This window comes from Pelmatolapia mariae, linkage group LG15 (assembly GCF_036321145.2).
Source record: "Pelmatolapia mariae isolate MD_Pm_ZW linkage group LG15, Pm_UMD_F_2, whole genome shotgun sequence".
Taxonomy (NCBI): domain Eukaryota; kingdom Metazoa; phylum Chordata; class Actinopteri; order Cichliformes; family Cichlidae; genus Pelmatolapia; species Pelmatolapia mariae.
This window is the reverse complement of record NC_086240.1, coordinates 28661936-28796049: the sequence shown is the minus strand read 5'-3', so window position 1 is coordinate 28796049 and position 134114 is coordinate 28661936. Positions and strand designations below refer to the sequence as shown.

General features: G+C 42.9%; 8 protein-coding genes and 1 pseudogene across 16 annotated transcripts; 3 read left to right on the top strand and 6 right to left on the bottom strand.

Moving 5' to 3' along the window:
- Positions 1-15954: 15954 nt before the first annotated feature.
- tmem251 (transmembrane protein 251) lies at positions 15955-17400 on the bottom strand. The gene is made up of 2 exons (XM_063496283.1): positions 17300-17400; positions 15955-16423 (listed from the first exon to the last, which is right to left on the bottom strand). Exon 2 carries the CDS (start codon positions 16413-16415, stop codon positions 16044-16046), a length of 372 nt encoding a protein of 123 aa, XP_063352353.1. The 5' UTR covers positions 16416-16423; positions 17300-17400; the 3' UTR covers positions 15955-16043.
- Positions 17401-19309: 1909 nt separating this feature from the next.
- LOC134643290 (ankyrin repeat and SOCS box protein 2-like) lies at positions 19310-25109 on the bottom strand. Its single transcript, XM_063495581.1, has 10 exons — positions 24512-25109; positions 23485-23847; positions 23099-23209; positions 22839-23008; positions 22613-22768; positions 21799-22044; positions 21530-21701; positions 20359-20929; positions 19757-19910; positions 19310-19653 (listed from the first exon to the last, which is right to left on the bottom strand). The coding sequence occupies exons 2-10, from the start codon at positions 23838-23840 to the stop codon at positions 19526-19528; spliced, it is 2064 nt and encodes a 687-aa protein (XP_063351651.1). The 5' UTR covers positions 23841-23847; positions 24512-25109; the 3' UTR covers positions 19310-19525.
- Positions 25110-26858: 1749 nt separating this feature from the next.
- LOC134643431 (ankyrin repeat and SOCS box protein 2-like) lies at positions 26859-54866 on the bottom strand. Its single transcript, XM_063495789.1, has 8 exons — positions 54583-54866; positions 54070-54239; positions 47392-47547; positions 32346-32591; positions 32110-32281; positions 31425-31995; positions 31199-31352; positions 26859-27124 (listed from the first exon to the last, which is right to left on the bottom strand). The coding sequence occupies exons 1-8, from the start codon at positions 54864-54866 to the stop codon at positions 26970-26972; spliced, it is 1908 nt and encodes a 635-aa protein (XP_063351859.1). The 3' UTR covers positions 26859-26969.
- On the top strand, positions 42656-45461 carry LOC135933811 (uncharacterized; annotated as a pseudogene).
- Positions 54867-56033: 1167 nt separating the features above from the next.
- On the top strand, positions 56034-76041 carry ppp4r4 (protein phosphatase 4, regulatory subunit 4). Of its 2 annotated transcripts, none has more exons than XM_063496501.2 (25): positions 56034-57217; positions 64437-64510; positions 65597-65699; positions 65813-65960; positions 66389-66462; positions 66910-67016; positions 67101-67208; positions 67392-67513; positions 67611-67733; positions 68350-68492; positions 68582-68701; positions 68845-68922; positions 69064-69147; positions 69214-69387; positions 69493-69598; positions 69706-69853; positions 69934-70078; positions 70186-70224; positions 70314-70385; positions 70467-70524; positions 70613-70690; positions 70755-70845; positions 73769-73830; positions 73913-74333; positions 74983-76041. In XM_063496501.2, exons 1-25 carry the CDS (start codon positions 57110-57112, stop codon positions 75026-75028), a joined length of 2832 nt encoding a protein of 943 aa, XP_063352571.1. In that variant the 5' UTR covers positions 56034-57109; the 3' UTR covers positions 75029-76041. The 2 variants fall into 2 exon arrangements, with proteins under 2 accessions (XP_063352571.1, XP_063352570.1); XM_063496500.2 differs by having other exon boundaries at positions 70461-70524.
- Positions 76042-76143: 102 nt separating this feature from the next.
- Positions 76144-90519, bottom strand: LOC134643871 (protein Z-dependent protease inhibitor-like). Of its 3 annotated transcripts, none has more exons than XM_063496507.1 (6): positions 90393-90519; positions 88341-88632; positions 87989-88270; positions 79284-79557; positions 78933-79080; positions 76144-78487 (listed from the first exon to the last, which is right to left on the bottom strand). In XM_063496507.1, the coding sequence occupies exons 2-6, from the start codon at positions 88624-88626 to the stop codon at positions 78305-78307; spliced, it is 1173 nt and encodes a 390-aa protein (XP_063352577.1). In that variant the 5' UTR covers positions 88627-88632; positions 90393-90519; the 3' UTR covers positions 76144-78304. The 3 variants fall into 3 exon arrangements, with proteins under 3 accessions (XP_063352577.1, XP_063352578.1, XP_063352579.1); XM_063496508.2 differs by lacking the exon at positions 90393-90519 and adding an exon at positions 90141-90265; XM_063496509.1 differs by lacking the exon at positions 90393-90519 and adding an exon at positions 89951-90111.
- A 1145-nt stretch (positions 90520-91664) lies between these two features.
- xrcc3 (X-ray repair complementing defective repair in Chinese hamster cells 3) lies at positions 91665-98980 on the bottom strand. Of its 3 annotated transcripts, none has more exons than XM_063496510.1 (7): positions 98821-98980; positions 97105-97242; positions 96828-97025; positions 94505-94659; positions 94225-94437; positions 94108-94160; positions 91665-94022 (listed from the first exon to the last, which is right to left on the bottom strand). In XM_063496510.1, the coding sequence occupies exons 1-7, from the start codon at positions 98873-98875 to the stop codon at positions 93791-93793; spliced, it is 1044 nt and encodes a 347-aa protein (XP_063352580.1). In that variant the 5' UTR covers positions 98876-98980; the 3' UTR covers positions 91665-93790. The 3 variants fall into 3 exon arrangements, with proteins under 3 accessions (XP_063352580.1, XP_063352581.1, XP_063352583.1); XM_063496511.1 differs by having other exon boundaries at positions 94108-94145; XM_063496513.1 differs by lacking the exon at positions 94108-94160 and having other exon boundaries at positions 93813-94022.
- Positions 98981-99201: 221 nt separating this feature from the next.
- Positions 99202-113169, top strand: brf1b (BRF1 RNA polymerase III transcription initiation factor subunit b). Of its 4 annotated transcripts, none has more exons than XM_063496503.2 (19): positions 99202-99415; positions 100834-101042; positions 101893-101973; positions 102043-102216; positions 102654-102685; positions 102763-102835; positions 108221-108370; positions 108462-108555; positions 108635-108761; positions 108841-108880; positions 108976-109071; positions 109153-109476; positions 109546-109607; positions 109713-109794; positions 109865-109917; positions 110007-110272; positions 110375-110426; positions 110524-110710; positions 110790-113169. In XM_063496503.2, the coding sequence occupies exons 2-19, from the start codon at positions 100859-100861 to the stop codon at positions 110825-110827; spliced, it is 2115 nt and encodes a 704-aa protein (XP_063352573.1). In that variant the 5' UTR covers positions 99202-99415; positions 100834-100858; the 3' UTR covers positions 110828-113169. The 4 variants fall into 4 exon arrangements, with proteins under 4 accessions (XP_063352573.1, XP_063352572.1, XP_063352574.1 ...); XM_063496502.2 differs by having other exon boundaries at positions 99203-99415; positions 110004-110272; positions 110790-113168; XM_063496504.2 differs by having other exon boundaries at positions 99204-99415; positions 109153-109461; positions 110004-110272; positions 110790-113168.
- On the bottom strand, positions 102853-107596 carry LOC134643870 (BTB/POZ domain-containing protein 6-B-like). Its single transcript, XM_063496506.1, has 5 exons — positions 107391-107596; positions 106631-106894; positions 105462-105552; positions 105254-105372; positions 102853-104489 (listed from the first exon to the last, which is right to left on the bottom strand). Exons 2-5 carry the CDS (start codon positions 106843-106845, stop codon positions 103457-103459), a joined length of 1458 nt encoding a protein of 485 aa, XP_063352576.1. The 5' UTR covers positions 106846-106894; positions 107391-107596; the 3' UTR covers positions 102853-103456.
- Positions 113170-134114: the final 20945 nt, after the last annotated feature.

Here is a 134114-nt window from a genome sequence, read left to right as displayed (position 1 = left end):
TAGGTGGTAATCAGAATACAGTTAATTTGTTGGAATAAATAGAATACACGGCGGTCATTTCCTGTTTCATATGTTAGGCTATCCCCTCTCTATGCCTTCTCCAATTTTGGTGATTAACGTGGTGGGGCGTAAGTATAGCTCAGTTGGATGAGCATGTAGTAGTGGTGGGTAGAACTTTGTGCCACCAGAAACTGAATTTGAATAAGTTAAATTCGAATTTGAATCGCTCAGATTGAATCTGAATTGTAACTTGAATAAATGCTTTTTAAAACTGAATTTGTCATGGTCCCCGTGCCACCGCGGTCAAGTGAGCCCTCACTTACGAAGTCACAGTCAAGCTAGCCGCCCCGCCAGCCGCACCTAAAATGTGGTTGCACTACTCTTACGCATATTACGGTACGGGTGCCAACTGGTTTTGAAGCACAGTCTTTTGTGTCCTGACACTGTATTACTTCACAATCCACTCCCAAATTTGGTTCATCTCCACTTTTCACCCCATGATCCACAGACAAAATAAACTGTACGATTCAGAGAAGATTAACAATAACATTTGCCCAATATACAGTACTGTTAATATCTTCATCTTTGACCTCAGATTACAGGAAAACTGTAAGAGGTGACACAGATATTTCACTGGATTCTGACTCTGGGTGACCCCCACTCTTCACCCTGTGATCCACAGCCAAATTTACTGTACGGTTTTCCTGAAAATTGATAGTAAACTTTGCACAATGTACTCTACTGTACTCTATATATTCCAATCTTTGACCTCAGATTACAGGAAAACTGTAAGAGGTGACACAGATATTTCACTGGATTCTGACTCTAGGCCATCTCCACTCTTCGCCCTGTCATACACAGCCAAAATTACTGTACGGTTTTTGAGAAAATTGATAGTAAACTTTGCACATTTTCTTTTACTGTACTCTATATATTCCCATCTTTGACCTCAGATTACAGGAAAACTGTAAGAGGTGACACAGATATTTCACTGGATTCTGACTCTGGGTGACCCCCACTCTTCACCCTGTGATCCACAGCCAAATTTACTGTACGGTTTTTGAGAAAATTGATAGTAAACTTTGCACATTTTACTGTACTGTACTCTATATATTCAAATCTTTGACCTCAGATTACAGGAAAACTGTAAAAGGTGACACAGATATTTCACTGGATTCTGACTCTGGGTGACCCCCACTCTTCACCCTGTCATCCACAGACAAATTTACTGTACGGTTTTCCTGAAAATTGATAGTAAACTTTACCCAAATTACTGTACTGTTTTCTGATAAAATAAATCCTAATCCGTTACTGAACAAAATGAGTTCATTCAAGTATTTGCTTAACTACAAAACCACACAAAATTAAAATTTTTCAAAACGTCATTCACACACCACCTCAAGTAGCAACTTTAGTTTTAGACATTATTTATTCAGTGCTTAATCACAACAATAGTCACCTTAAGGCACTTTACATAATAAGTTAAACCTTACAATAATACATACAGAGAAACACCCAACAATCATATTTATTTGGGTTGTCATGGCAGAAGTATTAAACAATGCCTTTTATTAGAACATAAGCATTTAAATGCAGTAATTGTATTTGAATTAGTTAAATATGAGTGGGCAACTCTGACCATGACAAGACTGCATTTGCTCTAAAAAATTAATAAAAAATTTAGACATATTGTTGTCATTATTTTTACTCTTCAATTTTATGTGTTTTTTCTTTAAGATGGTATCAGAAGTTGCTCCTCCACCATGAAAAAAACCATCTGCATGTATTCTTTCACTACATCCACGATTATCCTCTGTGGTCTTCCTCATTCATCCTGTTTGGAGCTTAATGTTCAACATCCTTTATCTATTAAAATTACAGAAGGAGAAGAAAATAATCATCAGAGGAGGAATCATGATAAATGATAAATAGATTACCAGTACATACAAACATAACACTTGCATAATTTCTCTGATAACGCTGCATTGGATGGGTTTATTAACGGTGGGCTGAAATTGTACTACAGTATGGTGGTGAGGAACTTTTTTGAGTGTTAAATAAAATGTCCTCCACAATCTGTATATGAATTGTCATTAAAACCATAGAGATTCTTACTTATAAAGGAAAGAAAGGTGGGACAATGCCCATCAACATATAGTGTATATTTTTGGAAACATTACAAAGATACAGGTAATTCTGGGTTCACCTGAATTACAGATTAGACTGGTGGACAAACAGAGATGTTGTGTACAACTGGTGACAGCATCAGTGGCAGGGATGCCAAAAGGAAGAACAAATTAATCAGCAAGGCTGGAAGCAAAATTAGGAGGCGTCAGAGTCAGCGAGGGTCAGAGATCAATGAACAAATTGCCCACCTTCATGGATAATGCATCACCCTCAAAAGGATTCAAAATTTGGGCCATGAAGAACAGTTCAGGAAACCTATTTTATTGTTTCGTCTGTGAAACTGTATAAATGACATGTAAATTATGTTAAAGGAAAACACATTTGTAAGCCATAAGAAACAAACATGCTTTGCATTATACCTTCAAACATCTGTATAGATTTCATACAATATTTATTAACTGAATTTGCTAACATGTCTTGCATAGTGAGAGTATTTCTTTTACTGATGATATTTCAATGATATGTATTTTTTATGACTAAATAATGCTCTATCGAACACCTGGCAATAACAGCAGGTGTGGCAATTTTGTAATTTGTTGTTTAAATTTGATATTATTTTAGGCAGTATATTTTCTTATCCTTTGTCATACTCTCTTAACACAGCAATCTCAGAAACCGTACAGTAATTTTGTCTGTGGATGACAGGGTGAAGAGTGGAGATGGCCTAGAGTCAGAATCCAGTGAAATATCTGTGTCACCTTTTACAGTTTTCCTGTAATCTGAGGTCAAAGATGAGAATATATAGAGTACTGTAAAAGAAAATGTGACCATTTTCATCACCATCCCTGACAGTCGTAGCTTGGCCCATCAGAGGGTGAAATTATAAGAATGTGTTATTTTGCAAAGTGCTCTTTAGGGTTCCTAAATAAAATATGGCATTGAGGTCATTTCTTTTGAATTCCTTTTAATAATCCCTTCTTCTGAAATATAAGAACCTCTCCTAGTTTTAATGGCACTTTGGATTTCCTTACTTTCTGTTCCACTCCCAACCCCAAATAGATGCTGACACAGTAACATAGAAGAGGGAAGGAAGTTGGAAGGGACTACTAAAAATAAGCCTAATGCCTAACAATGAAAAGTGTTAAATAAGAACAATAATAATAAAGATAAAAGACGAAGTAACGCAAGTTTTCTTTAGTTTTTTTGTTTATTCCAGATGATCATCCAGATGTCTGTGACATGTGATGACAAGCACCATAATGGAAGGCCTTTGTCATCACATGCTCATATATTTTTTGCATATGCTGAACAGGCAGTCAGACATGCTGTAACTGTTGGGAAGAAAACTTCATGAACACCATATGGCAGGGGTCTCAAACTCCAGTCTTCAAGGGCCGGTGTCCTGCAACTTTTCCATGTGTCCCTGTTAGAACACACCGGAATACAATTAGTAGGTCATTAGCAAGACTATAGAACTTGACTGCATGCTGAGGTGGCAATTCAGCTATTTGATTCATGCTACCGCAGCTCATGAGTGAATGAACATAGTGCAATAAAAGTATTTTTAGAAGTATATTTTTCCAAACTTACATTTACTTAAATTTACTTGAGTAGGGTTAGGGATTGCCACTTCAGCATGCAGTCAAGTTCTATACTCTTGCTAATGACCTACTAATTGTATTCAGGTGTGTTGGACCAGGGACACATGGAAAAGTTGCATGACACCGGCCCTCGAGGACTGGAGTTTGAGACCCCTGTCATGCGGAATATGACAGGTGTGGTTGAACTGCATGAAGACTCTGAAGTTTCTCTTCTCTTCTGGCAGGACAGGAATGTAGCCTTGTCCTGTGAGCCACCGTATGTGCTTAGAGTAGAACTCAACTGTCACCGGCCTCAGGCTTTTCACCTTTTCAAAGACAAAGCAGTCATTTCGATAAAATATTAGATATTGTTTACCTATAACTGCACAAAGAGAATTTAGAAATTAGAAATGTTAGAAATAGAAGTAATTATTGACAAGAGTGAACAAGCACTGATAATGTAATCTACAGCTGTGGCCAAACGTTTAGAGAATGACAAGTGTTGGGTTTGGTTTTTTTGTTGTTGTTGTTTTTTTTACAAAGTTTGCTGTTTCAGTGATAGCTGTATATCATATTATATCACTTCAAACAGAGGTGATCCAGTAATACTGCACTAATGTATTAAACTATTCACTTTAGAGTTGGGATGCTGTGTAAGACATAAATAAACCTAAAATACAATGGTTTGGACATTCATTTGCGTGTTCCCCTACTGTAGGGGTCTCTGCAAGCATGCGGGACTCTGAGAGGGTACAAGATGAAAACTTTGGAATTCTACTAGAAACAGTCGATCATATTTGTTTGTCAAAGCTGAACCCAGGGCAAACTACACTAAATTAGCATTTTTAGCTAACAGCTACAATAAGCATAAAAGTTACTGTAGGACTATCATTTGTTAACATGACGCTTGTTTATATACATGTAATACATTTATTACCAACCTGAGAGTTTATCCGCTGGTCATTTGACATGATGAATGACTTCTGAAGTCTTAATCCAGCTTCAGCTGAAGATGCTGTAGATTCCCGTTAGTAACACTTTTGGTCCCCTGGTAAAATGTAGTTCTATTAATCTGCTCTCGATTACTCTGGAACCAGAACCGGTTCCAGAATGCAAGTCCCAAAAAACTGAATTTTGGAACTGAAATTGAATTGTAGAACTATAACTGAATGGTGAGAAGTGAAACTGAAATTATTCGAGAGCTACATTTTTAAAGGATAAAATACAGTTTCAAAGCAAATTAATTCATTTTAAAATATAAAATTCTGTTTCAATTTAGGTGACGATCATTTTCAAACCAAAACACTGAATTTCAAATTAGGCTAATTCAAATTCAGTTTTAAAAAGCATTTATTCAAGTTATAATCCAGATTCAATCTGAGCAATTCAAATTTAAATTATTCAAATACCATTTCTGATGGCACAAAGTTCTACCCATAATGTAGTCATATATTGCTTGGCTGAGAGCAGCCGGCCCACGTTCGAGTACGACCAGCGGCCCTTCTTTAAATTTATTTTTTTTACTCAATTTCCATCTGGGATTAATGCAGTTTCTCTGATTCTGATTGCTGGAAACCCAAACAAAACACGTAATTAGAGGCTGTAATGTAAGCGTCCTGTTAATGTTGGTGGCGTCATTTACATAATGGACCCAGAGCCAGCAGTCCACGGGCAGGAATGCATTTCCGACACCACTTCATAAGAAGAATGTAATGGGCGAAACTTCAGTATGTACTATTGCTGTGTGATTTTTATTACTGATAATGAAGGATACTCTCCACCGAGCTAACATTGTTAGCTGGCGTTAGGTGTGGTTAGTTCACTGCAGACTGTTAGGCCGTTTCTCAATACAGTGGTCCCTCATATTTCGAGGAAGTTACATTCTAAAAATAACCTGAGATAGGTGAAATCCGTGAAGTAGCCAACTTCATTTTTTACAATTATTATAGATGTCTTAAGGCAGGGGTGTCAAACTCAAATACACAGTGGGCCAAAATTCAAAACTGGAACAAAGTCGCGGGCTAACATTAATATTTATTGAAAAAAAATCTTCCTCCAGATATAAGAATGAATCTTTTCTTATGGACTCAAACAGGTTTTGCTGAAAAACTCAATATAGAACAAGCAAAGCTTAATACTAAACGATATATAACTTATATAACTTAATATTACACACATGCAAAACCGAAATTCCACTTAAATAACACATTAGTGGAATTCATTTCTTAAATAAAAATTGTATTTGCAGCCTTCTGAATTAAATTTTAACAGTAAACTTTTCCCACAGGCTAATAGTAAATATAAAAATTAAAAAAAAAAAATAAAGCAATTAAATAATAAAAGTATCATTGAACGTGAAACCATTCAAGCCCATGTCTGGGAGTAGTAAGAAAATGTGCACAAAAAAATGTTAATTATAGCTAAGTTTGCTACACACTCATCTACTCTGATGTATCTGAGCCAGATACCTGGCATCTCTTCTTGGATGCTACTTCCTCAATGTCTGGGCTCAGGCTCTGAGCTGAGGAAATCCTCAGGATCGAGTGAAGGTGTTCACCGGTCAGACACTGTGTCAGGGATCATACTTTGACTTCAGCGTGTGAAGTTCACTCAGCTCCATTTGGAGGTTTGTTGGTGCGTTTGCCACCATCTTGATGCATGCAAAAGGATTACTGAGCAGTTCAAATTGACATTTCTGGGCATCAAAGTCGGCAGATCGCTGGGTAAACTCAGCACTGAGTACACAGAGTTTTTCAGCAAACTGTGCACATGGGAACACAGCGGTAGAGATCTGCATGTTCATCGTGTGGCAGCAGGGAAAATGGCCCAGGTTGCCTTGTAGCATCTGATTCTGCCACAGGCACAATTTAGTTTTAATAGCCCTCACTGCAGTGTACACGTGATGATACGCCCCCGTCCCTGAAGCTGTAGGTTCAGCGCATCGAGATGGCTTGTGATGTCACACATAAAGGCCTGCTCACACAGAAACTCTTGCTTCCTGAGCTCAGCGGTGTCTTGCCCTTTGCTTTCCAGAAACTGAAATATTTCCTCACATAGCTCGAAATACCTGTTCAGTACTTTTCCTCGACTTAACCATCTCACCTCTGTGTGATACGTGTCTGCGTATTCCGAACCACACTCCTCAAGAAAAGATTTGAACTGGCGCTGATTCAGACCTTTGGCTCTTATAAAGTTAACTACTCGTGTTACTGCGGTCATAACATAATCCATCTTTAGGACTGTGCCACAATGCGATTCTTGATGTATGATGCAGTTAGTGCTGGGCGATATGGAAAAAATATTTATCACGATATGAATTATTATATATCACGATATACCACCTGACCTGTGGTCATCTGGAAAGTATGCAGTCTGTAAACAGCGAGCGCAGAGGGTGGAGTCTTTGTTAATGAAATGGATGGTTACGCTCATGTAGGGCTGCGTATCTCTGCTCGTCCATAGGTCAGTCGTCAAGGCATAATGCACAACACTGCAAACATCCTTCTCTACTTTGGCCCGGCATGCGTCATATAAGCGAGGCAACTCGACTTTACTGAAGTGCTTACGACCGGGCATAACGTACCTCGGATCAAGGACTTTGACGAGGTCACGAAAGCTGTCCTTCTCAACTACATAAACAGGGGCCATGCCTTTACAAATGTAACGCGAGATGGCTCCTGTGGTTTGTTTATAGCGCTGGGACGTTTTTCTCATAAGAGCCTTGTGTGAAAGACTGCTGTATCTTCGGCTGGCTATAGTTTTTCTTTTCCCAACTTGCTGCAAAGAAACAGCATGTGCATCAAAATAAACTATTTCCAACGGTGTAATTTGAGTGCTAAGCATCCCAGAAATGATACAGAAAAGCATAAAGTCAAACATAACTTTTAAAAACACCAGCATAGGCTTATAAGGCCCTGAAGGTAAAAAACTACATTTTACGCGAAAATGACGTCACTTCTGGTTTCGGGCAGGTAATGGCGGACATGCGATAGTTCGCGCTGACCAACAACAACACGTCCAACATAGGAAGTGTTATGAACAGCTGATCGGATCGGCAAAGCGTGTTTCTGGAATATTATGTTTTTGTTGCTGCAAGTGCTTTTTATGCAATTTTTGCAAAGCTATATGTGGAAAGAAACCGTGACCTAGGACAAGCTGATGGCATAAGATGTAAGTACAACTCCTCCGGTTTCATATGCAAAAAAAATTTATTGCGCTAGCTTACATGGTTCCAGTTCTACAGGGATTTAAAAATAATTAGGCAAAACGGAGCATGTCCGCTCCGACCGGTTTTAAAGGGTTAATGATATATTTTATGTAATAATTTATAAAATTAGGTTAGAAACGATAGAAGACAAATGGCACAATAGACACTTTTCTATCGTCCACACGATATATATCGTCATATCGCCCAGCACTAGATGCAGTGATAAACAGTTAGCTCACCTGCACAGTTCTCCGCTCGCATCTTCTCCCGTACCCTGCCCACCAGTCCACTCCTTTGACCCCACATCGCTGGTGCACCATCTGTCGTCAACCCCACAAGGTTTTCCCATGGCAACTTCATTTCGGTTACACATTTGGAAACCTCTTCAAATATTTCCTTCCATGGTTGTGCCATGCATTGATTTTAATCCTAGAAGCTCCTCCATAACACAGAGATTTGAGTCCACCCCACGGATGAAGACTGAAAGCTGGGCAGTATCAGAGGCGTCACTGCTCTCATCCACAGCGAGAGAGAATGCAACGAAATTGTTTCCCTTCTCCATCAGCTGGTTATATAAATTGGTGGCAAGTTCACGTGTGCGATCAGCTACTGTGTTTCTGCTCAGGCTCACATTTGAAAATGTTTGCTTTTTCTCTGGGCACACAAGGTGACAAACTTTCATCGTACGCCTTTTCACAAACTCTCCCTCATTGAAGGGCCGGGCTGATTTTGCGATCTCTGCTGCCACAATAAAACTAGCATTTACAGCAGCCTCACTTTGTGATATGGCTTTTTTGAACATAGTCTGTTTTCAAACAAAACTTCTTTTCATCTCTTCTGCTTTCCGACGCCTTTGAATCATGTCCAGGTCCTTGTACTTGTCTTGGTGTGTCGTTTCATAGTGTCGTCTAATGTACTCCTTGGTTATAGCCACATTAGCTCCACATACAAGACAAATAGGTCAGTCTTTTACATAAGTAAACAGATACTCTGTCTCCCACCTGTTCAGAAAGCTCCTGTTTTCTGCCTTTCTTTTTGCCATTTTGGGAGAGGTAGCACGGAAGTATTCGCACAGTTGCTATGACTACAGTCAACATGTCTTAAGGCTTTTAAACCCCTCACTACACACTTTATAAACATTTCTCAGACAGGCGTGAACATTTTCACACTTTTCTCTCTTGTTTAAACACTCTCAAAGTTCAAACATTTGTAGAAAAATAAGTCCAGTATTACAGAATGAAACCAAAGACCAAGCCCTGTTTTCAGGTCCAGAACATGGGAATAGAGCACCTGCGAGAGAATTCACCATTAATGAATCAATGTATGGAAGTGGAGGCAGTGGAAGCAAGAAGAATGAGTTGAGTAAAGTACTTATCTGACATCTACCTGGATGATTGAGCATGCATCAAGATACTTATCTGACGGTTTTGTTTCGCTTAATAAGCCTTATAATTCGGTGGAGATGGTGCGCCTTATGGTCCAAAAACTACGGTAACTTCTACCTTCCTTTAGAAGTCCAACTTTTTGTGCAGTGGTTTCTTCCCCTGCCTTTTGGGTGCTATGCAGGTGACTTTGCAAAATGTTTCCTCGACAAACACAATGCGTTGTTAAAAAACCCCCAAAAAACATGCAAAATTCCTACAAAAAAAATCCTCGAAACAGCGAGGCCGCGAAAAGTGAACAGAGTTATAGCAAGGGACCACTGTACTCAGGTACGCGAGTCCGGACTTCGTAAGTTCACAAGGAAGCCCAAACTTCCCAAGAACGCAGCGCGATTGTTCTATGGCATTGTATGGCAATGTACGTGATGGCATTCAATGACGTTCTATGGCAGTGTATGTGATGGCATCACAGCTCTGGAGTTTTTACTGCCATTCCCTCTTAATTTAAGTTTGAGTAATATTTGCAATGGAAATTACACATGACATAAAAAATTGCACATGATGTAGTAGATTTCTTTAAGAAAAAAAAGATAATTTAAAAAGTATCTTAAGCACTTCGCAAAATTTGCTTTTACATATCATCTGTTTCACAATGTCTAATAAGCTTCATACAGTTAACCACACTACATGACTGAAACACAAGCTTAATCTCCCTGAATAAACATGGTACACATGTATGCCTGAATAAAAACAAACAAATGAGATGTTAGAACACTTTTATTTTTATTTTAGTAAATATTCAAACTTAAAATAAACAGCTGGGGTTTGGAAGAGACTTGAACAAATATTTAAAATATAATCTGATCATTTTTGGAGCAGCCTTCAGGATCTCCACATATTAACATGCTTTTTTTTAGACTTGATAGATAGCTTTAACAACCTGCTAGCTACAAATAATCATTTGCAATTCCACATGATTATTAACAGACAAAAAGAAAACATATTAATGATACAGAAATAGTTTTCTATACAAGATCACTGCAAAAAAGTGCAGCCTTACCTGATGTCCACCATACTGTTACTCATTTTATATTAAGATTTAAAAATCTAGTTGGTATTACTATGGCAAGTAGCCTTCAGTAATAGTAATATAACACAGCAATAGTACATTCATGTAGCTGTAAAACCCATGACAATATATTAAGTATTCCAAAGTATTCAGAATAGATTACTGTCATTGAGTAACTTAACAGATTACATTACAAAATACATTTTGGGTAGGGGTGGGTTTTGATCATTGCTTTCTCGATTAAAATCGATTGTAGCTTGGATAACGTGATATATCATTAAAATCCTGAATCGATTTTTAAATATACATTTATTTTGCCCGAAACGCCAGAATCTCAGTTTAAACCTCACAAAATTTCAACAACCACCAAACAGCTAAAACAGTAAATGAGAGCAGGTAAACAGATTCTGCACAAAGATGTAAACACAAAGCGCGGACCCGCCCGACGGATCAGAATCAGTGAGATGTCGCCTTTCTCACCCGACGACGCGGACTCGATTGGGGCTGAAAGCCGACATCTCACAGATTCTGATGTTTCGGCGGTTCCATGATTTGTGTTTACGCCCTTTTTGTGCTAGATTCTGAAGCTGCAAGTTTTATCTCTCTCCAAACAATACTGACTGAACCAGCAGCAAAAGAAGATCCAAACTACGCTTCGTCTAAAAATCTGTTTTCTGTATTATTCGCTTGCTTATTACACACAAGTTGTTTACAGCACTGTCGGCTGCTGTTTTCTTTCCTTTTACTTACTTCCAAAAAGAAAGCCCAATTTCTGTGTTCAATAGGTTACTGAACTTTGTAAAAATTATGCAAAATTGCAAAACGCTTAGCTGTGTCTCTAATAAAACCTCTGTAACTTTGCTCTGCTTCACTTCAGCAGTGTAATGTTCATATGTTAATTAATGGTTTTCTTTCATTTTTGATCTACTGCAGACAAGGGCGTAGATTTGGCATGGACGGAAGGGACATGTCCCCACCAATATCCAGCGATTATTGAATTGTCCCCACCAATAATTTGATCTCTTCCAGTAAAGGGAAACAAACCCGATAGAAAGAAAAAAACGATCTGTCAACGTCTCGTTCGCCCAGCAGTGCAGAAAGAGTTAAATTAAGTTCTCTACTGGAGTCCTACCTCATGTGACAAATATGGCCAATGTGATTGGCTGTGCCTTTCATGGAGCTCTGTTTAGTTTTAGCAGCGGCAAGCCTGCGCTGCGAGGAGGAGAGGAGGATGGCAGCAAAAAAGGAAGAACCTGGATATAAGAAATTGTTTTTCAAAGAAACATGTAAGTCGCTTAAAGTCAAGTTCACTCATATAATGTGTCCGTCATAATAATGTTACAGGCTATGCTAGGCCATACATGCCAACACTCCCGATTCTTCTGGGAGAATCCCGAATTTCAGTGCACCTCCCGAAAATCTCCCGGAGCCACCATTCTCCCCAATTTCTCCCGATTTTCCACCCGGACAACAAAACTGAAAACCATATCCCAGATTGGCCCAGCCAATTCCAGTTTCCAGCAATGGCTACTACTACTGCAGCTACTTAGTTTTAATATTACTCTTATTACTCTTTCTGGGTCGCAAAAGAAACTTTTAACACATTTTCAGGCGAGAATGTAGCTGTGTAAACGTCAAATAACTTAAACATGTTATTGTTTGGCCTTTTTCAGTGCTTTAGTTGTGTTTTATTTGTTGGTGAGTAAATCGGTTTGGCTGAGATTAAAGTTATTAGATTAAATTAGATTAAATAAAACTTTATTAATCCCTCGGGAGGATTCCTCCGGGGTTCTCACACAGCTGAATAAACTGCTGTGTGAAAACAGCAGTTTATTCGACCATCTCACACTTCTGTTCTGGTCGAGAATCAACGCCAGCGTCCGGTTATATTTTAGACAGCAAGGAGCAGACGGCAGAGGTGACGTAATTCTGAAGGCTAGACCATCCAGTTTCACATCATTTTCAGTCTACCCGGCTTTCGGAGAACCCGGCCCACTTAGACCACAAAGGACGGGTCCTCAGGTGGACGCAGCCTCTGAATTTGGACACCCCCGGCCTGTTTCCAGCCGGACAATAATAACGGTGACATTTAACTTATTTTATCCGATAAATTAAAACTGTAAGATTCAAGTTTTTTGTATGTGTATATATATATATATATATATATATATATATATATATATATATATATATATATATATACATCAGTCTAAAATTGTATGTAATCATGAATAACATGTTGCCATGTCCACCAGGAGACACTGGACAGTAAAGATGTAAAACAAATATGCCAGCAGTTTATCTCAGTTAACGAGAGGAGAAGGCATGTGTTTGGCTCCTTCACATAGTGGACATTGAGTTGTTGTGTGGGGCACAAGTAGTCCATGTCTGTTGCTGTAACAGTAGTTCATGATTAGAATAAAACATCCCAGCTCACTGATTTGATCGGGGCAATAGAGTGCCTAAAATGTTGCATAATTTTGCTGAGAGATCTTTTACTTTGTGGTAATCTTACATGAGTAGTTTTATGGTTAAAACCCACCAGGTCATTCAGTGTTCCCTTAGTGCTAATATATAAGAGATGTTGGTGTACTATAACTATCACCTCTGTCAGTGCGCCCCAGGGTGGCTGTGGCTACAATGTAGCTTGCCATCACCAGTGTGTGAATGGGTGGATGACTGGATGTGTAAAGCACTTTGGGGTCCTTAGGGACTAGTAAAGCGCTATAGAAATACAGGCCATTTACCATAACTGAAGTAATGTTGTTAAGTCCTTAAAGTCATATTCGTTTATTGTCATGACTGTATTTGAAGCTATTTTTATTTTTGTATGATACCTGATTTATGTGAAATATGGCTGAAGTAAACTAAAGCCTAAAATACTTAGTCACATGTTTAATAGTAATTTAACATTATATAATTCACATATAAAATATGAATTATGATTTTAAATGGTTTAAAAGCATGTAGAATAGCATATGTAGGCGCAAGTATATTCCTCCACTTTTTATCAAGAAGCAAAAACAAAAAGGAAAAAATAAGAAATAGGGCAGAGTTCGGTGGTTGAATCATCCGTCCCCACCAATGCCAAAACCAAATCTACGCCCTTGACTGCAGAATAGTTAAGGTCATCTGCTATAAAATCCCAGGCAAGGAAAATCACCTTCATGTTTTTCTGTGTTTTATCCTCAGTTACTTTGACACAAAGGCATCTGCTGTGATGCTTACACCTTTGATAAAGTCTCACAAGTGTCAGCTTTCTTTTTATAGATATAAAAATATGGAAATGTACTGATACGTGATCAGAATTATAATATTTCTGACTGTCTGAAGCAAAATTTCCCCAAATCAAATCAAATCAAATCGTGGATCGAATCAATTCAAGACCTTGTGAATCGGAATCGAATCAATTCTAGAAATCAGTGACGATACCCAGCCCTAATTTTCGGCCATGTATTCTGTAATGTGTAGTGGAATACATTTTAAAAATAACCTTCCTAACACTGCCTGCAGGTTTTAGACATCACCCTGGGTCAACACACCTGAATCACATGATTAGTTCATTACCAGGCCTCTGGAGAACTTCAAGAGATTCTGAGTACCTCATACCTCCTATTCCAAATCTCTTTGCCTACCAATATAAAGGGAAGGTAGATAGGAGAATTGCTAAGGACTTAAGATAATAAAAGAGAAGAGAGAGCCCTGAGAATTGGTAACTTCATACAATTGGAATGGCTTTACACTCATCTCTCATTAACGATGTGACGTCAGATGTTTGCCATGTTGAAACTACAATGTGCTGGAGAAGGACTACAAAACACATCTTAGTTCATAATGTGTTCTAACCCTGTTGTTGAACAGCCTGTAAAAATATCCTTCATTACAGAGGCTGGAATTTTAAAGGAGGAGGAACAATTAGGGTCAGATTTACTGATGTCTGCAGAGCGCAAAGACTTCTTTATGTTAAAAATCTGCTGGATGTATTAAAGATGCTCAGAGTCAGATTGTGATTGAAAGTTGTGAACAGGAGGATCTTTGGACTTATGCATATGTATTTGTAAGCCTTTCACTTTCAACAGAAGAGTATTTAAACAAGTCACACAATTCTGAGCACATTGTTTACTGCAAATTGCACAACCTTAACACGGAAAAAATTGCCCTGCGAGACACTTCCAAAAATTGAAGTGTCTCACTGTTTTCAGAGACAAACATTGAATCTGAGCTCACACTGGCTTATTTTGGTTAGCAGGCCTGAAGCGCTCTCCTTCACGCTCCATCCACAGGATTTTTTGATCTACTAATTCTCTCAGTTTTTACTGAAGTGGCTCGATTTCTGTATATAAATTACAGTACATGGGTTAGGTCATCCAGTGATTGCGACATCACAATAATTTGCTTCACTTAATGAATCCATCACATAACATATAAAATTAAATCCATTTTATTTTCTTATACTTTCGTGCTATGACCCAGTGGAGCGTCTTTCCTCCAGCCTCAGTGATTACCACCTCCAGTAATTATGAAGTTCTTTAAGAAGTTTATGGATGATAACAATGTGGTGGGTCTCGAACTGGACACACTACAAAGGAGATCCAACACTTCAGACAGTGGTGCTTAGACAAGAACCTCATCGTGAACATCCACAATCTGATCCGGAGTTTGTGCTGATGATTAATGACACAAACACGGATCTACGTACAGTTGCTTTGTTTTATTCTCAGAAAAAAAAAAATACAAAAAAAAAAAATGTTTAAAACATAACACACCAGTACACACCTGAGCACTGACCTCTGTGTCCTTTTGTCAATGTTTGTTTTCACTTCATAAAGGTTTCATTTAAAAAATAAATAAATATTAGCACTGATGAATGTCAGTGCTAAACACCTGTAGCACCTGTCTCACCTGATCAAACAATCAGAATCACTAACTGTGATATTGTCACTGAAGACATTGTTGGTGGATTGATCGCTTTGATTGGTGAATTGGCAGGATGCTGGTTACTGCAGGTGTCTGATGCTCCAGGTTCAATGTAGAATCATCACCTCTCTGTTTCACCTGTCACAGATGAGGACGAAGAAGACAGCAGTGAAGAAGACGAGAAAGCTGAGGAAGAACAGAACTGTGAAGTGCAGCCTCCCTCAAAAAGATCACGAACCTGAAACACCTGAGAACACTTTCACATTGATTTTTCTTTTTTAAATTGATGACACAATAAAGATGTCAAGGTAACCAGTGTTTCATGTGACTCATTAAATACAGAAAAGTACCACATTTCGGAGGAATCCTGCTCACTGATTGGCTGTCAGCTGCGAGGTTTTCAGTTAACCTTAACCTATATAATGTATCGGGTAACCATGGCAACATCACTGCAGTGTCAGTAAACAAATAACTAATGAAAATAAAGTGACTCACAGCCAGGCAACCAATCACAACACAGGGTTTGCCATGATGTCACAACAGTAAAAAAACAGAGGAAAAAGACTGGTTGCGACTGGTGGGAGGGGCTTTTTCACAGGGTGCTGTGAGTCTGTACTGAGAGCAGCAGAACTTCCTGTCAGGCCGCAATCAGGGCAAAACTTGTCGGAGTGTTTAAAAGGCACACCGGAAGTGACATCACAAACTAGTCCTGCTGTCATCCCACCCCTCATCGCGTGGGAGGCTCTCTGATTGGTCGTCCCCTACGTGTCGATGAGCGATCCTGCTGCCCTGTGATTGGCCAGTTTGGCGGCATGGCGGCGGCTGTACAGAAGGGCGATACAGACAGGAAGCACACAGTATCCAACAGCGCGGGGGTCCGCCCTCGTGCACGAGAACAAGAAGAGGAAGAGCTGCAGGTATGGCAGCAGGAAGATCAACGCCCACATCCACGCAGGAAGTGGTGACCCATGGACAGTGATAGCGGGAGGTGGAGCCGATGGGCTGGTACCTGCTCTCTGCACACGTTCCAAACTGAAGCTGTGGACCTCAAAGATGTAGTACGCCGCCATGACGCTGAGCAGCAAGTAGAAAGCCACACCCACCCATCCCATCCTCTGACGGAAGTTCATCATCCTCCATACTGCGGAAGAAACAGATTAAAAATCAAAACAGGATCAACATTCATCAGTGCTCTTATATCCAGTAACAGGTCAGAGGTCATAACATCATCCAAAAGAGCAAATCAACAATCAATATTAGGATCAATGAAATAACTACTTCATCAGTGCTGAGATAAACAATCTCTGCCCCAGTCAATTTAAATTCCATCTGATTTAAATCTAAGAAACAGTTTAAAACCTGCAGTCTCCAGTTACAATGTTAACTGGAGACTGCACCTTACCCAATTCACTTTTCATCTAATCCAGGTGTGGAGAACTCCAGCCTCAAGAGCCAGTGTCATTCAGGTTTTAGATATTACCCTGGGTCAACATACCTGAAATAAATGATTAGTTCATTACCAGGACTCTGGACAACTTCAAGAAATAAAGAGGAGGTAGTTTAGCCATTTAAATCAGCTCTCTTGGATCAACGACACACACACACAAAACCTGCAGGACACCGGCCCTCGAGGACTGGAGTTCCCCCACCCCCCATCCAATTCAAAGTATGCCAAAATGTAGCTCCGAGCACTAATTTACTTTAACAGAGAGCTGTGGTTTCTGTACCAGACTGTATTCATTTTTCTCTAATCCAAACTGTGCTAGCATGTAGCTCTCCGTCTTTGTTCTGATTTATTTCAACTGAGCGCTGTGAGCTTTGTACCAGACTCCATTCATTTTTCATCTGATTTAACGCCTGCTAAAATGTAGCTGTGTGTCTTTGGCCCTGTTTCCTGCTGCCATAGATGCTCGCACGGCTTCCCTGTAGATGACGACCACAACACACTGAGCTGCTTCTTGCCAGCCTCCATCTTCCTCTCTGCCTGTTAGTAGCCTGTTAGCTCATGTTTTCTTACCTTCCTTCGCGCTGATATTTCAAATTAAAATTCAGCTGCAGGATCGTGTTTTGATCGCTGTTGTTTCCGTGAAGTCTCGTCTCTCTCTTCCGGGTAAGTCACCTGATGCCAAAGGATTACGTCATGTGTTACACAGTGCCACCTGCTGTTTAAACAGCGTCATTACACATTAGCGCGTTAATACTACAAGTCAGTATGAAATCAAATAAAACTGCATACAAACTGTGATTTTAATCATTTTCATGTTCGTTTGTCTTTGTTCACTTTTACTTGTTTCTGTGACAGTTTGGATCCTTCATTGAATAATCTTATAGTTCAGAGTCTCAGATACAAACAGAAATGATTCACATGATAAAATTTGGCCGATTTAACAGAAAAAACATTGATGTTGAGGCCCTTATGTAAATTTGAACATTAATTTAATGAAATAATCAAATATAAGCCATCAAGTTCTTCAGTGTCCTAATCATAAAGCTGTGATATTGATCAGTCTGTTCACTCACACAGTTGGATTTTAAGACAGTTTTTCTTTGCCTTCAAACAGCCTAAACTTTATTAATACAGCAGCTCATTTCCAGTCTGACAGACCCAAACATTTAAAACACAAACACTTTCATATAGGGTGTTTCCTCTCACACTGATTTACCTACAGCAACCATTACTTTCATTCTGTGTGTAACCTCTTCCATCACCAAGCAGCATCTGATGAGGAGCTGGGACCGGGTTAGGACTGCTTCAATGTGGACCTTAAAGTTGCTCACCTGGAGTGGGACTGAAGTCGATTCAGGATGATGCTGGTTGTTTTCCTGGTAATGTAATATTTTGTTTCTTCCAGGCTAGATTTAAGGCCCTTTCACAATAAAAGTCAATCAATTTACATCAATTTACATCAAAACATCAGTAAACAGTCAAATCAATTAACTAATCAGCAGTCTTTGTTAGTGAGGTACAGAGACTTAAACACAGAGATGAGAGGTTGCTGTGCTGTCAGCTCAGTAACAATTTATCAAAAACAGCTGACAAAACATCTGTTCACCATCACCACTGCTTCTCAGACTAACAAGCAAATCTTTGTAACAGTTCACAGATCTGTCTAGTAACAGACTGAAATTGCCTTCACTGTACACTGATGATGCAATTCTGTTCATCTGAAAATTACACTAGAGCACTGCTAAATTATAATGTATAACGAAGCTTATCAAGATATTTCAGAATATTCACTCAAACAAGGTGAAAATGAATGAAGAAACCAGATTCCAGTTTAACGTGGAATAATTCAAATATTCAGGGACAAAAGTATGGTTAAGAACCTACAACTCAATAATGGATGGATGTATCTTCCTTTTAAAATATTTGGTGAAGTCAGATTTGTTTAACAATTTATGAACAATTAACGATAAAAACCAGTATTACTTTGGGAAATAAAGCTTCTAGAATCATTTAAAGCAAATTAAACAAATAATTTCAAACCTTGCAAAAAGCAGTTTAGATAAAGTGAAGACAGGAAAGCTTTAGACACCTTGTCTGCTTTTTCGGGATATTAACCCTGAGCAAATCAGAATATTTGTTTTTGTATTTTTTTAATCATTTCCCCGTCAAGTTGATTTTCTTTTTTTCTTTTTTTTTGTCCTTCCACAATGTCATGAGTTGAAAATGAGGATCACATTTCTCCTTGTTTCTTTTGTCATTAAAAAAATAATTATTTCTATTCTTTCAGATTATTCAGAACAAGAAACCTTCAGATCCTCAAATAATTCCTGGGTAAATATGCAGGCCTTGCATTGCTTGATCAGAAAGACCTTCTCAGTCTCCATTTAGGTGGGAGTCGTTAGTGAAGACCTTCAGGAGTCTCCACAGATGATCAGTCTCAGTGCTCAGTGGTAACTTTATTGTCCCCAATGGGAAATTGATTTGCAGTATGTCAACACATCAAACAACACATAAACACACACACACAAAAACCCTTTGAGTCTGGATTTTGAATCACTCAAAATCGGTCAGAGACAGTTCAGAGTCATCTTGGCTGTTTAGGCCAAGTCTTTGTGCCCCCTGGGGTTTGACATGTGGCATTTCTTTACTCAAAATCCAAACTAAAAAAAAGGTTCGTGCAGCATTAAGAGTGGATTACCACTGCTGTCTCCAGCACCATCAGGGTACCAATTAAAAAAAATCAGAGCTAATCAATAACTCTCGGTCAAACCATCCAGATTATAAACATCAGTCAATCTACATCAACTCCTGATGCTGCAGGAAGCGGATCAGACCCCCAGGGAGTGGCAACTTCTTCAACCGACGGCAACCAACCAGGTGAAGAATCTGCAGCCTGCAGAGCTGCAGCAGTGGGCGCGGTGGAGCTGAAACAAACACAGACTGGTTAGCCTGGAAACACACTAGAATAACTATTAACACTGAAATCAGTAAAATTGCAGAAGAATCAATTATCACTTTTTGATTTACCCGCTTTCTCCTTTATGCAGGTCCATTCAGAGTAACTGTCCAGGTGTTCCATCAGTCTGGAGCAAAGAGTCACATGGCCGACGTAATCCAACAAGACATCAATAATTGGCCCCGCCCATCGACAGATACTGGGGACGGAGATCATCTCACAGAACTGTCAGTCCGTGAGTGTATCAAACAATTAGTTACACCTTAACTTTATCGTGAGGTCACCTGAAGGCCGTACTGTGATTTAGGCAGTAAGGTTTTGCCAGGTACTTTCAGGTATTACCCAAGCATACAGCCCCACTGCATGCACTCAGAGCTAGATTCAGATAACCTGGCTTATGTACAATGTTAATGATCACTGTTAGATAATAAAAAGTTATCCTGGATGTGTTTGACTCGCTCGGAGTATAGGCCACATTTTAAACATTTCATGCTAAAACACCATTAGGTCTTTAAATGTCCCCTTTCACACACATTAACAAAGTCTTTAAATACCCCGTTTCAAACAAGGCCACCTGAGTAGCTATGGTAATGGTTTTGTTGTTTTGATTTTTACCGGGACTTGTTTCATTTTACCAGATAAACATAAAATTAAAAGGAGAAATAGAGGTCACCTGAATGCCTCTTCTTGGGACAGCTTGGTCGATATCATGGAGTTCATCCCTCTCTGTTCGACTGGTTTTGATTGGTGGGTGAGGACGACTGCCATACACACAATTGAAGCAGGAAAGGGCATTGCCTCCATGGTCTAGCAGGTACTTGAACATAGGCAGGTACTTCATTGAGAACATGTACACGGCAGGGAAAGTAGTGGGGTGGGTGGGGATGGTAGCGTTGATCTCAGCGCCGTGTTCTACAAGCAGTGTGATGGTCTGGATGCAGCCCTGCCTTGCTGCTACCATCAGAGGCTTGAACACATCCAAGTTTGGGTTAGCGCCAGCAGTCAGGAGCATTTGCACAGCATCGATGTTGTCGTTGATAACAGCAAAGTAGAGTGCCGTACTACGGCGGTCCTCGTACAACCTAGACCACTCCTCTGATAGTTGGGCGTTGACATCGAACCCTGCCCCGATTAGAGTCTCCAGGACATCATCACGGTTACGCTCTGCTGCCATGTGCAGAGGGCTAATGCCAGTCCGCCGGACTCTGGCCTTACTGGTGGCCGGGATCAACATGGAGACTATGCTGGGAACAGGAAACACCTAGCAATTAGCCTAAACTGATACACCTTAGCGAAGCTTACGGACAGAAACACTTGGTCACTTACGATCAGAAACAGCTGGCCCACCTATGTCCAGAAACATCTGGGGCATTTACAGTCAGAAAAACAACGGCAACTCACAGCCAGAAACATTTTATCCACTTACAACCGGAAACACCTCGGCCCTGTACAAGCAGTAAAACCTAGTGCACTTACAATCAGAAACACTTGGGCCACTTACAACTAGAAACACTTCGCCACTTATGGCCAGAAACATTTTGGCTACTTAGCACCAGAAAAACCTGGGTCACCTATGACCAGAAACACCTGGGCCACTCATGGCCAGAAACATCGCCACTTGTACCCAGAAACATCTGGGCCACTTGTGGCCGAAACCCCATCGCTACTTTGGTCTAGAAACACTGGGAACACTTAAGGTTAATGCTGTTGCTCCCTAAAATTGCTCCAGATACCTAAAACCTGGATGAGTCAAGGTAGCCACACTTAACACAATGCCACTATTAAATACCAAATTAACTCCAGTGAGTCTGCGCAACTCGGTAAACATTTCATAGTGTACCTACGTGTCACTTCCTCTCTGGGCAGCAACATGAAGAGGTAGCAGTCCCCTCTTTGATGGTTTGTTGGCATCAGCATTCTGGGAAATGAGAAGCTCAACGACTTGTTCGTGTCCATTTTTAGTGGCTTCATACAAAGCTGTCGCGCCATCAGCTGCCTGGCTGTTGATGTCAGCACCTGCAAAATGGGAAATGGGGTGGGGTCAAAGGTGGAGTTAATTCAGTGGCAACAGAGGTGTTCAGTGTGCAACAAGTTCATTAACCACTTTATTTACCATGTTTGAGCAGAAAACGCAGCGTGGCGAGCTGCCCACTCTGAGCTGCGGTGAAGAGTGGTGTGATGCCATACATGTTGCTGATGCTGTGTTTGGCGCCGGCCTTCAGGAGCATCTCACAGATCTCCAGGTTGTTTCGGCTAACAGCTTCCTGTAGTGCCGTCCACCCTTGAATGCAGCGAGTGTTCACCACTACTCCGTGGTTTAGCAACACTGCCACAATTGCTGGGTTGCCCCTCTCACAGGCTGCAGGTTGGAAAACACATAAAAGGGACATCTTGATGCATTCTCAATTATCCAGGTAAGTACATCTCCAAAAGTAAATCTCCAAAAGTTGATTCTGTTCATCTGAACATAGTGTTTTCAGTCTCCCACTGAAAACGCTACGTCCAGATGAACAGAATCAACTTTTGGAGACATAAAAGGGACATTTCACCCAAACAAGAATCAGATGCAGTTGATTCAAGCTGAGATGATGTCCATTAGGTTAGGGTTAGATTAAATCATCTCCCTGTTTTACTCCTGCTGGTATGACTGCTTGGTCTATGTTTATAAATTGGCAATCTCCAAAATATAGTCCACGTAGATTAAAATTTCATGCAGAGCTGGTCAAATTGGTTGTTTTTAGTGGCTTGGTGAAGCTGTTCCTACTGGATGTCAAAGAGAGTCTAATCTCCTAATTAAAACTGAGGATGAAGATGGGATAAAAATCCTACATTTAAAAAAGGTTAGGACCCTTTCATCCATTTGCATCATCATTTCTGTTTTTCTTTGGGGGGGTTTCTCTTCTCCATGTGTGTCCTGTCTCTTTTACCTTTGTACAGTGGTGTCTCTTTGTCATAGTTTGGGATGTCAGGATCAGCTCCTCTTCCCAGGAGCATCTCAACGCATCCCAGATGCTCTCTACTGACGGCAACCAGCAGTGCTGTCTCGCCACGTTCTGTCCTCTTGTTGATCATCCCAGGCTGAGCTGCTCAAACCAAAGACGGTATTACAGGTGTGCTCAGTTGTTCTCTGTAATTTTGAATAGGTGAACCTACCTGCCAGCAGCATGCGCAGACAGGTTTCCTTGCCGAACCACGCTGCCTGGTGAACTGCCAGCCAGCCCGGTTTACTCGGCAGCATCAAGTTTGTTCCCGGGCACATTGCAAGTGCTTTCACTCTGCTTGCATCACCTTCACGGATTGCTTTGAACAAAGGTTCCTCCTCCCTGCAGTGACAAGACCAATCAGCCAACTGGAACACCTTGTTCAGAGGTGAGTCAAATGGCTGTACATGTTAGGAGCAGAACTAAACTCACTCTTCAGGTTCAGGACAGATGTGGACCAGACTGCCATCATGTCTGCGATATGCCACCATCCTCTTCCCAGAACCCGTGACAAACAGACTGATTATCCCATCAAATGTCTTCCTGACGAGACAGCAGCCAATTAGGACACAGTTCCAAAAAAAGAAAGCAATCAGAGCACAGTCACAAAGACAACAGCCAATCAAACTACAGACAAGGAAACTACAGTCAATGAGAACAAGGACACAGGGTCTGCATCCAATCAGAACACATTCAATAACAATCAATCAATCAATCACTCTACATGCAAACTCATCAATGAGCCGAAGCTCTAAATATATTCAACTATCCACATACTTGGTCAGAAGAGACTAAGAATAAAAATGGAGGCTACTCACGGATCAGGAGGCTTTTGAGGTGGGGGGTTTGGTGAGCTGTAGTGTGCTGTGGTCTGTGCTTGAAATGAATTTTGAGCTCTGTGGCTTGGCTGGTTTGTGTTTATGGCTGCTGGGTTCAGTTTGTCAGGACAATGAGAAGGCTGGACACAGCTGGGGGTACTGGCACTGATGGTGTTGTTGGCGGTGATGGTGTTGGATTCGGTGGTGTTGGTGGTGTTGCCATGTCTGTCAGTTAGGCTGCGCTCAATTGCAAGCTGCAGCAGCTCTTCTTCACTCAGATTACTGTAGAGAGAATAATCGTCAGAGGTCAGACTGGAAGCAGATGATGTGGAGCGAGAGATCCTGGGTCCTGCCATGATGGCACTGTAACAAATAGGAAGTGACACCAGTCAGATATTTATTGTTTCTAATTTAATTGTTTTATCACGTAAAGAAGCTGCAAAGTCTTTCTGAACATACTTTGTACAAACTCAGGGTCTGATGATTTAAAAAAAAAAAAAACTACAACAAGGTTTACCTGCAAGCTTAAAAGCATGGAAACTCAAGCGCTCCCATGTTCACTACCAACAAATACTGGATAAACAGCTGCTAAAGACATGCTGGTAACACTTGGAGACATAAAGTGTAATATAGTTCAAAGTTCAAATTCACCAGTTTAACCAGTTTTTGAAGCATTAATCGCTCAGATTATTTTACTGTTTTGTGTTTTTTACAGATCTTATCATCATCGTCATCTGAGAACAGCTCTGATTGAAGTTGGTGGCACACTCACAGGGATAATTTTCATCAAGAGAAGAGTGGAATTACCCACAAAAAGCACCTTTTAATGTGTGCACTCAGAGCCTAAAGCAGAGAGCCCAGCTTAATGGAGAAAATTAATAACAACCATCTTGATGGCCAGATAAACAAACATAAATAAAAACAATCAGATAAACAAACAGAAAGAAACAAATTGAGATAAACAAAGAGCCAGAAAAACAGAATGTCAGATTTCAGTCTAACAGCTGCAGTCACTGAAGTTGTTTACCACTGTCAGAAATCCAGTGTTTCCTTTGAGTTTCAGCTTCGTCCTTTCCTCCGTCTGTTCTCCAGCTGTCTGTCTGTAATCTAGTCTGACCCCAGCGTGGGGGTGGGGGTGTTTTATTTTAGGAAGCTGCTATCAGAGCTTGTTGACCGGTCCACCTCTTCACTGCTCTAATGTTGCAGGTGGAGTCACATGAAGCTGTATCACACAAACAAATGCTGAAGAGCTGTTTCACAAACTGGATTCACCCCCAAAATAATCCCAGACCTGCTCAGAGCTACAGATTAACTTCAGGTTTAACTCATATTTCAGGATTTTGAAGTTGCTTCATTTACTAAGGTACATCACAATGTAGCAGACCTAACTTGCTCCAGGGCATCTTATTTTCCTAATTAGAGACTCAATGGCAGGAAAATCCCACTTACTGACCAATCAGACCTCAGGAAAAAAAATCACTATTCCTAGATGATCCCCTAGAGTGCAGATAGCAGCAGGGACTAGAGGTTTTTAGGAGCGTCTAAAGATTCTTAGTGAAACTTTATTTCTGCTTTTTTCCTAATGGCCAAAAATGTCATTTTAAAAAGGATTTAATAACTCTATAAGCCTGACCCAAAGAGAACTAAGTATAAATCTCCACCAGGACTGCAAGTGAAAGTATAAAAACTGTTAGAAACCATCAGAAACATTACTTACCAGAACAAACAGCTGCCATTATCCTCACGATGGAGTGTCATAGTAATAGGTCTGCACAAGGCAAGGTAAACATAACCTTCACCTGTCAAGGATTGTTAAAGAATAATTCTCTATATGCAAGTGTATATTTAACACAAGTATGTATGTTTTTCTGTGCCTCAGTGCTTTCTATCTAATATTTATACTCTGATGAACACATCAGAGCGCAACCTCTGGGGTTAGTATCGTGTCCTGCAGACTGGGGCAGCCAGGGATCAAGCCACCAACCTTCTAATTAATACATGGCCTTCTCTATCTCTTGTGCTACAGCCACTACTAGACTATATTTAATGCAAATGTTTGCGTTTTAAAATAATTTCTGTTTATATCAGTGAAATTTTAGAGCTGCCGTGACTGAAATCCAAAAACTTTCCAGAGTGAATCCCAGATCTGTCTCAAGTTACACCAGAGTTTTAACCTCAGCTCAGTCATAACTTTGTTTATTCAAAAGTCTCCACACAAATCCATGGATCGTTATCACGGCACGCATGTGCATGTGTGTGTGCGTGTGTGAGTGTGTTATTTTTAGACTGAGCTACTGAGGAAAGTGAACGTCAGATCAGGTCAAAGACAAAGTGTAAGTGTTCAGACATTAACAGCCCGAATGCTGTTTACCAATCCTGGCTCAGTCTGACCTCTGCTGTCCTCTGATGTCCTTCCATGACCCTTTCTCTTCTCTTCACCTCCAACCAGTTTGTGGCAGTCTGAGGTTTTTTATGTTAAAAGGGAGTTTTTCCTTTCCACTGTCACCAAGTACTGCTTATAGCATATCATCAGATAGTTGGGGGTTTCCCTCTAATAGAAACCATTCTGTGACAACTGTTGAAAAAGAAAAGTTTATTTGAACTCTTTCTGATTTCAAACTTTGAATATGGTCAAAGGTGAACATCTTCCAGGGCAGCACACAGTAAACTCAACACACTAAGAGTCAGCACATACAGAGGAGCTTAACAAAGGATGTTTGTGTCTTTAAAAACATAGAAAGTGTCACATTTCTGTGTCCTAAACGGTCTCAGATGTACCAGGTGACTTTAGATGGGTATGACTAGCAATGAAGTTCAACATACCCAGGCTTTCTCTGTGTTAGCTATTTCAATCAAACTTAAAACCCCAGTCAGAGGTTCTCAACGCATTCACATTACAAGGGACATTTTGCAGGTCATTTGACTCTTCTCCTGCACAAAACGACCGTTTGAGTTCCAACTTCTCCAAACAGAGATGTTATCAGATAATAATGACGATAAAATCCATAATGAGCATAAAGATCTAAAAAAAATAAAAATAAAAAATCAGAAACTGGTTAAGCTGGTATTTGTGGCATAGAGCTGTAAAATAAAGATTTGAACTGCAGTTAATGATTTTCTGTCTGAGTGTGATCATTACTGCTATTTACTTTTAAGCTGATGGCTGCACATTAGAGCTTTGAGACTTTAATCTGGATCCATGGAAAAATGTCCTGCCCGGCAGCCTGATGAAGGAGATCAGAGTGAATGAATGTGATTGGTTGAACACCTATTCTTGCTGTGCGTTCTGTGTTTCCAGCAGTGCGAAAGAGACTCAGGAGCAGATTCAAATTAGGTTGAAGAACATTTATATATTTTCTGCATTACCACATGAACTCAAACTCTGAACGTAACCTGCTCCCAACCAGATGATCTGTTCAGTACCAGTTACCATGATGATTTAGTGAGGCAAAAAGCAACATCTTCATGACACTAATACATTAATTTCACACCCCTAGGGTGAGTGAACACTTGACGTCGTATTGCAGGAAGCGAATAAGTCTGACAGGAAGTGGCAGAGTGTGAAGCAGTTTGAGTCGTTGGACTCCAACCAGGCATCGGATCTTCAGTCTGCAAAGCTGCATCAGAGGATGAGGAGGTACTGAAGCCAGAACACAGAAAGAAGGATGGTATCAAGATTTCAACCAAACTGAGGATTAACAAGGATTAACAAACTTTACACTGAGAGTGCAGAGGGATGTTTTAAATGAACTCTGGAAACTGTTCTTTATTTTCTAAAAACTTAGGAACTTAATAATACATTTTATTTGACTTTCAGAACACTCAAGGACACTGTACACAGCAGAAAAATAGAAAACAAGCATAAAAACAGGCAATTTACAGAATCATAAAACATAAAAGAGATTAAAATAGCAGAATAGAAAAGGTTATGTGGGATAAGCTATTTTGAACAGGTGAGTTTTGAGTGTAGACTTACAAAGGGGAAAGGAAGTGATATTTCTAATGTCAGGAGATAGGGAATTCCAAAGTCAAGGAGCAGAGCAGCTGAAAGCCCTGCTCCCCATGGTGGCAAGATGGGGGGAGGGGACAGAGAGAGAAAGAGAAGAAGAGGATCTAAGACACCATGATGGAATGGTGATCTGAACCAAATCAGAGCGATATGGAGGGGAGAGATGATGACTAGCCTTAAATGTATACAAAAGTATTTTAAAATTGCTGCGATATTTGACTGGAAGCCAATGAAGCTGCTACAGAACAGGGGTGATGTGGTGAATAGAAGGGGTCCTGGTGATAATACGGGCAGCAGAGTTCTGGACACGCTGAAGCTTATGGATGGATTTTTGAGTAAGACCAAAAAGAAGTGAATTGCAGTAGTCAATCCGAGAAGTAACAAGGCTATGAACAAGAATGGCAGTGTCCAAATTAGAAACCCCTTTAGTAACCAAGGAGCCATAACCATTAAGGAAAATAAACATAAAGGAGGATGCAGAAAGCTTATTAATCAACCAAAAGACTCGTACACCCTAACAATAAAACACAAAAGTTTAGTTTGTATTTGTCTATCATCCTCCTGACCCTTACTCTGATTTCTCAGACTTTTTGTCTGACTTAGTGCTCAGTTCAGATAAAATAATTACCTGAATTTAGCATCTACATGATAATGTAGATTATCATGTAGATGCTGAAAATGACAGCCTCCACACAACAACTTTAAACTCAAAAGGCATCTCCTAAATGGAAGTGACCACACTCACCTTTTTAATAGCTCTTTGCTAGCTAAACGTCCCTTCTTATTTTAACAGTGCAGAAGACCATATTATAATATGCATTTGGGGACTTCAGATACTCAAGTAAGGGTTTCCACATGTCTTCAAATTCTGCAATTTTCCTTTGACTATAGTAAGTCAGTTTCTCCATTGTAATATCAGTGGCCATTTATTTCATTCATACATGAACTGAAGGCACCTGCATTTTTCTCCATGATAAGACTATCATCCCCCTGGCCTACAGGAATCCACAGTCAATTAGAGTTTACTCGAGTTGTATTGTATTGGTATATACAAGAGGACACATTTTTGCTTCACAGGATAGCTACATACCAACAATATCAGATATAGTCTAACAACAGTCTTCCAGCATTTCTTCAGTTTTGAGGAGTCCCATAGACAACAAAACGGAGTGCTTATTTCTTCTAAACATTTCCAGTATGTCAATGAAAGGAGAAAGATTTTGGAGGCACTCTGTTAATTAGAATGATCAAAATCTTTAATAAAAAATATTGTCAATTATGAAATTGTTGGAGTAATACAACAAGGAAAAATGACCTACACGTATCAACTAAAAAGTCTTCATCAGGGATGAGAGATGTGTCTGGGATATCAGGAGACCAACTAGTCAGGGGTGACATAAGTTCACATTAACTACTTGTGTTGTAATAGCTTCATTCTCATATTCACTGACTGCGTTTGAAACTTTAAACAGACCATATTCCATTCAGCTTGTTGTAAGTTTTTTTTAAATGACCAATCTCCATGCCTCCAACCATGGCAGACCTTTATCATAGGACATCAAAGTTGTAAAGAACATGGAAATATGACCTTTCATGTTTAGATTTTCAAGTGTGAGACTCTGAAGTTGAATAAATGACGTTTCTTAATTATAGATATTTATAATTATAGATATTAAGGAATGTCTTAAAGACAGAAAGACCTGGATGGCCTCTAATTTTCTGCTTCTAAATTCAGATAAAACTGAGGGTATTGCACCCGGCCCTAAAAATCTTAGAAATATGGCATCTAACCAGATTCTTACTCTGGATGACATTACCTTGGCCTCCAGTAACACTGTGAGGAACCTTGGAGCCATTTTTGACCAGGATGTGTCCTTCAATACACATATTAAACAAATATGTAGGACTGCTTTATCTCTAAAATTAGTATTATCCTGTCTCAGAGAGACGCTGAAAAACTAGTTCATGCATTTATTACTTCCAGGCTGGACTGTAATTCATTATTATCAGGATGTCCTAAAAACTCGCTGAAAAGCCTTCAGTTAATCCAAAATTCCAGAGCAAGAGTACTGACAGGGACTGGTGAGAGAGAGCAGATTTCTCCTATATTGGCTTCTCTTCATTGGCTCCCTGTTAAATCCAGAATCCTGCCCCTCACATTCAAGGTCTTGAATAATCAGGCCCCATCTTATCTTATAGTACCATATCACCCCATTAGAGCACTTCACTCTCGCACTGCAGGCTTGTTCCTAGAGTATTTAAAAGCAGAATAGGAGGCAGAGCCTTCATTTTTCAGGTCCCTCTTCTGTGGAACCAGCTTCCAGTTTGGATTCAGGAGACAGATACTATCTCTACTTTTAAGATTAGGCTTCAAATTTTCCTTTTTGCAAAAGCATATAGTTGCTGGATCAGATGACCCTGAATCCTCCCTTAGTTATGATGCAATGGGTGTAGGCTGCTAGGGGATTCCCATGATGCACTGGGTGTTTCTTCTTCACTCACTTTGTGTCAATAGACCTCGCTGCACTGAATCATACTTGTTATTAATCTCTGGCTCTCTTCCACAGCATGTCTTTTTCCTTGTCTCTCTTGTCTCACCCCAATCAGTCGTGGCAGATGGCCGCTCCTCCCTGGACAGGGTTCTCCTGTTAAAAGGAAGTTTTTCCTCCCCAAGTGCTTGATCATAGGGGGTCATATGATCGTTGGGTTTTTCTCTTTATGTATTATTGTAGGGTCTACCTTTAAATATAAAGCGCATTGAGGTGGCTGTTGTTGCGATTTAGCGCTGTATAAATAAAACTGAATTGAATTGAATTGAAGTGAATTGAACTGAATTGAATTGAAGTTAACTATCAGAAATGCAAAAAGGTGTGATAAAGAAAGGGATGCCGAAGAAATACAGCAAACCATAACAACAATGCTCAGTGGCTAGTGGATCTAAGAGCAGACCACAGCAGCTTCCCTTAACAGGATCCAGTAACCATTATAGTGGCAGACTAAGAAAGAAAGGATATCAAACGTGAAGAGGAGGACATCACCAGGCCCTGAAATGGTTCAGAGCTACTGAAGAGACCAGTACCATGCAACCGCTAGCCAATAACCTGCCTCAGTACCACATGGAAGCTCCTGGCAGGCATCATAGTGGCCAGAATGAACAGGCGCAAGGCTCAATACATGTCCAGGGCACAGAAAAGAATTGCCAGGAACACTAGAGGGGCAAAACACCAGCTACTGGTAGATAGTGCAGTCACCCAAGACTGTAAGATCAGACTGACCAACCTGTGCACTGCCTGGATTGACTACTATACAATAAAAGCCTTACATATGGATTTTCGAATACCTAAAACTGTACGAGATCAACAGGACGCTATTTAATGGGCATGTGGTGAACAACACTGGTCAAATTCAAGACATTTGCACAAGTCACTATCACGTATGGGATTTACCAAAGAAATGCTTTGTCCCCACTGCTGTTTTGCATAGGTCTTAACCCCCTCATCTAGACCATCAACAAGACTGGCTACAAATTACTACGAATTACGAATTACATTTGTTAAGACAATTGCTAAAGGGTTCATTTTTAAAATCTTAATTAATTAAAGAAACCCTTTTTCAAGTCCAAATCTAGGTGATAAATCAAATAAATATGGTTATTATATTATTGTTAATTTCCTGTCACATGTGTGTGTGGTTCAGGTTTCTTACAAGCTTTTAGTTTGATCACTGCCCAGTCGCCTTGACTCTCCAGGATTCCAACCAGTCGAGAGCATAATCGTATATGGCTGACATAGTCCAGCAGCATCAAGATGATTGGACCAGGTGTTGGGCAAAAAGACATGCTGGAGATGGCCTCACAAAACTGAAAAAAGTTGAAGACCCTCACTAACAAGCACATAGACATTCTCATTTCAGATTTTAATTCAAAACTCACCTGAAGGTGGTGCTGTGGTGTAAAATCTCCGCTAAACTGCAGCTCTTCAATGGGACGTCGTGATGGTGCGATGGCAGGATGTGGTTTCTGGCCATAGGAACACTCGAAACAGGACTGGGCATCACAGCCATGGTCCAAGAGCAGTTTGAGCACAGGAAGAGTGTCCATGCTGAGCATGATAGCCGATGGGAATGAGGACGGCTGTGTGGAGACCTGAGCACTCACATCAGCACCGTACCTCAGCAGCAACGCTGCCATGTCCACCCAGCCGAGCCGGACAGCAATGAGTAATGGGTTGAAGACATCTAGGTTGGGGTTTGCTCCAGCAACCAGCAGCATCTCTGTAGCTTCTAGGTTTCCATTGTAGACTGAGAAGTAGAGCGCTGTACTTCGGTGGTCTTCATAGATCCTGGACCAGTCCTGCGACAGCTTGGCATTGACATCAAAGCCAGCCTCGATGAGAAGCTCCATTATTTCATCCCTGTTCCTCTCTGCAGCAATGTGTAAAGGACTGATCCCACAGCGCTGGACTCTGATCCTGCTGGTGACTGGGATCAGCATGGATACGACACTGAAAACACAGAAGCACAGAGCTCTCAAGGAGTTACCTTTTTAATCCAGAAAAAGTTTTAATAAAAGGTTAGTTCAGACTCATGCAGTAATAGATCCTATAAGTTATTCAGACCGTGCATGGTTGTTCTGAACAGCCACATGAAGAGGTAGCAGTCCAGCCTTTGTGGTTCTGTTGGCATCAGCTTTTAAAGTAAGCAGTGCCTCCACAGCTGAAACGTGACCATTTTTAGAGGCTTCATATAGCGGCGAGGCTCCGTCTCCGGCCTGTGCATTTATATCTGCACCTGAAAAACAGACATTCAGTTTCTGATAGTAAAGATAGTTCTTATCCAGGTATGTAGTACTGACCTTTATGTGCAAGCAGTTGGATTATATCTGCATGTCCATGCTGTGCAGCGGTAAAGAGTGGCTGGATACTATAGATGTTTTTCAGCTTAAGATTGGCACCAGCATCCAGTAACATCTTGCAGAGCTTCAGTTGTCCATGTCTGCAGGCTTCATGAAGAGGTGTTCCCCCCTGAATGCAGGAGCGGTTCACCTGAGCTCCTGAACTCAGGAGCAGCTCTACGATGGCTTTGTTTGGATTCTCACAGGCTGGAACACAGCAAGAGATCATCAGTATGTCTGTAACACTATTCAGTCAACGATTAACTCTTACAAACTTACACTACTCCAATGTCAATAGTACAGACACAGCTTCCTCATGGTAGCTGACTCTGGCCATTAACCTTCAACGCTATATCTCATAACATCCTTCTTGACAGACTAGGCTCAACTGGAATCACTGACAGCCCTTAGACCGGTTTAAATCCTATCCCCCTGAGGCTCACCTGCTTGTCTTCTATCTACCATCTCTTGGTCATATCTTCTGTAAATGTATTACCAGTTTTTATTGCTTCACTGATAACAAGCAGCTTTACCTGTGTACCAAACCCACTTCTGCTTCCCCAACCACTGCCTTCTATCAGAGGCTTATACTACAAAGCAAGAATATGTTGTATATTTGTTAAGCCACTCTTTACAAAAACTACAGAGTGTACCACAAATCGTGCATTGCATTGTCTTGATGCATACTCAACCATCCAGGTAAGGAAATCACAAAATGTTGATTCTGTTCTTCTGGACATACCGTTTTCAATGGGAGAAACATTTCTTTTCTTATCCAAGTGTATTCTTCAGTCTTGATGCATTACATTGTTACAAGAACGTCCATGCATTAAGTTTGTTAAACAGTGTTGCATTAATATTTTTATCAACACATGATAACATTTCTGGAGTAGGTGGCATTCCAAGGGATAATTTTCTGTGGAAGAAGAGGCATGATCCCGGAAATCCACCTTTGTGATTGGTCACTTTTTATGACCACTTTTCCTATTCACCAATGTTGGAGTTAGTGAACCTAGAAAACAGAAAGATACTCTGGATTTTGTTCTTTCCACTGACACCTCCTCAATTTCTCCAACTCTCTGGTTAAGAGTCAATGTATCATCCTTGACAGAACACTTTCAGTCCATCCATCCATCTATCCATCCATCGGTCCATTTTCTTCCACTTTTCTGGGGCTGGGCTGCAGGGGCAGCAGTTTAACCCTGCTACTGTGTTCATTTTTTGGTTATACAGGGAGTCTTGCTGGGTCTGGTGGACTTTTGGGGTTTTACTAACACTTTACTCCTTAGTCTCAGTAACATAAATTGTTATATTGCACCAGCATCAAACACTTACCCCAGGGTCTGCAGATGATGGTGCTGTAATTAGGAAGGATGTGGCACCATTGTCTTCCTTCTGAATCCTCCTCACAATGGCTGCAGAGACTGGGGTTCTTGGTTCTTCCAATTTGAGGTCTCACCAGTGTTTTCCCCAATTCCTCAAGAAAGAGACGCCTCTTCTGCAGCTTTCCCCACTCTGGGCTCAGTGACATCCAAATGACAAAGGCACTGTACGCAGAGATATCCAACATGTCAAAAAATATCACTAAAGGCCATCGTAGGGTCTTCCTTTTGCAGCTGTAAGTAGTCACCGGCTTATCAAGGTTGTCCACCTCATTTCGGGCTTTTGATGCTCCTGGCCACTGGTGCTCCCGTCCCTGTGCAGTGTACTCATGAGCAGCAGCACCTGTCTTTGGTACATACGATACCAGGGTCGTATCAGCCGTGTACACACTTTGACTACTGAACAGGCCTGCCCTCTGCTTTCAGTAGCTGGGGAGACCTCAGATTTGTTTTTCGTGCTCTTCCCACCATAGTCAGCTTCCGCTTTAGCAGCTCCTGTCCCAGCTTGTGCGATGTGAAAAAATTGTCGCACGTGATGCACATGGAAAGTCCATGAGCCACATCGAGGACCACTCTCACGCCTTGATTTTTCTCAGGGGCTCCTCCATTGTGTTTCCCTGAGTAGACCTGCAAGTTCATGCATAAGATGAAGCAGCATCAGAGGCAGCCCAAATCTTTATACCATACTTGGCAGGCTTAAATGGTATATACTGCTGAAATGGGCAGCGGCCCCGAAATGGCATCAGCTGCTCATCAACGGTGACATTGAGGCCAGGGTTGTAAAACAGGGGAAGACCGGCCACCCATTTGTTCCACACCGTCCTGATGACAGCTAGCCTGTCTCTCTGCCGTCGAGCTGTTCTATCATCACGGTCATCAAAACGGATGGTCCTGGAAATCATTTTGAAAGTTGTCAGAGACATCGTTGACCAGAAACAACATCGTTGGCCAGTTTCTTCATCTCACAGGGATCCTGAAGCCCTATAGCTGCCTGCTCACTGGCTGGTCCTCTAGCTTGCTGCTCACCTGCTGGTCTTGGGGCTGGCTGCTGGCGGGCTGGTCCTGAGGTTAGCATGTGTTTTGAAGCTTGCCGACAGGCTGGTCCTATGGCTGGCTGTTCACGGGCTGGTCCTGAGGGTCTTTTATACTTCAGAGCTGGCTGGTGCTCATCGTCCAATTCGAACTCAGTGTCACACTCTGAATCTTCAGAAATATGATCCTCGCATTCTGAAACTTATTCCTTTGCATCACCATCAAAACCGTCTGTCTCTTCCAATATCAACTATAAGGCAGTCTGAACAGAGAATCGCTTTGCCATCTTGATCAGTTATGGTATGGAACCACAATGACAGAGATATTTATAGTGTCAGGTCCCCGAGATTCGTTCCCTCAAGACAGAGGGTGAAATGTGTGGGAATGTGGGTGCAGACAGTGTTGGGTGCTCCAATTTTGCAACAATGTTGCAATCTTGTGCGGGAACAGCACTAGTAGGTAACACCTTGGTCAATTTGTATGCTTTACTTTTTCCTTCTCTCTCACTCTCTCTCTCTCTCTCTCTCTCTCTCACACACACACACACACACACACACACATACACACACACACAGGCCCAGAGAGGAGGAAGAAGGGAAAATGACGGTACACAGGACCTAAGATTTCCATAATTTTCCTAGACATGTGTCCAGTGGACCCGAAGACCCTGTATGTTATACAAATGTGAAGGGGAGTGACACAGGGGGAGGTCAGTGTGAATGTTTTCTGATTTATGTTCCTCACAGAAAATTGAGCCAAGGCCATCGAATCTCAGTTTGAAAAAATAATTATTTCTATAATTCTTTTTTTTTAAATTTGTTTATCAAGAGATTATACAAACTTATATACATTGTATTGTATGCATCTTACATGACATATTTTCTCAAACATTTCTTTCCCAATCATTTTAACTTTTTCTTGTTAAACAAAAGAGAAATTAAAATACAAAAAAAAACATCATACCAACACAAGAACAGAAAATTGAGGAGAAAAAAAAAGCGAGAGAGAGAAAAAAAGTGAGTAAATTAGAAAAAATATTAAATAAATAAATAAATAAAATAAAGTAAAATAAATTTAAAAAAACAATAAAAAATAAATAAATTAAAAATTAAAATTAAACACTATATAAATAACATTAAGAAAAATAAAATAAAATAAAATAGAATAGAAGGGGAGGGGGGGTGCTGAAATCCTATGCCTACCTTAAAAAAAAAAGAGTAAATTTTCAATCTAGTCGCAGGGTGGGTAAATTGCATTGTTCTAAGGAAAAGATTTGAGATATTCCACAAAGGGTGTCCACTTGTGGATAAATTTTGCAGAACTACCTTTCACTGTGAGTGAGATCTTCTCCACCCTCAAGAATGTCCGGACAGTATTAAGCCATTGCGATGCAGATGGAGGCGTGGGAGATTTCCAAAGAAGTAAAATACAGCGTCTAGCAAGAAGGGAACAAAAGGCCAAGATCTCATTTTGCTGGGGAGTTATATTAAGAGGGGTCTTTGGAACTCCAAAAATGGCAATTAGAAGGTCTTCTCGGATCTGAATTTCAAAAACCCCTGAAAGTACAGAAAAGAAATCACTCCAAAATTTGTTCAAACTTGGACAGAAGAAAAACATATGGCTTAGATTGCAAGGGGAGGTGTGACATCTGTCACATTGGTCTATAATTGAAGGAAAAATTTTAGATGAAAGGGATTTTGAGAAATGGACTCTGTTTATTACTTTAAACTGTATAAGCACATGGTGTACTTGAACGCATGATGAGATTCACCTTATCCCACCATGATTCAAACAGTTCAACACCTAATTCACGCTCCCAGGCGGTTCTGATTTTACCTGATGGATCAGATTCGGTCGTCATAAGCATACAATATATATTTGATAAAGGTGATTTTTGATTAGGCCTAACAAGCAGAAGGTCAACCCATGGAGGATCAGCAGGGAGAATTGGGAAATTTGGAAACAGTGATGAGACACAGTGTCTAATTTGCAAATAGAGAAACAAGTGAGAAGCAGGTAGGTTAAATTTTGAGGATAGCTCTGAGAAACTAAGAAAGACATCATCTTTGTAACGGGCTCTCATGGTTTTTATGCCTCTTTCGTGCCACGTCAAATAGGCGGCATTGGTAGTGGCAGGGGAAAATAGATGATTCCTTAACAATGGTAATCTGGTAGAGGGGGATATGAATTTAAAATGCGACCCGAACTGAAACCATATCTTAAGTGTAGAGAGTACTACGGGATTTGAAGCAACAGAAGATGTTTTAACAGGCAGTGATGAGTAGATAAGGGAGGCAGGTGAAAAATATGGAGAAATTGATTGAATTTCAAGTTTACACCAAATCAGGTTAGGTGAATTTAGCCAGTAGGTCAGCTTATGAATATGCGAAGACCAGTAGTACATTAAAAAATTTGGTAGGGAAAGACCCCCATTAGAGGTAAACTGCTGTAATAAAGAGAGCCTCAGTCTAGGGGCCCTTCCATTCCACAAAAATGAAGAAACCATCTGGTCCAGGGACTTAAAAAACTGTTTGGGCAGGAATAGGGGGATACACTGACATAAAAAGAGAAATCTGGGTAGCACATTCATTTTGATAATAATAATCCTGCCAATTAGTGACAGTGGGAGGGAATTCCACCTCTGGAAATCTAATGCAAATTGTGAGACCAGGGGGGCAAAATTCTCAGAAAACAGTAAAGGCAAAGTTCGTGTAATATTAATTCCCAAGTACCTAAACCCCGAGGGGCTGAGCTTAAAAGGAATGTCAGACTGCTCAAGTGTTAACGCTAAAGAGTTCACAGGGTAACATTCACTCTTGAGCAAATTAATTTTATAGCCAGAAAGAGAGCTGAATTTTTCCAAGACAGATAAAATTGGAGGAAGACTACATATGGGGTCTCCAAAAGTTGAATCTGTTCATCTGGATGTAGCGTTTTGTGGGAGAAACGTTTCGTCACTCATCCAAGTGACTTCTTCAGTCTCAGCTGACTGCAGGTTTCCCCAAACCTTATAAACAGTACATTTGCATAATGACTGAAACCAGCCCACTGAAGGAACAATGGGCTGTGAGCAATGTTCCCTCTAATTTTTCACGTGTCTGAGCGAACACACAAACTCCCTGAGCGATCCCTTGGACCACTGTGAGCGACATCAGACGTGTGCACTGTGGTCGCGCCGGCATCTAATCCATCCAAGTTACATGGTTTATTAAAATAATCAAATTACAGCATTTACATTTATGTTAGACTACTTTTAATTAACTGCTTTAGCCCACTTACAATGAAAATGTAAAAAAAATCTAGTCATTGACCTGTGCAGTATATTAACATTGTTGGAAGTAAAAAGAACTTGAACTCCAATTTTGAAAACACAACTTTCTTTCTTTCTTTTTTTAAAAAAAGCTCTGACTTGTATTATGAGTCTGAGTCTGTGGTCTGGGAGAGAGTCCTGTAACTCTCTGTCTGCAAAATACAGTATATAATGACCAATGTTGGGCAATTAATTATATAGTTACTTCTTCAAAAAAGTAACTCAGTTTGGCAAACAACAAAGATTTTTGCAGCTATTTTTTTTAAATGCAGCCAAGGCGCTTTTAAATAAACATTTCAAACTATTTACAGAACAATCAGCTTTTCTGCATCAAATTTGATGCCACACAAATCATTTGTGCCACTCCAAAAAATAATTTCTGTCCCCTATGAGATAAAGGAGAACAACAGCCTGATACCTGCAGGCCTGACAACAGGAGATGTATCACTCCTGTAACACCTGTAACATTCAGTACTCGCCTCATTGTTCTGACACACACAGCAAAACTACACTACACACTAACTACACAAGATTTGCGCTAAACGTCGCAAATCTCTCACATATCAAAGCACTCCTAAAACTTCCCCCCGTTTCTTAACAACTAGATGCGACGTTGCTATATCATTTTTTGATTGGTCGACATGGTACTTTTTTGGACGAATAGGAAAGGGAGAGGGGGTGGAGTTTGTTTTTGCTCACAGGCGGAGAGTGCTTTCGAGGCTTTTTTCTTATAAAACGCAGTTTTTACCGTTTATTCCCGCAGTAAATATAAACAACGATAGTATTCAGGAAGAAAACCAAACATTGCATATATATTTCTTTTATCATAACTCTGGTTTTATGTGGCCTATCAACACAATTTAAAAACTGGTATAAAGTCCACACTTTTTCCGTCAATTGTTCCGTCTGTCCTGCTCACATATCCAATGGTTGTACACGTTGTCATTAACGTGGCTTCACTCCACATCAGCCACGCCGCTTTGTTAGCTAAAACACTGGTGTCAGCACATAAGGACACTGTCATAGCCTGTCAACCACGTTGATTAGCTGCGTATATACGAATGTAAATCGCATTATTGGCTGGACTATGGGATAAGGTGGCATCGTTCTAATACAATATGGGAGCAGCCAGTCACTCACTGACTAACACTGCAAAACAGAATTGTTAAAGTATTAATTTTAATTTCAATTCAGGTTAATTTTTTTTGTGCGCAACACAGATTTTCTGTGCGCAGAGACCGTGCCAGCAGTGCGCAATTGCACACGTGCGCAGCTTAGAGGGAACATTGGCTGTGAGGTCAGTTCCTTAATCATAATTATGCAAATTCCCATGACCATTGATCAACAATCACTGACCAAAACCCACTGATCAAAGAACACTGATCAATGGCCATGAGTACCATTCACAGAGAGTTGGGGAATGGCTGCAGTCACAGCATTGTAAGATGCATATGGGGTCAGCTACATACAAAAGAAGGTCATCTGCGTACAGGGATACCTTAAGTTCAACACCTGCACGGATAATTCCATGAAAGGGAGAGAGGGATTTCAGAGCAACATAAAGAGGTTCTATGGCTAAAGCAAAGAAAAGGGGAGAAAGAGGACACCCCTGTCGAGTGTCACGGCATAGTGGGAAATAATCAGATCGAACTGAGTTGGTGATGACACAAGCCTGAGGGGATGTATAAAAAAGTTTGATCCAAGACACAAACCTTTCTCCAAACCCAAACCTATTCAGTACAGCAAAAAGATAATCCCATTCAACCCGATCAAAGGCCTTCTCTGCATCTAGAGAAATGATCACCTCAGGAGACGTGGGACAATGAGCAGAAAAAATTGTGCTTAGCACTGTACGTGTGTTAAAGCACAACTGACGGCCTTTGATAAATCCATTCTGTTCCTGTGAGATAATCTGTGGAAGAACGGCCTCGAGCCGAATTGCAAGTAGTTTTGCCAAAATCTTAAAATCTACACTTAGGAGAGACAGGGGCCTGTAGGACTCACAGGCCATAGGGTCTTTGCCTTTCTTCAGTAAAATATTTCTGTAATTCTAAGCTAAAAACTGAAAGCGGGTCACACGGACCCATGGGCGGCTCTAGAAGGGTGGCATGGGGTGGCAAGTGCCACCCTAAAATGATTTCTTGCCAATCATCTCTTGCCTTGGGGTTATTTATTAAATAACCCCAAGTGCCACCCTATAAAATATATAAAATATTTTATTAAAATATATAATATAATAGCTATTATAATATAATAGCATTAACACTTTGAGCATAGTTACAGTTAACAGTGAATATAAATGCTAAAACTGAATATATTGCATAATGTTCCCCCCCTCCACGATTAACAAATGGTTTAGCCCATAGCGCAGACTGGCTTTTTTCTTGTTTTCAGTAGCAACCGATGCCTATGATTGTGCCAGAGCACATTTTGAACAACAGCATGGGAATTTCAGATTTCACACAAATTTGGTTGTTATACTCTGGAAATGGAAGGAAGGTGAGTGTTATTAATCCTCTGGGGTCCACGGACACGCTGCACCTCCAAATCACATAACTGATTTAAGCTGACATAACAACAAGCTGCAGCCACGCTGAGTCTCTATTTCAGCCAATTTTGAAAGTTTGGACTTCAAAGTATACACTGGTTTATAAATTTTAATTACAGGCCAGTAAATCAAGAGTTATGATGATAAAATATATATATAGATATATATATATAGATATATATATATAGATATATATATATATAGATATATATATATATATATAGATATATATATATATATATAAGCCATGCTTTTTTCTAAATACTGTCGTCACAGGTTTTTTTTTGGTTTGTTTGTTTGTTTGTTTTTTAAAGTGTTTTCTAAAGACAGTGCGAAAACAGTAAAGAAAGCCACCTCTTCCCTATCGGTGGAAAAATGTGCCATGTCAACCAGTTTTTTAAAAAAAAAGAGTCAACACGTGGGATTTGGTTGTTTAGGAAGAGGCGAAAGTTTTGGGAGTGATGGTAACGGCAACGAGACAGAACGAGCGAGTGAAAGAGAGGGAGAGAGATTTGTGACGTTTAACGTGGAGTGTATAGTTAGTGTGTTGTGTTGTCTTGTGTAGTTAGTCTGTTGTGTAGTCGTTGTTTTGTTTTGTGTGTCAGTGAGGGCACTAATGAATGTCATAAAGGTACGTTGCAATGTAAAAACTGTCACCAGGTAGAAAACCAGCGGAGTGATACACCTCCTGTTGTCAGGCCTGCAAGTTTATCCCTGTGGTGTTCTCCTCTGTCCTTTGGTGGACTGACAATTTTTTTTCTTTTTTTCTGGAACACATAATTTGTGGGGCATCTTATTGCGGCACCTGATTTATTTTCTCATTTTAGTTTTAGTAATATTTTTAAATGGTTGTACAAAATAAAAAACGGCAGGTGTATTGGCTGCATTTTTAGATAAATAGTTGTATATGTTTACAAAATGTACAATTTATATTTGAATTTTAAGTTATAAAAATAATAATTTACTCAACATGTCTGTGGTTTTTTCACAGTAAAAATAATACTACTAGGATACTAGGATTTTAAGTTTTTTGTGTGATTTCAGATCAGTAATATTAATACAGTATGTCAATGAAAAAACAACTAAATTCAGACACGTGAGGCTGAGCTGAAAAAAATGATACCAAACAAGGCAAGGGGAAAAAAATAAAATGAAACAATTTGAAGGTGAAATACAAATGTAAAATCAAAAGGAGTCAAAAATGGCCAGTTATATTTTGGATCTCGAAGGGTCTCGGAGGGCACCTCGATATTTTCTAAAATTGACTCACCAGGTTCCCGTGCGCGCCGAAGACGTTCCCAAAACTGCCGTTATTACCCCTTTCGGCCTGTTTGAGTTTTTGCACATGCCGTTCGGCCTGAAAGGCGCCGCCCAGACTTTTCAGCGGTTGATGGAATCTGTCATGGTCCTGAGTCTGACGACTCAGTGTTTTGTGTTCTTTATATTATTCTATGTGCTTGTTTATTCTGTTATATCTTTTGTTAAGGTTTGCCATTTGTTAGGGTTTTGTTCTATACCTGCCTGCTCCCACTACTCTGTGTTCCCTCTGTCTGTCTATGGTGTCACACTGTCTGCATGTGAATCTGTCTGTTTAGTTCAGTGTCTTGTCTGGTTCTCTGTGTCTGTGAGTTTCCTGTTTTATTCTGAAGGTCTCTGTCTAATGTGAGTGTGTTCAGTTTATGTTTCCCCTGTCCCGTCAGCTCTGATTTCTCCCAGGTGTGTTCCCCTCCTGTCTCTCATCCCTTGATTACTGTTCTGTTGTGTGTATTTAAGCCCTGTGTGTTCTCCTGCCTGTTGCCGGTTCGTCTGCGTTATCTCCCTCCATCATCTGTGTTCGTTCCCTGCTTCATTCTGTGTCATCTACCTGCGTCTCCCTGCTTTGCCATTTCAGGTCTGTGTTTTGTTAGCTTTCTCCAGTTTAGGTTTTGCTTAGTTTTCTAAGTGTTCTGCCCGGCCCATCGGTCCAGCCTTCAAATGGGAAACGGTGCTCACGCCGTCGATGCCCCTCGCCACAGTCGGACCCCGGGATTTCAGAGCGGCCGACTGTGGTGAGTAGAAAGGACAATGTTTCAGGTTTGAGCTTTGAGTCTTTTTCTTCTGGGGTTGTTCGTAGTTACTAGCCTCGCCCAGGTTGGCATTTTTAAGACTTCTGCGAAAACAAAGGGCGGTGTTTTTTCTGCTTCTTCTCAGCCTGGATTAACTCTCTCTGAGCCTATTAACCCCGTATCAGTTATCCCAGAGTCTGCTAAAGCTGTGGCTTTCACCCCAGAGACAGTTAACCCCAACTCTGATAATTCTAAGACTGTTTTATTTTCCAAGCTGCCACCTCAAGAGACTGTTAAGTGTGCGCCTGACTGCTTCTTTTCTGAGACTACTGACACTCATTCACAGACATTAAGTGGTGATGTTACAGTAATTGAAATGTTCTCCAGGGCCTCCCCAGAGGCTGAGTTTCTTCCCTCAGTTGACTCTGGACCCCTGGAGACTAAAGTGCCAACATTGCCCAAGTCATTTAAAGGTTCCACAGAGCCAGCTCAGTTAGCTGCCCGGCAACCTTCAGCCCAGTTAGCTGCTCAGCTGCCACTGGCTCAGTCTCCAGTGTCACCTGTTCAGTTGCCACTAGCCCAGTCTCCAGTGTCAGCTGCTCAGCAGCTATCAAAGCCAGGGCCCTGTGCGGCTTCAGTTACCGCCAGAGGCCTTTGCGCCTGCTGGTTCTGATCTGTCTCTGCCAGAGGCCCGCGCACCTGCTGGTTCTGTTTTGTCCCTGCCAGAGGCCCGCGCACCTGCTGGTTCTGTTTTGTCCCTGCCAGAGGCCCGCGCATCTGCTGGTTCCGTTCTGTGTCTGCTAGGGGTCTCCAAACCTGCTGGTTCTGTTTTGTCCCCACCAGAGGCCCGCGCACCTGCTGGTCCTGTTCTGTGCCTGCCAGAGGTCCTCGCGCCTACTGGTTCAGTTCTGTCTCCACCAGAGGTCCCCGTGGCTGGTCCCCGGATCTGCTCTGTCGCCGCCACTGCCTTCCGCGTGGCCGGTCCCCGGATCTGCTCTGTCGCCGGTGCCACTACCGTTGCTTTTTGCACGGTCGGCCTCCTGAACTGGACTGTTCTGAACTACTGTGTTGCCATCCTCCGGGTCGGCCTCCCAAACTGTTTTTGATCTGCTTCCCATGCTCCAGTTTTTTATTTGTGGTTGTTTTGTTTTCAGACTCAGCTTTCTCCAGTTTAGGTTTTGCTTAGTTTCCATCCACACCTTTGCCTTTTCTGTTTGTATTCCTCCTCTATAAAAGCCCACTCACATCACTTATGCCTGCATCTTGAGTCCTTTAATAAATTCCACACGGCTCGCCTTGCTGACCTTCTGAGAGTCAGCATGCGTCCCATCTGCGTCAGGTTTTTCAGCACTTGGCGGCACACAGCCTCATCGTCAACTCTTCCAAGTGGCAGTTCCGGTTGCCGGTTCTAGATTTCTTGGGGCACCGCATTTCTGCTGATGGTGTGGTTCCGTTGCCAGACAAGGTCAGGGCTGACCACCGACGCGTCAGACATGGTGGTGGGCGCAGTGTTAGAACAGTGGGTCTCCAGTGTCTGGCAACTGCTCGCCTTTTTCACTCACATGCTCAGGGACAGTGAGCACAAATATAGTGTTTTTGACAGGGAGTTGCTGGCCCTGCACCTCGCAATGCGGCATTTTCGTTTTTTTCTCGAGGGTCGTAGCTTTACCGCGTACATCGATTATAAACCCTTGACGTTTGCGATGTCCAAGGTCTCTGACCCGCAGTTGGCAGCCATTTCCGAGTTTACAACAGACATTCAGCACGTGGCTGGCAAGTCCAACTGCGTGGCTGACTGTCTATCCCGCGCGCTGGTTTCTGCCATTTATGTTGGCATAGACTTTGACGCTATGGCCGCTGACCAGCATCAAAGTCAAAGGACCCGGACGTCCTTGCCCTTCGGTCTGCGCAAATGGACCTTGTACTGGAGGACAGACCCGTGTGGAAGGTTTTCGACTCGCCCTCTCTCATCCAGGCATCCGGGCCTCGGTCAAGCTGGTCAGCTCTAGGTTCGTTTGGCCGGGCCTTCGTAAATCGGTGAAAGACTGGGCAGCGGCGTGCATCCCATGCCAACGCACTAAGATCCATAGGCACACACAGGGGCCCCTCGAATCCTTCCGCGTTCCAGGGAGGCGTTTTGATCACGTGCATGTGAATCTGGTTGGTCCTCTGCCACAGTCACAAGGTTTCACGCACCTTTTGACTGTAGTGGACCGCACAACCCGCTGGCCCGAGGCAGTGCCTCTGGCGTCCACTACAGCAGCAGCGGTGGCCAGGGCAATTTTGTTAACGTGGGTTTCGTGTTTCGGTCCTCCCGCCGACATCACCTCAGACAGGGGCCCCCAGTTCATTTCGAAGCTTTGGTCTGCCATGGCTGACGGCTTGGAATTACTGCGTACCACACGCAGGCCAACGGGATGTGCGAGCTTTCCCACCAGTCACTTAAGGCCGCGCCCTGACCTTGTGCTTCTCTCACAGATGGCAACTGGGTTGACTGCGTTCCGTGGGTTTTACTGGGGTTGCGCTGCGCAGTTAAAGAAGACCTCGGGGTTTCCCTGGCTGAATTTGTCCTCGGGCAACCCCTCCGGGTCCCGTGGAATACTTGCCCGAGAGCCCACCCCCGTCCTTCGATCCCTCTGTGCTGTCTTTCCGTCCCCGAAGTGACTCGTTTTCTGTTCCTGGCCCAGTGCACCATTATCTGCCCGATACTTTTGTTCCGAGATCGTTGGACTCTTTGCAGTTTGTTTTTGTCAGGCATGACGCTCATAGGCGCTGGAGGGCTCCACTCACACCCAGTTCTCAGGAAGTGTTGTTGCTGTGTTTTGGAGGGAAAAGTATTCAGTTGTGTGGTGATGAGTAATAAACGAGGAGTGTTAATCGAGAGCTCTTGTATCATCTGTGTTTACCTCCACAAGACTATATTTATATGAAAAATGTGTATACTTACTGCATTTGAATCATTTTAGCCATATATACCCACCTGCATTTGTGTTTGGAAAAAAAAAGGCTTTGATTTTGCCACTCCATTTGATTTCTTTGCCACCTCCATGCCACCCTAAGAAAATGTCTCTAGATCCGCCCCTGCACAAACCCAAAGACCTTATAAGGGTTAAGTAAGGATGTCCAGACCTCTTTCCCCCAGCCACCTCCTTCAGCTCATCCAGGGGAAAACCAAGGCATTCCCATGCCAGCTGAGAGATCAAGTCTCTCCAGCGTGTCCTGGGTCTGCCTCAGGGCCTTCTTTGACAGCAAATTGTGACTTAGTTTTAGTCGTAGTCTTTTGACTAAAATCTAATTTAGTTTCAGTCATAATTTGGGAACCTAAATTCTTTTAGTTTTAGTCCAGTTTTAGTAAACTAAATACCATAAGATTATCGTAGATTAAATCTAAAGTTGTTTCAGTTAACTAAAAATATAAAAGGGTTAGAGATCATTTTTGATTGGATCACTTCCACTATAAAGGAAGCAGTGAAATGCTTCCATAAGTCCATAACACAGATGTAGACTAGTTGGGCAAACAGCCATGTATCCTAAAATATTCTTCAGAGAATAGACCTGGTCCAGTGTTCCATGACCAGGACAAAAACTGCATTGCTTTTCCTGTATCTGGGTTCAACTAACAGACCAAGTCTCCATTACAGCACCCTGCCATAGATTTTCCGAGGGAGGCTGAGGAGCGTGATTGCCCTATAGTTGGATCATACCCTCTGGTCCCCCTTCTAAAAGTTGGGAACTACCGGTAATAACGGTATATGGTATTAACCAATTTATGTGTGTTATCTGACTTCATGGATAGATAAAGCTGGGTGTCATCTGCATAGCAGTAAATGTATATGGGTTTAGGGTTTATGTTGTAATAATGTTGGACTGGACCTAGCACAGAACCTTGTAGAACTCCATTATTAACCTTAATGTGTGAAGAGGCAGACCGTTCTCATTCCCGACGCATAACATACCCACGATTTGTCACGTCCCGAGGTGTCCCATAGGAAAGCGAAAGGTACCCTTCCATGTACCTATGATATGCGCCGGATTGTGGATGGAATCAGGCTAATTTAGTGACTTCAGGGAATAGAATGATGCTCCCGGTGGTAATACACGTTCCAGCCGTGTATTCCAGCCCCAACCCTAACCTTAATCCTATTCCTTACCATAGCCTTATCTCTAACCTTAACCACAGTCTTAATCGTATTAGATAGTGTTTTCCAAAGTGATTAATGATGAGAAAGTAAAACGAAATGTACATGTGTAGATTAATGCCAAACGGTACTCATGTTTCCTGACATTTCCGTACACGTAACATAGAGACGTTTTGGGTAGCCAGAAGCGTAACATACCGACAGTTTGTCACATGGCGTAATATGTTACACTTTGGGATGAGAAAGTGTTGAAAGAGTACTCTCCATTTACATGAACAAACTGGAGTCACTTAGACATGATTTGTCTGTGTTGGTTCTAACCCTATTGAGGGACAACTCCCACAAGGGTTTAAATACCTGGGATTCTCCACCATTTGGTTTTAGAGCTGAAGAAGCTTCTTGGATGAGAGGTGAAATGTCTTAAAGAAACATAAAGAAACCAAGTCGTTTTTCTTTCCAAGCTCCTTAAATATATATGATTCAAACCACTGAAGGTAGTACATGTGACACCTTCACTAAAGCAGTTTCTGTACTATGATGTCACAATTCACCTGCAAACAGCGGTGTCTCCTGGGCCTTGTTGGTGATGTTTAGGTCAGCTCCGTGCTTCAGAAGAAACTCGACACTGGAAACATTGCCTCGCTGACTGGCCAGCATCAGAGCGGTACCATGCTTTAAGGTACCCCTGTTCACTGAGTCAGGTGCAGCTGAGTGCAGAGAAAGGTAAAAAGTCAGACTGTGCTTCATAGAACCCCTCTGCATTATTATTATTATTATTTTTAAAAACCCTCCTTTGAGTAAACAAGCATACCGAGTGTGTTTACTCATCCATCTGCTGAAGTCCCTTCTGACCTAAAGTCAGACATGTCCTATCATCCTAACATGCAGAAAACATGCAGCAAATGCAAACGAAATCACATCACAGAAAGTGGAAACCATAAAAAATAAGATCCTATTCATTTGTACAGGGAGTCTTGTGCCTCATATTCAATTGAGTTGAATTTTATTTATATTGAACTAAATCACAACAACAGTCATCTCAAGGCATTTCATATTGTAAGGTAAAGGCCCTACAATAATACATACAGAGAAAACCCCAACAATCAGATGACCCCTGATGAGCAAGCACTTGGCAACAGTGGAAAGGAAAAAACTTCCTTTTAACAGGAAGAAGGCAGAAAAAGGCTCAGGGGGGTGGAGCCATCTGCTGAATGACTGGGGTGAGGTGAGGAAGACAGAGTAGAATACATGCTGTGGAAGAGAGCCAGAGATTAATAATAATTCATGATTAAATACAGAGAGGTGTATAAACACAGTAAGGCGGAAAAAGGTAAGTGAAGAAGAAAAACTCAATGCATCATGGGAAGCGTCCAGCAACCGATACCTATTGTAGAGTAACTAAGGGAGGATTTAGGGTCACCTGATCCAGCCCTAACTATATCATTGAGCAAAAAGGAAAGTTTGAAGCCTAATCTTAAAAATAGAGATAGTGTCTGTCTCCTGAATCCAAACTGGAAGCTGGTTCCACTGAAGGGGGGCCTGAAAACTGAAGGCTCTGCCTCCCATTCTACTTTTAAATACTATAGGAAGAACAAGTAAGCCTGCAGTGCGAAAGTGAAGTGCTCTAATGGGGTGATATGGTACTACAAGGTCATTAAGATTAGATGGGGCATGATTATTCAAGACCTTGTGTGTGAGGACCAGGATTTTAAATTCTGGATTTAACAGGGAGCTAATGAAGGGAAGCCAAAATAGGAGAAATCTGCTCTCTCTCATCAGTCCCTGACAGGATTTTGGATTAACTGAAGGCTTTTCAGGGAGTTTTTAGGACATCACGATAATAATGAATTACAGTAGTCCAGCCTAGAAGTAATAAATGCATGAACTAGTTTTTCAGCGTCTCTCTGAGACAGGATATTTCCAATTTTAGAGATATTGCGCATATCGAATAAAGCAGTCCTACATATTTGTTTAATATGTGCATTGAAGGACATATCCTGGTCGAAAATGACTCCAAGGTTCCTCACAGTGTTACTGGAGGCCAAGATAATGCCATCCAGACTAAGACTCTGGTTAGATACCATATTTCTAAGATTTTTAGGACTGAGTGCAATAACCTCACTTTTATCTGAATTTAGAAACAGGAGACCCTTATGAGAAAGACATCGAGGGAACAGTTTACCCTGCCCGGGATAGGGTTACCGGGGCCCCGCCCTGGAGCCAGGCCCGGGGAGGGTGCCCGAGGACGAGCGTCTGGTGGCCGGGCATTAGTCCATGGGGCCCGAAAAGGGGACATGGGCCCATCCTCCCGCAGTCCCACCGCCCGCAGGAGGCGCCGTAGGGGTCGGGTGCATTGTGCACCGGTCGGCGGCCAGGAGCGGAGGCCCTGGCAGACTGATCCCCGGCTACCAAGACTGGCAGTTGGGACATGGAATGTCACCTCTCTGGTGGGGAAGGAGCCTGAGTTAGTGCGTGAGGTTGAGAGGTACCAGCTAGATATAGTCGGGCTCACCTCTACGCATGGCTTGGGATCTGGAACCAGTCTCCTGGAGAGGGGCTGGATTCTGTCTCAGTCTGGAGTTGCCCCTGGTGAGAGGCGGCGGGCTGGGGTGGGTATTCTAATATCCCCTCGGCTTGCTGCTGGTACGTTGGTGTTCTTCCCGGTGGATGAGAGGGTTTGTTCCCTGCGCCTTAGGGTCGGGAAACGGGTCCTGACTGTCATCTGCGCTTATGCGCCGAGTAGCAGTTCAGAGTACCCAGCCTTCTTAGAGTCCCTGGGTGGGGTGCTGGAAGGTGCTCCACCTGGAGACTCTGTTATCCTACTGGGAGACTTCAATGCTCACGTGGGTAATGACAGCGAGACCTGGAGGGGCATGATTGGGAGGAACGGCCTCCCTGATGTGAACCTGAGCGGTGTTTTGTTATTGGACTTCTGTGCAAATCACAGTTTGGCCATAACGAACACCTTGTTCGAACATAAGAGTGTCCATAAGTGCACGTGGCACCAGGACGCTCTAGGCCGCAGGTCGATGATCGATTTTGTAATCGTATCACCAGACCTGCGACCATATGTTCTGGACACTCGGGTAAAGAGAGGGACTGAGCTGTCAACTGATCACCACCTGGTGGTGAGTTGGATCAGGTGGCGGGGGAGGACGCTGGACAGACCCGGTGCACCTAAACGCGTAGTGAGGGTGTGCTGGGAACGCCTAGCAGAGGCCCCAGTCCGCGAGATCTTCAACGCATACTTCCGGCAGTGCTTCAACAGCATTACGAGGGAGACTGGGGACATTGAGTCCGAATGGACCATGTTCAGCATCTCCATTGCCGAAGCTGCTGCATTGAGCTGCGGCCGCAAGATGGTTGGTGCCTGTCGTGGTGGTAATACCCGAACCAAATGGTGGACAACAGAGGTGAAGGGAGCCACCAGGCTGAAGAAGGAGTCCTATCAGGCTTGGTTAGCCTGTGGGACTTCGGAGGCAGCTGACAGGTACCAACAGGCCAAGCGGAATGCGGCTCGGGCAGTGGCTGAAGCAAAAACTCGGGTGTGGGAGGAGTTCGGAGAGGCCATTGAAAAAGAATTTCGGACTGCCTCGAAGAGATTCTGGCAAACCGTCAGGCATCTCAGGAGGGGAAAGCGGTGCTCTACCTACACTGTGTATAGTGCTGGCGGAGCGCTGCTGACTTCGACTGAGAAAATTGTCGGGCGGTGCAAGGAATACTTCGAGGACCTCCTTAATCCCACTGACACGTCTTCCGAGGAGGAAGCAGAGTCTGGGATTGAGGGGGATGACCCGCCAATTTCCGGGGGCGAGGTCACTGAGCCAGTTAAACAACTCCTTGGTGGCAGAGCCCCTGGTGTGGATGAGGTCCGCCCCGAGTTCCTGAAGGCTCTGGACGTTGTAGGGCTGTCCTGGTTGACACACCTCTACAATGTTGCATGGAGATCAGGGGCAGTACCCCTGGACTGGCAGACCGGGGTGGTGGTCCCCATCTTTAAGAAAGGGGACCGGAGGGTGTGTTCCAACTACAGGGGGATCACACTCCTCAGCCTCCCTGGGAAAGTCTATGCCAGGGTGCTGGAAAGGAGAGTTCGTCCGCTAGTCGAACCTCAGATACAGGAGGAACAATGCGGTTTTCGTCCTGGTCATGGAACACTGGACCAGCTCTTTATCCTCTCAAGGATACTTGAGGGTGCATGGGAGTGGCTGGCCTCTCCCTTAGAGATAGGGTGAGAAGTTCAGCCATCCGGGAGGGGCTCAGAGTAGAGCCGCTGCTCCTCCACATCGAAAGCTGAGGTGGTTCGAGCATCTGACAAGGATGCCTCCTGGGCACCTCCTGGGTGAGGTGTTCCGGGCATGTCCCACTGGGAGGAGGCCCCGGGGCAGACCCAGGACACGCTGGAGAGATTATATCTCTCGGCTGGCCTGGGAACGCCTTGGTGTTCCCCCGGATAAGCTGGAGGAGGTGGCTGGGGAGAGGGAGGTCTGGGCTTCTCTGCTTAGGCTGCTGCCCCCGCGACCCGGCCCCGGATAAAGCGGAAGAAGATGGATGGATGGAGAAACAGGACAGTCATCATCCAGTTCTTTAAGTCTTTAAGACAGACCTCAATCAGTTGAACTCATTAAACTGATCGATCGTCAAGTACAACAATGACACCACCGTAGTAGGGCTGATCTGTGATTGAGATGAGACAGTGTACAAGGACGGCAGTAGAGAATTTGTCCCACTGTGGATTAGAAAATAACCTGAAGCTAAATGTCCTTAAAACAAAAGAACTCATCATGGACTTCAGAGGGCAGAGACAGGTCCACTCCCCTCTCCTTATAAACGGAACATGGGTGAAATACGTCTCCACTTTCAGGTTTTTGGGCACCTGCAGCTCTGCTGATCTCACCTAGATTCACAACACCATTGCCCCGCAGCAGGTACACTTGATCCGTGTCCTGGGGAAGACTAACCTGGACCAAAAGCTGCTGCTGGCCTTCTACAGCTCCTCAGTGGAGAGCATGCTTTCCTACTGCCTGTGTTATTGGTACACAGGGGCCACAACTAAAAACAGGAAGGCTACACAGAGGGTAATTAACACCACCCAAAAAAATCACTGGCTGCCCTCTGCCAACCATGGAGGTCCCACACCTCCAGACACTAACACTAACAGCTTCTTCCTCTGGGCCATTCCAACTGTAAACAAGCCCTATCCCCCCACTCTCAGGCTCTGTCCAATCATCTCACAAATCTGAGGCATGGTATGAGTAACCCACATTTTTGTTGTACATGTACAATGGCAATATAGGGCTATTCTATTCTATTTCTGAAGTTTAACCATTTGGTGTGTGTTCTTTGGCTTCACAGATAGGTAGAGTTGGGTGTGATCTGCATAGCAATGAAAATGTATGCTATGCCTTCTGATGATACTGCCTAAGGGAAGCATGCATAATGTAAACAGAATTGGTCCTAGCACCCTTGGAACTCTGTGGAAGAGGACTCTCCATTTACATGAACAAATTGGAGTCTATTAGATAGATATGATACAAATCACTGCATTGCAGCACCTGTAATACCTACATCATGCTCTAATCTCTCTAATAGGATATTATGGTCGACAGTATCGAACGTTGCACTGAGGTCTAGCAGGACAAGCACAGAGATGAGTCCACTGTCAGAGGCCATAAGAAGATCATTTGGAACCTTCACTAAAGCTGTTTCTGTGCTGTGATGGGCTCTGAAACCTGACTGAAACTCTTCAAATAAGCCATTCCTCTGCAGATGATCTGTTAGCTGCTTGACAACTACTCTTTCAAGAATGTTTAAGATGAAAGGAAGGTTAGAGATTGGCCTTACTTAAAGGGTCAAATGATGCCTTTTAAAGTAATGGTTTATTTACTACCAGCTTGAAGGCCTGTGGTACATAGGAAATTATAAGAGAGAGGTTGATCATATTCAAGACTGAATCATTAACTAATGGTATTACTTCTTTTAGCAGTCTGTTCTACAAGACTTCCTTCGGTTATGACCTGCTCTCAGTAACAAGGTCTACAGATGTCTTTAATTTCTCAGCAAGTTTAGTCAAATGTTTTAATTTAAGCATCCTGTCCTATTATCACACATGAAGCTGAAGCATCACTGACCTCCACATGACCTCTCCTGAAGTGATTAACCACAACATAAGAGTCTGTCTTGTGGTTTAGAGGTCAGATTTCACATTGACTGATCACTGGGTGAATGTGGTGAAAAACCATTGACTATAAAACAGGCATATCCTCTCTGACCTCACTTATTGGTTTGCAGGGTTTTTTTTTTCTTTAAGTAAAAAGTGACCATATTTAAGTAAGAATGTTAAGCTGGTAGGGATTCCTGAAAACTGATTGGATAAACATACTCACCTAAGAGGCCTAGTATTTACATAAGGGCTGAGTTATTTTTTAAAAAGAACTCTGCCACCTTGAGTACCATCATCAGTCAATACGATCATTCCTGAAATCCTGGCTGACAAACTGCAACAAAGACTCCACTTCCTTAGGGTGCTGAGGAGAAACCATCTGGATAAGAAACTAATGGTAGCTTTTTACCACAGCACCACAGAGAGTGTCCTCGCCCACTGAATCACAGTTTCGTATGTTAATTGCTTGGTAGCGGACAAGAAGAACCTGCAGAGAGTCATTAAGACAGCACAAAAGATCATCAGCTGTCCCTTACCCTCTCTAGAGGACATAGCCAGCACTTGGTGTTTCAGGATAGCTATGAAGGAATGTTTATCTTGTCTTGTAACAAGTTAACCATTTTAACTACATGTACAATTAAAATGGGTCCATGCACAGGAAACAAAAATCTGGATTTCCCAGAAGGTTATGATCATGTCACCCTTACAGTAAATTAATAAAGAAGCCTAACATTGTGTTGCATATCAGCACATTTTTCCATCATGAATGAACAGTGTGGACATAAAAACATAAGCAGGTGAATGAAGCTAAAAATCTGAAGAAGAAACATCTGAAGTCAGATGTCATGTTACAGACATAAAACTGGAGGGTTTGCCCAACCGTAGCTCAAGCTTCTGTTCAAGCAGAAGGTTTTTTTTAAAATGTGAAATAAATATGACAAATCAACCTTCACATAAAACACAAAGTAAAGCTTTATTGGTGATTAACATCACCTTTAACGGCTGAATCAGGTAAGAGGCTTTGTTAGAGGCTTAATGAGAAGCAGAAAGCAGTAGGTGTCCTGACCTCTGACCAGGATCCTAATGCACTGCAGCTGTCCATAATAAGCAGCTTCATGAAGAGCGATCCAGCCTTCATCATTTGGCTCCATAAGGCTGCTTAACCGCCTCCGGACCAATTCCATCAGAGCCTCTGCATCCCCACTCATGATGATGGACTGTAATGGACTGACCTCTCTGAGGGAACACACAAACCTTCAGAACCACAGACTTGGAACCAGAGTCAGATCCAACACAGAGCCGCTGCGCTGGAATCAACACAGAGTTAAAACCACCATAACAGAACCAACAGATAGTCAGAACAAACACAGAACAAGAGTAAAACGACAGAGTCACAAGCACAGACCAAGTCAGAAACAACCCCACCCACCCACCCACCCACCCAACACACACACACACCCTGCAACCATCTCCAGACTGTCTGACACTCACTCTGAAACGTCTATTGATCTCTTGCTGCTTTCTGATGTTTGTGGATGTTTCCATCCTCTGAGCTCTATTTCATTGTGAACTGACTCACCTCTTGTAGACCTTGTAGAGAAACTGTGACAGGGCTGTGGGAGGGTTTATACAATTTTGGATGTGGGGGGCAGGTTCAGGTGCAGGAACCGTTTGCACCCTTTTGGGGGGGTCAGGACCTCTGTGTGTGGGGTTAGGGTTTGTTTGGATTGGGCCTGATGATGATAATGATGATGAAGCCTGTTTATCAGACAAGCTTCTCTCAACAGCGATCTGCAGCAGCTCCTCGTCTGCCAGGTGACTGTAGATGCTGTAGTCATCCAGGTTCTGCTCAGAGACTGCCATGTCAGACAGAGGAACAGGAAACGGTTTGCTCTCTGTGTTTCTCGTTAATGCCAGCAGCGTGTGGACAGCAGCGGGTCATCCAAGGTGATGTCGTTTTGGCCTCAGCTGCTGCTGAATGATGTCAAGACTGCGGGTCAGCGGTGTTTGTTTCCTCCGAGCTGAAGCCAAAAATTCAAACACTGTGAGAGCTGCTGTCAGCAATATCTTCTGTCCTGCACCCGAAAAACAGCCTTCACCAACAACACAGATGGAAACAGGATCGATGCACATAACCAGGCTCACAACAGCCCAGAAAACTACTAACTGATTTGTGTATCAATCGTTTAAACCGGGTCAGTCAACAGCAGCCTGACAAAATTTCAAAGACTCAACTACTAACCCATCTCACACATTTAAATTCAATGATTTCAAACACACAAATGTAACCTAAATTAATTCAAAATCAGAATCATTAAAGAAAAAAATTGGTAAACACAGAACTGAGTGTTTGATTTGAATCTAAATTTGATGATAAAAACAAAACAACATTCAAGTGGATTCAAGTGTGGTTTGAAGTTCCACAAATTCAAACATATAAAAATAAAATAAAACAAACTGTTGACTGGGTACTACCTGTGAAACCATCCAATCAGGAAGTAGCACTTTCTGGTGTGCAGCAGAAGGTTCTGGTTCAGAGTCCGAAGGTCTGATCAACTCTGAGCTTTCATGAGCCGGACTGTCAGCCAACTCTGACACTGAGACTGCAGCTGAAGGTCAGCCCCTGATCTCCTCCTCCTCCTTCTCCTCCTGTCTGTCTGGTCTCACCTGTCCCCATCTGTTTGCATTATGTGTTTTTTGTCTCGGTATGATAGTGTAACTTAAGTGGCTCACCTGCCTGCTCTGTCCCAACTACAGGTCATTCAGAAACTCCTTAGCATCTAACAAAGGGTCAACAGGGCTAACCTGTGATTACCTGCTCTAAAATGATGATTGAACACAGAGCAGGAAACAATCTCAGAGCTTAACAGGTGAGGCATTCATCACATAAGCTGTGAGCTTCATGTTCACGTGGAAAAAAAAAAACATTTCAGAAAAAAAAAAGAAAAACCTGAACGCAGGAAGTGAAACACCTGACCCTGCAAAATAAAACAAATGAATGCGGATCTGAAGCACGTGACGTGGATAGTTTTATTTGATGATTATTGAACTTTCAGGTGCGTTTACAGGTGATGGGACAGCTCAGAATGAGAGCGGGTTCTGGATCGAAGACACGTTCTGGACTTTATGAATGAGCACGGACAGTCGTTTCCATGGAGACGGATCAGCTGCTGCACTGCGCCTCCAGCTTAACGCCCTGCAGCTCATCTCTCGGTCCCGGTTCAGGTCGGGCTTGCATCCTCATGACTCTGTTTAGGTTGGCTCAGCCCGCTCTGCTGCCCACGGGTCACTCACGGTGATGAAGCCTCCTCCTCTTCGTCTTTTGGTGTGAAAATCAGCCTGATACCGTCTGTGAACTTTGACGCTGTCCGGTACCGGTCTGCGTATGACAGACCAGCACTGAACGTAGAGTGGGCGATTCGGTTCGGTTGTGCACTGTCGAGGATGACGGACTCGAAGGAGCACGGAGGAGCGCAGCCGCAGTTCTGCGTGACGCTCCCACCGCAGCCCTGAGGAGCTGAAGCAGGTGGAGAAGATCTGGACTTTGTCAGAATATTTGGAGATGTGCGCCGAACCGGAGAAGAGGTCCATCTGATTCATCCCGCGCCCGGTTTGTGCGGTTTCCTACATTCAGTCTTTAGATTTACTCCGAATAAATTCCGTGTGCGGACTTTTGGACTGAGTGTGGTGTGAATGAAGAGTCCTCGGGGAATAAAAGAGTTAACTGGAGCTTTTTACACGCAGTCTGGCTGCGGCTTCTCTGCGCTGCACTGGATCTGCTTGGAAACGTGTGACACATCCCGGTAACGGTGTGACAGTTTGGGATGTTAAGGGGGATTTTTCTGGAGGAATCACAGTTCTGTGAGCGCCGAACCGCAGATCGTGCCGTGAGTGTGTGGACGGGTTTTGTTTGGGATCTCTGATAGCCTGCATCGTGTGCAAATGAGCGCGTTCGTGAGACTTTGTCAGACTTTTGAACGGAGTCTGGAGTGACGTTCAGCTCGAGCCGGGATCTCCTTGGAAACGGTTAGTGACAGCCTCGCAACCCCCGCCCCCTCAACAGGGATGGTCGGAGCTGATACGACTGCTCCCCCTCTAACAGCCAGATGTTACCCGGCAGGATGGCCCTGAGCCCGGCCGGCGTGCTGTGCGGCCCGCTGGAGGAGCTGCAGGAACTCGCCTTCATCGAGAGGCCGATCCGCAGGAGCCTGAAGGTGGGTGTGTGTGTGAGAGAGAGAAACGTAAAGTAATGAGGAGGAGGGTGAGTTAGTGGGAGGAAGATCAGCAGCTTCAGTGGAGGAAGCAGAAGGGAGACCCGCAGCATGACGCAGTTTGTCCGCCTGTCTGTCTGCAGAGAGACAGACAGGTCTGAGGTGCATCGAGAAAAACGGCCGATAACTGATCGATTAACCAGTAATCATGAGAAACAGAGTGAAGCTGTCTCTGATCTAATTTAAGACAGTCGCTAATCATGACTGATCAGTAACTGAAAAGATAAACGCGCTGCCTGATTCTTACACCTGTAGCTGTGTGGGCGGGGTTTCACCATGATGACATTGAGAGAGGAGGCGGAGCTTGGGTGTTCTTACGGCAGAAAGCTGATGTGATGACGACATACACTGTGTGCATGTGTATGTGTTGTTATGGTTGACAGTGGTCAGTCAGACCTCCTCTTATGACCTTCCTGCACGTGTGAACGCTCAGGACAGTTCCTCATTGACAGACGTGACCCGGAAGTATCTGTGTTGCGCCCATAACAAGAGCTGTTCCATTTTTCCAAACACTAAGGAAAGGAGCTTCAGTGCTTCCTTTATTGCTTCCTTTAGCAGAGGAGACACTGGAGCATCCTTTAGTAAAGGGAGCAGAAAATGTCAAATCTTAATTCATAGCATCTGATCGTTCATGAAAACAGTCAACATATTAAACATAGTGAAGCAGATCATGAGAACATTCATCATAACTGCATTTTCCATTTCAGGATCAGAATACTTTAATAATCCCTAAGGAAATGATGTGGTTTCATCCATAACCCGTAGATATATTTATAGTTTTTATAGCTGTTAAACTCACAGCTGAGATCTGAACATCACACAGCTGGAATAAAACTACTTCCTGTTGAGTTGTTGCTGCATGAATGCAGAACGCTGTATGAGCTCAAGATTATGATCTATACCAGGGGTGGGGAAACTCCAGGCCTCAAGGGCTGGTGTGCTGCAGGTTTTAGATGTGTCCTTGATCCAACACAGTCGATTTAAATGGCTAATAACCTCCTCAACATGTCTTGAAGTTCTCCAGAGGCCTTGTAATGAACTAATCATTTCATTCAGGTGTGCTGACCCAGGGTGAGATCTAAAACCTGCAGGTTCACCGGCCTTTCAGGCCTGGAGTTCCCCACCCCTGATCTAGATGAACAGATCAAAGTGTGTGTAAGGTTCTGTATAATCAGTGATCATTAGTAATCATTAGTAATGTCCTTTGTTGTATTACAGGCTTTAGGAGTCATGTTTACTTCAGGTCAGGTGGGATCAGTGATGATGGAGACAAGCAAATAAATAAATACCATATACACAAGATAACTGCCAGAGGGCAGAAGCTTAAACACCTGGTGTCCTGGGTTTGTGCAGTCCTGCAAGATGTTGCGTGCCTTTTTGAGACAGCGGATGCTACAGAGGTCCTTCAGTGATTTTCTAGGCCATGTTAGCGACCCTTTTAAATCAGAATAATTTATTAATAATAATAATAATAATAATTTAAGGAAATTGTGTGGGTTACAGTTGATCCAAGACAATAACAGTAACAGACAGTAAATAATACTATATAATCCAAAGTTTACATAATATAAGAAATAGCTCTAATATTTACAAATAGCTCAATTATAAATATGCCTTAATGCCTTCTTGTGTGCCATGCTGCGGCTCAAGAACTACACAGAGATGCAATACATCACCACACCCTCAAAGACCTTCTTCACAATTTCCAAGGTGTTTGAGCTCCATTTGGAGGTTGTGTCCATATCAGAATCAGAATTAATAAAGTATTCTGATTCTGATATACACATCCAGGAACTTGAAGCTGGAAAGCCTCCCCACCCACTCTATTGACGTAGATGGGCTGCAGGTTGGACTTCCCCCTCATGAAATCAATGATCAGTTCTTTGGTCTAGGTGTGTTACGGATTAAGTTGTTGTCTGCACACTACCCTAGCAGTCTTTGGACCTCATCCCTGTAATTGTAGGATGATTTATTAACAATGGGCTGTAATTTAGTAACAAAGATGCAGCCAGGTAAAAATCAACATTCTGCCAAGAGCAGCGTACATTAGTGGCTGAAAAATCAATTTTATGCTCAGGTTTCACACAAGTGTTTCTATCTTTTTAAATAAAAAGAAGAGGCTGAAGGAAAATCAGTATCAGCTCTGAGAGAGAGAGAGAGAGAGAGAGAGAGAGAGAGAGAGAGAGAGAGAGAGAGAGAGAGAGAGAGAGAGAGAGAGAGAGAGAGAACTTTATTGATCCCACAAGGGAAACTTTTGTCCTACATCAGCATGATAAAGAGTAAAAATTGTACTGTCCACAATAAACAACAATTTGCCAACACCGTGAAAATAAATGTGCCACAGTTGTCTGGTAAGGGCTTTATACTATGAGTGCAAGAATTTATATATTTAAAACTGACAATGTGCAAGAGAAAAGTGCAAATTGCAAAAACATGCTCACTTAAAATCTAAGAACAACAGCTGCATGAAGATATACAATAACGATAATACAAAATAATGTTTGGGATCTTATGCCTGACAGGTGTGTTCACCTGTCACAGAATGAAGAATTAATATACAACTTTATAGAGAACAGTAGGACTGATTTCTTGAAGTGTTCTTTATGGCAGTGATGTTGAATCAGTCAGAGGGAGAAGGAGCTCTGCAGGCTCAGAAGTCTGGAGTGATAGTGTGGTCAGTGAATACCTCAGGCAGCAGAAACCCAAAAAGGGGAGGAAGAAGGAGGAGAACCATCACAGAAGGACAGGACCCTGCACAGCATGTACCACACTCAGAAGAACTACCTAATACTGAGAAATCCTACCAGTGGCAGGACAAAGCTGGACGGAATGACAGCACAGAATCACTAATGGCAGCACAGGAACAAGCTCTAAGCACAAAATTCATAGAGGCTGGGGTCTATCACACCAGGCAAGACCCCAGGTGCAGGCTGTGTAAAGATGTCCCAGAGACAATCCAGCACATAACAGCAGCGTGCAAGATGCTAGCAGGCGGGGAATACATGGAACGCCATAACCAAGTGGCTAGCATAGTGTACAGAAACATCTGTGTATGGCCTGGAAGTCCCAAGGTAAAAATGGAAGACACCGCCTAGGGTAGTCGAGAACAGTGTTGGTCAAGTTACTTGAAAAAAGTAATTTAGTAACTAATTACTGATTACTTCCAAAAAGGTAATCCCAATAATTTACTGATTACTTATTTTCAAAAGTAATTTGTTACTTAGTTACTTTTTAAAAACATGATACACAACCTGAATACATAATAAAGCAATAGACCTTTCAGCCCAGATCTATTTTTTATGCATAATCCGTCATATAAAATTGAATCAAATGGAAAGTCTCTTTTTTAAAATTGTTTTATGAGTTTTAATCTTTTAATTTTATGCACACTGCATTAAGCAAAAATTTAATTATATGCAACTGTCTTTGACTTGAAGAAACCTTTTAACATTTAAATCTATTTTCTGCATATTCCAGCATATAAAATAAAATAATGTTTTGTGTTAACACTCGCTCTTTCAAATAGATTCAAGTAAAACACAGCAAAAAATGAATAAAATCAAAGATTCAGTGGCACTAAGTCCTGTTGCTCTTAAATGCATTTTCACCCATTTAGCAGGAGTGGGGCCGGTGGAGGTTTGTCAGTGTCATGTCAGTGGGAGGATTTAGAGATTTCTCAGTGAATTTCACACTCCCGTGGCAGCTTGCTAGGTGCTTGCTGAGATTTGAAGTTTAATTTTTTGCTGTCGAAAGAAGTTTTCTTCCCACGCAGAATGTACAGCGGACGCTAATGTTTTTGTCACTTTTTACGGACTAAAACTTAAAGTAATTTCAGTACATCCACCCTTTAAACGCTGCATGGTTGTACTCTCTCCCGCACTCCATATTATCCATTGCTGATCTACACACGTCTGTTGCTGCCACGTGCGTCGCACGTGCTTACATCATTGTCATGAGACACTCTCACAAACAAAATCACAACAGTTTAGTAACACAGTAACGCAGCGTGCTTACGGGAAAGTTACAGTTATCTAATTACTTTTTTGCAATACTAATCCCTTACATTACTCGTTACTTGAAAAAAGTAATCGGATTACAGTAACATGTTACTTGTAACGCATTACTGCCCATCTCTGGTCGAGAATGACCGAGCTGAGATCCTGACGGACTTTCAGATAGACAGACAAGCTGGTGATGGCTAACCAACCAGACATAGAAGTGGTGGACCCTCAAGCTGACAGGATGAAATGGGAACTTTAAAAAAAACAAAAAAACAAAATTCCCCTCTCACCCCTGCGGTCGGTCTATCCTCCAATCTCGGGTCCTCTACCAGAGGCCTGGGAGATTGAGGGTCCTGCGCAGTATCTTAGCTGTTCCTAGGACTGCGCTCTTCTGGAAAGAGATCTCAGATGTTGTTCCTGGGATCTCTGGAGCCACTTGTCTAGCTTGGGAGTCACTACACCTAGTGCTCTGATTACCGCTTGGACCACTGTTACCTTCACCCTCCACATCTTCTTGAGCTCTTCTCTGAGCCCTTGGTACTTCTCCAGCTTCTCATGTTTGGAAAGCTGCTATTCATGTGAAGAGTGATGTCACCCCACGCTTCTTCCGTCCACGTTCTGTCCCCTTTGCATATGTTGCCCTCAGTGAAGAGGAACAGAAGCTACCTCTAGAAGTCAAAGTTGTAAAAAACACTATGCAAACTGATAAAAGAACCTCAGCTCTTCACAAGTTTCAGCTTGGTCCAGAACTTGCACACCTCCTTGGGTATCAGGTGCATTGGTACTGTATGGCCAAACTGCACTGGTGGAGCTCCCCTGATGGCAGACCAAAACCTAATGAAAAAGGCCTGTGGTTACAGATCTGAAGGTCTGATTGCAGTAAAATGGTTCGACAACAAATGTGTCAACCCTCTAAACAATGCCTGTGGGTTCATGCCTCTTTCATCTGTCAAAAGGTGGAGCAAAATCTCCAACGCAAAGATCACCATTGCATGCCCATCACTCATCCTTACATATAATTAGCATATGGGAGGAACTGAGTTTTCTGATATGCTATTACACCTGTATAAGACAAGTTATAAGTTATAAGTTACAAGTTAAGGAGATGGCATATTCCGCTGTTCGGATACATCGTTGACTTGAATTCCTGGTCTACAAGAGTTCCTGTGCCCTACAGAACCAGAAACCAATGGCTCTCAAAAGGTTCCACCTGGCTGTGTCTGAACCAAGTCAACAAACCAGATTTGCACTGTTTTTGTTTTATTTTTTTGCAAAGCAAAAATGATTTTGCACAGTAGCATTCAATCAGAAATGGCCTGAATGTGAGTGTTTTGCACTTTTTCATAATTGCAGATTTAAAAAAAATATATATTTTGTTTTTTGATATAATACTTTCCTTTGATGGAATGAAAACCAGCAATGTTTGCTGGCATGCTACTTGAAATAATCTGTATCCAATGCCCTGGATAGTTTTTGTTATTAATTTAATTATAATTTGGCACTTTATTTGATTTTTCTTCAACTGTATTTTCTACTGTACTTGTGTTTGCATGACAAATACGTAAACCATTAAGTGGCATCTGAACCATTTGGTAGAGGTCAATATTTTAAAAACTATAGGGTCTATTGAAAAAAAAAATTGATTGTTGTTATTACTCACTCGAGTCAATAAGGAATACAAACAAAATATTTTTCCATTGCTTTTTATCTTGGTGCAGTAGTTAAAGGGTTAATTTCTTCTTCATCTTCGTCTGTTTTACTGGCAGTTGGCAACCCATTTAAATAGAGCAGGGAGTTGTACTGCCCTCTAGTGGAAGAGAATGTAATTGTTCTGCCTGTTACACCGATCGCTTAGAGTACCAGTCAGGTGGAACCAGATAATCTTCCACGGTACACCTAATCATTTCTCACGCCACACCTATGTGCCACAGCACAGTGGTTGGGAAACACTGATCTATACAGTTATACATAAACAAGATCCCGAGATACCTGAACTCATCCCTGACCTGGAGTGGGCACTCCATTGTTTTTCCAGCTGAGAATCATAGGGTCAGAGTTGGAGTTGCTGTTTCTCATTCTTTATGGCTTGCTCTAAGCACAGGTGGGGTTTTTTTGTGTTGTTTTGTTTTTTTGGTTGTAGTTACCACAGGTATTAATACCCAGGTCCTTAAAAGGCTGTGGCTGTGATCTTTGACAAAGGTCTCTCAGAGGTCTGATTAGCTTTAGTCTGTGTGGCAGGCAATATCACAGACTTATCATTAACTTCTCACATCTTGTCATGTTATCATATGATGACAGCAAACATTTTAATGCAAAATGTGTACTTTACAGAGAATTAATTTTACTGTATTAGTACTTACTGTGCTAACATGCAGTTAAAGTTATTTATTATTACTACCCTGTGGGACCTTTGTAGTAATAGTTACTCTATGGCATGAATCATATTTTTTAAGAGAAAAAATATTTCGCCCCTGAACTCCTAACTGTTGCTCAGACCTGATCCTGGGATCCTCTTGTACTCATAATTACTCTCACCGAGGCAGTGACCTTATGACCCTAACTGTCCAATCAAATTCTTTCCTCCCATAAACTGCTCTTGTGCTCATTTCCTGCAAGTTTGCACATGCTCATTTTAATGCATTATTTTTTGCTTTTACATCCTATCACTCAATGTTCTCAAAAACTGATCCCAATCCATGTCCCAACACAACTGTTTCCAATGTGGTGCAACTGCATGAAAACAAGGTGATCATTATAATCAGGTGTTTTGGAGTGGGGAAATGCCTCAAAACCTAAAACAAGCAGTCCCAAGGAACAGAATTTAGAAGAATTTAGAAGTCAGTCAGTCTAAGCTCAATCTCAAGACAAACATTTTCCTGGAGTTACAGAAAGCTTAATTCACATTTGCATATCCACCACAAAGGTTGTCAGGAAAGACCACCAGAGACTGCAGACACAAAGATGTAATCTTACGAAGACTACACTTCATAAGCTGAATGCAGTTTTAGAGATTTTTAATGTCATATTTACCTCTGATGGTCTCATATATGATCAGGGTCTGTGTTGGGTCAACTGTCATTAAAGCTCACCTAAGGACAGCACAATCATATCAAACAGGTGACTCTGATCAGCTGACTTTGTATTTTTGTTTTTCCCATCAGACTGCAGAAGAGATTGATCAGCTGACTGTGGATGAAGACCTAAATGACATTGAGAGAGCTGTCTACCTCCTCAGGTGAGTCTCAGCAAAGGTTTATGCGCAGGTCAACAGCACTTCAAACTGAAACCCCACCTAGTGCCCCAGGTTTGTCAGACAGCTCCAGGTGCAGATCTGTTCATTCCTGTGGGGAAATGAAGAAACTGGAGCAGAGTTCAAGCTGAGACTGTAACCATAATCCTTTTTAACCTGCCACAGAGTTTCTTTTTCTCTAAGTTAAATAGGTTACAATGAGACTAAAATAAGTTCAGCTATGTTTACAGTAAAGAACAAATACAAAAGCTTTTGTAGGTATGTGGATTTCTGGATGCCTTGGGTGGAGCTGAAAGCGTTGTCCTCCACCCGTCCTCCTTTGCTGTGACCCAGTAAACTGCGGAGCTAATTGAACAATGGAAGTAATCAGCAGTCCAATCCCAGAGGGTCTAAACTAGTTCACTGAACTCATTCATAAACAGGACTTGAGCCTACAGGACTCAGACTGGAGTCTGGAGCAGATCTGAACCCATAAACCTGCCCTGTTCAGGTCGTCTTCGTTTGTTTGCTTGTTATTTTTTAAATCAACAATATTTTTTATTATTCTCAAATAAATATAAAGTAAAGAAACAGAAGCAAAACAACAAAAATATATTTTTTAAAAAACGAGACACAAACAAGCCTCATGAGATCACAAGCAGTATATTCGTAGTGCTTGCCAAGATAAATGGGAGGGTTACATCAGAAAGAGCAACTTTTTGGGGGGTCAAAATCCAAACCTTCACTGCTCACATTAAGTCATTTTTTTTAAATGGTGTTAGCATGGTGTCATACATTGACTCAGTAAGACATCTTCCTCCATATGGCTAGTCAGCTTTAGCTGCTTAGTTGTTTTCCCTTTTCCCTGCTTAAAATAAAGAGCAGTAGTTTGTTGTGTTTCAGCAGTAGTAACAGCAGTAGAAGATGAAACTGAACAGTGCAAAGCAGCTACCATAGACCAGTCCACACCTTTCTGACCTGGAAACATTCTGACTACTCATTCTATCTCCCCTCTTTCTTCCCCTCTCTCTTTCCCCCGTCTCCCCTTCTATGTCAACTCTGCATCCCCGCTGTCTCCCCTCGACTCCTCAGTGTTGGTCAGGAGGTGCAGAGGGTCAGTGTCATCAGTAACCTCCCAAGTCTCGTCCGACAGAATCCAGCTGAAACATTTCGTAGAGTGGTACCAAAAGTTCGGGTAAGTTACCTCTGTCACACTGTACTTCAAGGACATCAGAGTATGGCCACAAAATGACAGGTGCAATGTACAGGTGTGTCTTACAGGTAACCTGTCCTGTCTGTGTGACCCAGGAGGTTCTGAACGGAGCTGGAGCTGAAATCCAGCTGGCTGCAGCGGCGTCATTTTTAACCATCCTTCAAGATGACATCATACTGATCCACACCCACACTTACTCCATCCTAAAGATTGTCTTGTTGCACCTGAACCACAGAGACACAGGTAAAAACCTGAACTTCAGAGGCGACAACAAGAAAAAAAGAAACCCTGGTTTGCTGGGCTCCTTTCATTGATAATAGTTTCAAATGTGTCCAGGTCCTTTCTCCCTGTAGAGATCTGTAGGTCCTGATGAGAAGGTGTGTGGTTGCGATTTTTGTGTAAGTGCTATAATTGTGGTGTTATTCTTTGATGGACTTTTCCAGTCCATGGTGTACGTATGACAGCTGGGATAGGCTCTAACCTCACATCCCAAAGACAATATTCAATAAAAGCAACTTTTGCTTGCTCCAGATTTTAAGAATATTGCATGGCTTATAAATGATGACATCATTTTTACACTGCCAACATACAGGTATAAAACATCTGTATATCTGACATTCTGACATCAAAGTTGCCTTGTTTGTTACTGATTTTGCCATCTTCATTGACAGTGGTGAGCAACGCCTGGCTGGAAACTCTGCTATTAGCTATCAACGCTCTGCCCAAAGAAACCATCAAACAAGAGGTCAGTTAATGCTGGCTAATCAGTTAATCCAAAATGCTGCAGTAAGAGTACTGACAAGGACTAAAAAGAGAGAGCATATTTCTCCTATTTTGGCTTCCCTTCATTAGCTCCCTGTTAAATCCAGAAATTAAAATCCTGCTCCTCACATACAACGTCTTAAACAATCAGGCCCCATCTTATCTTAATGACTTTATAGTACCATATTACCCCATTAGAGCACTTCGCTCTCGCACTGCAGGCTTACTTGTTGTTCATAGAGTATTTAAAAGTAGAATAGGAGGGAGAGCCTTCATTTTTCAGGCCCCTCTTCTGTGGAACCAGCTTCCAGTTTGGATTTGGGAGACAGACACTATCTCTACTTTTAAGATTAGGCTTAATTGCAAAAGAATTGACTTGAACTGATTATTCACCAGATTTATATGGTCAATGAAATGCGTGTCTCCACAGGTGCTGAACCCCCTACTACATCAGTCTCAGCTGTCTCACGCTCCTCAGGCTCGGCTGGCCAGCTGTCGCATTTTAGGAAAAGTTGCCTGCAAATTTGATTCCTACATGTGAGCTGCAGCATGCACTCTTTGTATTATAATACAAAGAGTTCTCTCATTTGGTCTAATACTAACTCTGTTTCTGTGCATCAGCGTAAAGAAGGAGCTGCTGCCTTTGGCTCGTTCTTTATGTCAGGACCCGGAGTTTGAAGTCCGAGCCTGTATGTGCCGTCAGCTGGAGAGCATTGCGAGAGCCACTGGGTAATTGCAAGCAAATACTGAATAAACAATCATTGGGTAAAACACAACACTGACCAATCAAAAGCCCTGCACCGACCAGATGAAATCTCACCACCAACCAATCACTAGCCAGACAATAACCAAGCAACCAAAAATCAAACAAAACCCAACACCTACCAAACATATGTGCTGTTTTTCTTTCAGGGTGGATGACACCAGGACAGAGCTTCTTCCTGATCTAGTGGAACTTGCTGGAGACGAGGACAGCAGTGTCCGCCTTGCTGCCTTTGACACAATCATCAACCTAATGGAGATGATGGACAGCGGTAAGTCAGATTTCATGCGGTATGCATAGGTGGCCCAGTATTTTAGTCTATTCAGTGTGTATTTGTAAACAGCTGGTTTAAAAATTCTTCTTCTCAGATGACCAACTCCACGTTGTCATTCCTTTGGTGATGGCGGTGTGTGAGGCCTCGCTGCAGGAGGATGAAGCAATTATGGCATCTTTGTCATTCCAGTTTGGGAAGCTCTGCAATGAATTGGCAGGTAGGACCAGTAGAAACAAAAGTCATTTGTTTAAATAAATTTTTGCTAACCTCCAAGGACCTGGCGTCCACATATGTGGACATCACATTTTGGGTTATTTAGACCAAAATACTCAATTTTGCTCTACAAGGGCCTGATATCCACTTACGAGGACATTATACTGCTACTGTTCTATCGAAATTTTAAACGAATATCCTCATATGTGGCTCTCATTTTTCTTAGAAACAAAAATTAGGTAAAAAAAAAAAATCTGGTAATTCTTTGTTTTTACATTCATCAGGTCCCAATCAACCCAAATATCAAAGAGAAATTAAAAACGCATGCCGTGGAAGAGTTCGGGTCTTAGGAGGTTAAGACATATCAGGAATGTGAAAAGTTGCAAATAGCAGCAAGTCTGGGAGTTCAGTGAGCTCTACACTTCTAAAGTTACCCGGTGTGAAAGCCTTGCCCCTATAGAACACCAGCACTGCAGAATATCTGAACACTGCCTGCTGAGGGACAGGAACCTGGAAGGAGTGTTTGAAAAGAGCAGTCCGTTGTGATCCACAGAAGTGATCTGAAACACTCTGTTTTAGATCACTTCTGTGGATCATACTGTTTGATGATCGTGTTTCAGGCTCACTGTCAGATGAGCAGAAGAGTCATTTACTGCAGACATTTAAGGAGATGTGTACCACTGGACTGCAGACTGATGGAAACCAGACTGATAGCAACAACGAATCCACACTTATCCGCTGCAACTGCTGCTACAACCTGCCGGTACACACGTGCACACAAACCCACAGACAAACACTCACAGTTCGTCAGCTCTTTAGGTGGTGGTGTCACTTCCTGTTCTCTCCATCCAGGCTATGGTGGTTTTTGCAGACACAGCTCATTTCCTATCGGAGCTGTACCCTTCTTTCTCTAGTCTTTGTAGTGACCCAGAGGTCTGTGTCCGGCGCAGCGCAGCAGCCAGTTTCCACCAGGTGAGATCCAGGCCTGATTCCAGATGGTCTATCCTCAGGGATTGGGCCTTTTGGCTGAGAAAGAAAGACATAAATGATCAAATAAAATTGCTAAATGATTGCCTCACTCTGATTGACTGCTTCCTTTCCCGCCTTGCTGTCAGGTGGTCAAGTTGCTTGGTTCAAAAGTCCAGGTGGTCCACAAAGAACTTCTGTGTCTGCTTCAGGATGATGCACTGGAGGTGAGCGGCAATGCCCACTATCACTGTTTCACCAATCAGGATTTAGGGCCAAATGCCAATAACTTTCTGTGATGTCACAGTTTAGAAAATCATACATCAGGTTTTGTTTGAATAAAGTGTTATGTTGGATTTTCTCCTGAGGTGCTGGATGCTCTGATGACTCATGTAGAAGAAACTTTGGAGGCAGTTCTGTCACGGGGAGAGAACCAGACGCTGGACAACAAGGTGAGAAAATAAAACTTAATTTTCATTTTCACTTTAGTTTATCTCTCATTGCTTCCTTTAATCAAGTTCCCAGATCTGATGGCAGGACTACTGTTAGCTGAACAGAAGATTGGACGTTCCTTACGTTGGCGGCTTCACGAGAAGCTGCTGCAACGTTATAGCTGCCTGGCAAGACTGCTACCTGGAGAGCTGCTACACCAGAGCTTCTCCCCTCGCATCTTCATTATCCTCACCACCAATGTGAGCACTGCCACATGCCACACCACATCACAGCATGCTACATACAACATCCCATAACATCCCACAGGTGAACCTGTGACAATAACACTGCTGTTTTGGTTGCAGAAAGTGTTGCCGGTACAGAAGGCGGCAGCTCGCACATTCTGCACATTCCTGCGCTACAACCGCAAACAGGAGCAGCGTCAGGAGATGATGGGGCGACTCATACAAGGTCAGAACATTTCTGGTTCTTCTGGCACTTTTACTCTGATATTTGAACAGCAGAACATCAATAGGAATGCAGCTAACATGTAAATGCTGACAATCTGATAATCTCAGATCTGGCTCAGGGACGCAGCTACTGGCATCGTCTGAGGTTCCTAGATGTTTGTGAAACTGCCACAGAGATTTTCTCCAGAAAATACTTCAACAAACATTTCCTGTTTCCAGCACTGGAGCTAGTCCATGACCCAGTTGCCAATGTCAGGTACATCATACTCATTCTGTCCAATGAGACATTGGCAAATCTGTCCAACATCCTACTAAACACACCTGTCTGGCTCTCAGGTACAAGCTGTGCCAGTTGCTGCCCAGGTTGCGTTCTTCGCTTCGTCTGCCAGCTGACAAACAGCTGCTACAGAAACTTGACTTCTGCGTCCAGAAGCTGCTTTGCAAAGAGAAAGACAAAGATGTGGTGGCCATGATTCGCAAGGTAACGCCTACCAGAGTCCAGACTAGTCCAGATATTCAGGTCTGCAGACTTCAGATTCTGACTGTGTTGTTGATGAAGGTGATCAATGTTTCCATCGTCTTTTCCAGACAGTCTTGGAACTGGACAAACTAGACCTCTCAGAACCTGTAAGAAGTTGCTTTAACATGGAGCTGAAATGAGAATACAGGTTTACTGCTGACCTCTAACCTCATTCATGTCTTGTGTCTGTGGACAGTTTCATAAGAGGCAGGAGAGGGACTTGTTGGACCAGAAGAAGGAGAAGGAGGAGACGCTGTTGCTGGAGATGGTGAGTCTGAGACCTGCTACTAGACTACAGCCTGAGCTGCCTTGCTTTGTTATAAAAACGTCTTTGTGTTGTCAGGAACAGCTGGAGAGGCAGCAGAATGAAGGAAAACTGAACTCTGACAAACATCCGGAGAGAAAAAGTGAGCTGGCCTTTTTTTTGGGGGGGGGAGGAGTCTCAGCAGAAATTTAGACCTGCAGTTCAGTCTGTAAACCATGTTTCTTTGACAGGAAGAGACAGCAAGACCAGTCTATCTGCCACCAAGTCCATGTCTGTGTCCTCATCTGCAGGCGCCTCATCCTCCTATGGTGAGACGATGATGATGATGTTAATGATGGTGATGACGGTGATGATGATCTCCTCTCTGTGCAGGTAAAGAGATGAGAAAGGCAAAGCTGTCACGGAGTCGGTCCCTCACCAGTCAGCCGACGACGTCTAAACCTGTGACCTCAGACAGATCTCTGTAAGAACATCAACTTCCTCCACTCTCACCCTTAGTTACATAAACCTTCTGCAGCACAGAAAAAATGTGTGTCTCTGTATTAACAAGGCTGATACAAAGGTCAGTCTGAGTCTAGCCTGAGGTTTGAATTCTGCTATACAAAGATCTCATCTGTGACCAACTGTGAATATTATATATAATAATGACAAAGTAAAGACCATTAATACAAAATAAGACCGCATGTAAAATAACATTTATTACAGTAAAAAGAGATAATGCTAATAATACCTCATTGGCTGCATGTCGCAAAATGAACTGGTCGCCATTCTTCTGAAGTTTCTTTACAATTGTCCACTTATAGTCCAGTTTTTTTAGTTAAAGCTTTTACCCAGCACATTGCACGCTCCTGCTTCCTACTTGCTTACCGGTAGCTTATACCCACTCTCACACACGAGCAGTGCAATAATTGTTTAGGCAAGCTTGACGTTCAAAATAAAAGCAGCACCATTTCAACTAAATAAAATAAAAAGTAACAGATTCCACTTGCAATTACAGCTATGACATTGACAAAAAAATTATATAAACATTATCTTTATGGCAACAGATACACAATGGCTGGCATTACCTTGGCCTCCAGTAACACTGTGAGGAACCTTGGAGTTATTTTTAACCAGGATATGTCCTTCAATTTACATATTAAACAAATATTTAGGACTGCTTTCTTCCATTTGTGTAATATCTCTAAAATTAGAAATATCCTGTCTCAGAGCGACGCTAAAAAACTAGTTTATGCATTTATTACTTCAAGGCTGGACTACTGTAATTCATTATTATCAGGATGTCCTAAAAATTCCATGAAAAACCTTCAGTTAATCCAAAATGCTGCAGCAAGAGTACTGATAGGGACTAGAAAGAGAGAGCATATTTCTCCTGTATTGGCTTCCCTTCACTGGCTTCCAGAATCAAGCTTAAAATCCTTACTTAACACATAAAAGTCTTGAATAATCATGCTCCATCTTATCTTAAAGACCCGATACCTTCTTATCTAAATGATATTCAACAGGTACCTTATCAGGGGTAGCAGTAGGCACCATCTCAGTATCCTGTGTGTAATGTCAGGGTCCCTGCTTCATACAATCCTGATCAAACGTTTAAGACCACTTGAAAAATGGCAGAAAATCATATTACGCATGGTTGGAGCTTAACAAGGTTCCAAGTAGAGCTTCAACATGCAACAAGAAGAAATGGGAGTGAGACAAAACATTTTTTTGAGCATTAAGTTTATTGAGAACAATGCTTAAACTGAAACGGGCTGTTTTACAGCTGATCAAAAGTTTAGGACCACATGCCTTTAAAAGGCCAAAAATGTGGATTTATTGTCATTTTCTGTCAGGAGGTCACACTGTCATGACATTCTGATGGCAAAGGCAAAAAAACTTTCCCTTTTTGAACGTGGTCACGTTGTTGAACTGCATAAGCAGGGTCTCTTGCTGCTCGCCATCACTGCTGAGGTGGGACGCAGTAAGACGGTCATTTGGAATTTCTTAAATGATCCTGAGATTTATGGAGCAGAAAAGTCAAGTGGAAAACCCAAATAAATTTCACTAGCACTGAGCTGGAGGATCCAATTGGCTGTCCGTCAAGACACTGGAAGATCCTCGACCCAAATTAAGGCGTTACTGGTGCCGACTGCAGCCCCATAATCATCAGATGACATCTGAGACTGAAGGGCTTCAAAAACAAAAAATGTCTTCAAAGGCCTCGTCTCCTTGAACGCTACAGAACTGACCGTTTGGACTTTGCAAGAGAGCACCAAACATGGGACATTGAAAGGTGGAAGAAAGTTTTATTCTCTGATGAGAAAAAATTTAACCTTGATGGTCCTGATGGTGTCCAACATTACTGGCATGACAAGCAGATCCCACCTGCGATGTTTTCTACATGCCACAGTGGAGGGGGCGCCATAATGGTCTGGGGTGCTTTTTCCTTCAGTGGAACAATGGAGCTTCAGGAGGTGCAGGTATTTTTCAACAAGACAACGCTATAGTACACAATGTCCGCAGGACAAGGTACTTCTTCCAGTAAAATAACATCACTCTTTTGAACTATCATGTGTGTTCCCCTGATCTAAATCCAATTGAGAACCTTTCGGGATGGATGGCAAGGGAAGTTAACAAAGATGGACAACAGTTCCAGACAGTAGATGCCCTTCGTGTGGCCGTCTTCACCACTTGGAGAATGGTCCCAGACACCTCATGGAAACTCTTGCATCAAGCATGCCACAACAAATATTTGAAGTGAACAGCAATAACGGTGAAGCTACTCATTACTGAGTTCATGTTTGGAATTTGATTTCTGTTTTGGGGGGTTTACGGGGTTCTTTGCAGGTGTGGTCTTAAACTTTTGATCAGCTGTAAAACAGCCTGTTTCAGCATGTTCAAAGAATGTTTTGTCTCACTCCCATTTCTTCTTGTTGCATGTTAAAGCTCTACTTGGAACCTTGTTAAGATCCAACAATGCAAAATGCGATTTTATGCCATTTTTAAGTGGTCTTAAACTTTTGATTTGGACTGTATTTTCATTAATTTGGACTGTAAAGACTTATAATTCTATGGCACTGATTAATCCACAGATGAACATGTATCTTCTTAGTGTCTTTGTGTGTGTTGGAAATGTTTTAGGTTGGTTTGTATAAAATTAGCTCTTTTAATTAGAAACTTTTTTTTAACTCTAAACAGGCTCTGAGAAAGACCTTACTCCACACCTTGCTAGCTAGCACACCCAGCTTCACATTTTCAAAAGAGTAATGGTTATGTATCTTCTGTAAAGACACCAAAATCCAACCTGTCTCTGATGCATCCATCGGTGTGAGAATGGGTGCGTGTTGGCGTCAGGTTCCAGAAGTCCATTATATTCTAGTTGATTTATCAATTGTGTGTTTCAGGAAGGTCAAAGAGCTGAGCAGTGGATCTGCATCTGGGAAGGCCTCCATGTTGACCAGTAAAGGTAGCTTACTGACACTCAGGCCTGATCGACTTCAGAGTCAGTCTCTATATGAGTGTCTTTACTGTTTTCATGTCTCTTACAGATGACTCTTTAAGGACAGCTCACTTCAGCATGGGAGCCCAGTCTGCCTCCTCCATGCCAGTCCTGATCCGTAGCAACACTACTAGTCTCCTGGACAGGGCCAGTACGCTGGACCAGAGAGACCACAGGACCAGTACTCTAGAGCAGAGAGACCACAGGCCTAATACACTTGACTACAGGACTGGTAACATGGATTACAGGAACAATATAATGGACCACAGAACCAGTACATTGGACCAGAGAGACCACAGGACCAGTACCTTGGATCAACGAGACCACAGGACCAGTACTCTAGAGCAGAGAGACCACAGGACCAGTACCTTGGATCAGCGAGACCACAGGACCAGTACCTTGGATCAGCGCAGTAAAACAATGGATCGGGGGTGCGGCATGAAGGAAGGCCAGTCCAGGAAGCTATCCATGTGAGTTCTTTGTTCTAGCATAAACCTGGGTCCTGTTCCACAACATGGAATTAGTTTTGAGGATAATTGAGGATAACTTTCAGAGAGCTATGGACCTCTGTTATTTATTTCTTCCTCCATACAGTTAATGTAAGGGCAAATATCTACTGATGTTTAAATCTTTGCAAACATTAAACAATGGTTTAAACTTCGGTGACTGTCCAAAGTTTTCAGTAGTCAATCTATTAGAGGACAGAAACAGCCATCTGTGGACTTCACAGAATTACCATGAGATAAGAACTACATCGTAAACTGTTTGATCCACAGTTTATTTTTTATCTACACTTTATTATCTTTATTACTTTATTTATCTACACCTGAGAAATTTAAAAATCAACCATGACCAACAAACAAATTAAATGTGTTTTTGACTCTTTCCCATTACACTCCTGTTTAAAGTTTAAACATAAATCCTTCACCATGATCCAGGATTCAGCTCCTTTGGAGGCCCCACCTTTTATTTTCTCACCACCATGATGGCGGTTTTCTTTGCCCATACAGATGAACGCAGAGCAGTAAAGTTATTGATTATTGATTGACCTCTGATCAGCTGATCTCAGGGCTACTGAGTAAGAAGTCTGATCTGGTTTCATTTTCTCATAATTTGCAGAAACAGGAAGTCCAACTCTTTCAGCGTCCAATCAGGACGAGACTGAAGATGATGACATCATCATACCTCCACCAGGCCATCAGCCAGTCAGCATTCAGAAAAGAGTTTCCATTCAGCTTCAGGACATTACCCAGAATACATCAGGACCTCATCAGAGACAGGGGAGTCTGATTCTACCTGTATCTATTGAGAACTGTGTAGACTGATGATCTCACCCTGCCACCTGATTGATTCAGTAAAAGAGTCCACCCACAAATTGTTGCTGTGTTCTTATTGGTTAAAGCAGGGGTCTCAAACTTGTGGCCCGGGGGCCACTTGCAGCTCCCTATGTTGATGTGAAGAAATATAATGCAGTTTGATCCGTGAAGTTACTTTTTTTGTTAGGGAGGATTTGTTTGTTGTTGAGTGCAATGTTAAAACAAGTTCTTTAAAAAGCCAAAAATGGACAGCAAGGCAATGTGACCAAAGTACAAACATGCTGAGGGATTGGCTGTGTTAGTTCAGTGAGAGTCAAAAACTAATGTGTACACTTTTTATTCTGTTAAATATGAACAAAATGATAGCAGAAGTGCTGCCACATGTCTAGCCAGAAAGAGAGGACCAACATGTTTATTTGGTCATTCAATGAAAGGCTTCAGTTAGTTAAGAGAGAGAAAAAAAAATTGTCTTGTTATACAATATTTGAATTTTTTTTTAAACCAAACAAACAAACACTACATATTAGGAAATATTTGTGGGTGTTTTCTTGTTTGTTTGTTTTGTACTACTTGAACATTAAAGTGGCCCTCCAATGAGAGGACAGTGCCAGGAGTGGCACACAGCTCATTTAAGTTTGACACCCCTGGGTAAAAGGTTTCAGCTGCTGTCCTGTGACTTTTTTCTCTGAGCTTCTCTCATAGTGTCATTTCAATAAAAGTTCATATGATCCAAAGATCAGAAAAAAGTGAATATCAATCCCACTCCACCTGCAGCATTAACATGTTTCCTTACTGATTATCTAACAAAGTCATACATAATCAATCATCAGTCACGGTGAACAAACCAGGACTGAAAAACCCTACATGTAATGCAGTACTTTTACTTGATATTTGTACATCAGCGGAGGTTGAGAATACTTCTTCCACAGGTGAGCACCTATGAACACATCAGTACTGCGGAGGATTCACGTTAAATAGGTTTAATATTTCATAAATGCAACAGCACAGGATACACAACATGCTAATCAGCTGTAAACACAAAGTGCAGCTGATGGAGAGGTCTACATCAGAGTTTCACACAGAAGTTTCAAAAGTGGAAAAGAATTTAAAAAAAAACAACAGTTAAAACAAACAAAAAATAAAATATCAGCGCTAACTTACTGAAATTACTGATGAATATTATCTATATTCTCTGTGAAACTATGGCCTCAGTCACACTTGAGGAAAAAACAGGAGAGTAACCTTCATGTGACCAGGAGAAACCAGCTGAATGACTGCACTGAATTTTTTTCACGTCTGGGGCTGATTGTAAGTAATCCGGCAACCTATCACTCAAACACAGACAGATTGCCAACATGGATAAATTACTCAGCCTTAAAACTTTGGCTCTGTCCTGTCGCACTTTACTCAGTACTCACTTTGAGCGTTAACCCTAACATATCCCTGCTCCACAGTGATACTGGGACTTCCGAAAAAGTTGATTCTGTTCGTCTGGATGTTTTCAGTGAGAAACGTTTTGTCATCATCAGGTGACTTTTTCAGTCTCAACTCACTGCAGGTTTCCAACCTTATAAACAGTACATTTGCACAATGACTGAAACTGAACTAGCCCACTGAATAATGGGCTGCGAGGTCAGTTCCTTGATCAATTATATGCAACTTGTCATGACCATTGATCAACAACCACTATTGATCAATAGCCATGAGTACCATTCACAGAGAGAAATTCAGTGGGCTAGTTTCAGTTATTGTGCAAATGTACTGTTTATAAGGTTGGAAACCTGCAGTCAGCTGAGACTGAAGAAGTCACCTTATGATGACGAAACGTTTCTCCCACTGAAAACGTCCAGACGAACAGAATCAACTTTTTTGGGATTTCCTTAACTAGATGACTGAGCATGCATCAAGACAAATACTGGGATTTGACTTAAACTGAGCAAAACTGAACTTGATGGAGCATCAAGGAGAGGAAGAAGGAGAATCCCAACACACTGTGGATGCAAGGTCCTATTGTCTTTTAGAGCAGAGTGGCTTTAAAAGTCTTTATTCTTCACAGAGATCAGTACACAACAAAAACGTGTGCGCACACACAGAGCTACATTCATATTTCCTTCTTTTACTTCCCTCAATAGGCCATAATGCAAAATGTATCTCTGCCAACATGCAGCTATTAATGTGGCTGTGTCAGTGTTTTAGAATAATATTTGAACATCACGATATGTTAAACGGGTTCAATTAATGTGTGCAAAGACTTACGCATTCTCCAAATACAAGACAAATGTTTAACACACGAGAACTAAATCCAGCTGTGCCATGCATGTGTCAAACTGCAACAACAGAAAATGCAGCCAGTTTAAAGAAAGAAGTGATAAAAATTTATACTCAGTAGATTCTTAAGAAAACAGACCGCTTTGATGAAGGATTTTTCTTCTGCATTCCTGCCGCGCCTCAACTGTGAACTTGGGAAGGAGTCTTGCTCCATTCACTGAGATCAACGGCAGACTTTCAGAGTCTGAGGGTTAATATGAAAATGACTCAGCTCTGTATCACAGCACCATGGACCACAGGTGTTGATTCTTTCATTCAGGAGTGTGTCTGTTCTTCTTTATGGGCCCATTATAGCAGCTCCAGAACCATTTACCTAGTAATTCTTTAGCGATGCCCTCATAGCGAAGCTTTCTTACTGTGGATACAGAACTCCAAAATATGAAAATCTTCTTACTAATTGATCACCGCTTTATCACATCTTAATCCACCAATGTTGGCCTGAAGACAGCAGCTGAGTAGGAGTGGTTCCTCTAATAACTACTTTCTGTCTTCAAAGTGACCAACTCAAAACTTCACAAAGATCACAAGGTGACTGCATACGGTCACACCGTGATCTCCAACCATTGTTTTTCCTAGTGTGACTGTGCTCTTATTGATAATGATAAAGATGTTACAGTCAGATGTCAGAGAGAATGTTACAGACAAAGCCGCTAATGGGACGCTAACAGAATTAATAATGTAAATCGCTGTTATATATCTAGCTAATATTTGTCACAGGACATCATTAGAAGATGGGACGGGGGGGGGGGGTGGACTGTTTGCCGCCGTGGAGGCTGTGGGTTGGTGTGTGGGCCCATTTATTTGCGGGTGGGGTCGTTGACTCGGCCAATGAACATCAGGCCACTGGTGCTTTGATGGTAGATGATGAAGATGAAGGGTCTGTTGAATGTCAGTCGAGGAGGAGGTGAGGAGAACACTGCATCTCCGGCGCTGGTGTCACTGCTGCTCTCTTCGACGGAGATGACAGACGTATGATACACCTGAGAGGAGAAGAAACCACAGCAGAATCTCGATTATTTAAACCTTTGTCACTTTGGCAACAGTGGGAAGGAAAAACTGGTAAAAAAAAACCATAGGCCCACCCCAGTGCATGTTGGTCCTATACCAGTCCTTTTACTTACAGAAAATGGCCCTAGAGTTCTTCCTAGCTGACTTAACAAGATAAACAACAAAACAAACAAAAAAAAGAAGTATTAACCTACAAATTAAACTACCAAATAACCCGAAAATATAAGTAAACCAACAACAAGCTTTAACAAATTTCAAAAATAATAAAAATAAAGAATAAATAGCTCCAACACCTGGAATTACAGGTTTAACCATAAAGAGACTTTATTCTGAACTCTGCCCTTTGATGACATCACAACCCACCTCCAGGTGGAGATGCCTCATATCCAAACAGCTCTTAATGTGGCAGACACTCACCTGTTTAAGTTTGGACCCTTCAGCTCCACCCATGTTGCTGAGGTCAGCGTCATCCTGAAAGACCTGGGTGATGTCAAGAGTCTGCAGTGCATCCTTAAGTGAGTATGAACGGTCCAATGAAAAGCGAGGAAACTGTACCTCCAATTTCCTATTTACAAAAGAAGAACATTTATTTCCTGGTTTTAATGAAGAAGCCAGTGGGAGGAAGAACAGTATAGGAGGGAGGAAGGAAGGAAAGGAGGATGGAAAGGAAAGGAAAGGAAAGGAAAAGAAGGAGGGAGGAAAGAAGGTAAAAAGGAAAGGAAAGGAAAGGAAAGGAAAGGAAAGGAAAGGAAAGGGAGAGGGCCTCACGTCTTCTTCAGCTGGCGGATCCAGGCCTGGATCTTATCAGCCGTAACTTCCTCCTCCACGGCGGTGACGTCCACGCCTTCATCGGGAAGCACAGCCAACATGGCTGCGCCGTCTGTCATCGGCAGCTTCAGCACGCCAGCCTTCACCGCAGCATCGTACGCCAGCAAGTACTTATCGGCCCTGAACATCATCGGAACCATGACGACATGATAGCTATCCACATAGAACCGCTCGTCCTGAGTGGACGACGCATTAAAGGGCGGAGTGAAGCTTGCTGAAACACACAGAAACTGTATTTGAACACATTATTGAGACAAGCTGCAGTTCTTCTGACGTCCAGCAGAGGAGTCATGCACAGGACTGTTAGTGACCTAAGGTATTAACGTCCTGACACTTTCATTGGTGTGGAGATTTTAAGCATGCTGATGTGGACTCCATGCTATCGGCGTACCAGCAGAGCGTGGATCAAGAACACGGGACAATCAAAAGAGCTGTCACACCTTAGTTCAAAGACTGAGGAGGTGGAGTCAGTGGAGCCTCGCAGGACTGCTTCAACACTCTAAGGCTACGTTCACACTGCAGGTCTTAATGCTCAATTCCGATTTTTTGATCAAATCCGATTTTTTTGTCTGTTTGTTCACACTACACATAAAATGCAACATCAAACGCGCTCTAGTGTGAACGCTCAAAGCGGCCCGCATGCGCAAAAGAAGATGTCACACACAACTCGCTCTGTTTAGACCCAGAGCAAACAATATTGTTTGACTGATGGCCCTTAATATAAAGACTTCGGACTTTATGTTTCCAAATTTTTGCTTTAAGTTATTTTGTTATTTACATAATAATGTAGATGATCCTTTTTGCTGTTTTAGAGGAGCGGTGCTTCAAAGGATAGTTGCAGATTTCTGTCAGAATCTGCAGAAAATACAGTAAAAATAAAATGTCCACATTTCTCCAACGTGGTCTTCCCAACAGTTTCACCGGATGGCAAGAAATCGTTCGCGATGTCCTATCGGGCGCTTCTCCGGCGCCGATAATTGGCGTCTGTCTTGTGTCAGTGACGTAAAAGACGGATTTAATGCGACTTGACCGTTCACACAGCAGTCGCTTTCTAAAACATCGGATACGTATCGGATTCAGGACCACATACGAAAGTGACCCAGATCGGATTTGAAAATATCGGATTTGTGCCGTTCACACTGTCATACCAAGATCGGATACGGGTCGCATAGGGGCAAAAAAATCGGATTTGATGCGTGTTATGCCTCCAGAAATGTGTTTTTTTTACCTTGTTATCACAGTTTAGAGTGACTTGTTTATTTTCGTAACCATGACAACATAGAAGCAGTGCACGCTGGGAGTCAGGAAGTAAATTTACCGTGTGGCTCCGGATATTGTTGTGTGGGCTCACGCAGCCGTCAGCTCCCCAGTTACAGGTTTAATCCTTTTTCCCTCCGCTAAGGCAAAGTCTGTGAGTATAATTCATTTTGTACAATTAAGCGGCGAAGCGTTTTGAACTGTTGTCTGTTATTCGGTTAGCTTTGTTGTGTCTCATATAAGCTATGCAGCTAGGCTGGCAAGCTGTGATAATTAGCCAGATGCTTTGACTTTATCGCATTGATAATACATTTCATATTTCATATATTTCATTGTATTGTGTTTACAGTTTCACAAATGCCCAGTAAACCTCCTGGAATTGAACCGTCCGTGTCCTGGAGTGTTTTTTGGGAGTGTTTAAGCTGAATGGAAACTTAGCCCATGACAGTGAAAAGACTGCAACACAGCTAACAGGGCATACGAGGATTGCCATCTTACGGAGCTATTCAATACTAAGAGATAAGCGGCTTCCACTACAGCTTCTAGAGAGCTTCGCAACAGCCTTCTTCTCCCGATACTGGAGACCCAGCGATACGTAATGTCACAACGTAGCAACGCTAACAAAGGAAATGGAGACAACCAGTCAGAGTGTGTGCGCTCAAGGAGCAGTCGCTCATCTGGTACATCGTCTGGCTCAAAAATCAGCATAGCCATCGCCATGGCAAAGGCAAAAGCTGAAGCCGCGCAGGCTAGAGCGGCACATTCGAAGAGGGAAATTGAGCTCAAAGTGGAGCAAGCACGTATTCAAGCCAGCCTTGACGCATTAATCGACGAAAAGGAAAAGGATGCCGCTGTGGCAGAAGTGAACTCCCTAGTAGCTGGTTTACAAGATATGGGCCTCGAAGTACGCAGCGAAGCTGACAGCCTGGTCTCCCAGTCTATAAAAGACCAGCGCGTCGCTGCCTTCATCTCCGAGCAAGCCAGCCTATGCAACAAGGGTTTATCAGCTACAGGAGATAACCTTCCACCTTCTCGACCAGTCACCCACCCACATAATGCGGGCCAAACCCAGACTGCTGCTTCTGCTGCTATTATGCCACACCATGCTCTTCAGGCCCCTCGGAAAAGCGAGGCACCGTTACGACAAGGCTTCAAGTCGCCCTTCTACCCCCCTCCAACTCCCCAATTTAGTGGAACACCTCCGCATCAGAACCCCAGTCAGGATTTCACGTCTCCTGCGCACCACCCCGCTCATGGGACGCTTTACAGAGGTGACCACGACCATTCTACAACCACCGGGGGCCTCATCAAATATCTTGCTCGCAACCACCTGCTGACTTCAGGTCTCACCACATATGACGACCAGCCAATAAACTACTGGGCCTGGAAAACATCGTTCCAGAACGCCATCGCCAATCTAGACCTGTCTGCCGCAGAAGAACTCGACCTCCTAACCAAACACCTGGGAAAAGAGTCAGCAGAACAGGTAAGAAGAATAAAAGCAGTTAACATTAGGAATCCTACTGCTGGACTGTACGCGGCATGGGGGCGCCTCGACGAAGTATATGGCTCGCCAGAAGCCGTTGAAGAAGCTCTGTTCAGCAAACTAGAAAGCTTTCCAAAGCTCACAACAAAGGATCCACAGAGGCTCCGGGATCTAGCTGACCTGTTGTCAGAGCTACAAGCCGCCAAGGAGGATGGCTACCTCGCAGGCCTGTCGTACTTGGATACCTCCAGAGGAATTAAGCCCATCATCGAGAAGCTCCCATACAACATACAAGAAAAGTGGCTATACCACGGGACAAGATACAAACAAGAACATTTCGTCAGCTTCCCACCTTTCTCTGTGTTGGTGAACTTCATCCGCACCGAGGCGAAAGCACGTACGGACCCAAGTTTCAACCTCTTCATGCAAGCTCCAGCCGAGAGAAGGAATAAATGGGAGAAGCCCACGAAGACGTCCGTTCACGTACACAAGACACAGGTCTCAGGAACTGCCAAGTCTGAGTCTAAAGAAAGCAGGGAACGTATTGACCCGAATAAACATTGCCCCCTGCACAAAAAGCCCCATCCTCTGAAGAAATGCAGAGGTTTCCGTGAGAAGAGCTTAGATGATCGCAAACAGCTTTTGAAAGAACACTACGTCTGCTTTCGCTGTTGCTCGTCAACAGAACATCTTGCAAAGAATTGCACAGCCGAGATAACATGTACTAAGTGTGGGAGCACTGCTAACGTGACAGCTCTTCACCCCCACCCACCTACCTGGAAACCCAAGTCGTTCCCTTCCACCTCAGAGGATAGCGGGGAGGAGGACAGAGCGGATAACCAGGAGGTCAAGTCAACGTGCACACAGGTATGTGGGGAAGGTCTGAGTGCCAGAGCGTGCGCTAAGATCTGCCTCGTCAGGGTGTTCCCAAACGGACACAGAGGGGAATCTAAGAGAATGTACGCTATATTGGATGAGCAGAGTAACCGCTCCCTCGCGCGGTCAGAGTTCTTCGAAGCCTTTAAGATCTCCGGGCGCTCTTATTCATACACATTAAAGACCTGCGCAGGATGTACGGAGACATCGGGGAGGAGAGCCAGCGGCTACACCGTAGAGCCAGTGGATAAGAAGTTGAGTATTTCTCTGCCTACACTCCTCGAGTGCAACCAAATCCCTAACGTCCGTGCGGAGATTCCTACCCCCGATGCAGCATACCATCATGCCCACCTAAAACGCATCGCTGACAAGATACCGCCTCCGGACCCAGACGCCAAGATTCTTCTCTTACTGGGCAGAGATATCTTACGGGTCCACAAGGTCCGAGAGCAGATAAGTGGCCCCGGAGATGCCCCCTTTGCCCAAAGGCTTGACCTAGGGTGGGTCGTCGTTGGGGATGTGTGCCTTGGAGGTGCTCATAGACCACTGGAGGTGAGAAGTTACAAAACAGCCGTTCTAGGAAACGGTCGTACAAGTCATTTCCAGCCATGCAACAACCAGATCAAAGTGACAGAGGTGTTTGGACAAGCACGTAACCATCAACATCATCCAGCGCTAACCTCGACGATGCTAATTGGAGACAACTTGGGGCAAACTGTCTTTGCTCGCACTCCCAACGACCACAAACTTGCTCCATCCATGGAAGATTTAGAGTTTCTGAAAATAATGGAAGCCGAGTGTTACCAGGACAGCTCCAAAAGTTGGGTCGCACCTTTGCCGTTTAGGTCACCGAGGCGGCGACTCCCCAACAACAGGAAACAGGTTCTTGAACGCCTTGTCTCACTTCGTCGCTCACTGGAAAAACGACCACGGATGAAAGCTGATTTCCTAGAGTTTATGGAGAAGATGCTCAAGAAGGCACACGCAGAAGTTGCCCCACCCATGCAACCTGGACAGGAGTGTTGGTACTTGCCCCTGTTCGGTGTGTACCACCCTCGGAAGCCAGACAAGATCCGCGTGGTCTTCGACAGCAGTGCATCTTATGAGGGAGTATCGCTCAATGATGTTTTACTCACTGGTCCCGATCTTAATAACAGCCTACTAGGTGTTCTTATGAGGTTTAGGAAGGAACAGGTTGCAATCACTGCCGACATCGAGCACATGTTCCACTGCTTCATCGTGAAAGAGGACCACCGGGATTTTCTCCGTTTCCTGTGGTATAGAGACAACGACCCTACCTCCGACATCGTGGACTACAGGATGCGGGTTCATCTTTTTGGTAACAGCCCCTCGCCTGCAGTTGCAGTGTATGGCTTGCGGCGGGCGGCTAAGGCAGCAGAGGCTGACTACGGCAGTGATGCAAGGAGATTCATCGACCGCGATTTCTATGTCGACGATGCCTTGAAGTCTTTCAGCACAGAGGAAGAAGGCATCGCAGTTCTCCAACGAGCGCAGAAGATGCTTGCGGCTTCTAACCTCAGGCTGCACAAAATTGCATCAAATCGGTCTGCAGTCATCAGAGCATTCCCCCCCCAGGATCACTCTCAGGATTTCAATAGCCTAGATCTCTTCATTGATGATCTGCCTATCCAGCGTAGCCTGGGACTGTTCTGGAACATGCGCACAGACACCTTCACGTTTCAGATCGAGGTCGATCAGAAGCCGTTCACCCGCAGAGGGGTACTCTCAACCGTGAACAGCCTCTACGACCCCCTAGGGTTTCTCGCACCCATCACAGTTAATGGAAGACTGATACTCAGAGAACTCACCATGCAAGCGGAGGATTGGGACGCACCTCTCCCCAAAGACATGGAGATTGAGTGGATTAGATGGAAACAGTCACTCCAAGACCTGGAGGGGCTCCAAATACCACGCCCTTATACGTCCCTCTCCACCACAGGTGCCCTAAGAAGAGAACTCTGTGTCTTCGCGGACGCATCGGTCAAAGCAATAGCAGCCGTGGCCTACATCAGGGTAACCAGCAAGCAGGGACAGACTGAGATTGGCTTCGTCTTTGGGAAAGCAAAGTTGGCTCCCCAACCTGGCTTAACTATCCCTAGACTTGAACTTTGCGCCGCTGTGCTCGCTGTCGAGATCGCCGAGATGATAGTTGCAGAGATGGACACAACGTTTGACAACATCACCTATTACACAGATAGCAAAGTTGTACTGGGGTACATCCACAACCAGTCAAGGAGATTTTATGTCTACGTACACAACAGGGTTCAACGAATTCTTCAGTCACCTTGTCCCGGCCAGTGGAAGTACGTCCCAACGCATCTCAACCCAGCTGACGTTGGGTCAAGAACTGTAGCATCAGCCCTGCTTAGCAGCACACCATGGCTCAAAGGACCAGCCTTTCTCTGTGACGCATCAGGGCATCCATCTGAGCTTCAAGAGACTCATAATCTTGTCGACCCCGACATCGATGCCGAAGTGCGTCCACAGGTGACTACAAGACTCACCCATGTCGCCAAAGGTGTGGTACGCCCACAACGCTTTGAACGCTTCTCCAAGTTCAGCACGCTCCGTGTAGCCATCGCACACTTGATCCACGTAGCTCGCTCCTTTGCTCGCTCGATTCAGAACGAATGTCAAGGCTGGCACATTTGTCGTCCTACAGAAGAAGAGCTGCTGAAAGCCGAAGTGTGCATTGTAAGGAGTGTCCAGGGTGAGTGCTACGCAGAAGAGCTCAAGTGCATCAACTCGGGAACCAACATACCATCTTCTAGCAGCTTGTGGAGATTGCACCCCTTTGTAGACCAAGATCGACTACTCAGGGTAGGAGGTCGGATCGAGCAGTCAGGCTTAGGCATGAACGAGACTCATCCCATCATCATTCCTGGCCGGCATCACCTCGCCACTCTGCTTGTGTCTCACTATCACGAAGCAGTGAAGCACCAAGGGAGACATCTTACTGAAGGTGCCATTCGAGCTGCAGGGTTTTGGCTCGTGGGAGCCAAACGCTGTATCAGCAGTCTGCTTTACAGATGTATCACTTGTAGGAAACTGAGAGGGAAGGCTGAACATCAACAGATGGCAGCCCTGCCGGCAGAACGGCTACAAGTAGCACCTCCCTTCACCTACGTAGGTGTCGATGTCTTTGGACCATGGGACGTCGTTTCACGCCGCACAAGAGGAGGAGTCTCCAACTCCAAGCGATGGGCGGTGATGTTCTCGTGCATGTGTTCCAGGGCAGTGCATATTGAGGTGATTGAAGCAATGAGTGCTAGCAGCTTTATCAATGCCTTGAGGAGATTCTTTGCGGTCAGGGGCCCCGCAAAGCAGATACGCTCGGACTGCGGAACTAACTTCGTCGGCGCCTCCCGTGAGCTGGAGATGGACAAGACAAATCCAGGGTTTGACAGTGTGGAGAAGTACCTCAACAAACAGAGCTGCACCTGGGTGTTTAACCCACCCCATGCGTCCCATATGGGTGGCGCATGGGAGAGAATGATTGGCATCGCCCGTCGTATCTTGGACTGCATGCTGCTTGAACAGAGAAAGTCTCGCCTGACACATGAGGTTCTGACCACGCTTATGGCTGAGGTAGCTGCAATTATGAACGCAAGGCCGATCATCCCAGTGTCATCAGATCCGGAGTCGCCCTGCATCCTCACGCCAGCAATGCTCCTGACTCTCAAAACAGGTCCCACGCCTCCTTTACCGTCAGGCAAGTTCGAGGAAGCAGATCTTTTCAGAGAGGAGTGGAAACAAGTTCAGGGCTTAGCAGACATGTTTTGGAACAGGTGGAGGCGTGAATACCTCAAAACACTGCAACTTCGGCACAAGTGGCAAGGGAAACAGCCGAGCCTTCAAGAAGGGGACATAGTTCTCCTAAAAGATAATCAGGCAGAGAGAAATGAGTGGCCCATGGGCATCATCACGAAAACCTTTCCAGGGAAGGATGGATTGGTCCGGAAAGTCGAAGTGGAAGTCGTCAAGGATGGAGATAGGAAAGGATTCTCTCGTCCCATTACAGAAGTAGTTCTGCTTCCTTCTCCAAAGTCTGATTCTGCCAATTAATGTGGGCTCTTTAAAGACCCCAAGCGGGGAGTGTTATGCCTCCAGAAATGTGTTTTTTTTACCTTGTTATCACAGTTTAGAGTGACTTGTTTATTTTCGTAACCATGACAACATAGAAGCAGTGCACGCTGGGAGTCAGGAAGTAAATTTACCGTGTGGCTCCGGATATTGTTGTGTGGGCTCACGCAGCCGTCAGCTCCCCAGTTACAGGTTTAATCCTTTTTCCCTCCGCTAAGGCAAAGTCTGTGAGTATAATTCATTTTGTACAATTAAGCGGCGAAGCGTTTTGAACTGTTGTCTGTTATTCGGTTAGCTTTGTTGTGTCTCATATAAGCTATGCGGCTAGGCTGGCAAGCTGTGATAATTAGCCAGATGCTTTGACTTTATCGCATTGATAATACATTTCATATTTCATATATTTCATTGTATTGTGTTTACAGTTTCACAAATGCCCAGTAAACCTCCTGGAATTGAACCGTCCGTGTCCTGGAGTGTTTTTTGGGAGTGTTTAAGCTGAATGGAAACTTAGCCCATGACAATGCGCTTTCGCCTGCAGTGTGAACGTAGCCACTGCAACTATCCTTTGAAGCACCGCTCCTCTAAAACAGCAAAAAGGATCATCTACATTATTATGTAAATAACAAAATAACTTAAAGCAAAAAATTTGGAAACATAAAGTCCGAAGTCTTTATATTAAGGGCCATCAGTCAAACAATATTGTTTGCTCTGGGTCTAAACAGAGCGAGTTGTGTGTGACATCTTCTTTTGCGCATGCGGGCCGCTTTGAGCGTTCACACTAGAGCGCGTTTGATGTCGCATTTTATGTGTAGTGTGAACAAGCAGACAAAAAAATCGGATTTGATCAAAAAATCGGAATTGAGCATTAAGACCTGCAGTGTGAACGTAGCCTAAGTCCTGCCCTCTGGCAGATGATACATACCTCTGTAGGCGGTAACGGCGGCGAGCAGCAGCTGGGTCTGATGGTCCACTTCGGAAATTAAATTCTGGACCTTTTCTACAGTCTGCTCCAGCGCCCAGTGGTTGATGGTGTTGACGGCTTCGTAAGCCTTTGTGTAGTCCACACCCTGAACTGTGCCTCCGAGCTTGGTCTGAACCAGGTTCAGGTAGGACGAGGCCACTTGGACACTCTGAGAGGGGAAGATGGCCGCACCCTGCTGCAGAGAGACTGTCGGAATGGCGTTCCTCAGAGTCTGAAACACATCTGAGCACAGGAGCACCACTTAGAACCTGAACCACAACCAGAATCTGGTGACCCTTGACCTTAAACCCACCTGGGAGTGTCTGAGCGTCCAGCCCGGTCAGCGTGAGTCCCGCCTGCAACTGCTCGCGGGTCTGTCCGTTGGTGGCACTCAGCAGCACTGTCAGAGCAGCAGACAAAGTGAACGGACACAGCAGGACGTTCTCGTCAGAGCGGGCGGCGAGTACTCGGTACAGACGGGCGCCAAAGTCCGCGTTCCTGCTGATCAGGTCCTGCAGGGCACTGGTCTCTGAGGAGGCGGGGCTTAGCAGGAGTACGAGGACAATGCTGACCAATGAGATGGGGCCCGGGTGAGTCATGGCGTCCTGCGTGTTAGATAAACAAAGCCTGAACCTGTGCCGTTTACCTGGGGTCCGTTCTTCGTACCTCGCTTACTACATCCAAGATCAAATGACACATCCAAGATCAAATCATCGCGCCAACTTTGAGCTCACTAATCTGGTTCTCCGAACACACCTGTTGTTGACGATTAGTTTAGCTGGATGAAGTAATCTGAGATCACTGGGTGGCTTAAAAGGGGCTACGCATCGATAGTAGAAACATTGATCGGCAACCCTGTGATTGGTCGGCGAAGATGTCGAAGGAGCGCGCTCAGTATTTTACGGCAGCAGAGCAAGAACTCTTGATTGAGGGATTTCAGGAGTTTCGGAGTTTAATTAAAACGCAAGGGAACACTGCAAAGGCTGCAAAAGCAAGGAGAGAGGGCTGGCAGAAAGTTGCTGACAAATTAAACTCGTAAGTAATTTATTATATTATATTACATTATATCATATTATATTATATTACATTATATCCTCTTTCACATTAGAGCCACAACAGGACCCACTAGAACATGGGAACAAGTTTATTTGTTTATTTATAAGGAACCCCATTAGCTTCCACAACAGTGGTTGCTAATCTTCCTGGGGCCCAAACCGTCAAATACAAAAATAAAATGTTACACAATGAGTTGGATGCAAAATGTCCACATAATTTGGCACTTACATCCACAATAAGGTTTTACAATTCTGAAAATGTAAACATGTGAATATTAAAAATTATAAAAAAAAATAAAATTAAAAAAAAAAGTGAAATATAAGAATATTCTACAGAATGGTAATATTTATCACTTATATTGCTTTTAGTCTCTTGAAAAGAGACCCTGAAATAATCTGTTTGTTTGTAAATAATACCCTCACGGGAAAATCGATATCTCTCTATGAGCACACTGTCGCGCTGAGCTAAAGGATCCTGTCTATCCCGCAATATACGCTGAATTCTGAAAACTCTCCTTATCAGTCTTGCACCTTCCGCAATGGGTTGCTCGCGTACAAACGGACAGGGCTGCGACAGACTTCCCAAATCCACCTTCGCTTTTATAGCCGTGGTCTCTCATCTTGATTACACGAAGTAATTTACTATTACTACTCTAAAATATGAATTACATCTGAAATAATCAAATACATGAAATAGAATGATTAATAGTACATTTCCCTTTTTTTAGGAAATGACCTGTATGTATCTGTATGACATCAATAAAAGAATCAAATACTGCATTATCTTTAGTTACATTGATAATATTTATTTATGGAAAAACAGTGCAGAAATATCGCTGTTGCTTTCATATAACTGAAGCGGACATACCTGATCTAATCCTGTTTACATAAAGTAAGCCTGCTCCCAAGCAGGTTTACGCTTACGGATCTGTTGCTATGACAGCAAGTCCCGGATGAGCTTCGGAGAACCGAACGATCCAAGATCACGCGAAATCGTCAACAATCAAATCCAGCTAACTTACTTAGCGAGGTACGAAGAACGGACCTCTGGGCCTTACCTGTGAGGTAAACACGACACGTCATCGGTCCATAGGGCCACGCCCTTAACATCTCGTGACGTCATTTGTTTTTGTTTCCATTTCCTGATCAGACTTTTAATGTGAATTAATTCTCGATCACTGATCGATCGCTGATTAGCTGACTAACAGCGGAGGAAGAAAATCAATCACAAATCTTACTGATGATCGAGTCAGTCTACCGCTGTAAACAACAACAAACAACCGACAGGAAACAAACACGCTGGGTCTGACCTGCAGCTGATCTTCAATCTTTGATTTTCGATCTGAAGCTTCACGCAATGTGCATCACCGACCAGCTCCCATTCCGACCCTCACCGGAAACTACAGCTTCCGGTGAAGCTGTAGCTGTAGTTTCACCGGACACGCCCATTTCAAAATAAAAGCCGAAACTTTATATTACGTCAAACCAAACGAGTTTTTTTAACTCAATAAGATCAGCTGATCGGTCATAAAGGATCTCACCCCGCTTTGTGGTGTTCATCACGTTCAATAAACACAAGCTTTTCTCTTCCGGAAAGCGTCAGTTACCATGGTAACAGACTGTGCCCCTTACCTGGAGAAGATGACAGAGAGTGGAATTTTTCTGACTCAGTGAAGCACAAAACACCATCATACGACAGGGTATGAGAACAATATATGGAATGTGGAGATAACACGCTGCTGTCCCCTCCTCGTGTAGATGAGTCAGTGAAACAAAGCGATCAGTCCCACAGTGATACATCATCCATCCTCGTTCATGCACGAGGGTGTAACCATCGATAACCTCGCATCTGTCCATTACCAGACATTTCGTTTTGCACAAATCCAATCTTCTACGTTTGTGTTTTCCTTCTGATCAGACGAAGCTTGTTGTACCATCTCTTCATCGTCCTCATTCTGATCTCCGCCCTGTGTTTATGATTCCAAAGACAAATTGTTTCCTTCCTTATTACTACAACGTACGTCCTCGCTAACACAGCGGCAGTTTGGCCTGAAACAACAGCTGTAATCTGCACATTACCACTGTTATTTCTTAGAATGATCAATAATGGCTTTTTAATTTTCTAAATGTGGCTGTACCATCCACACCGGTGATTGTCTGCCAAAAACTGCTTTCCGGCATTTGCCAAAAACTGATTGCTTGTATTTAAACTGCTATAAATAACTTGTTGGTGTATAATATGTGAAACATATGTCAAATGTATCCCTCGTGAATGATATCACGTCACCTTGAGCAACAAACAACATTCCTGTAACAAGGTAGAAGCCGCAATCAGTTTTTGGCTGTGAGTTTTATGTATCCTTTATGTATGCAGTTAAAAAAATATTGTTGACTTTAAAAATCTTTTAAGAGTAATCTGGCCAAGAGGACAGCTGAAATTGCAACAAATGCAAAAATAGTTCTGTAAATATATTTTAAGTGGACAAAAGGGAGCTGATTGATTATAATGTAAGTGCAATAACACAGTCACAAAGATACTTCAGAAACAGGTAATTTTTAAATTAATTTTATATATAACCCCTTTGTAATACCTGTTCACCAAAGTCTATTTAGCAACGTAACGATATTACACATAAAAAAAACACACGCAAACATTGGAAATCAGTTTTTGGCAGGCAATCCACTTTTTGGCACAACACCGGGATACTCTCTTGCTTCTTCTATGTTGAAAGATTGGGTTGGTTTCCTGTTGTTATGGCAGTGAAACTGTGCAGGCGCAGTAAAAGGATGGCGACGTTAGCCGAGCTAGAGGATAGGCTGCGACAAAGATCCGTGCGAGGCAATAGTCTGACGGTTTTGGTTTTCAAACTACAAAATGAATGAAATGTTTGGATCAATTAAGTAACAATCCCTTTCCCGACCCCTGGTATAAGGATACCAGGGGTCGGCAACCCTGTGCACTCGTGCCACAGCTGGCACGAAAAGGGTTAACTGATGGCACGACACGCAGTGAATTACTCTGAGAAGGTGCATTAAAAATAAAGGGCACCGATGCACATCGCAAGTTAGCTCGCATAGACACATTAGTTGTGTCGCTTCTTAATGACGGTATCTTAGCTAATTACCCAATTACCAGATTCAACTTGTAATTGGCTAAAAATCACGTAGCCTACCGGTGAGAGGGACCTTGCTAGCTGGCAGTTTTTTCAAGCGATGTTGAAATTTCCACATTCCGACACTTCAGATGCCTCAGAGCTGTCCACTCAGCGCAGCATCAGCACCACGGAAATACACACAAATACAATACTGTACTATACCAACAAGTGCGAACAAATATAGATCTATAAAGTTGTTCTATATAGTGTGTAACTGTTGATATAGAGCGTTATTAAATTTATTGCTAATGCAATGGTTGATATGGCACATTGACTTCTGAGGAAATTTTAGATGGCACTCATTATCAGAAAGGTGACCGACCCCTGCCTTATGCTATGATACAAATTTTAAAAAAGCAAAGAAAAGTGCTTTAGTGTTTGTCTTTTAGCTAACACTGTGTAGGAGAAAAAATTACATTAATAAATAATATGAACAATAATCACAAATCTAAGAAAAGCAGCTGCATGAGGCTACAATAGAAACACGTGTTCACACATGATAGCAGTGTCAGTGACAGTGAGGTTGAATCAGTCTGACGGAGGACGAGCTCTACTGTGGGGGTGATGGGCTGTCCATGATAGAGAGCAATTTGTTCTGTGACCTCTCTGACCCTCCCCGACTCAAACGCTTCCAAATTCTGACCAATGATGCTTGCAGTCTTGTGGATTAGTTTGATGATCCAGCTGCATCTCTGCACTGATGCTGCCCTTCAGCAGAGTAAACGGCGCTTGCTGCCACAGACTGGTAGAACATCTCCAACATCCTCCTGCACACATTAAAGGACCCGAGCTTCTTTAGAAAGTAGAGTTTCTCGTACACAGCATCACTGTTGGTCCTCAACAAAAAGCTTTTTTTGTTTTTTTACTCAGGACATTCATGTCAAGTAAAAAGGTTACTTCTATAGCACATTTAAAAACCTCAGCTGAAAAAAGTGCATAAAAGTTACTAAATCAACATTGAATATTGTTTTTAGCCTGGATCAAGAAACATCCAAGATTAGCTGTTTCACAGGCCGCAGTGACCTGGTAGAGTGCAGGAATGCAGCGCCAAACCATCGAGACACGTAACAAGATTTAAAACTGGATCCTCAAAGCAGTAACATATTTAAATGGATAAACAAGTCACAGCAGGAAGCTGATGTGAACGCCTGCTTAACGATCAGGCTGACAACACTTTCAGGCTGCTGCAGACACTGTTTCTATTTCTGCTGTAATCTGATTACACTTCCTGTTAAATGTGTTCAGTCACCAAATCATGTCAAATGACATTTAAAAGGTTCAGTCTGAAAATAATCTGAATCCACTTTAGCGGGTCAACCAGAACCGAATCATAGGCTCCTGAACAGACCAGGGTCCACCTGCACAGCAGAATCAGGATCATGTATCAGTCTGGACCTCCCGGCTCATTCTGTCCAGATCAAAGAGATATGAGGCCACTAACACACCTGTCTGACCCCCAGTCAATGCATCAGTGTCCACAACCTTCAGAACAGTCAGGAAACAGTGTGATCACTCTTTAATAATCTGATGCTACTGATGCTGTTTAATAAAGTTTATTTTCTATTTGAAGTCCAGCTCTCAACTCCTCTGAGCCCCTCCCTCCACACGGCAGCGTCTTGTCCGTCATGTGCCAGGTGAGGCGCAAACACCACCTCCAACCTGCGGAGAGCACTGCTCTGGTCACCACGGATGACCGTTCCTTGGAGACGGCGCATCATCAGCCGAACCATCACCTGATTGGCCCACGCCAACCCAAGAGCAGGAGACACAGTGGACGGCGAAGGCCTGAGTAGGAGGAAATTTACGCTGAAGTGGTTCCGAGGTCAAAGGTCAAAATGTGATCAGCTCATAAAGAAGATATCTGATTTACCCCATACTGTTGTGTGATTGGCTGAAAACATCTGTTACCTGGAAAACAAACACCTGTCACTGATTAGTGGTCAGAGATAAGAGACTGAACTCTGGTGTGTTACCTGGATGGTGTTACCTGGTTGATGCAGAGCACAGGTGTGCTGAACTCCTGACTCAGGTGATGTAGCGTGGAGGAGAAGGTGAGTAGCTGTCTGTTTCTCTCTAGCCAATCATCGGCCTGGAACTCGGCCCTGAACAGCGCTGCCACTGAGTCGACCACGATTAGGCGCACCAGACCGCGTGCCAGTAGGAGGCGGGCGCGGCGTGTTAGGCACACCTGGAGGGAATCCTGAGGACAGAGCAAGAAGTTATGGGTTGTAACGGGGTCTGAACAGATGTCGCATGATCAGACTTACCAGGTCGGCGGCATGCTCAATGTAAACGTGGTCGCTGAAGCGAAGACTGCTTACAAGGTCCGCAGGAACGTCAGAACGCAGACAGACTTGCTCGCCAATCAGCTGGTGCAGACGCTTAATGGGAAACGAGTCCTCAGTGCAGACATACAACGCACCTGGAACCAACAACGAACACACTAATAATGAATGTGACATATCAGAGGTGATTTATTAATTTACAAATCAGCAGGTCATTGAACAGGTAAAGTAAGTAAGTAAAATTTTATTTATATAGCACCTTTCTAGATAAAAGAGCACAAAGTGCTTCACACAGAGATAAAGTATAAAACAAAAACAGACAAAAGTTAACAAAATGCAATTTTAAAAAGATGTGTTTTTAGTTGTTATTTAAAAGAGACTACTGAGTCCACAGATCTTAAGCTCAGTGGGTGAGAGTTCCACAGTCTGGGAGCCACAGTGGCAAAAGCTCTGTCTCCCTTAGTTCTCAGCCTTGTATGCTGAATAACAAGTAGGCCTTGATCACATGACTTCAGGGACCTGCTAGGGACATAGGGCTGTAAAAGTTCAATGATGTAAGCTGGTGCTTGTCCATGAAGGTCAGAACCAGAATCTTAAAATGGACTCTGAATTTAATGGGGAGGCAGTGCAACTGTATTAGCAACGGTGTCACATGTGAGTACTTTGATGATCTGGCCAGAAGCCTTGCTGCAGCGTTTTGAACAATCGTCAGATGCTCCAAGGAGTTTTTGCTTAGACATGTAAACAGTAAATTACAGTAGTCCAATCATGATGAAATGAATGCATGTATAACAATCTCCAGTTCAGTGCGAGATACAATAGGGCTTAATTTAGCAATGTTTCTTAAGTGATAAAACCAAGACTGAACCAGAGATTTGACATGAACATCCAAAGTGAGAGGTGGTCAAAAATTATTCAATTCAATTTTATTTATATAGCGCGAAATCACAACAACAGTCGCCTCAAGGCGCTTTATATTGTAAGGTAGACCCTACAATAATACATACAGAGAAAAACCCAGCAATCAAATGACCCCCCAATAGCAAGCACTTTGGCGACAGTGGGAAGGAAAAACTTCCTTTTAACAGGAAGAAACCTCCGGCAGAACCAGGCTCAGGGAGGGGTGGCCATCTGCTGCGACCGGTTGGGGTGAGAGAAGGAAGACAGGATAAAAGACATACTGTGGAAGAAAGACAGAGATTAATAACAAGTACGATTCAATGCAGAGAGGTCTATTAACACATAGTGAGTGAAGAAGGTGACTGAAAAGGAAAAACTCAATGCATCATGGGAGTCCCTCAGCAGCCTATGCCTATTGCAGCATAACTAAGGGAGGATTCAGGGTCACCTGGTCCAGCCCTAACATATAGTTAGCCAACAGGAATGTTTTAAGCCTAATCTTAAAAGTAGAGATAGTGTCTGTCTCCCGAATCCAAACTGGAAGCTGGTTCCACAGAAGAGGGGCCTGAAAACTGAAGGCTCTGCCTCCCATTCTACTTTTAAATACCCTAGGAACAACAAGTAAGCCTGCAGTGCGAGAGCGAAGTGCTCTAATGGGGTGATATGGTCCTATAAGGTCATTAAGATAAGATGGGGCCTGATTATTTAAGACCTTGTATGTGAGGAGCAGGATTTTGAATTCAATTCTGGATTTAACAGGGAGCAAATGAAGGTTCCTGATAGCTGACTTCACAAACGTCGAAAGGGGACCAAGAGCATTCATTATCTTAGGTACATGTCTGTCAGGAGCACATACAAGGAATTCAGATTCAAACATCTTGGGGCTTAAAAACAAAAAGTATAACTGGATGTCATTTACGTAGCAGTGGTAGCAAATGTCCTCAAAGGGGCTCAAAATATGCTAGAGAGGAAGTAGATATATTAAAAACAATAAAGGCCCCAATACAGAATCTTGTGGCACACCATAGGTGAGGGAAGTACTTAGAAACTGCCACAGAAAAGTATCATTCATACAGATATGAGGAGAACCACTTTAAGGCAGATCCAGATACACCAACCCAATATTTCAGCCTTTCAAGCAGAAGGTGGTGGTAAGCTGTATCAAAGGCCAACGTGAGGTCCAACATCAGCAGAACAGAACATTTTCCTGCATCGTTTTGCACCAAAATGTCACTGGAGACTCTAAGAAGGGCTGTTTCAGTAGAATGAGCTCTGCGTAAGCCAGACTGAAATTTGTCAAGAATATTGTGTTTATCCAAAACTGCTGTAAGCTGCTTAGCCACAACCTTTTCACTGAATGTATCACAAACCTACTGATTGGCAAAATCATGGTGCGTTCACTGACCTGCTCCCAGCCCTCCGTGCTCTGCTGGGTACTGCACCGAGAGGCTGAGCTGCAGGCCCACCTGAGTCTTGCCGGTGCCACTCTCTCCAGCCAGCTCAGTGATGCCCCCCACAGGCAAACCGCCCCTCAAAAGGCGGTCCAGAACTGGACAGCCGAGCCTGAGCTGGGCGCCAGACACGCCGTGCTGCAGCTGCTGTGCTGAACACATACACACACACACTTGGTTAATGCATGATATCACATCACACAGTATGTCCAGTAAGACTCTTCTCCTGACCTGTGATTGGAGGGTGCCTTCTGCAGGTGGCAGTGGCAGCAGTGATCAGCTGCTGGACATCAGAGTTGGACAAACCGGTGAGTCTCTGCAGGTCTGGAGCAGAAGCACAGACCACATCCTGCACAGACTTTAGCTGAACTGCAGCAGGAGAAGCACAAGTGGTTACCACGGAAACAATGGAAACAACCCCCCCAAAAAAAGGAAGTCCAAGCAATTCATCACGTCTCTGAATGTTTGATGTTCACTGTCTAATCTGTAATAATCTGAATGGATCCTTAAAAAGAGCCAGCTGTCTCAGCTAATTACAGGCCAACCTCTAACCTTCCTTTCATCTTAAACATTCTTGAAAGAGTAGTTGTCAAACAGCTAACAGATCATCTGCAGAGGAATGGCTTATTTTAAGAGTTTCAGTCAGGTTTCAGAGCTCATCACAGCACAGAAACAGCTTTAGTGAAGGTTACAAATGATCTTCTTATGGCCTCTAACAGTGGACTCATCTCTGTGCTTGTCCTGCTAGACCTCAATGCAGTGTTCGATACTGTCGACCATAATATCCTATTTGAACAATTAGAGGATGCTGTAGGTATTACATGTAGGTATTATGTAAGACTGCTTTCTTCCATTTGCGCAATATCTCTAAAATTAGAGCTATCCTGTCTCAGAGTGACGCTGAAAAACTAGCTTATGCATTTATTACTTCTAGGCTGGTATACTGTTCATTATTATGAAGATGTAGTAAAAACTCCCTGAAAATACCTTCAGTTAATTCAAAATGCTGTAGCAAGAGTACTGACAGGGACTAGAGAGAGAGAGAGATTAGTCCACACAGTTATAATATTTGGAATAACAAGGATATCCTATATAAAGAAAACTTTTTTCTTAGATAGTTGGTTTAGGAACAACATTATTTTAGTCAACCAATTATTCGATTCAAATGGTATGCTTTTCTCATATGACGAATTTTGTCTACATTTCAATTTAGCAATAAATCATGACAATTATATTAAAGCATTTGGGTCTATACCTTCAGGGGTTTGTATGCTTTATAAGAATAAACACTAATATCCCTTCATACCACAGGCCACTGGCATCTCCAATACAAACTGTTGTTGGTAAGACTTCTGGCAGAGATTATGTGTTTTTATCTCAGAACATGTATTTAAAGGATTTGAACTGTTTTGAAAATATGTATTATTTGGGCTCCACAAAAACCAAAGACAATTCAACACTGATAACAGGTATATGATTAACTTGTTAATCTTAAAGCCTAAATTTCATATTCACAAATCCAAATGTTTAGGGAGACATCCCTCCTTTTATGTATACTTCTATGAGCTTTTATAATATCTAAATTCAATTAAGAATTCTACTAACCCCAAAGCTATAAAGGCTATGGTTGTATGTGAAAAAATAAAGATCCTCCCATCTCTTTACTCTTTGGCTTAATCAGTTAAACTTCTCCCCCTAGCGTATGCGTATTGTAGGTTCTGATAAATGGTCGTTTGTTTGTGGTTTACAATTTCTGTAAGTACAACACCTTTAATGTAATACTGTTTTAATTCTGCTTTGTACTGACCTTTAAATAAAGGTTTAAAAAGAGAACTTTATAGAGAGAGAGACCATATTTCTTGGCTTCCCCTCACTGGCTCCCTATTAAATCCAGAATAGTTTGAATAACTGCAGATTAATAACATCAGATGAGTTCGGTGCTGTTACCTCTCCTCAGGGCAGCGCTGACCCGCGGGTGGAGCAGTAGTTGGTCGCAGTTCATCCCGCTGACCTCCGTCCGTCCGACCGTTCGTCTGTGTGTTTGTTTACATCAAAAGCGCCACTGCATCGAAAATAACCCGCCGAACGAGAAACGTCATCAGGCGGCGCCGGGTGGTACCGTTCAACACAGTCTGGGGGGAGGAGTGGGGTTATTTCTGGGTCAAAAGAAGTCGAACCGGGTTTGTTTCATTGAATCGAATCCAGGTGACGCGATATAACGTATTGGTGACGTGATAACAGTTACATTCGTTCAGGGTTTAATTATTAGGATTCAAATGCTTTCCTTTCCAAACCCACGTCACCAACTCATGTCCCGTGCCTATTGAGTAACGTCACTCCAGCGCGCCACAGGAAGAAAACAAACTGCGATCTGAAAGCAGTCAGTGATCAATAACTGATCAATAACCGTTATTAGCAGCCAATAAGGTGACTGGATGTGTTCTGGGACGGAACACAGTTTCTAACGGACCAGACTCTGAAGTTCTCCCGGTGAGTGGATCCGGATCTCTGGGAGAGGAGCTCCTCGGTCCCGGTGTTTCAGGTTAGCCGATTATATTTGTTTACATGTTCCAGGTGCAGCATCCGATGCTGATTAAAAATATTTAAATAAAGTTAGAGAAAAAAAAACCTCTGACTGGACTCGAACCTTTGTTTTTATGACATAAATCACAAACCGACATTTTCCTGCTAACGCCATTGAGCAGCTCAGCGGGAGTCTGAGTTCACCTGCAAACACCTGCTGCTGATATGGTGACAGGCCGGTGCTGGTCTGGGCATCAGGAAGCTGGTGATCCACTGGCAGGTGGAGGTGGGTGAGCTTCTGGTGGAACATGTCTGGGATGATGGTGTTGAAGGCCAAACTGAAACCCATGAACAGTATCTGGCGTGTGTCAGGTTGGTCGAGGTGATGCAGTATGTAGTGCAGACCCATAGTGACTGCATCGGCTCGGCTGACCCGTTTGCCCAGAGAACAGCCATCTTGATTTTAACATCAGGATAACATCAACTTACCATCTTAGTGTTTCAATTTCTTCAAAATTAACAATAAAGGGCTCTGGTGTAACACAACCATGCATTCAAGTGAGGAAATATCCCTTTCCATTTACGGCAATCTATCAAAAGTTAAGCAGAGTCTTCTTAACTCAGCTTCCATGTTCTCTTCCATGTGTGGCATAAGGAGGCAAGCCAAAGGGGTGGAGTTAAATAGTATCCAACAGATTCACAGAGAACAGGATGTGATGTGTGGTGGTGTAGGAAAGTAGGAAAAGGTTTAAAACTTGTCATTTTAACTAAAAGTGATCTGCTGATCAGATTTGTTCTAAGCTGAGCCAATCAGACTGTTACATGTAAACAGGTAACAGCTGCAACCAAAAAGAGTCACCCAAGTTTGAATCACAGAGTTTTGAATCTTCTTTATGACACACACACACTGTCTGCTGTCTGTAATCATGAATGTCTGCAGTCACAGGTGGATGAAGGTGGGGGTGAAAGTGAATCAGGGATCTGCTCTGAGCTCTTTCTTGTTTGCAGTAGTAATGGACACACTGAGAGATGAGGTCAGGCTGGGGTCTCTGTGGATGATAATGTCTGCAGATGACACTGTGACCTAAGGTGAGATTAGGGAGCAGGTGGAGGAGAGCCTGGAGAGGTGGAGGTATGAAAGAGTAGAAGCAAGATAGAATACATGAGTGTGAATGAGAGGGAGACAAGTAGGAAGGTGAACATGGAGGAGCAGAGGTAGTGGTAGAGGGTCGTCCATGTAGTGAAGGAGGACATGCAGAGGGTTGGTGTGACATAGGAGGAGATGGAGACATATGACTGGCTGAAATGTTGTATGAGTCATCATCAGTGAGTGTACAGTGGATCTATCCTACACATGACAGTGACTTGTTTCCTGTGCTGACCTTCATACTCATCGTCATGTGAAAGTTTAATATTTAACCGGTCTCTCCACCTCAGGGACTGCTGACCTCTGACCTCCACCATGAGCTCCCGGGTGTGCAGGACCTGCGGGGGGTCTGACATTGACGTGGACCAGGCTCGTGGCAGCGCCGTGTGCACCAGCTGTGGTTCGGTTCTGGAGGACAACATCATCGTTTCCGAGGTCCAGTTTGTGGAGGGAAGCGGAGGCGTGTCGTCCGCCGTGGGACAGTTTGTGTCTGCTGATGGTGAGACGCCAACAGAGGCAGGTTAGGGTGGTTTAGGGTGAAACAGGAAGGGCTGGTTATCAATCTGCAGCATCAGCAAGTTTCAGAGACCATTTGAGTTTGCTGAAGTCCATCCAGGTTTCACAGATACACCTCAAGCAGGCTTCGGACGTCTCTCTGACCAGTTCAGGTAATTTAATTAGTGCCACGTTTTAGAAGAAAACATCATGAGAAACAAGTCGCCGTGTCTCAAAGCTTCTCATCCAGAATCAGAAACATGTCCACCTGAACATTCCCCTCGTGGTAATTAATTGATGTCCATCATCCCATGATGCATTGAGTATTCTTCAGTCACTATGTGTTAATAGACCTCTCTGCACCGAAGCATACTTGTTATTAATCTCTGTCTCTCTTCCATAGTATGTCTTTTATCCTGTCTTCCTTCTCTCACCCCAACCGGTCGCGGCAGATGGCCACCCCTCCCTGAGCCTGCTTCTGCCGGAGGTTTCTTCCTGTTGAAAGGGAGTTTTTCATTCCCACTGTCGCCAAAGTGCTCAGTCATAGGGGGTTATATGATTGTTGGGTTTTTCTCTGTATGTTTTATTGTAGGGTCTGCCTTACAATATAAAGCGCCTTGAGCCGACTGTTGTTGTGATTTGGCGCTATATAAATAAAATTGAATTGAATTTCTAAAGTCAGTAAACACGTTTGCTATACAATCATTCCACCCTAGAACGAAAACACTCAACTCTGACTTCATGCCTGTGATGAGTGTCTAACACTAACCTGTCTTTACCCAAAATGCTCTGCAGCAACTACAGTGTCAAAGGTCAAAGTCCTCTGAACAGCTGTCTTTCTGTCTGCCCATCAGGTCCCGTTAAAGCGCCACTCCTTGGTTCTGGTTTCCACACCAGCGTCGGTAAAGAGTCACGAGCCCAGACACTTCAGAACGGTGAGTCTGACTGTTTGGGGGCAGGGTGTCCAGGTGAGCCACAGGTGTAACGAGCCTGTGTGTGTGCAGGTAAGCGTCAGATCCAGCAGCTGGGCAGTCAGTTGCAGCTCAACCAGCACTGCCTCGACACCGCCTTCAACTTCTTCAAGCTGGTCGTCAGCAAACACCTGACCCGGGGCCGCAAGACAGAGCACGTCATCGCTGCCTGCCTCTACCTTGTGTGCCGCACTGAGGGCACGCCACGTATCCTAGCAACCACTCTGACCCACTGAGCATGTGCAAATTGCAGAGACAAACCCGAACTCTGAAACCACAATGGCCTACAGTCAGTTTACATGCAGCCAGGTGAACCACTGAACTGGTTTCCTCACCTGTAGCTCAGGTGTGCAGCTCATCACCTCTTTTAAAACTATGAGAGGAGAAAGACATCAGATTTTCATCAGCTGCAGGTGGATGCAGGTTTGTCACAGGAACTGATCCATCAGCGGTACATTCAGGTGTCCATCACCTTAATGTGCTGCAGATGTTCTGCTGTTTAAGGTAATCAGAAACACCTGGAACCGGTGATTTACAATTTTAAATCAAACACAAACTTGATAAAACCACAGTTAGAGGTTACAGGCTTCATTCTGACCTTTCATCTCCATACCTTCAGCTGGTTTTCCTTAGACAAGCCTCAGACATGCTGCTGGACCTCAGCGATCTGCTGCAGGTAAGACCGAGCCTCAGCTACTCTCAGTGGACTCTCAGTGGTGTCATTCAGGTGTGAGCTCTATGCTGTGTGTCCAGGTAAATGTCTACATCTTGGGAAAGACCTTCCTGCTGCTGGCTCGTGAGCTCTGCATCAATGCTCCCGCCATTGGTGAGCTATTTACTCATTGTATTTATTTAAAGCACACAACACTGGAAAAACAGAGAATGCAGTCTTACAGAGGATTTAAAGTGTGATAAACAGCAACATGTGCTGACATCCAGAAAAAAAACTGTAACTGAAAAAAAAAAAAAAAAAAAAAACACCAATCACATTTATCAGTTTCAACTTTATACTTTCTGTCTGCAATGCTTCTTTACTGAATACAGGCTTGAAATAATTTGTTGTTGCATTTAGATTTTTTTTTTATTTCCATTTTACACATGTGACCTTGAACACAACAAGTAAAATTCATCATCCACAGCACAAAAAAAGCTGAAAATTCCCCTCAGTGTGAGACCACATAGCCACATCTAGTGGCAGCAGCAGAAAACTACAACTTCCTTTATTCATTTTCTCAAAGATTCAGGAGACTTTAATTCACACCAAACACTTCTAAAAACCTGACAGCCAATCAGCTCTCAAGTCCACACGATTGTCCGATCAGCTCTCAGGTCCACGGCATTGTTCAATCAGCTGCCAATTTCCAATTGCCAGGTCCGTTGATTGAATCTGAGCTCCAGGCTCTGACTTCCTGCCTGTTGGCTTGAGTCCTTGGGTCCAGGTTCCAGTTCAACAGTAGAAGATGAGCTCTGGGATCTGCCCCCCCTGCACGCCAGTGCCATTGGTACTGTCTGATGAGCACTGAAACTGGAAGGTCACTTTCCCACACTGCACTTCAGTCATCCCCTCCTGGCCAAAGTAACTCAGCTCGTTTCCGTCCAGGACGGCACTGATCGTGTAGAAGGTGTCCTGCTCTACCTGCACCGGGTGCTCGAACCACACCGGGAAGGTGCTGCTTGACCCATCTGACAGAAACTTGTTGAGATTCTGGGCTAGAACAGTTCCCTGCCTCTTCAATTCAATCCTCACAACGTACTCTGCCTTCCCACCACTGGAACCATACAGACCAAGTCCAGCTACAAAAATCCTGCGATCCACGGCAAACTGGATGCTGTCACAGCGCCCCCTGTAGCGCCACTGGTTGCTGCGGTAGGCTGAGGATTGGAAGCGATGGCACCTCTGTGGCAGTAGCCCCGCCCGCTTTACAGTGGGGAATTCCAGCCTGGGTTTGTTGGTAGCAGTGAACCACAGAAAGACGTCGTGGGCCTCTTTGAGCGTCAGCACATCCGACTGCGCTGCCCCATCTGCAAACTCCTGCAGTGTCATGGAAGGGAATCGGACCAGGTACAGGGCCTTACCAAGCACCGTGCGTTGATTCCTGGGGTTCACCGTCAAGCCCTGCCGCCGACACTCTGCCGCCGCCCAGCACAGCAGTGCCTGAAACACCACGATCTCGCGGGTGTTGAGCGTTTCTCTCTGCAGGATTATCTCCAGCGTGAGCAAGTCGATCTCACAGAAACCTTCAGAGCGCAGAGCAAGTTCGGCCTGAGCGTCGATCACCTCCCAGCAGTGCTGCGTCAGCTCCGGCTCCTCAAACAGCCGGCTCTGAGACAGCAGCACACAGGCATTCTTTGCCTCAAGGCTCGTCTCCAAGAAGGCTACGCAGGCCTTCGCCAGAGCAGGGACAATATACTTCTTAGCAGCATATAGCGTGGCAAGCACGGTATCAGCCTCCAACTCAATCTCATCGCTGTACATGTACCTGAGATAGAGAAAATGGTAGGATGAGGTCATGTTTCGACAAAAATTGGAAAACACGCGGCATCCATAGCTGACTGTAGTGGGTCTGTGTACCACCACAGTGGAGCAGAAACAGAAGTTACCTCAATGTTATCAACATGATGGATCGTGAAATCTGGTCTGTGGTCTCTTTTCTCGAGCTACACCATAAACTACAACGCCTGCCTTACTCTCCTGTCCCTTCAACCAAATCCTGCTTCAAGAAACGAAACCACTGGAGCTGAACTCCTTCTGCCCAGCCCACGGTGTCTACAGTCTTCAAGCACCTCCCACCACAAACCTCCACCCTACCTCAGATCCTGCCACAGAACACTTTTCAATTTGGTCGAAACACTAATGGCGGTACTCAGATCTGCACTGAAAAAGATTTCATGGTCACCATATTAACTCTGGTTTACTGATGTTCTGTTACATTATTTCATGTTTTTATTGTAAGTGTTCAGGATACTAACAAATAAAACTTTTTATGTTTTGTAATCATTTTTTTTCTGTCAGACAACTTTTTCTCAGATTGTAGTTCTGTGAAGCCTGTGCCTCTCTGATTCCATTGCTATCCTAGCCTTTATCCTTCTTTCCTAGCCCAATGAGGCACACTAGAAAGGCAGCTGTAGCTCCACATGAGGCAGAATGCAAAGCTGGGAGTCATCCGAGTGAAGGAGACTACCTTCAGGACTCTGCTTGCTGCTAATTCACTAACAGTGGGCCTGGTCTTGACTTCTGACTCACTTTAAGAGGATGAGAAAAGCAGCCGGCTCAACATCAGGGATGTGGATCACAGACTGTCCCTCTGCCAGATCTCCATAAAACATGGCTCCAAACACCGAGCTGCCCACCGCCAGGACGTACTGCAACACAGAGGAATCCATTAGAATCTGGACCACAGCATCAAACAGTATGCTCTGGATCAAAGTGTCAGTGGGAACAGGTTCTGTACCTTATGAGCAGGCACTGTCTGAGTCTCTCCTGGAGAACCGACAATGAAGTGGACATCAGCCATCTGCTCATTGTTGAACATCAGAGCGTTCCTGCAGCCACACAACATAATCAACAGACAACAGCAAAGAACAAGGACAACAACAGACTCGGGTCAGCACATCACATTTCTTAGTAGCACAGTAATTGTGTTGCTAGCGCTAATTTAGCCAAAAATGCAGAATGATGATAAAGCTGAATGTATGCAGACCCCAGCCCAGCAGCCAGAGCCTGAACTTCAACACATGAGGACATGCTGGAATGGCAGGACTGCTCAGAAGTCCTGCCATTAATTAATGCTTCAATCTTAAATATGGTCAACCTATCTCTATTGATCAGCTATGTACCACAGGCCTTCAAGCTGGTAGTAGTTAAACCGTTACCTAAAATGCCATTTCTAGACCCACCGGTGTTAGCTAATTATAGGCCAATCCCCAACCTTCCTTTCATATTAAAAATTCTTGAAAGAGTAGTTGTCAAACAACTAACACATCAACTGCAGAGAAATGGCTTATTTGAAGAGTTTCAGTCAGTTTTCAGAGCTCATCGCAGCACAGAAACAGCTTTAGTGAAGGTTACAATTGATGAGGGTTCTGTTATCATCAAGAGACATAGCATACATTTTCACTGCTATGCAGATGACACAGCTTTATCTATCCATGAAACTGGATAACATTGACCTCCACTCATCCCCAGCCGTTCAGAGCAGATGGTCACCCCTCTGTGAGCCTGGTTCTGCTAGAGGTTTGTTCCTGTTAAAAGGGAATTTTTTTCTTTCCACTGTCACCAAAGCACTTACTCATAGGGGGTCATATGATTAATGGGGTTTTCTCTTTCTTTTTTGTGCGACTAGATGTTACAATCCCATATCAGGGATTGTAACATCTAGTCACTTTACTGAAACAATATAAAGCACCTTAAGGCAACAGTTGTTGTAATTTAGGGCTGTCAAATTAACATTGAATTGAATTGGATGGGGCTTTGTGTTGGGGCTGTGTTAGCAACAAACATTTTAATGTCCTTTAGATGAAAAAGAAGCAATGTCTGCATAGTCAATTTGTTGTCCTCCTATTGTTGCTGTTTATCTCTCTGACTGCTTGTTGTTGTTGTTGGTGGGGTTTTTTTTTTTACCTTTCTCTGAGGGTGGGGTGGGAAGCTTGCCAGCTGTCTGTTTCCTCCGGGTTCCCGTCATGGTTATTTGGCTGTGAGGCGGCAATGCCGCTGTCTCCACAGATGTCTTCGGCAGTCAGCTGCAGGTCGCTCACCTGAATGAAGCTCTTCTTCACCCCCAGAACCTCCACCTCCTCGCCTTGAGGGAGACTGGTGGAGAACAGCTCGGCTGCCATGTCCTCCTCAGAAAGCGGGCAGAGTCAGCAGTCACAGCATTGCAGCCTGCTGTGGGTCAGAGAGAGCGGGATGTTATGATCCACAGAGATTATAATCCAGATTATCTGACAGCAGAGCGTCCCCTTTGTCCTAAAGCACAGACACCTGACAGCAGCTGCGGGCTCATCATAATCTGGATTATCTGATCGCTGACATCATTTATCTGAGGGTGTTCAGGTGTGTTTACCTAGGCGGTCTGTAATGCTTCACCTGTCTGCGCTGCGGTCATTGATCTCTGATCACTAACATGGATCCAGCCAATAAACAGTATCTAACCCGCAGAGGTCTGGATACAGCAGACCGCTGTTATTATTAACATCAGTGTGGCCGAGAAGGCCACGCCCACCACATCTGTTTATCTTCAGTATAGCGAGCGAACAGGAGATCGGGTCTCTGTACGGTAACAATCGATCATCACTAATCACAGCTGTGAGTCCCGATCACGTCCCAGATTCTCAGCGTTGGACCTGTGGCGCGTGTCATGGAGCTTTGGTATGCGGGTTACCTGTGTGACGTCTGCCGTCCCCGCGTCCTTCCGCCGTAAACGTTAAAAACGAGCAGATCGCTGCAGCCTGCCTCCGGCCGCCATCTTAGACTGTAGTGCCGCCTTCACCACCGCTCCGCACTGCAAGAGGGCAGCAGAGCGCGGGAAAAGAACGTAGCCATCGAGCAACCGCAAACGTTTCCATGGACACCAAACACGGAACTGTGTCCGTATGTTTATGTTTGGTACGTACAGTGTGTTTGTTTCCATGGTGATGTCTGTGTCCAAGCCACTGTTATAAAGAAAAAAAAATACTATGCGTGTTAACAAGCAGTCTCTCACTCACTCACACACACACACACACACACACACACACACACACACACACACACACACGGAAATGCAGCTTCTGAGTGCAGAAGCGGCTCAGTGGACGCTGAACACTGGGATGTGAACACACCTCACGTGCGGTGAAATTTCAGTAACCTTGGTGATTATTGAGGGTTTGCAGTCATGAGGGGAATCTCCCACATAGTGTCTGCAGTCTCTGATATGATGTGTGATCAGTGTAACTCACAGCTAACTTACAGAGCCCTGATGCGGATTCAATCATCCAGGTAAAGAAATCCCAGAAAGCTGATTCAGTTCTGGACTTAACAGTCCACAGTAAGTGGACGGAGCTGGACTCAAGGCCTTTAACTTAAGTTGAAGAGGTGTTTGAATTACTGATTGATTACTGTTTATAGATCTCTGCTGATGTCACAACAAAAAAGGGATCTTTTGCCTGCTGATGAACTTTGACCCTGTGTGGACACGTTTATTAACACTGAAGCACTCCTTCCCCTCCTCAGACCCCTGCCTGTACATTCCTCGCTTTGCACACATGTTGGAGTTCGGGGCGAAGACTCATGAGGTTTCCATGACGGCTCTTCGTCTTGTACAGAGGATGAAGAGGGACTGGATGCACACAGGACGCCGACCCTCTGGACTCTGTGGAGCAGGTGCAACCTGGAATTTATCACTATAGCAACAAATGTCAGCGGCAATGCGCATGAAGCAGACATTAACACTCCTTCTCTTCCTCCTCCTCAGCACTCCTGGTAGCAGCTCGGATGCATAAGTTTCGGCGTTCAGTGAAGGACGTGATTGGCGTGGTGAAGGTCTGCCAGACCACGCTGAGGAAGAGGTGAGCCCCACAAACACCTGAGTACACCTGACCCCCACCAAAACAGGAAGCAGATCTCAGCGCCTTTCCCTCCCTGCAGGTTAACTGAGTTTGAGGACACGCCCACCAGTCAGCTGACCATCGATGAGTTCATGAGAGTAGATCTGGAGCAGGAGTGCGACCCCCCCTCCTTCACTGCTGCACAGCACAAAGCCAAAATGCAGCAGGTACATCTTTGTCTCTGATTGGCTGCAGCAGCTAGGTGTCCAATTAGCTAACCAGTCTGTGCTTCCTGGTTTCTTGCAGTTAGAGCAGGAGCTGGCTAAGAAACTGGATGAGGTCGAAGGTCAGTTTGTCCTTTTTACCTGGGTGGGCTGCCTCAGGTGAGAGGGGGTGACGTATCGAATCTTTGAATCACAGTGCGTTTCCTGTCATCATCAGGAGAGATCAGCTGCTACAAAGACGAGATTGAAACCGAGCTGGAGAAGAGTCGGCCCAAACTCAGAGGAATCTACGCCGCTTACACCAAAGAAGTTGGTCAGTTCTGATGCTGGGTTACCTGACTGTCTCACCATGCCCACACAGTCACTCAGCTGCTCCCACCTTTTCTGTTTTCAGACCCCGAGGACAACGGCGAGGTTTTGTCAATGCCATCCGAGCCCGAGGAGGTTGAGAGCGAAGACGTGGAATTACAAGCGGCCACCCACCACCTGACTGAGGACTTCCTGTGTCAGGTGATCCAGGAGGAGGAGGGACGTGGCATGAAGGGAGATCAGGAGGCAGAGCCAGGGAAGGAGTCGATGGGACCACACCGTCAGGCTGCCTCTCTGACCTCCATTCTGGGAAAACTGCCGAGCGCCGCCAGCCTGAGCCTCCAGCAGACTTTCCAGACCTCGGACACATCAGAGAGTGGCGAGAAAGATCTCAGTGAGGATAACGACTGTAAGAGAATGGTGACATCACCATTAGATCATAGGGCAGTTAGAAATCAAGCTCTGCGTTTACTTTCAGGTGACCACCCGCAGAGCGAGGAGCTGGACCTGGAAGGTATTGATGATCAAGAGATCGATAAGGTCAGTTCACAGTTCTACAGGTACAAAGATACCTGAGCAACTTTTACTGTGAAAGGACCCAACTGCACGTGCTCTTTTCTGATTGGCCTGTTCTGTGTGATACAGTACATCCTAAATGAGAAGGAGGTTCAGGTGAAGACGGAGCTGTGGATGAAGCAGAACGCCGAATACCTGAAGGAGCAGAAAGGTGCTCATCAGCAATCGTTAATGGGTGTTATTGATTACTGATTCTGATTGATTTGTTTTTGTGTTTCCAGAGAAACAGGAGCGGATAAACAAAGAGAAGGAGGAGGGCACCTACAAGGAGAAGGTGAGTGAAACCAGCATCCACTCTAGAGCCTCACCTGAAGCTCCACCCACCTAATCTGTGACCCCATGTGGTGAATGTTTTGTCAGAAGAAGAAGAAGTCTAAGAAGCGGGACCAGATCGAGGCATTGACAGCGGGCGAGGCGATTGAGAGAATGTTAGAGAAGAAGAAGATCTCCAGTAAGATCAACTACGACGTCCTTAGAGATCTTAACCGAGGAACAGGAAGTCCGACCAGGTCCCCCGACCACACCCCCGATACCACCGTAGCACGAAAACGACTCAACCGCCGCCGGCGCAGGAAGACCAGTGACAGTAACCAAGACCTTGCAGCCAACACCAGCATCATGGGCAAGAGGTATCTCAACTGATCTGATCTCTCAATAACCTGTCATCAGTAATGAATATTCTTCAACCTGTCCTCCACGTTATCCTGATGTTCTCTCTTCTGCTCTTTCAGGTTCCGCCACCTCATTTCCTCCACACCAAAAAAGAAGAAAACAGCTCATCAGGTGCGCATCCTCCTTGCGTGTCTCACCTGTGTGTCCTTCCTCACCTCTCGCACCTGTTACTCCCTCTTACCTGGTTTACCTGATGTTAAACTTTCAGGTAGAGAGAACAGTCTCAGTGGTTACAGAAACAGAAACACCAGCAGAGACTGAGTCCAACCCACCCCCTGACTCTGCAGCAGAAACAAGCCCCACCCTCCCAACTGCTCCATCCCCCATGGAGGAGGAAGAGGAAGAGGAGGAGGAGGCAGAGGAGGAGTGTGTTAGCGCTCTGCAGCTGGTGGGAGGTTAGTCCAGACTTTTATTCTCAAAATCATTACAGTAACATTGATTGATTTCATTGATTTATTGATTTGTGTCATCCAGATTACGGTTGTGATGCAGATGAGGAGGAGATCTTTTAACTCCGCCTGCTGACCTTTGACCCCACTGAAGAAACTCCATCCAGGCTCCAGAGCCAAGGCAGCTGATTCATATCTCACAGATCAATAACCAGTGTCAAGGGAATGAGTTACTGATCTGTTTTTATTTGTGCTTTGATTGATCCGTGATCATTTTTATTGATCCTCCTACTGAGGTTTTTAGACGCTTTTGTATTGACGTTAAAACCAGCTGTGTGTGTGTATGTAATTGTGTGTGTTTGTTGATCCTGTATTTCAATACAAACAAACAATAAGACAAACATTCCTTCACAATAAAGAAACTGACAGTGGTGACGAGTTTTTCTGGTCTCAGAACCAGACGATCTTGGTTCTGACTGTCCAGTTTTATGTATTTATTTGATTTGATTTTCGGTTGTTACAGACGGGACAGACATGACTGGGGGATAGGACAGGGAGAAAGAATGAAAGAAAGAGAGGGAGAGAAAGAAAAATAGAGGGGAGAAGAGATGGTGAGAAAGGGGGGAAGAAAAAACAAAACAAAACACCTGGATCACCTGTATGGGGATAAGAAAAAAGAGAAACAAACAAAAAAGAGCAACATAATAAATACAACACAATCACAATAAACTAGCTAACAGTAGATACTAAATATGACATGTTATTGTGCAGTACGCAAGATCGACAGCGCACAATGTGCTTTGAGGTAGCAGCCAAGAAAGGTGAAGTTTGTGTCTGTGAACACCCGTGTGTACACCTGTGTGGATCGGCACGCTTGTATTCAAAAGGTTTCTCCATGTAACGATCTGCTAGGAAGTGTGGGGAGCCACAGCCCCCTCCCCCAGGGCATGAAGCAGGTATGGAGGAGATCCAGGCCCCAGACATCCAGAGGCCCCAGAATACGAGGACCCAAGGAGGACCACCAGGGGGGTAACTGTGCCACCCTCCTGGGAAGAGCTGAGGAGAGCCCCAAACGAGAGGTCACCCAGCAGCCACGGAGCAGAGGCCAGAGGGGGTTGCAGGCAGCCAGCTGTGCCAGAGAGGACCGGGCCTCAGGCCCAGAGGCCTGAGGGTACCCCATCCCCCGGAAGGGGCCCAGCCAGGCCACAGGCGCCAGGTCCTGCCAATCGGCCACCAGGAGTGAGTTGGTACATACATGAGCGCCCAGCCCCAGACACCAAGAACCACCAACACACCAACGTCTGAGGGCATCAGCCACTGGCAGGGAGTGTGGTGAGGGGAGATAGGCCTCCATACCTCGGAGAGCCTGAGATGTTCCCAGAGCAGGTGGAGTCTAAGACCCAAGCTGACATATAGACACAGACGAACAGGCGTACGCAGACACAAACATGCATTCCCACCCCCATATACACAAACAAATACTCGGCACTCACCCGACGTGGAGACAGACACAAATAGGCACTGTACACACATTCACACTCCCCAAACATACTCTATATCCCAGGTCCGGGTATCCCCGCCCCCAGAGGGGCAAACCGTACCTGGACCCAGGAGATGTAACCCTTCTCACTGGGGTGGAGGAAGGCATACCGCCTCCTTATCTGCAGTAGCAGGGAGGCCCCTGTTACGACCCCCTCTGCTAGGCGTCAGGGGGGGAGAAACATACACAAGCCCTCTCACGAAACCGGGTTAATAAAGGGTTTTATTACAAACATTAAACCAAAACCGACAGGGCTGTTCAACAGACCACTGGGCAAACAATTATTACATAACGCATCACAGACCCCAATCCGACGGCCAGCACCTCCTCCCAGCCCCCCAGCCCCGACGGTTAACAGAACGGGGGGTGAGTGAAGACCCCAAAACTCCCCTCGCCCGCTCATATGTAGTGTTGCTGCGTGCTGTTCTAAAGTGCATTTAAAACACAGGAGGGCATGGTGCTTCCTGCCAGAGAGCAGCACGGCTCCTCCCGAAAACCCTCAGTGTCTATATGCATTTAAAATTGAGGGTAGGGCACCAGCGCCAGAGGTGGGTTTGAATACACAGACCATCCTCTGGACGCTGTATAACATGCCCACCCCCAAGGCCCTATATGTATGTGTTATGAGAGTATGAGTAATGTGGTTGTCTAGGTTGCGGAATAAAATTGAGGCACAGGCAGCCAGAAGGGGACAGAGGGGGAGTGCCTCCCCTGCACCCTGGTGACACACCTGCACCCCAAGCCCTGCATGTGTGTGGGTGTGGTGGAGTGGGAAGAGGGAGGCAGCTGAGGATGGGGAGGGAAGAAAGGGAGGGGCAAGCGGCCCCTCCCTGGGGCCAGCTCCCCCGCTGATCCCAGTAGGCACCCCCACACTCTGGAGCCCACCAGGGCAAGGGGGCCCAGGCCCATCCGGACCGGGGCCCACAGCAGCAGCACCACCCAGCCCCCCAGAGTCCGGAGCAGCCCACCCGACCCCACCACAGAGAAAACTGCACCCACCCCATCATCCAATCTTCTCCCAGACTACACAAGACAATTGACACCCAGGTTGAGTCATTCTCCACCTCTCCAATATCTCTCCCCCACCTGCAGAGTGAGCTCCTGTAGAGAAGAGACCTCCTGCAAAGATGTAACAGCCTCCCCACCAGTTAGAGAGCCCTGCAGTTGGGCTGATGCACCCGCCCACCACCCCGGCGACACAACAACCAGGACCCAAGGCCCAGCCAGAGCCCCAGCCCAGGGGCGGAGCACCCCCAGAACCCCAAGCCTCCACGCCCGTCCCGGACCCACCCAGGGGCAGCCAGGCTACCAGGCCAGTAACCAACGTCCGCCAGCACAGACCCTCCCCCATCTTTGCTGTACGCAGCCACAAGGAAAACACCATCTAAGGCTACGTTCACACTGCACGCGAAAGCGCATCAAATCCGACTTTTTTGACCCTATGCGACCCATATCCGATCATGGTATGACAGTGTGAACAGCACAAATCCGATATTTTCAAATCCGACCTGGGTCACTTTCGTATGTGGTACTGAATCCGATACATATCTGATGTTTTAGAAAGCGACTGCTGTTTGAATGGTCATGCCGCATTAAATCCGTCTTTTACGTCACTGACACAAGACAGACGCCAATTATCAGCGCCGGAGAAGCGCCCGATAAGACATCGCGAATGCTTCCTGGCCATCCAGTGTAGATGTTAGTGAAACTGTTGGGAAGACAACATTGGAGAAACGTGAACATTTTATTTGTACTGTATAATCTGCAGATTCTGACAGAAATCTGCAACTATCCTTTGAAGCACCGCTCCTCTCTAAAACAATAGTGACGGTAGAGCAATAAGGATAATTATTAGGCCATATGTAAATAACAAAATAACTTTATAACTTAAAGCAAAATTGGGAAACGTAAAGTCCGAAACAAGTCTTTATATTAAGGGCCATCAGTCAAACAATATTGTTTGGTCTGGGTCTAAACAGAGCGTCTTCTTTTGCACATGCGGGATGCTTTGAGGGTTCACACTAGAGCGCGTTTGCTGTCACATTTTATTTGTAGTGTGAACAAGCAGACAAAAAAATTGGATTTGATCAAAAAATCGGAATTGAGCATTAAGACCTGCAGTGTGAACGTAGCCTAAGAGCCACCAGAGCCCCTAACCAGGTCATGGCCACAACCCCCGCGTTAGGCCCTCCAGGGAAAAAGTCCCTAGGGAATCCCCAGACGCCCTAAAGCCATCCCTACCCCCATATCGACCACAATAGTGAAGGCAGGACCAAACCATGACCCCCCACCCCCACTAGGTGATGAAGCCGATCAAAGGAGCCCAGAGGGATTGATCAAATGTGATGGCAGAGGCTGTATCAAGACTAATGTGATCTATCAGAAGGTTTTTATACTGGTTAGAATTAAGATTATTTTAATTTTTCCAGTTAATGAGGACCGTTTTCTTGGCAATGCATAGAGCCGTAAAAACAACGTGGGCTGTGTTTCTTTCTGTAGTGACCTCATCCAAGTTGCCCAGCAAGCACACTAAAGGGGAGGCTGGAATATTACATTTCAGACACTTTGATAAGTCTTCACATATCTCGTGCCAAAACTTCTGAACTGGTGGACAGAACCAAAGAGCATGGATATAATTGTCCGGTGTATTTGCTTGACAGTGTGAGCAGTTGTTAGAAGACGCATAGCTCATCTTGAACATCCTATGACCAGTATAGTGCACTCTATGTAATATTTTGTATTGTATTAATTGGAAACTGGGATTTCTGATCCATTGAAAGGTTTTTAAGCATATCTGAGACCAAAGGTTTTGGTCTAAGCTGATTGATAAATCCACTTCCCATTTTGCAATAGGAAGGGATATTGATTCATCTATTTTAGAAAGTGTCCTGTATATTTTAGACAATAATTTGGGGGTTTTAGATTAAAAAATTGTACCACACTTGGTGGTGTTTGTAATTCAGCTTCACTGGGATTACATTTCTTTTTTACAATGGATTTAATTTGTTGATATTCCAAAAATCTTTTCTTGTTGATCCCATATTGTATAATTAGTCTGTCAAACTATTGTTCTATCTATTGTTCCAGATAGGTGTACGTTTGCATGGGATTAATGAAGACTCTGTTATTTTTAGAAACTCCCACCATGCTGTTAGAGAAGAGCTGATGTCGATGCTTTTAAAGCATTCATGTCATTTGATGTTTGAGCTGATAAATGGTAGGTCTGAAATTTCGAGATTATTACATAGTGCCTGTTCTACATCTATCCAGGGTTCATCTAAGAAGTTGTGTTTTAACCATCTAGAGATGAACTGAAGCCTGTTGGCTAAAAAGTTGTGATTAAAGTTAGGCAGATCTAGTCCTCCTTTATCCTTGGTCCTTTGTAATGTTTTTAAGCTGATACGCGGGGGTTTATCTTTCCAAAGGAATTTAGAAATATACAAGTCTAGAGATCTGAACCAATCTTGTGATGGCTTACTTGGGATCATTGAAAATAAATAGTTTATTTTGGCAAGACCATCATTTTTATAGCGGCAACCCTTCCCATGAGTGATATGGGTAGAGATTTCCATCTAGCCAGATCACCTTCTACTGTCTTTAAAAGTGGGATGTGGTTTAATTTAGTTAATTCTGCAAGCTTAGGAGAGATATTGATACCTAAATATTTAATATTTCCAGATTTAAGTCGGGTAGATGAAGAATTATGGAAGGAGCAATTAATCGGAAGAACTGTAGATTTTGACCAGTTAATTGAATAATCTGAGACTCTTGAGAAAGAGTTTATCAATGCAATTACCCCAGAGAGATTGGTTTGTGAGTTTTCGAGAAAAAGTAACACATCATCCGCATAAAGGCTGATTTTAAGTTCTACATTCTTATATTTTATGCCCTTAATTGTTGTAGCCTGTCTAATTGCTGCTGCTAGTGGCTCAATAAAAATTGCAAACAGTGAAGCGGAGAGTGGGCATCCCTGCCTGGTGCCCCTTAGGAGACAGAAGCTGGAGGATGTTTGGTCATTTGTTCTGACACAAGCTGTTGGGGAATTATATAATATTTTTAACCAACTTACGAAAGACTTTCCAAAACCAAATTTGTGTAAAGTTGCAAATAGAAATTTCCAGTTAACTCTGTCAAACGCCTTTTCTGCATCAAGAGACAATATTATGGTTTCAATATTTTTACTGTATGAGTAGTCTATCAAATTAAGTAATCTACGTGTATTTGTTGATGAGTGCCTGCCTTTTATGAAACCAGTTTGGTCAGGATGAATTAAAAGGGGGGTTATTTTCTCTAAAGTCTTTGAGAGAGCTTTGTAGATTATTTTAAGGTCTACATTAATAAGGGATATTGGACGATAGCTTGAAGGAAATACAGAGTCTTTCCCTGGTTTTAGTAAGAGACTAATATTTGCAGAGTTCATATTTGGTGGTAGTCTCCCATTTTCTTTGATTTCCTGCAACATTCTGTGAAAAATTGGTGCTAGAATCATCCAGAATTCTTTGTAAAATTCTGCTGGAAAGCCGTCTGGACCTGGAGCCTTATTATTGGGCATACTTATTAGGGCTTCCTGGAGTTCACCTGGCGTCAGTGGCGAATCCAGTGCCATTGCTTGGGTATCTAATAATTTTGGAAGAGTTACGTTGTCGAGAAATTGATCAATTTCATTTTTAGATGGGTTTATTTGTGGTGTATATAAAGTTTCATAGAAATCCCTAAAGATTTTGTTTATTTTTTTAAGGTCATATATTGTATTCCCAGATAAATCTTTAACAGTACATATGGTTGCTTTTTCTTTATTGATTTTTAACTGGTTTACTAGAAATTGTCCGGATTTGTTACCGTGTTCAAAATTTTGGAGGCGAAGTCTTTGTACTAAGAATTGAGTCTTTTTATTAATAATTTCATTTAATTCTAGTTTGGTTTTTTTGCGTATTTTGTTCAACATTTCTTGATCTTGGTGGGACACATAGGCTTTTTCTAAGGATTTGATGGTTTTTTTTCTAGTTCCTGAACATTTTTGTTTTTTTCTTTCTTCTTATGTGATGAGAAAGAAATTATTTTACCTCTCATCACAGCTTTCCCTGCTTCCCAGAGGACAGATGCTGATGTTCCAGGAATGTCATTATAGCCTAAAAATAGAGTCCATTCTTTTTTAAAGTATTTGATAAACTCTTCATCTTTGAGTAGTGATGTATTAAATCTCCAGTTTTTACTTGGCGTAGTATTATTCTTGTGTATTAGTGTTAAAGATACAGGAGCGTGATCGCTGACAGCTATAGGGTGAATCTCAGTGTCTGAGATGTCACTCAGCAGTGAGCTGCTGACTAGGAGATAATCCAGGCAAGAGTAGGAGTGATGGACATGTGAAAAGAAAGTATATTCCTTACTGCTGGGGTGAAGGGAGCGCCATGCATCGCAAAGACCAAAGTCGCTCATATACTGTTTGATTATATTTGTGGACTGCCAATTGCGCTGAGTTCCTACTGTATTGAGCCTATCCATTTCTTCATTTAGCCCCAGGTTGAGGTTGCCCCCAAGGACAAGAGTGCAATCTAGTTGTTCAGAGAGTGTACTAAAAAAAACGTGGAAGAATGAGGGGTCATCAACATTTGGACCATATAAACTTACAATACATAGCTTTTGATTAAGTATAGATAGTTTAACGATTAGGAATCTGCCTTCTGGATCTATAACTGTGTTGATTATTGTGAAATTAATATTTTTATGTATTAAAATTGCTACTCCTCTTTGTCTAGAATTATAACAGGCTGAAAACACATTAGGAAACTCAGGTGTTTTAAGTTCATTCAAACCTGTGACAGGCCTGTGAGTCTCTTGTAATAAAATAACGTCTGCCTGTAGGTTTTTAAGTTGGTTAAATATTTTTAACCTTTTTTCTATGGAGCCAGCTCCGTGCACATTCCATGTGACAAACCTCAGTGTGCCCATAGTTGTGTATGTATGGTGAATGATGTACGCTGTGTGTCTCGCTTAAACGGGTGACGAAAATGGAAACACATCATTTGTTTGTAAATAAAGAGAAGAAAAATGCGCGGCGAGACGCTCCATAGGTCTGACTATGTGTGTGCATAATAACTAATATGAGCAAGTGTATATCTGTGTCCTATATCTGTGTGCGCTGTGAGGCTGTTGTAAATGTGTTGCCTTTAAACGCATGTGTGTGCGTGATCGTGCAGAGTGAGCAAGTAGAAATAGAGGGTGTTGTTTGTGGATGGGTAGGGAAACAGGTGATCGACGCAGTGATAGAAAAGATAAGCAAAGAAACCAAAGAGCAGGGTGAGCGACAAGAGAGAGAGAGAGAGGAAAAAGGGAATAAAAATGGAAACATTCAAATTAAGGCATTGACGGAGAGTGACGGTGACGTTATTAGCAAACTGATATTACAAAGTTAAACAAAAGTTGATACAAGAGAGTGTGAGCGAAGAGAATAGTGTAGCGGATTCTTATCTGGTGTGCGGTCAATACAGCCACGGAGTGATGCCGGGGTCGCGGTAGAGCTGTCTGTCCACGTAGAGCCGGTGTTCCAGATTAACTGGCGTCGCAGATTAACTGGCGTTTGTCGAACAGATGTGTGGCAGACTTGCGTTTCAGGAGCTGCTACCGACAAACCAGCAAAAAAAAACGCCAAATGTGTCATCTGTGACACTTGTGAGGTTACCTCAAACACACTCCGTCAGTCTTGATGCTGTTGAACAACAAAATGTTTAAAAATGTCGCGAGTTTACTTGGTGATATTCTCATGCGCGACGCGATCGCGAAAACAGCAAACAATTAACACCCCGCCGATGCTGTTCACAGGACAGCAAGAGTAAACGATCGGGAGAATCTTGTCGTCGTTATCGTTCCCCTCGTACATTTTATTACTCCGATTTCAGCGGTTTCGCTTCACAACTAAAGCGTGCAGTTTACTTTCTGTTCACTCAAATGGATTCGAGTCAACCAGCGCCACCTCTGGCCAAGTGCCATAGCCTACAGCCAGATTAACTTGTGACACATCTGCAGCACGTTTGAAATCGTTTCATGCACGATACATTTGTAACTTCCAATGTTGTCTGTTTGTGTGTCATGCAAATAAACCTTTGAACTGAATGAAATTATATCATGTATTTATTTTTGGCCTACATTAGTAAGAAATGCCAAATTATATACACAAAGTCATAGAAATTACCACTCCAATTGGTCATCGTGATTTTAATATTTTTGTTTTCCATAACAATGAAATACGCCTTGGACAAATATGACACATCAATATTTCATTAGTGTTGTCACATCACATCCTGTAAGCATAGTCTGCCTGTGTCTTTTCTCTGGAAATGAATATTTTCAGCCAATATAGGCAATCCATCAACATGGCTGGAGAGTTGGTAGTTATATAAGTGTGGTTAATCTAATAAACATTTGTAAGGAGATGGCAGTTACTGTGAATTTACAGCAGTTACACAGTGATTAGTAATAAACAGAGCCAGTGTGATTGAGTGGAGCTTGTGAGAGTGAGTGGATTCAAGAAAGTCAGTGACTCAGGTGTGGCGATTGGTTTGTCATCTGTTTTTGAGTCTGGAGGAGACTTAGAAATCTTTTGTTTTAAATCTAAGTTAGGAAGATTCATGTTTTAAAACAAGCACTTTTTGTCAGAAATGCAAGAAGTATATCTGCAGAAAGCACACAGTTACATTCTGTCCATCATGTGGACAAAACTGAAAATGTTGAACATTGAAAAACTGAGAACGTCGAGCAAGTTCAAAAGAAATGTGTTTGTTAGAACGAAACCTTTACTAAATTGTTCCTAAAAATAGTTATGGAAAGTCAAACTGTGTTGTATGTCTGTGTTCTACATGTTTATCTAATGGAAAATAAAGTTGCTATTGTTTTATTGCAGTTTTTTGACAATTCTGTGTCGATTTACACAGTACGGGTCAAAATGACCCGCAACATAATCAATGTGATATTTTTTTCAACACAATGCAAGGGTTAATTTCCAAAACTTGCATATGATCTTCAATTTGTAGCAGATCCACTATCACATAACAGCTGGAGCAGTCTCAAATGAGGTCAGTCCACTACTGCCACCTGTGGCTAAGTGCCATAGCCTACTACTAGATTAACTTGTGACACATCTGCACCTACTTCTATGACCACATTGAGTAGAGGCTGAGTGGCTGCACTTACCCCTGGTACATCCAAATCTACCCACCACTATGTTGAAAGGTGCAATGCCAGCAATGTGGATTGTAAAGACTAAAACCAGTCATTAAGCAAAGACAAGAGGGATCATTCTTTTCTGTTTATTATACAGCCAGATTGACTTGTGACACACATCTGCAGCTGGCTCTATCACCCCATTTGAATTTGTTTCATGCACAATACATTTGTAACTGTCATTGTTTTCCGTTCTTTCCAAAAAACCGTTCAACTACATGAAATGCAATTTTGCTTATTTTGAGCTTATCATACACTTGAAGATTCCGAAATCAGCACTCCTTTTGTTTATATCATTTCACAGCAAAGACATATGTATTCAACAAATATATTACACATTAATGTTTGACCACTGTTCTCACAACACATTCTGTCAGCACAGTCAGCATTCATATGTCTATCCCTATTGTGGAATATATTTTCAATGACCTTTCCCAGGTATGCCGTGCCTGTGGTGAGAGAAGCTTTGGTGCAGAAGTGATCAGTGTGTAAGATAACCAAGTAGATACCTAAGACGGAAACACCTTGAATGGGTTACTTAAACATCACTGGGTGAAATGTCACTTTGATGCACCAACAGAAAACTTATAGTTCAGGTAACCTGCATGCCTTTGCACTTTAAAGAGACTGGAGCACCTAAAGGACACATGAAAACATTGACTGATTCACAGATAAGGCTTTTGCACAGAAATCTGCAGTACCTGCACATTTGAACATGTTTAATTGCTTCACTCAACAGCCTGACGTCAGATGAATGACTCTGACAATCTAATTTTTCCACCAGATTGAATGTACCTTCTGTGCAAAGTGGTACCATACAGTGTTCGGGGACTTCCCCTGTAAAAAAGGCGACTACAAATGTTGTGCATCCCAAATAAACAGGAAAAAAAAAGATCCCTGTTGTCTTTGCTTAATGATTGTTTTTAGTGTTAACAATCCACATTGCTGGCATTGCATCTTTCAACATGTTTGTGGGTGGATTTGAATGCAGCAGGTGTAAGTGCAGTCACTCAGCCTCTACTCAGTGTGATCATAGAAGCAGGTGCAGATGTGTGACAAGTTAATCTAGTAGTAGGCTATGGTACTTGGCCACAGGTGGCAGCAGTGAACTGACCTCCATTGGAGACTGCTCCAGCTGCTATGTGATAGTCAGTAGATGGGCTCCAAATTGAAGATCATATGCTGTAAATTCACAGTAACTGCCATCTCTTTACAAATGTTAATTAGATTAACCACACTTATACAGACTGTATATAACAACCAACTCTCTCCAGCCATGTTGGTGACTTACCTATATTGGCTGAAAATGTTCATTTGCAGAGAAAAGACACAGGCAGACTATACTAATGACATGTGATGTTACAACACTAGTGAAATATTAGTGTGTCATATATTTGTTCAAGACAATTTTCTTATGGGCAAAAATATTAAAATCATGATGGACAACAGGAGTGGTAATTCCTATGACTTTGTGTATATAATTGGCATTTCTTACTAATGTAGGCCAATAAGGAATACATAATACCATTTCATTTAGTTCAGATGTTTATTTGCAAGACACACAAACAGACAACATTGGAAGTTACAAATGTATTGTGCACGAAACGATTTCAAATGTGCTGCAGATGTGTGTGTCACAAGTTAATCTGGCTGTAGGCTATGGCACTTGGCCAGAGGTGGCGCTGGTTGACTCGACTCCATTTGAGTGCACACAAAGTAAACTGCACGCTTTAGTTGTGAAGCAAAAACGCTGAAATCGGAGTAATAAAATGTACGAGGGGAATGATAACGACGACAAGATTCTCCCGATCGTTTACTCTTGCTGTCCTGTGAACAGCATTGGCGGGGTGCTAATTGTTTGCTGTTTTCGCAATCGCGTCGCGCATGAGAATATCACCAGGTAAACCCGCGACATTTTTAAACATTTTGTTGTTCAACGGCATCAAGACTGACGGAGTGTGTTTGAGGTAACCTCACATATGTCACAGATGACACATTTGGTGTTTATTTGCTGTTTTGTCGGTAGCAGCTCCTGAAAAGCAAGTCTACCACACATCTGTTCGACCAACGCCAGTTAATATGGAACACCGGCAGACTCTGGAATACCAGAAAACACAAGTTTATCTCTCATGCTATGGGCTTTTAGATCGATAACGGTCTCTTGTATTTTTTTATTTTCTATGTTTAACTGGGTCACATTATCGGTTAGAGATTTGACCGAGTCCCGTAGCGTGGCGTTTTCCGCAGCAAGTGTTTCCACCTGCTGCTGGCTGAACTCCAGGGATTCCTTCAGAGATTTAAATTCCCGGTGTAAGATCTCCACCAGGGACAGCCTCGCATCAAAACTAGACAATCACTTATCGATTGACTCCAGGATGTCTACAATGTCTTTGCCGGCAGGCGATGTTGTGCCGGGGGAGTCTGCTGGGCGACATCTTTTAGATGACGGTGTCTCAACTTTGGCCGGGGAAGACACGCTCTGGGCCTTCTTCATTACTAGGTCGTGGAAGCACCGGTTGATGAAATCTTGGAGAGCGTCTAAACTCTCCTCGTTGTCCTCCAGGGTGTTTGGAGATAGTTGGACAAATGTGGTTAGTCAAATGACAATTGATTAGTGTATTTGGAATACTTGAAGTTTTAAAGCGTTTTTAAAATTCTATGCTACCATTTGCTTTTGTTCGCCAAATCTCCAGCGTCTGACGTCACCTACAGCATAATTCGCTTACCTTCTCCCGTCACTTCCGTCACTTACCTCTCCCAGCGTCACTTACCTCTCCCAGCATCACTTCAATCATCCACTTCTAATTGTCTGGTTTTGCTATTCCAGTTACAGGATTGTGTGGTTCATACACCCTCGTCTGTGTGTCCAATTTGAACTATTCACTGATCTTTCACACAAAACCCAATAGGTGTCTAGAAGAATGTCTTCCTCCCTGCTGTCATCAGAATCAGAATACTTTATTATTATTATTATTATTATTATTATTATTTTCACTTTTTTTATTACTTAGTTTTTAATAAAGTTTTTACTTTTTTTTAGAACAAAAAAGGAAAACAAAAAACAACAAAAACAAAACAAGCAGTCGACTGAAAATCACAGCTTTTTCCCTACAAAGCAATTCTGGCAGTAGGAATATGACATTATATTCATGAATTGACCACATATATGAGCAGCCTAGGAGAGGCATACAGAAGTTTATATAGTTCTGAGGAGGCACAAACAGAGAAAAAGGGAAAAGGGGGTGGGGGGAGCCATACTATTTTGGATAGATTTCAACCACTTGTCCCATCTTCTGGTATAAGTATTAGCTTGCAACCTTAACAAAAAGGTAAGTTTTTCCAGTTTATGAATCTTCTCAACAACGCTCAACCAGTCGTCCAGAACAGGGGGGTCAGTACAGAGCCACATAGGAGCAGTGTTGGGCAAGTTACTTTGAAAAAGTAATTCAATTATAGTTACTAGTTACTTCTTCAAAAAAGTAACTGAGTTAGTAACTGAGTTACAATATTCTAAAAGTAATTAATTACTTGAAAAGTAACTATTGTGTTACTTAAAAAAAAAAAACGTTTAACCCTCTGGGGTCCAGGGTATAATTGGCCATTTTTTACTACATTTGATTTTCCCTCCACATTTTACCTTTAAAAACTATTTACTTTGCCTTGTTTGGTATCATCCTTTTCAGCACAACCTCACGTGCCTGAATTTACAGTCATGTTTTCATTTTGACATACTGTATTAACACAATTGATCTAAAATCAGACAAAAAACATAAAATCAGAGTAAAAAAGGTTATATTTTTACTGTAACAACCATAAACATCTTTAATGAATCATATTTCATAACTTAAAATGCAAATATTAATTGTCAATTTTAAAATCCTATGCACAAGTTTTGCAAACAACAAAGTTATTTGCATCCATTTACCATTTACCCTTTTTTAAAATAACATTTCAAACTATTTACAGAACAATCAGCTGTTCTGCATTCAATAAGATGCCACACAAATTATTTGTGCCACTCCAAAAAAATGATTTCTGTCCACTATAAAGGAGAAGATCACAGCCTGATACCTGCAGGTCTGACAGCAGCAGGTGTATCACTCCTGTTTCTACCTGGAGACAGCAGTCGCCTCATTGTTCTGACACACAACACAAAACTATCCACAACACTACACACTAACTACACAAGACAACACATTAACTACACACTCCAAACACGCTAAACGTCACAAATCTCTCACATCTCAAAACTCTCTCTCTCTTTTTCTGCTCTCTCTCTCTCTGTCTCTTTCTCGTCGTCGCTCCTAAAACTTCCCCTGTTTTGGGGGTTTTTTTTGCTCATAAGCAGAGAGTGCTTGCTAGCGCTAACGTGACGAAACTATTGAGGAAAAAACGCTGCCTATATATTGTTTATCATGACTCTGGTTTTACGTGGCCTATCGACACAATTTATAAACTGGTATATGTCACCTTGTTGCTTTGTCTTTAAGTGGTTATGTGATTGGCTTACCACGACTACTTTATTCTTCCTCAGTCAAACAGCAGCACTCATGCGATTGTTTTGCCCCCTTAGCTCCAGGTGTTGTGCTAGAAAGCGATCGTGATTGCCCTCCGCGGGAGTGCGCAGCTGCTTAAAGCTGTAGCGTCCAGATTACTTACGTAGTCAGCTACTTCCGTGCAACTGATATAAGATGCGGTAAGCTTAACACAGCTTCAACCGTCTGTTTGTTGAAAAATAGTAACGGACCACGTTTCCTTGTTAGTAACTGTAACGCCGTTGTAACGATAGGAATAGTAATTAGTTAGATTACTCGTTACTGAAAAAAGTAACGCCGTTAGTAACGCCGTTACTTGTAACGCCGTTATTCCCATCACTGCATACGAGTAATTGCTTTTTTTGCTGCAGCAGTAAGAATCTTCAGGAGATATCTTCCCAAAATTTTGAAAGTTTTCGGCAAGACCAGAAGATGTGGGTATGGTTTGCGACTATTTCCCCACAGCTCCTCCAGCATGAAGAATTTCCCCCTATTTGTTGTTTTTATGTTATAAAAAATCGTACCAAGGTTTTCCAACTAAATTCTCGCCAGTAGGCAGAAGATGAGGTTGAAGTGGCAATCTCACACATATTGTCCCATTGCTCAGAAGATATAACAATGGACAACTCTCTCTCCCATCTTTTTTTCATATAATCTGTTGAAGTTCCCCTACTTTTTAATATACCCTGGTTAGAGTTTAGAGATAATTGACTTACATCCCTTAAAATATGTTTGTGAAACCAGATTAATTATATCATTAGGTTGTGTATTCATTTCTTTAGTCACTTTTGAGGACAAATATTGCCATAATTGTAGGTATCTGAAAAAGTCATTTTTTCCTAGATCATATTTTTTTGTAATATTTTAAAACTTTGAAGGCCGTTCTTATCCATTATTTTACAATATACATTAATCCCTTTATGTGACCAGTTTTTAAATTTTAAATCCATTTAGTGTTGAACTGTTTGAATCATGGTGGGATAAGGTGAATCTCATCATACGTTCAAGTACACCATGTGCTAGGCTACAGCTTATACAGTTTAAAGTTTAAAGTAAGTCCATTTCTCAAAATCCCGTTTATCTAAAAAAAATTTCCTTTAATTATAGACCAATGTGACAGATGTCACACCTCCCCTTGCAGTCTAAGCCATATGTTTTTCTTCTGTCCAAGTTTGAACAAATTTTGGAGTGATTTCATTTCCGTACTTTCAGGGGGTTTTGGAATTCAGATCCGAGAAGACGCTCTAATTGCCATATTTGGAGTTCCAAAGACCCCTCTTAATATATCTCCCCAGCAAACTGAGATCTTGGCTTTTTGTTCCCTTCTTGCTAGACACTGTATTTTAGTTCTTTGGAAATCTCCCACGCCTCCATCTGCATCACAATGGCTTAATACTGTCCGGACATTCTTGAGGGTGGAGAAGATCTCACTCACAGTGAAAGGTAGTTCTGCAAAATTTATCCACAAGTGGACACCCTTTGTGGAATATCTCAAATCTTTTCCTTAGTATTTAGAATAATGCAATTTACCCACCCTATACTAGATTGAAAAAAATTTGAAATTCACTCTTTTTTAAGGTAGACATAGGATTTAAGCACCCCCCTCCCCTTCCATTTTTTATTTATTTATTGTTTAATTTTAATTTTGGTTTTTTTTTTAAATTTTACTTTATTTTATTTATTTAATATTTTTTCTAATTTACTCACTTTTTTTCTTTCTTTTTTTTTCTTTTTTCTCAATTTTCTGTTCTTGTGTTGGTATAATGTTTTTTGTATTTTAATTTGTCTTTTGTTTAACAAGAAAAGTTAAAATGTTTGTAAGATGCATACAATGTATATAAGTTTGTATAATCTCTTGATAAACAAATAAAAAAACTAAAAAAAAATTTAAATCCATTTGGTATGGTTTAAACTCAGAGTCATAAGCCACCCACTTAAGTACTTGAATGTGGTTCCTTAGGTTTAGTTCTTTTACTAACTCGAACCAAATAAGCAATGTAAAAGATGCCAAGGGGTTCAGTTCTTTCTGACAAGCTGTTGTCAGTTTCTGATCTCCTATCAGGGCTTGTATTGGAATGACCCCACACATATTCTCCATTTCTTTCCATCGGGCCTCACAAGTATCATCACACCGTTGTATAACTATTTTTAGTTGAGCAGCAGGGTAGTAATCTTGGAGACTTGGGAGAGAGAAGCCGCCTTTATCTTTACGAATTAATAATGTGCTATATTTAATTATAGGTTTCCACCCCTCCAAATAAATTGATATATTTGTTTGTCCCAGTCATGGAACTGAGATTTTGGGATTTTCATAGGAAAAGACATAAACAGATACAGTAGTCTAGGTAGGACTGGCATTTTAATGACCTCCATTCTTGCACTAAAATCAAGAATAAGTGTTGAACATTGAGTGAGGTCCTCTTTAATCTTTTGGTTCACGGGCTCAAAGTTTTTTTTATACAAGTCATCTAAAGATTTAGTCAGCCATACTCCTAAATGTCTAATTGCTTTCTGAGACCAATCAACAGAAATTTTTCCTTTAATCTCACTCAACAGTCTTTAGTTAAAACTTAAAATGTGTGTTTTTGATGTTGAGTTTATAACCAGAATACGTCCCAAACACTGGTAGGAAATCTAGAGGGTCTGGATGGACTGGTCTGGATTCGACAAGTACAAGAGGACATCATGAGCATATAATGCTATTTTGTGTTCTCTTGAATTAACTACAACTAGTGGTGCAGCGGATCACGGTTGATCCGTAATCCAAACCGATCCCACTCCACTGTTCGGCACGCACGTGATCCGAAGATTCGAAAAAGAAGAAAAAAAAGTATGTGTATGGTGCGCGTGGTGGGCCTGTCAAGCGATAGTTATGGCCAGCGCTAGCGGTCCAAGTGGAGGAGCAGAGGAGTTTGCGGTATTTAAGCAGCCCTTTGCTGCCCAATCTGACCGGGCTAAAGCTATTACAAAAGCTATTGGGGTGTTTAGCTGCAGACGGGAGGCCGTATTCCGTTGTGCAAAACAAGGGGTTTAAACTATGATGAACGTGCTTGAGCCACGTTCGCGTTCGCGTCCACTTTAGTGGCAAGATCGTTCCAAGCATGTATGAGCAGGAAAAGATTTAAGTTGTGGCTGAACTGTCCCAGGCATCTTCTGTTGCCCTAACTACTACAAATGGGTGGACCTCCAGGACAACGGAAAGCTCCGAACCGTGAGATTTTTGATCCATTGCACCACTAACTACAACCCCATGAATACTCTTATTTTCTCTTATTGCCTGTGCTAAATGTTCAATGTAAAGAGCAAAAAGAGTCAGAGACAGGGGGCAACCTTGACCAGTAGATCTTTCCAACCTTATACGGTCTGTGACTCGTCCATTTATCTTGACTCTTGCAGTAGGCACTGAATATAATGTCTTAATACTGTTAATGGAGTTTTCCGCAAAACCAAATCTTTCTGGGACCAAAACCAAATACATCCACCTAACACAATCAAAGGCCTTTTTGGCATCCAAACTAATTAATACTATTTTATGATTATTTTCTCTTATATCATTGATTATGTGAAGAGAGCGTCTTATGTTGTCTTGGGTTTGCCGGCCCCCAACCAACCCAGTTTGATCTTCATCAATCAAATCTGGGATAAATTAGTTCAGTCTATAGGATATACATGAGGCATATATCTTATAATCTTTGTTTAGGGCTGATATCGGCCTGTATGAGCTGCACAGCATTTTGTTCTTGGCGTCTTTAGGTATAATTGTTATGATTGCCTCAGACCATGATGGGGGGGGGTGGACATATTCTCTAATGTCCAGTTCAAAGACCTTAAAAAAACTGGAAGCACCTACACCTCAAACGCCTCATACCACTCAGCCGGGAGGCCGTCTGTACCTGGTGTTGTGTTATTTTTTTAGTTTCTTTAAGGCCATTTCCAATTCTTTTTTCTGAATATGTTTGGTTAGGCATTCATTCTGACACTTTCCAATTGATGGCAAATCAAATGAGTTAAGAAACATTTTTATATTTTCTGTATTGGCTTGTGCAGTTTGAATGTATAACATTTTGTAATAGGTTTGGAGTGCCAAGTCAATTCCCCCCAGGTAACTTTGTTATTTCCCAGTTTGGGGATCAAGAGCTGAGCTGAGATTGCATCCTTTTCTTTTACGAATTTTCCTAGCAAGTAATTTTGTTGCCCTTGGCCCTGTTTTATAGTATGATTGTCTCAAAAATTTGTATTTTTTCTCTTCTTCTTCCTGATATATATCAAGAATTTGTTTCAAGGTCTGGTCAGATTGAGTCTTTTTGTGTCTACTTTCTAAGTCTTTTAGTGTGTTTTCAAGTCCATTTAGCTGATTCTCTTTAGCTTTCTTCATAGCTGCACTTAGTGATATGAATTTGCCCCTAACAACTGCCTTTAAGGTGTCCCATAATGTCCCATGGATTTATCTGTCCAATATCATTTATTTCTAGAAAATGTTTTATTTCGGTTTTTATCTATTTTAGATAAGTCTTATTGTTAAATAGACCTGTCTGTCAAGAGACCTGACAAATCTCCATAAAGTTTTTTGGTCTGGTCTCCAGGTTAATTGTTAGGTAAATTGGTCAATGGTCTGACATATTCCTAGTGCCTATGTCATAACTTTTTACTAGGGCTGGGTGATATGACCCAAAATTCATATCTCGATATTTTTTAGCTGGATGGCGATATACGATATATATCTCGATATTTTTTTTTAAAGCCATAAGGTAAGAACAAAAAGAGAGTTCTTTTTTTTTTTTTTTATTCTTTATTTCTAAACTATTACTTCACGAAGCTGATTACAGGCATTAATCAACACAATTTACAAGGGAGAAAAAAAAAGAAAAGAAAAAAAAACAAAAACAAAAACTAAACAAAAACAAAAACAAACAAAGGAAAAAAGAAAAAAGAAAAAAAAAAGGTACTGAACAGTCGGGAGTGACCAGTTAGCTAGGTTGGTAATTTCAAGCTTTGAAAAGAAGATTTGGCTTATGGATATTGGCGTATAGGACCCACCTATCCCAACACGAACGGAACCAACACACCCTGTCATTGACATAAGCTGTTACCTCCTCCATCCTATAAATCTCTAGCGTAATTTCCCACCATAATGACAAAGTCGGTATATCTTGCAATAACCATTTCTTAGTTATACATTTCTTACTTGCAACAAGTAAAGCTCTTAACAAACGTGTCATTTTTAGACCAGTTCTGCGGCATACATCCAAAAAAGATTGTCTTCATATCCAAGGGGAATGTACAGTCAAAAATGCCTTGTAGTGTTCCATGAATGTCTTTCCAGTAGGTCCGGAGCAAAGAACAATCCCACATAATATGGGTGTGGTGTGCTCGTTGGTGTCCACAGTTTCTCCAACACGCAGGAGGATTCCCATCATAATGAGCCTTTTGACACGGAGTAGTAAAGAACCTTATCAAAGACTTCCATCCAAATTCCCTCCAGCTGCTGGAGGAAGTGCTCCTCCATTGCCGTTCCCACATCTGAGTCCATTCATCCCTTGAAATACACACCCCTCCCTCCTTTTCCCATAACGTCTTCACATAGTCAGTTGAGCGGGGAAACTTATTTATAAGAAAATTATACAAAAAAGAAATAAGTCTTGTATCGACATCCCCACTATACGCCTGTCTAAACAGAGTTACCAATTCCACATTAGTGTTTGACATCACTCCGATTGTTGTCTTTATATAATGTCTTATTTGCAAGTATCGGTAAAAATCCTGTTTTTCCAGATTGTACTTCTGTTTCAGTGTGTCAAAACTAATTAAGTTCCCATCCTTAATCAAGCTATCGAGTGTAGATAACCCTTTAGCAGACCAACTTTTAAAACGTGAGTCCAGTTTGTTCGGGACAAAGTCAGAGTCATATGCATACCACTTAAATAAAGCCAAATGCCGTTCCAATTTAAATTCCTTCACAACATTTCTCCATACAGTAAGTGTACATGACACCCAGGGGTTGCAAACCTTGTCTATACATTCTCGAATGTTCGAATCCATCAAGACAGCTTGTATTGGAAAGGAAAACATGCTCTCCTCAATAATCTTCCATTGTGCTTGGTAGCTTGTATCACACCAATTGACCACAGTCTTCAGCTGAGCAGCCCGAAAATAATTTTTTAGTGACGGCAGCCCCCATCCTCCCGCCTTCTAATGTAGTTGTAAAGTTTTAAAACAAACCCTTGGCCTCTTCCCCTCCCATGTAAACCGCGATATTATTTTATCCCATTCGTTGAATCGGCTTGAATCAATAGGTATTGGTAGTGTTTGGAATAAATATAATAATCTTGGCAGAATATTCATTTTGATGGATTCAATTCATGAGTGTAGAGAGAGAAAGGGGATCATGTTCCATCGTCTAATATCACCCACTATTCTCCTTTGTAGGGAACCAAAGTTCTCCTCAAATAGTTTAGTTAAATCCTTAGGAATAACAACTCCTAAATATTTCAATGATTTTGCTTGCCATCTCATTGGATATCGAACAACCAAATGAGCCGGAGGGCTATAGTTATAACTGAGAATTTGAGTTTTAGACATATTAATTTTATAGCCAGAGAGTTTCCCAAATTTTTGGCATAGATTCATCAACGCAGGCAGGGAGTTAGTGGGCTGATCTAGGTATATCAATATGTCATCCGCGTAGCAAGCAAGCTTGTGTTACTGTCCCGCGATGGTAATCCCCTTAATATCTTTGTTTTGTCTAATTGATTGTGCCAAAGGTTCTAAATACAAAGCAAACAAAAGTGGGGACCAAGCACAGCCTTGTTTATTTCCTCTCTGCACAACAAAGCTATTTGAAAGGTAACCATTAACTTTAATTCTTGCAGTGGGATTAGTATATAATGCCCTCACCGTATCAACAATTCCCTTATGTAAGCCGAATTTATCCAAGACTTTGTATAGAAAGTCCCAATTTACGGAGTCGAAGGCTTTTTCTGCATCAATACTCATAAGCATGGCTGTACTCTTAGATGTCTGTATCTGATGTATTACATGAAGAGTTCTGCGTATATTGTCCTGGGTCTGTCGTCGTCTTATGAACCCCGTTTGGTCATTACTAATCAGGTCGGGTAAAAATTCTTCCATTCTCCTGGCCATTATAGAAGTAAACAGTCTGTAATCTATGTTAAGAACAGAAATGGGTCTATACATGCCACACTCCATTTTGTCTCTCCCTTCTTTCGGGATAGCCGAGATGATAGCCTCCTTCCAACTCGGCGGAATTTGCGCTGTTTTTAACACCCAGTTGAAAGTAGTGAGTAATGTAGGGATCAAGTCCTGTTTAAATTCCCGATACCACTCCGCGGTGTAACCATCGGAGCCTGGTGACTTATTTGGTTTCAACCTATTGATGGCATTCATAAGTTCAGATTCCGTCACCTCCGCTATCATCATTTTATTTTGTTCCTCATTAACGCTCGGTAGGCATAAAGAATTCAGGAAATCGTCCATTTCATACTCAGCCCCCCCTGGGACTCCCGCGTATAATGTTTTATAAAATGATTCAAAGGCATCCTGTATCTTACTAGGATGAGTCATTATATTTCCCGTCTCTGGGTGTTTCATTTTAGTTACAGTATTCTCCGCTATCTTCTTCTTAAGTTTCCACGCTAAGATTTTCATTGATTGCGATCCCCCTTCATAATATTTCTGTTTCAAATATAACAATTTTCTCTTTATCGCTTGTGTACTCAGCGTATTTATTTCATTTCTGATCGTTGTTAATTTCTGCAGAGTGCCCGCTGAAGGCGTATGTTTGTGCTCACTTTCTAATTGCTTTTGAATCTCTTGTAATTCTTCCATTTTTTTCTCTCTAGCTTTTTTTTGGAAGGAGGCAAACGCTATGATCTTCCCCCTCATGACAGCTTTTAATGCATCCCATAGTATCGGGGGTGACACCTCCCCATTATCATTAATTTCGAGATAATCTTTGAGTTCTTTCCTTATTACTTTCCTAAATTCCACATCTTTAAGCAGAGATTAATTCAATCTCCAAATTGAAATTTTGGGGTATATGTTCAGATCAATCGTCAGATACAGCGGTGCGTGGTCACTTATATCTATCGAGCCCATCTCGCATGTTAAGATTTTATCCCTATCTCTTCCAAACGTCAGAAAATAATCTATCCTCGTGTAAAGGGAGTGTGGGGCTGAAAAATGAGAGTAATCCCTCCTTGTAGGAAAACAATTTCTCCATACATCAATTAAACCCACCTCGTCAAACAATGCTGAAATTCTTTTATATAAAGTACTCGATTCCGGCTTCCTTCTATTGGAACTATCTAGATCCGGCCGCAGGCGTACGTTCAGATCGCCGCCACAAATTAAAGGGCCCTGGGTTTCTGTCACCATTATATTAACAATGTTCTTAAAAAAACTCAAGTCACTTCCTGGTGGGGCGTACACATTCATTAAAGTAACCTGATTACTGTCAACTGTTCCCCGAACCAGTATAAACCTCCCCTCCTTATCTTTAAGTTCGAATGACTTTTCAAAGTTCAAAGCCCTGGAGATCAAGATCACCACACCCCATCTGCAGCCGGATTCATACGATGAGGAGAACATGTTTGTAAAGCCCATCCTCCTAAGTTTTTCATGTTCATTATTATTCAAGTGTGTTTCTTGTAAGTATACAATCTGTACTCGATCTTTCTTCATTTTAGTCAAAATTCTACTTCGCTTAATAGGATTCGTGAGCCCATTCACATTAAAGGAAATAACCTTAATTCCCTTAGCGCTCATTTTTGCAAAATAAAGTATCCAAACTTAACTAACTTATCGACTGGTCAACTCCCACTAAAAACCCGAACAGTGAACAACAACAACCGTCCAAAACCGGACAAAAAAAACCAAAATAAAAACCAACGTGATTCCAAGGATTCCAGACCCTGACACATAAATCCCGTGAACAGGGGGAAGCCTCCCCTGGCTAAAGGGCAAGGGCCCCTGATATCTCCTTTAAGATGCATTTCTCCACAGTCTCTCTAACAATCTTAATTATTCATCTAGTAAGGGGAAGGTATTTGTTATCTCACCCACTTCGACAGAGCAGTATATCCTCATTAATCTCCTGTCG

Excerpts from the sequence above, each read along its gene's own strand:
- brf1b (XM_063496502.2), top strand. The coding sequence starts at position 100,859 with ATGAGCTCCCGGGTGTGCAGGACCTGCGGGGGGTCTGACATTGACGTG. Across the intron at positions 102,217-102,653 it reads CCGCACTGAGGGCACGCCAC|ACATGCTGCTGGACCTCAGC; the intron begins GTATCCTAGCAA and ends GACAAGCCTCAG. Across the intron at positions 110,711-110,789 it reads CGCTCTGCAGCTGGTGGGAG|ATTACGGTTGTGATGCAGAT; the intron begins GTTAGTCCAGAC and ends TGTGTCATCCAG.
- xrcc3 (XM_063496510.1), bottom strand. The coding sequence starts at position 98,875 with ATGAACTGCGACCAACTACTGCTCCACCCGCGGGTCAGCGCTGCCCTG. Across the intron at positions 97,243-98,820 it reads CAGCGCTGCCCTGAGGAGAG|TTCAGCTAAAGTCTGTGCAG; the intron begins GTAACAGCACCG and ends CTCCTGCTGCAG. Across the intron at positions 94,161-94,224 it reads CTGTGCTCTGCATCAACCAG|GTGTTTGTTTTCCAGGTAAC; the intron begins GTAACACCATCC and ends AATCAGTGACAG.
- LOC134643870 (XM_063496506.1), bottom strand. The coding sequence starts at position 106,845 with ATGGCAGCCGAGCTGTTCTCCACCAGTCTCCCTCAAGGCGAGGAGGTG. Across the intron at positions 105,373-105,461 it reads AGACAGTGCCTGCTCATAAG|TACGTCCTGGCGGTGGGCAG; the intron begins GTACAGAACCTG and ends TCTGTGTTGCAG. Across the intron at positions 104,490-105,253 it reads GCTTTTCTCATCCTCTTAAA|GTACATGTACAGCGATGAGA; the intron begins GTGAGTCAGAAG and ends TCTCTATCTCAG.
- LOC134643871 (XM_063496507.1), bottom strand. The coding sequence starts at position 88,626 with ATGACTCACCCGGGCCCCATCTCATTGGTCAGCATTGTCCTCGTACTC. Across the intron at positions 88,271-88,340 it reads GGACGCTCAGACACTCCCAG|ATGTGTTTCAGACTCTGAGG; the intron begins GTGGGTTTAAGG and ends TCCTGTGCTCAG. Across the intron at positions 79,081-79,283 it reads ATCCGCCAGCTGAAGAAGAC|GAAATTGGAGGTACAGTTTC; the intron begins GTGAGGCCCTCT and ends TTTTGTAAATAG.
- tmem251 (XM_063496283.1), bottom strand. The coding sequence starts at position 16,415 with ATGATGAACTTCCGTCAGAGGATGGGATGGGTGGGTGTGGCTTTCTAC.
- LOC134643290 (XM_063495581.1), bottom strand. The coding sequence starts at position 23,840 with ATGGCAGGACCCAGGATCTCTCGCTCCACATCATCTGCTTCCAGTCTG. Across the intron at positions 23,009-23,098 it reads ATCTGTCCTGAACCTGAAGA|GGAGGAGGAACCTTTGTTCA; the intron begins GTGAGTTTAGTT and ends TTGTCACTGCAG. Across the intron at positions 22,769-22,838 it reads TCTGCGCATGCTGCTGGCAG|CTCAGCCTGGGATGATCAAC; the intron begins GTAGGTTCACCT and ends TGGTTTGAGCAG.
- ppp4r4 (XM_063496500.2), top strand. The coding sequence starts at position 57,110 with ATGTTACCCGGCAGGATGGCCCTGAGCCCGGCCGGCGTGCTGTGCGGC. Across the intron at positions 65,961-66,388 it reads CCTGAACCACAGAGACACAG|TGGTGAGCAACGCCTGGCTG; the intron begins GTAAAAACCTGA and ends CTTCATTGACAG. Across the intron at positions 68,923-69,063 it reads TTCAGGATGATGCACTGGAG|GTGCTGGATGCTCTGATGAC; the intron begins GTGAGCGGCAAT and ends TTTTCTCCTGAG.
- LOC134643431 (XM_063495789.1), bottom strand. The coding sequence starts at position 54,866 with ATGGCAGTCTCTGAGCAGAACCTGGATGACTACAGCATCTACAGTCAC. Across the intron at positions 32,592-47,391 it reads GGAGACACCGCTGTTTGCAG|CCTGTGAGAATCCAAACAAA; the intron begins GTGAATTGTGAC and ends GCTGTGTTCCAG. Across the intron at positions 32,282-32,345 it reads CCAACTGCTTGCACATAAAG|GTGCAGATATAAATGCACAG; the intron begins GTCAGTACTACA and ends TCTGTTTTTCAG.